This window comes from Eurosta solidaginis, chromosome 5 (assembly GCF_040869045.1).
Source record: "Eurosta solidaginis isolate ZX-2024a chromosome 5, ASM4086904v1, whole genome shotgun sequence".
Classification (NCBI taxonomy): Eukaryota; Metazoa; Arthropoda; class Insecta; order Diptera; family Tephritidae; genus Eurosta; species Eurosta solidaginis.
Window position 1 is genome coordinate 108,719,691 of NC_090323.1, and position 144,179 is coordinate 108,863,869.

At 39.2% G+C, this 144,179-nt stretch overlaps 2 protein-coding genes, 5 long non-coding RNA genes and 1 pseudogene across 15 annotated transcripts; 4 read left to right on the top strand and 4 right to left on the bottom strand.

The window, feature by feature from the left end:
* Positions 1 to 55,777: 55,777 nt before the first annotated feature.
* On the bottom strand, positions 55,778 to 93,960 carry LOC137253901 (uncharacterized). 2 transcript variants are annotated; one of them, XR_010953913.1, is made up of 3 exons: positions 93,758 to 93,960; positions 84,320 to 84,772; positions 55,778 to 56,357 (listed from the first exon to the last, which is right to left on the bottom strand). It is a non-coding gene; the product is annotated as an uncharacterized lncRNA (long non-coding RNA). The 2 variants fall into 2 exon arrangements; XR_010953912.1 differs by lacking the exon at positions 55,778 to 56,357 and adding an exon at positions 72,407 to 74,305.
* Positions 57,264 to 63,008, top strand: LOC137252810 (T-complex protein 1 subunit eta-like; annotated as a pseudogene).
* Positions 83,630 to 85,725, top strand: LOC137253904 (uncharacterized). Its single transcript, XR_010953916.1, has 3 exons — positions 83,630 to 83,750; positions 84,334 to 84,629; positions 84,724 to 85,725. It is a non-coding gene; the product is annotated as an uncharacterized lncRNA (long non-coding RNA).
* On the top strand, positions 86,988 to 94,234 carry LOC137253903 (uncharacterized). The gene is made up of 2 exons (XR_010953915.1): positions 86,988 to 92,486; positions 93,876 to 94,234. It is a non-coding gene; the product is annotated as an uncharacterized lncRNA (long non-coding RNA).
* Positions 94,235 to 103,975: 9,741 nt separating this feature from the next.
* On the bottom strand, positions 103,976 to 104,955 carry LOC137251948 (protein transport protein Sec24D-like). Of its 3 annotated transcripts, none has more exons than XR_010953398.1 (3): positions 104,670 to 104,955; positions 104,342 to 104,604; positions 103,976 to 104,277 (listed from the first exon to the last, which is right to left on the bottom strand). XR_010953398.1 is itself a non-coding variant. In XM_067787007.1 (3 exons), exons 1-2 carry the CDS (start codon positions 104,769 to 104,771, stop codon positions 104,455 to 104,457), a joined length of 252 nt encoding a protein of 83 aa, XP_067643108.1. In that variant the 5' UTR covers positions 104,772 to 104,955; the 3' UTR covers positions 103,976 to 104,277; positions 104,379 to 104,454. The 3 variants fall into 3 exon arrangements, 2 of the variants coding, with proteins under 2 accessions (XP_067643108.1, XP_067643107.1); XM_067787007.1 differs by having other exon boundaries at positions 104,379 to 104,604; XM_067787006.1 differs by having other exon boundaries at positions 104,339 to 104,604.
* Positions 104,956 to 104,963: 8 nt separating this feature from the next.
* Positions 104,964 to 105,779, bottom strand: LOC137251949 (uncharacterized). The gene is made up of 3 exons (XR_010953399.1): positions 105,569 to 105,779; positions 105,290 to 105,479; positions 104,964 to 105,052 (listed from the first exon to the last, which is right to left on the bottom strand). It is a non-coding gene; the product is annotated as an uncharacterized lncRNA (long non-coding RNA).
* Positions 105,780 to 106,605: 826 nt separating this feature from the next.
* On the top strand, positions 106,606 to 111,761 carry LOC137254478 (band 7 protein AGAP004871-like). 2 transcript variants are annotated; one of them, XM_067792176.1, is made up of 4 exons: positions 106,606 to 106,735; positions 106,899 to 107,415; positions 107,484 to 107,649; positions 111,481 to 111,761. In XM_067792176.1, the coding sequence occupies exons 2-4, from the start codon at positions 106,913 to 106,915 to the stop codon at positions 111,640 to 111,642; spliced, it is 831 nt and encodes a 276-aa protein (XP_067648277.1). In that variant the 5' UTR covers positions 106,606 to 106,735; positions 106,899 to 106,912; the 3' UTR covers positions 111,643 to 111,761. The 2 variants fall into 2 exon arrangements, with proteins under 2 accessions (XP_067648277.1, XP_067648278.1); XM_067792177.1 differs by lacking the exon at positions 106,606 to 106,735 and having other exon boundaries at positions 106,892 to 107,415.
* On the bottom strand, positions 108,605 to 112,537 carry LOC137254479 (uncharacterized). Of its 5 annotated transcripts, none has more exons than XR_010954008.1 (3): positions 111,485 to 112,537; positions 108,732 to 110,117; positions 108,605 to 108,638 (listed from the first exon to the last, which is right to left on the bottom strand). It is a non-coding gene; the product is annotated as an uncharacterized lncRNA (long non-coding RNA). The 5 variants fall into 5 exon arrangements; XR_010954006.1 differs by having other exon boundaries at positions 111,442 to 112,537; XR_010954007.1 differs by having other exon boundaries at positions 111,418 to 112,537.
* Positions 112,538 to 144,179: the final 31,642 nt, after the last annotated feature.

Genomic DNA, 144,179 nt, shown 5'->3' on the forward strand with positions numbered 1-144,179 from the left:
ATTGGAGTTTGTAATGCATCTTGCGGTAAATACGCCTTTTTGTATTTCTTGAGATTCAACGAAAAGTGGAGTTGTTGAGTGACCTAAGTCGAAAATTCGAAAAACTTCGCATCTTGGTGGTATGACACACATATCTCTTTCTGTTCCGTGTAGGATTGGCATAATGACTTTTTCTTTATTTGCCCAGAATGAGATGCTACTATTTGAATAATTTATTACACATTTATTACAATGAAGAAAATCTTTACCCAGTATACCGTCTGATGGGATATTGAAGTCATCTTTTACCACATGTAAGCTGTGTTCGACTAGATTATTCGAAAAATTTAGGTTTATGTTTATTTTACCCAAAGTAGCAACAGAATCTGATGTAACGCCAGTGATATTCACTATTTCGTCATAGTTAATGGGAATGTGCTTATTTAAGCTAGAGATTTTAATTAGCGAAATATCAGCTTGTGTATCTAGTAAAAATGTACATAATTTGTTAGATCCGGTTATATGAGTTTCGATAAAATCTGAGTAGTTTAGGTTTAGACAAAAAATATTTTTAATATTTATTCGTTTATCTCCTCGTCCCTCAGTGTTCGCTGCTGAGGGGCGTCCAAGTTTAAAGAGCGAACGCTTGCATTATTTCGCGTATTTGAACTTCCGGCGTTAGTATTGGTTCTGTTTTCTAGCCTATTTTGACTGTTGCTAGTATTACGCGAGTTACTATTGTTTCGATTGTCGTTGTTTTGCCTATAGTTCTTGTTTTGCCTATTTTGATTGTTATTATTGTATCTAGCGTTATTATTGTTGTTGTACCTATTGAAATTATTATTGTTTTTGAACCTGTTGAAATTGCTATTGTTGTTGTATCTATTATTGTTATTGTAGTAGTTATTGCCTCTATTGTTATTTCGAAAGTTGGGTTGATTGTTAAACCTTGATCGAAAAGCTAATACCTGCCTTTCTGTAGCCTGATTGTTTTGTTCGACTATCATTTTTGCTAAGACGTCTTTTGCGTCACTAAAGGAGGTTGATGCGAGAATTGATTTGACTAAGTCTGAGCGCGTATTTAGCCTACAGACGTTTACTGACTGTTCGACTGCCATCTCGTGCGCTTTGTCTTTTGATATTCCCTCGATAATTAGAGACCTCTCTAAAGCATCAGATAATTCCTCTACTCGTTTAGCAAACTCGGTTAAATTATTGTTCGTAACTTTTAGTGAAGTTATTTTCCCTGCAACGACTTTTGAATTGTCTGGCTTTATTCGACTTTTAAGAGCATCTTTAATTTCTTGAATAGATGTTATATTTGTCGGAATTGCTTCTCTTGCTTTCCCTTCGAGATTCGATTTAACCAATAAAATGAAAGTTGGCACAAGATCTGGATCTACACATCCTTCTACTAGTTCAATTTTATCTATGAAGGAGTCTAGCGCTAAGGGGTCACCGTTATAGTTTTCCCTAAATAAAGGCGCCCACGACCCAATAAACTATCTCTTTTGCTCTGGTGTAGCCATTATTGTTGGTTCTAGAAAACTAGTACGAGATTGGTTGGAATTTGGGAAAGTTGTTAAAAGCCCTAAAGAGTTGTTTGATGTAACGACTGGGTTATCGAAACCACAGAAGTTTTCTTGTAATGAAATATTTTCGGTATGAGGTAAAAAACAACTTTGTTCACCGATACGAGTGTCGAGTGTTTCCGGCTTTGATGAGTCAGAGAATTCCTCTTCCTCCTCAAATTCGATTTTGTATGCGTCGAAGGATTCTTTTTCTTCCCGATCCGTATCTGATATAAAAGTGTTATCTTGGACTAAGTCGATGTAGTTGGTTGGTACTTTAATTGTGCAGTTGAGTTTTGTAAAACATTTCATTAATTCTTCCCTACAACGTGATAAACTTTTATTCACAGCAATTGGCCTAGGTCGGTTTTCAAAATGCCCGTTTGCCTCTATTAAAATGTTATTATAAGACTCAATTAAAGAATTTTTATATTCATCTAACTTCTCTTGCCTTGTCGGTAAAGAACGGCCTGTATGTAAAACGCGTTTTCTAATTTTAAAGAAATTTTCTCTCAATTCTTTGAATTTTGTTTCGAAATTTGACATTAGCAAAAGGAAGGCTCTTACACTTGCAGCGTTGTATGCTATCCAAGCATTAAGAAATTTTAATGAAAAGAAGGTTGAAATGATTTTATAATCTAATTTGAGTTGTGAAAAAGTTGCAAGTTTGAGGTATGAATATGAACGAATTTGAATGAAAAAGAAATTTGGAATGGTTTTAGAATTTTAAATTGTTTGAGTTCTGAATAAGGACAAATTTGAATTGAGAAGATATTTGAATTAGTTTTGTAACCTGTATTGTATTAATATAAATTTAATTGTTGCTGCGGATTGAGACATGAATGTGAACAAATTTGAGTTGAAAGTGAATATGAAATGGTTTTATCACCTAAGTTGAATTAATAAAAGTGGCAAGTTTGTGTTATGAATGTCAATTTTAATTGAAAAGAAATTTAGAATGATTTTATAATCTAATTTGAGATTTGTATTGAATGTTGAAGTAGAATTAGTGAATTGAATAAATTTGACATTATTTGAAGTTGGAGTCACTTGAGAGACAGCTGGGTTGTATTCCCTGTGAACAATGAATAAAAAAAATTGTTTATACCGGGTGTGCTACCATATACGGTATATAAGAGAGAATCCTGATCTATTTTTCCAATTTTCCAAGACAGTATTAATTTTAGACGTGATATGTTTATTGCAATTTAGTATTTATTACAATATTGTTTAACGTGACGGCCGCACCGTTGCACAAAAAGTATTAAATTTTAATATTTAACGTGTCGGCCGCACCGCTACACAGCAAAATGTGGAGTATGAATTGTAAAAATTTATTAAATTTTCATCATTATTTTACGTGTCGGCCGCACCGTTTCACCAAAATGTTTTGTTTGTTTTTTTTGTTTTTTTTTGTATTGTGAGTTAATAAAGTTTTCGATGTATTAAATTTTTACGGTTTGCTAAAGTATTTCAAAGTATTTGATATGTTCAAAATTACTTAAATCTTCGCACAATGTACTATGTATATGCATATGTCTTTCCTTTTTTTTCTTAAATGCCTCGCTCTTGGACACAATTTATGTAATATATGCATATACATACTCACCCTATAAAAATTTATTGAAAGTATATATGTGTAAGGCCAATTTCGTTTTTTCGATTTGTGTCAAAAAAAAATTTTTGAAAGTCGTAGATACTTTAAAGTGATGCAAAAAAAAAATTCAAAATATATGTGTATCAATCTTGTTTCGAATTATATCTATTACATATATGGGATTATCGGAAACTACTTTAATTGACTAATAAATTTGAGAATATCCATTTCACTTTAATTTTGAACGATGTTAAAAGTATGTATTTTTATTGTATGTATTCACGTTTGATTTAGACTGATTATATTTCAAGCTATACACATTATTGTTGCAAATCTAAATTGCTTTACTTTTGAAAATTTAGAGTTATTATGTATGAAAATATTATAAAAATTGGCAAAGTTGAAGGAACAACCGATATTGCGGTTAGGTTTTAAGAATTTTTCCGGAAAATATAGATTTGAGGTTGATCGAATTTGAAAGAAATTTTAAGTATTTTTGCGAAAAATATTGATTTGAAATTGACCGAATTTAAAGGTATTTTAAGTATTTTTGCGAAAAATATTGGTTTGAGATTGACCGAATTTAAAGGAATTTTAAAAATTATATCGAAAAATATTTATAAGAAAAATTATGTATACATATGTATTTCAAAAGCAACTACATATTACATCTCAAACATACATTCATACTGCAAGCTACGCCTCACCATACGCTTTCACCGCTGCTGCTGTTCTGCTGCTGCCGTCATCACTTCGCTGCTTACAATTTTCGTTCAGCTTCCTTGTGCAGCTGCTATTTAGATGTGCCGTTATTTATAGTGGCTTCGCTTGGTTCGGGGTGCCGTACATTGCCTTGTCCCGTTATGTTGGGTACAGTTTCCCTTCAATTTGTATGCCGAAACCTCTGTATGTGTTATATTTTTTTTTGTAGGTTTTTGGATTTTGTATTTTTTTTGTAAAGATTTTTGTATTTTAAATTTTTTATTGTAGGTTTTTGTATTTTATATTTTTTGTAGATTTTTACATTTTATGTTTTATATATTTTCACCAATTGCGCTGCCTTACGGAGGTGGCCTGGTGCTCCATCCTACATTAAATTTGGCAAGCTGCCTCACGGTCGCCATGTGGCGTTCCTTATGGAACTCCTTCAGAAAAATTGTTTTTGTGCGCACGCTAATGCACGCACGCTCCACTCAAACACCAAGAAAACAATCAAACACGAATTTTATGCTTAGTTCTAGTTTGGTTTAATTAGGTTGAGATATAGCCTTGTTTACTGTAGAATAAGAGTATTTTTAATATTTAAGTAGTAGCACTTAGTTAATTTAACGTAGACTTAGATTTAGTTTTCTTTTTGTAAATTTCTCGTACACGCCAAGTCTCTGCCAAAATTAATAATAATGATGGCCGCCTTTTCATTACGAGCCGACCTGCCCGTTTTCAACTTGTTTCAACACCTGTTGTCCATTCACAATAGACAACAGGGTTGCACCAAGTGGGAAACAGGGTAAGATAATAAGGCTGCTGTTACAAACTAAGCTACGCGTAGTGTTTAACGCATCCAAGCGCAGTGAGTCAGGACTGTCATTGAACGATTGTCTGTACACCGGTCCAAAATTACAAGGTGATCTCGCCTCTATTGTTTTGAACTGGCGAAGGTACCGTATCGCATTCACAGCGGATATTGAAAAAATGTACAGGCAAATACAGGTTCATGCCGACGACGTTGACCTGCAACGCATTTTATGGAGATTTGACGACCGGGAGCCAGCTTCAACCTTTCGCTTGTTAACGGTTACTTATGGCACCAATTGTGCGCCATTCTTTGCGATGAAAGTGCTGCAGACGCTCGCCAAAGACGAAGAACATAGGTTCCCTCTCGCTTGCAACACTCTACGACAAGAATTCTATGTCGACGACGTTCTGTCTGGTGGTGAAACCATAGCTGGCGTCAATCAACTCAGGAGCGAATTACAACAACTTTTGCTAGCTGGAGGATTCAAGCTTCGTAAGTTTAACTCAAATTGTCCTGGCGTTCTTTATGAAATTGACCCTACCGATCGGGAGGAGAAGGGCTCCCATGAGCTTGGTACGGAAACTGAATCCAAGGCACTAGGAATTGTTTGGGTGACACACGCTGATAGCTTCACTTACAGCATAAAACTCAACCCTGTCGATCGGCGGGTCACCAAACGAGAATTCCTCTCGGATATCGCTAAGTTATTTGATCCGCTGGGGTTTCTGTCTCCAGTGCTTATCAAAGGGAAAATATTATTTCAACATCTTTGGACCCTTGGAATCGAATGGGATGAGGAATTGCCTATTTCAATCCAAAGCGAATGGGAGTCGCTTCGCAAAGAACTAACAAACTTACGCACTCTAAGAATTCCACGCTGGATACACACATCTGGCAATGCCACTGCGCTGGAATACCATGCATTTGCAGATGCATCGACACAAGCCTTTGCCGCGGTGGTGTACTTAAAGGTGGTTTCGGAACTTGGCATACACATAACACTGCTTATAGCTAAAACTAAAGTAGCACCACTTAAAAGGATGACCATACCAAGGCTTGAACTCTGCGCTGCCCTTCTGGCATCCAAGCTTATCGCGAAGGTTCAGGAAGTACTTAAACTTCAAAAATTCGCCACATATCTTTGGTCCGACTCAACCACGGCACTTGGCTGGATCAGATCCGATCCCGGCAACCTGAAAGAGTTTGTGTGCAACAGGGTAACTCAAATCCATGAAATCACGTCTAATAAACAGTGGAGATATGTGTGCACAGATGACAATCCAGCTGACTGCGCATCGAGGGGAATATCGCCGAATCAGCTAATAAACCATACATTCTGGTGGACTGGTCCACCATGGCTACGCTTACCTGAAGGCGGATGGCCACAACTGCATCCAGGAACTCCTAATACACTATCAGAAACTAAATCTGTTAAAGTGCTAAACACGCAACCGGCTGATGTGTCCATTCTCGAAAGGTATTCGGATCTTGATAAGGTGCTTGTTATAACGGCCTGGTGTCAGCGTTTCATTGCTATTACTCTTGGGTGGCCACACTCCACAACACCATACTGCCTATGGACTGAACGCTATGCCGCGCTGAAGTCATGGATCAAACGAGTACAGCAAGAAGAGTATACCATTGAAGTGCGACAGCTACGTGCAAGCAAGAGCATAGAGAAAAAGAGCAAACTGGTTAGCCTAGATCCCTTTCTGGACTCAGAAGTTATATTACGTGTTGGTGGGCGGCTCAAAAACGCTGATTTATCATTAAACGAGCGACACCCAATGATATTTCCAAAAAACAGCAGCTTAACTGTTTTACTCATTAAACATGCACACAAACAATTACTCCACGCTGGAACGCAAGCGACACTGAGTCACATCAGACGACGATTCTGGGTGATAAACGGCCGCGATGCAGTCAAAGGTATAATCAGGAATTGCCTGTCTTGTTTCCGACAGTCCTGTAAACCACAGACGCAGCTGATGGGCCAACTACCCGCTCCTAGATGCAATATTTCCGTACCATTTGGGCACACCGGTGTGGATTACGCAGGTCCATTTCATATCCGTACTACCAAGGGGAGAGGGCATCGTGCATACAAAGGATATGTAGTCGTACTGGTCTGTCTAGCAACAAAGGCCTGCCATCTAGAGCTTGTCAGCGACATGACAACCGAAGCATTTATCGCTGCGCTGAACCGATTCATTGCTACGAGGGGACTCTGCACCGACATGTACAGCGATAATGGTACCACCTTCATAGGCGCAAACACCCTTTTGGTCAGCGAACGAAAGGCTCTGCAAGCACAACTTAGAGCAGCTGCATCATACACATCGCGTCGCGAAATTAGCTGGCACTTTATACCACCTGCTGCTCCACACTTTGGGGGGCTTTGGGAGGCGGCGGAGAAAAGCATGAAGGTGCATCTGAAGCGAGTAGTTGGGACCACTACATTGACATTTGAGGAGTTTTACACAGTCTTAAAACAAATCGAGGCCTGTTTGAATTCGCGGCCATTAACTGCCATAACCGACGATCCCAACGATCTCACGGCGTTGACTCCGGGCCACTTTTTAATCGGCAGAGCCTTAACCAGCAACCCAGAGGCGTGTTCGCTCAACGCCAAGATGACTCACGTAAGCAGGTGGAAACAATTAACACAAATGTACCACGATTTCTGGGCACGGTGGTCGAGCGAATATTTACAAGGGCTTCAAACGAGAAACAAATGGCAGCACCAACAAAGTGAAATAGCCATCGGACAACTCGTGTTGATACGAGATGAACGGTTGCCACCTACGCAATGGCCGTTGGGTAGAATAGTGGATATCTATCCGGGGTCAGACGGCATCGCTCGAGTCGCTACTGTCAAAACAAAATCAACCACCCTTAAACGACCAATCACCAAACTCTCGATCTTACCTATTGCAAATAGTATAGCAGACGGTGGACGGTCTGTGTTAACATAATTTCGTCCCAGTTTCGGACGAGGTGGGCGGAATGTTAAGTATTTGAAGTCTCACGGCAACCCTATCAGCCCTTGGCATTCTTGCTTGTTTTCCTTTGTGCTACTATTTGCTACTTCTCAAACTGCACTTATGTACTTTTTATAAAACAATAACCTTAGCTGTATCCTATATGAACCTATGTATATACGCACATACATATATATATATATGTGGACAACTATGTACTGGAGATTTTGCAAATAAAATTATTATACGGAGAGGCGTGAATCAGAGAAGACGTTCGTTTTTCTTTACTAGTTAACACCACGTTTTGAAACAGTGATGAAAAGGGAAAATTTTACTAAAACCCTTCAAAAAACGCGAGTACTCTTTGGGAGTATAGGAGTGTTCCAAAACTAATCTGTATTCATACAAAAAATGTGCTCCAATTAACATTGCGATGTCCAGGAGAGGAGTAGGTATTCCCACTCTCGCTTAGTTTGTGAGTATTCCATAGAGTACATACGTGAGAGTACTTTCCAAAGTTACTTTCACTGTTGTACTCCATGGAGCACCCACAGAGGATCATATGCCACAGTACTAAAGAGGAATTGTGTCGGAAAGAATTATCAGAATGAATTTAATTTAAAATGAAAGTAAATGAAGAGGGGCAATACAACTTTTATATTTTTTACTACGAATATTCTTATGTTATTTGGCATTTGCGTGAATAAAGAAACTAATATTTCTCTATACTATAGTATGTATACATAAAACCAGTGCGCATTTTATCAGAGTTGCCATAGTAATAATATTTTACTTTTGGCAACTCTGTTCGATCGTCATCGTGTCGTGATCACGGTCGTTAAAAAACGAGCAATGATCGGCTGATGGTGGCCGCAAGCGCATTGCAAAGGAGTATAGTTAGAGTACTCCAACATGAAAAAAATGGAACACGTAATCCAACAATTTTTGCAGGGAATGTTAACTGTGGGTAATATGGTGTAGATGTCCTCTCTTAACGCAATGTAATGACAACTGCGACGCAGGGAAAATGACAAAAATCCTGTAAATCTACTGATAATAATTAATTAATTCCTCCCCTTCTATGCAGTTCTTTGCATACATACATATGTATTTTGTTCTCCAAACGCTAATTAAAAAAATCAAATGGTATTTACATGAATTTCGAACTCTATGGTATTTGCATTCTTCAGTTCATTATCAACAAAAGCATGACAAATTATCACTGACAAATTCATACATGTTGTTTATATATTTAATATGGCAGGCAATTTACTTACCCTTTCTGGTGCGATGATTCCTGGACAATCGGGCCTAACTAGACGCGAATTTTTTGCCTTAAGAGAGCGTGCTTAACACGAACAATATCATGTTATGGCACACCTTTGGTGATGCAAACAATCAAAGAAATTTCTGCTTCTAATGCTTCTAGGATAGCAGCAGCAGCTCTCGGTGGCGCCACATAAATAAAATTTGCATGTGGATCAGTTGCCTTTTTTGCTCCGGCTACCTATTCAATTTTAATTCACAAATCAATATAAATTACCGAAGCAAATACTGGCAAACCAAGATGCGTAGTTCCACCCTTTTTCAGGGAAATACATCCAACCAGTTTGGTACCGTATTCCAAAGCATGTTGGTTGTGTCATTGTAGGTTTCCTCTGATTTTGGCATATTCTGAGCTGAATCGCACCCCGGCGGAGATGCTATCTATTAGAATAATATAACATTTTTTATTTTTTAAAATTGCACATACGTATGAATGAAAAGCAGAAAGTAAATAATGTTGTTGTTGTTGTAGCGATAAGGACACTCTCTGTTATCGACTTTGTTGGTCCTTTGCCGGATGCAGATCGGGTACGTTCCGGGATCCATTAAGGTACTAGCCCGACCATCTCGGGAGCGATTTAGTATGTCATGAAACCTTCTAGGCCATCCCGTTGATCCTATACAACTTAATATTGTAACGCTTTATAAGACGGTGCACCTTCTAATTTTTATCAAAAATTATCAAAGGTGGAATCAAAAAACACGCCTCGAGCTCCGTTTTTAGAACCCGAAAACGAAAATATAAATTTTTATTTCTGTCAAAACATAATTTTGATAATTTTTAAATTAGGTGTTGCACCGTCATGTAAAATATTACCCTTAATATTATTTTGGGCGAAGGCCGCCAACGCAAAATGGTGTTCTGTGCAACAAAATTTTTAATTTCCGCTTTCGAATTCTAAAAATGGCGCTCGACACGCGTCTTTTGATACCACCTTTATTTAGGATGTGCACTATCTTGTAAAACGTTACCTTTTTTTGGTTTTGGAAATCGAGTCTTCGAATTCCAATTGGTGGCAAGAGGACTTGGTTGCCTCTAGTTAAAGCGCCAGGTTAACGTATAAGGGTAATATACTTACAACATTTAGAAGTGCCTAAACAGCTAACAAATGTCACAACTAAAAGCACAAGAATTGGCTTAAGTTCAGAATACATACATTTGTCAAATAAAAAAAAATGTATATGAGTATCGGTAGTGGTGTTTATGTTGAGTTCAACCGTATAATTTTTTTTTGGTGCAAATAATAACTATAGGGATAATTCCACGTCAAAAGTTAAATTTTAGATTTTTTAAAACAAAATATCTTTGAAACTATTGAGTTAATCTTGAAAATTATAATGTCTTTAGAACAAGTTTTTGTTTGATATATAAAACATCTATATTTAGAAGAAATTTCTATAATAAAATTATGTTTTTATGGGAAAATGATCGCTAAGTTATCATAAATTGAATAATAAGTCGAAGAATGTGTTATTGACAAAATACTTTAATACTATCGTGTTGAAGATAATTTCATTGTCTTTAATTTGGCATATATATCTTTATATTAAAAGGTATAACTTGATTATTTAGGGGCGAAAAACAAAGTTGTCATATGAGTTCAGTTATTTTTATCGATGTAGGTATATATATGATGTTATTTATGTATGTATGGGTTTATGCATTGCATTAATTAATTGCAAAAATACATAATGAATAACATTGCTAATTTTTTATACTCAGTTGAGCAGAGCTCACAGAGTATATTAAGTTTGATTGGATAACGGTTGATTGTACATATATAAAGGAATCGAGATAGATATAGACTTCCATATATCAAAATAATCAGGATCGAAAAAAAATTTGATTGAGCCATGTCCGTCCGTCCGTCCGTCCGTCCGTTAACACGATAACTTGAGTAAATTTTGAGGTATCTTGATGAAATTTGGTACGTAGGTTCCTGAGCACTCATCTCAGATCGCTATTTAAAATGAACGATATCGGACTATAACCACGCCCACTTTTTCGATATCGAAAATTTCGAAAAACAGAAAAAGTGCGATAATTCATTACAAAAGACAGATAGAGCGACGAAACTTGGTAGATGAGTTGATCTTATGACGCAGAATAGAAAACTAGTAAAATTTTGGACAATGGGCGTGGCACCGCCCACTTTTAAAAGAAGATAATTTAAAATTTTGCAAGCTGTAATTTGGCAGTCGTTGAAGATATCATGATGAAATTTGGCAGGAATGTTACTGCTATTACTATATGTACGCTTAATAAAAATTAGCAAAATCGGAGAAGGACCACGCCCACTTTTAAAAAAAATTTTTTTTTAAAGTAAAATTTTAACAAAAAATTTAATATCTTTACAGTATATAAGTAAATTATGTCAACATTCAACTCAAGTAATCATATGGTGCAACAAAATACAAAAATAAAAGAAAATTTCAAAATGGGCGTGGCTCCGCCCTTTTTCATTTAATTTGTCTAGGATACTTTTAACGCCATAAGTCGAACAAAAATTAACATCCTTTTGAAATTTGGTAGGGGCATAGATTTTATGACGTTAACTGTTTTCTCTGAATATGGGCTAAATCGGTTGATGCCACGCCCAGTTTTTATACACAGTCGTCCGTCTGTCCTTCCGCATGGGCGTTAACACGATAACTTGAGCAAAAATCGACATATCTTTAATGAACTTAGTTCACGTGCTTACTTGAACTCACTTTACCTTGGTATGAAAAATGAACGAAATCCGACTATGACCACGCCCACTTTTTCGATATCGAAAATTACGAAAAATGAAAAAAATGCCATAATTCTATACCAAATACGAAAAAAGGGATGAAACATGTTAAGGTAATTGGATTGTTTTATTAACGCGAAATATAACTTTAGAAAAAACTTTATAAAATGGTTGTGACACCTACCATATTAAGTAGAAGAATATGAAAAATTCTGCAGGGCGAAATAAAAAACCCTTAAAATCTTGGCAGGTACTACATATATAAATAAATTAGCGGTATCCAACAGATGATGTTCTGGGTCACCCTGGTCCACATTTTGGTCGATATCTGGAAAACGCCTTCACATATACAACTACCACCACTGCCGTTTAAAACTCTCATTAATACCTTTAATTTGATACCCATATCGTACAAACTCATTCTAGAGTCACCCCTGGTCCACCTTTATGGCGATATCTCGAAAAGGCGTCCACCTATAGAACTAAGCCCCAAGCCCTTTTAAAATACTCATTAACACCTTTCATTTGATACCCATATCGTACAAACATATTCTAAAGTCACCCCTGGTCCACCTTTATGGCGATATCTCGAAAAGGCGAACACCTATAGAACGAAGGCGCACTCCCTTTTAAAAATACTCATTAACACCTTTAATTTGATACCCATATTGCACAAAAGAATTCTAGAGTCACCCCTGGACCACCTTTATGGCGATATCTCGAAACGGCGTCCACCTATGGAACTAAGGATTACTCCCTTTTAAAATACTCATTAACACCTTTCTTTTCATACCCATATTGTACAAACAAATTTTAGGGTCACCCCTGCTCCACCGTTGTGGCGATATCTCGAAACGGCGTCCACCTATGGAACTAAGGATTACTCCCTTTTAAAATACTCATTAACACCTTTCTTTTGGTACCCATATTGTACAAACAAATTCTAGGGTCACCCCTGGTCCACCTTTATGGCGATATCTCGAAAATGCGACCACCCCACCTATACAACAACCACCACTCCCTTTTAAAACCCTCATTAATACCATTAATTTGATACCCATATTGTACAAACACATTCTAGAGTCACTCCTGGTCCACCTTTATGGCGATATTTTGAAACGGCGTCCACCTATAGAACTAAGGCCCACTCCCTTTTAAAACCCTCATTAATACCTTTAATTTGATACCCATATCGTACAAACACATTCTAGAGTCACCCCTGGTCCACCTTTATGGCGATATCTCGAAACGGCGTCCACCTATGGAACTAAGGATTACTCCCTTTTAAAGTACTCATTAACACCTTTCATTTGATACCCATATCGTACAAACGCATTCTAGAGTCAACCGTGATCAACCTTTATGGCTATATCCCTAAATGGCGTCCGCCTATAGAACTATGGCCCACTCCCTCATAAAATACTCTTTAATGCCTTTCATTTGATACACATGTCATACAAACACATTCCAGGGTTTCCCTAGGTTCATTTTCCTACATGGTTATTTTCCCTTATGGTGTCACCATAGCTCTCAACTGAGTATGTAATGTTCGGTTACACCCGAACTTAACCTTCCTTACTTGTTATTACTAAAATATACGTCAAAAGTAAACTATTTAATTTTGCATTCGTGAAAGAGCTGATATTACCTTATAACTCTTATGTTATTGTTATGTTAGCAGATCCAACATCGGCTGCGCCATGCACAGTAATTCTGCGTAGAACACCTTTCTGCATAGGCATCCTTTGGCCGCGCTTATAAAAAATAACCCTGGGCTACGCCATGCAAAGTCCGGGTGTGTGGTATAACCGGACTTGGCATGGCGAATGCAAAAAGGAGCTTTTTAAAATTTTTGGTAAATAAAGACTAGAAAAGTTAAAGATATATATATATATCAGATGAAAGTTATTTTTATAAGTTATTTTTCGATTTTTTAATTTTTGAAATCCATCCACTAGTTTCGGAGATATTTTGATTTGAAAAATTCATAATTTCGCCTTTTGACATGGAATTACCCCCAAACCTTTCATTTGCGCCAAAAAAGAAATATACCGTTGGAATCAGCATACAAATCTCTATAAAGTCCGATTTTTATTTTTTTTTTTTTGACAAATGTATGTATTCTGCACTTGCTCCCAAGAATTTTTCCTTTTTACACACCAGGTTAAGCGAGAGCTTGTAAGAGTATTATTCATAATGTAATAATAATAATAATTCCATCATGGTTTTATTAACATCTCAACAATTATATTTTTTCTTCGTTACGACCCTGCAAAAATCGTGTGACCAAAAACGCACACAGCCACACGAATTTTTGACAGGGGTGACGATTTTGGTTGAAAAATTCTCCAAATGAAATAGCATGTTGACAAATTTAGCTTTGCCACAATGTATCGTGCTCTCTCGCACCTACTATATTCATAAGTATTGTGAAATATGTAATTTTTGTGTGGAAAAAAATTTTCAGCGAGTCCGCCATTTTCCGCGAATTGAGCTGCAGGCCTGTGCTAATTTTGGAGCATTAAATTAAATTAAAACCACAAGCAACAACAACAACCGAACAATAACTTTATAGCTGGTCAATATGGTGAAACAGCTAAGCCGCCGCCTCAAGCCAATGCGCCAACTTCCACGGAATCGCCATCGCCTCCAGCAACGACACCGCCAGGGAAAGCTGTACCTGTCGGTCCCAATGAGATGACTATAAATAGGGAAAATATACCTGGCTTGCCTCATACTTTGTGTTTAATAAATTTTGTTATTTTTCTAGACTAGTCAACCACCAGTTTCAGCTACACCACCAACATCAAGTGCAGGCGGCAGGTGAATAGCAAATGCCACCGCAATCGTGTCCAATACCACAACAGTCTGGTCTAATGCAGTCACAATCCGGTCAAATGCCACCTCAACACCCTATGCACCAGCCATTTGGTGGCCATGAGAAACATGGTCCTCCAGGTATGCGCCGTATCAACTGGACCAGGTGTGGCAATGACACCACATCCAGTTATACCAAGGTATATACCACAACAGCAACCGGGTTATGCAATGCCACGATAGCAGCAGCAACAACCTCCCCAGGCTGGCTATCTGCCAATGCCACAAAATCCGAGCTATCCACCACAACCTCAACATCCAGGTTATCCGTAACCTAGAACACCCACGTGAACCTAGAACAACCAGGTGCACCACGTGGTTACATGGGTCAAATTATGCCTCCAATACAACCTGGACAGATGCCAATGCTCAGTCAACCACCCAAGCCGGGTCAACCCCCAATACCCGGACACGTCCGGACGTCCTGGTTATAATGTATGCTAATTCAACTAATAATTTACAAATTTGCTGATGATTATTTTTGTGTTATTTTCTTTAGCAACCACCTGTACATGTTACTGGTAAATATCAACAGCCGCAACAGTATGATCAAGCCCAACGCCGTTTAGAACCCGATCAGATGCCAAATCCGATAAGCATTATCATTGAAAATCAAAATAGCGCTGGTGGTGCTTTTATTACTAATGAACAGGGTTTATTACCACCATTGTTGACCACATAATATGTGGTAGAAGATCAGGGTAACTCCTCGCGACGTTACGTTAGGTATCGATAACCGAAATTAATGTTTTGTTTGGCAATTAAATTGATCTTACATTTATCTTTCTTCTTTGCAGGTCGTCTTTGTATTGCATACCTGCAACAGCTGATTTATTAAAAACAACAGCTTTGTCCATTACACTTACCGTCTCACCTATGGCACGCACGGTTGAGGGTGAATATGAGCCACCCATCGTAAATTTTGGTGAATTGGGTGCAATTAGATGTGATCGTTTCAAGGCTCATATGCAACTTGTAGATGCTGGTCGTCGTTTCCAATGTCTAATGTGTAAAGTAACAAGAGATGGTAAAAAAAAAACTTTCACTTTTAATTGTGTTCATTAATCCATATTTTTTCTCAACAGTGCCAACTGCATATTTCCAAACTTTGGGCCACACCGGACAGCGTGTCGATAAATATGAACGTCCTGAACTTGTATTGGGTACATGAGTATTTGTGTAAAAAAATGCTTGGGTACCGATAGCTCTCAAGGTAAACCTCAACTCATATCCAACATCAATGCCTCGCATTCAATTGTGGACACTGTACGCACTACATTGGGTTCACGTAGTATGGACAAGCATATTGTTGATTCCAGTGGTAAGGCCACAATTTCAAATGATGGGGCAACCATTATGAAACTATTGGATATTGTGAATCCAGCCGTAAAACTCTAGTAGACATCGCCAAATCTCAAAATGCTGAGGTAATTTTTTTTTATATTACGACCTCTTATCAGGTCGGCGATGGCACCACTTCAGTAGTATTGTAAGCATGTGAAATCTTAAAACAAGTTAAGCCATAAGTTGAGGAAGGCGTGCATGCACGTATCATCATTAAAGCTATACGTAAAGCATTACAATTATGCATGATAAAATGTGACATGGCTGTACATGTCGAAGCGCCAATCAAAGGAACAACAAAGTGCTTTATTGGAAAAATGCTCTGCCACAGCAATGTCCTCCAATATCCAAGAGTATCAGAAAATTGCTGATGCTGAAGGGCGTCTCCTGTACAATAAACTAGCTAAGTAAGGCGCCAATGTTGTGTTTTCTAAACTACCAATTGGTGATGTTGCTACACAGTATTTTGCAGATCGTGATATGTTCTATGCTGTTCATGTACCAGAGGAAGATTGGAAACGTAGAATGAAAGCTTGTGGTGGTGCTGTTATGAATACAGCTAATAATATTAATTCAAGTGTTTTGGGTCAATGTGATTACTTTGGGGAACGTCAGGTTGGTGGTGAACGTTTCAAAATTTTCCAAGGTTTGATAGTGGGTTTGACATTAATTTCATTTGTATAGTTTATAATTATTTAAAGGTTGCGTTAATGCTAGAACATGTACATTGATTTTACGTGGCAGTGCCGAAAAATTTTTGGAAGAAACTGAGCTTCGTTACATGGTGCTATAATGATTGTGCGGCGTACAATTAAACAAGATTCTGTTGTTGCTGGTAAGTCAAAATACAAATTGAAAAAAATGTCTAATCTTAAATTGTTAAGTAATATTATGAAAAGATTGTGTCCAACTCCGGAAGAAAAAACTATAAAATTTGTGTCAGTGAAATGATAATTATTGCTTTTGGTTGTAGTTTTGAGGCATCGTCTTCGAGTGCCTTCTGGTCGTATATGCCGTTTCTTTTGCCAACTAACTGTAAGGCGTTAAACTGGTCAGTAACGTCGCCGTGGACTCGTTCAGTGTAATGTGTAATGGCGACCCCAAGTTCCTCGTGGAAATAGGGGGTGGGCGGGATGGCTTATAAGGTTTAAAGTGATGATATTAATCATTCCCGAGATGGTTGTTGTTGTTGTAGCATTGCTTCGCCCCACCTAATAGGTGCGACCGATCACAAATTGTCATCAATATCCTTTAACGGGAGTCCAAGGAAACTTGCTATTTCAACAGGGGTGGAGCATAATGAAAGGGGTGTTAGAGGCGTTGGTTCCACATTACATTTAAGAAATGAGATGATTGGTGTCATGTGGGGACACATTGCAAGCGGGGCATACATTTTGTATGTAGGGGTTGATTGTGGATAGGTAAGAGTTTAACCTGTTACAGTATCCAGAACGAAGTTGAGCTAGAGTGACTCGCTTTTCCCTGGGGAGTATGCGGTCCTCTTCCGCAAGTTTTGGGTACTGTTCTTTGAGTACTGGATTCACCGGGCAATTTCTAGCATAAAGGTCGGATGCCTGTTTTTGGAGTTCACTGAGGACCTGCTTGTGTTTTTTGCTTCATACGGCTGAGTTCTCAGGTGCCGTATTTTCTCATAATGCTTACGGAGATGACTCTTTAAGCCCCAAAGCGGTGTTGGATCAACAATCTGTTGGAATGCCCAGGTTTCTAGGTATTCTACAGAAACTGTTTGGTTAGATTTCATTTCTTTCCCTTATTGGGAGTTTTCTCGCTTCATTGTGGAGGTGGTGTTCCGAGGACATAAGAAGGCAGACCGTAGCGGTTTTGGGGGCAGCATTTTGGCAGGCCTGTATTTTCTTCCAGTGAGTAACCTTTAGACTTGACGACCATATCGGAGAAGCGTACCATGCAAACGTCTATTTATATTTACCCCAAGTACTGCCGATTTATCGAATTATATTAAATATTTGTTACAGCTCTGGATTTTCGTTACAATTGCTAGTGCATGCGCGGCCATGTTTTCAATAAGGTCACCGATGATTTGGTTGGTGACAATATCAGGTTTCGCAAGGCGGCAAAACTGGGGAGATTGGGGAGATAGCTGTTTATTTTATTACAAAGCTCATCGATGTAGGAAACAATAGCATAGGCGTAGAAGCAGTAGTGACTCCTGGTGGTAAAGGTAGCTATTGATATGTAGAAGTTAAAAAGAAGTTTGAATATGAGTTTTTTTAAGTTACTGCAAAAAAGTGTTGAGAATTTTTAATATCTTACCAGGTACCTTCGTACATTTTTCTAAGAATGAAGAATAAAACCTATTCAAACTCAATTTTCACCAGGACAAAGCCGATGATACTTCGCTATACTTTTTTTTTTTTTTTTTAATGGACGTTGTGGCAGCGCGCTGCCCTCAAGTGGCCCAATGAAACCAGGCTAATCCTGTTCACGCGATATATATATATAATAACTTTTTTTTTATTTTTATTTTATTTTGCCGAGTCTTTGATGGGCAGCGGTTTGTCAAGCGTCACGATCTGAGACTGCTCAGCTACAGAAGAAATTTCATCAGCCAAGCGTAATACTTAACGAGAACAGAAGCAAACGTATTATACATTAATTTAGAGAGGTGAGAACAATCTTTTTTATAGAAAAAAGGGAGTCCGAGCTATCAAATGTGTTTGAGTGAGAGTTATAATCTTGGCATAAACGCCGAAAAGGTTCATTTTGTTCGAAATTCGTTCTACATTGTTTCAGCAGAAGAGGTTTGAAGTGTCTCGATGTCCGAGAGGGAACGCAAAAGTTCACTTCATTCAGAAGGAATGGGCTCGAAATTGATCAATTTAAAAGTTTTGTCATAAATATTACACCAAGCATTTCCCTTCGACTAGCAAGAGTTGGAAGATTGATAAGCTTTAATCGATTAGTAAGTAGTAGGAAGATTAGTTAAAGAGTCCCATTGGAAATTTCTTAAGGCAAATAGTAAAAATTGTTTTTGTATTGATTCGAGACTGTCTGCATGGACTTGATAACGCGGATTCCAAATTATCGAGCCGTATTCTAATATTGGCCTAACTAATGTTGTAAAAAGTGCTTTAGTTATGTAAGGGTCGTTAAATTCTTTTGACCACCGTTTAACAAATGCAAAAACACCTTTGCCTTTATTCACTGTAGCATTAATATGAAGATTGAAACTATGTTTGGAATCCATCATGACTCCCAAGTCAATAAAATTATTTACAGTTTCTAGACTATAGTTGTTAATTGTATATGAAGCTGGTGGCGAAACTCTCCGAGAAAAACATATACAATACTTTACCCAATTTTAGCACAACTATCATTTTTTGATATTATTACATTTTATAAAATGTTTCTTCCTCTACAGTTCCATTTCCGTATTGGATGGTAAATATGGATTTCGCATTTTCTCCATCAATAACTGTGACAAGGTGGAAGAAATCTATGCGCATAAATCGCAACATATTATCTTGGTCGAGCGTTTCTTCAATAGCTCTCTAGTGGTGATGGTGACAGCAGAGAAACCGAACTGTTTACAAATGTTACACTTCAAAAAAATCAAAATATCTGCCATTGCATCTACGGCTCAAATACTCACAGTATATGAATGAATCGAACGCACCCAATTGTCTGCCTAACGGATAGTATACATATTCATCAAAGCGAAAATATTGCACCAAATGAACTGGGTCTGAATACTGAAACAGTACACATATTCAAAATCGATGAGAAGGTCGTGATGATGGTATAGGGTGAGTTGTTGAATAACATACGAAAACCACTTTAACCCATCTATATATTTGGATTACAGCTAAAGCTTTACAAACAGCAAAAATTGCTGGCGCCAAGCAATTGGAAAAGGCAGTGAAGCATTAATCACACTGTACGGATGGTGCAAAGTTAGAAACTGCTGTTGTAACTGCTGCCACCAACACAACGGTCATCTCTACTTCGCCGAGTAGCGGCTCGTCCGACATCTATCGAAGACAGTATAATCATATCTTTTGCCAACACAGGTTAGCGATGTGCTTGCACAGGAAAATATTTCAATTGGAAAACAAAAACCAATTAAGAGAGTTTATGTTATTATTAAAGTACTTACTTTCTTTATATCAACTGTATTAATTTAAGTTGCAATTTCATGTGCATATATAATAAGGGATGTCGTGATACGAATGCTGTCGGAATTAGATTTGAAACCAATCAATACTCCTGCTAAGGGTTGCAGAAGTATTGCTTGAATGACTAGATTTAGAACAATAATAAGTCTGACTCAATTACTAGTCGTACGTTTTTAAGTTCATCAATTACGATAGCAATCGGATTCCACGACACCTTTGAATATTCTTGATCTGAAAAAAGAGTAAACCTAATCTGAATTTCTACTAAGCTTTAAGTTGTAGATTATTCAAATAATTGGAGTTTTTTCTAAAGCTTAAAATTATTTTGTGCTCGCTTAGAAAAGATTTCAATTGAAAACAAAAACCAATTAAACGAGTTTATTTATTATTAAAATACTTACTTTTCTTTATATCAACTGTATCAATTTAAGTTGCAATTTCATGTACATATATAATAAGGTATGACGTGATCCTATTGCTGTCGGAATTAGACTTGAAACCAATCAATACTCCTGCTAAGAGTTGCAGAATTATTGCTTGAATGATTAGTTCATATTTTACTTTACTTTATTACTTTCAAATTCAATTACGACAGCAATCGGATTCCACGACATCTTTTAATATTCTTGATCTGAAAAAAGAGTAAATCTAATAAAAATTTCTACTTAGCTTTAAGTTGTAAAATTAAAATAATCAAATTTTTTATTCGAAACCATGGAAACAACTCAAATTTTACATGAATATAACACACTTCTGAATTGTCCAAATATAAAGTGAGCTGCTCCAGCAATATAGCTCAAAGCAATTAATATATTTTTGTGTTATTATTAAAGTATTTACTTCTTTTTTATATTAAATGTATTAATTTAAGTTGCAATTCATGTATATATGAGGCTCCAAGATGCAAAACCAGATGAATCCATGATATGTAAAACTTAGAAAAAGCACAAAAAATTGTTTAATTTGTTATGAATGAAAATTGTTATGAATTTTCAATACGGGTTTTTAGAATGTTGGTATGCGAAGCAATATTGTCGCAATTTAAATATTATTTTAAAATATCTGGTTTTGCATATAGGCGCCTCATATATAATATTTAAAAAAAAAAAAAAAATTACTAAATCTAATGATATGTTTTAAATAAATGTTTATATTATATGTTATGTTTGGTTATTATAATTAAAAATAAATATTGAAAATTCAATTTTTTTGGTTGATATTTTATTCATGTGGGTGCTCCAGGGGGTCAATTCACTAACTGTGCAAAAGTTAAAAATGTACATTCATTGAAAACTCATTTGCACACATAATTTACACTTTAAATTTTCATGCGATTCTGTAAATTATTGTGCACATTGTTTTGCTGAATGTAAAAGTCTTATGTCAGTGAGAAAATATTCATCAAACGCCACGAAAACAAAAATGTCATTCTGTAACAGTGCGTATGAGTTTTGAATGTCACAATAGTGTACACTGGCTGTCAAGAAAACTCACAAAGTTTTTATCAATGAGTTTTTTTGTTCACAGTTTTGCTTTACAGAATCAGAATTTCAAAGTTTACACAATTTCTTGTGTACACTTTAAAACTCACAGTTATTGTGGCATTCAAAACTCATACGCATTGTTGCAGAATGACTTTTTTGTTTTCATGGAGTTTGATGAATATTTTCTAACTGACATAAGACTTTTACATTCAGCGCTAATTCAAGCAAAACAATGTGCACAATAATTTACAGAATCGCATGAAAATTTAAAGTGTCAATTGTGTGTGCAAATGAGTTTTCAATAAGTGTACATTTTTCAGTTTTTCACAGTTAAGGAATTGACCCCTGGACAAGGCAAGTTGACAAATGATATAATTATCCTTACACTTTAAAGAAAAGGACTTCTTATCTTATATATTTTACTATCGGACCCGGTTGCACTTCGTAGCAACCAACCAAAAAAAGAAATGAAAGATTATAAATTTTTTTTATGAAATGAATTCATTGTATTTCAAAATTATTAATGTCAATCCAAAACATTTGGATATACAATATTTTTAGTTTGCCCATTGGAAGCGAGCACAAACAAACAATTTGGAGTTCCAACTCTTGAGCAGGCCGCGTATAGCTGTCCATGTGAAAAGCACGGCTCCTCCAAATTTAATCCGCATATTTGAAGCGTTTGTCCTTGTGCCTTATTGATGGACATGACAAATGATAGACGCACTGGGAATTGCAAACGCTTAAATTCAAATGGCATGTCTGTTGGAATCAGTGGAATACATGGTATGAGTACAATTTCATGTTTCGCTGTTCCGGTCAATATTGTCGCTTCAATTAAATTCGATATCAATTTTTTTACTACTAATCTTGTGCCATTGCACAGTTTTGGTGCATTTAAATTCCGCAGTAAAATAATTGATGAGCCAACCTTTAAATTCAAATAATGCGGTGGCATACCAGATGGTTCCAATGAATTCAAAAATTCAATTGGATAATTCACTGCATCATCTGCATTCATTGCGCTATCAACAGATTTATATGATGTCACTGCACCTGGCAATTTTTCTTGAATCTGATAATTGATTGCATTGAAGTGTAAATTTTTTGGTGCCAGTATTGCGCGTTCTTTCAACCAATTGTGATTCCTGTAACTTTGAGCAATATTTGGAAACACACTTTCAATCAACTATTCTGTTGATTGGAGAATGGTACAGAAAATGTTCGGCAATGTAATCAATCCATTTGTATTATCGACTCGAACTTTTTCGTTGCCAATTGCTTCGAGAACCGTCTGCAGATTGGTCGTTGTGGAATCGAACGCGCATATTTATATTCAATGTCAATTTTTGCGCATGTCCCCACAGAAGAAAAGACTTTAAACATGCGTTGATCTCATCCGCCGGTGTTGATTGTGGAACCACAGGCAATATTTGTCGAAAATCCCCTGTTTCAACAGTGGTGGACCAAAATGAGAGGGGTTTTAGAGGCGTTGGTTCCACAACACAGTTGAAGAGATGGTTGGTATCATGTGGGGACACGTTACAAGCAGGACATATATTTTGTATGTCGGGGTTGATTCTGGATGGGTAAGAGTTTAACATGTTACAGTATACAGATCGAAGTTGAGCTAGAATAACTCGCGTTTCCCTAGGGAGGGCGCGTTCCTCGTCTGCAAGTTTTGGGTATTGTTCTTTGAGTACAGGATTCACCGGCAATTCCTGGCATAGAAGTCCGACCCTGTTTGTGAAGTTCACTGAGGACCTGCTTGTGTTTTTAGCCTCCATACGGCTGTGTCCTCAGGTGCCGTATTTCCTCATAATGCTTACGGAGATGACTCATTAAACCCCTGGCCGATGTTGGCTCATCCATCAGATGTCTTTTGGGATGCCCAGGTTTCTGAGTATTCTCGCCACGCTAGGCAACTGATGTTCTGTGGACATAAGAAGACAACCCGTGGCGGTTCTGAGGGCGGTATTTTGGCAGGCCTGTAGCTTTCTCCAGTGAGTAGTCTTCAGGCTTGGCTGCCATATCGGGGACGCGTAGCTTGCAATCAGCTGACCAATTGCTTTGTAAGTGGTAATGAGCATTTCTTTATCTTACTGCGAGCAAGATATTTGAGGAATTTATTACGGCTCTGGATTTCCGGCACAATTGCGGCTGCATCCTCACCAAAGTGTAGATCCTGATCAAACGACACACCCAAGATTTTGGGGTGTAAGACATTCGGTAGCGTAGTGCCATTGACGTGTATGTTCAAACATTTTGTCGACATTTGGGACATCCATGTTATAAAGAAGGTTGCCGATGACTTAGTCGGTGATAATGTCTAGTTTCGCGTGGCGAAAAAACTGGCGAGATTGGGGAGGAAGCCGTTTATTTTGTTGCAAAGCTCATCGATCTGTGGGTCTGGGCCAGTGGTCATTATTGTGCAGTCATCGGCGTAGGAAACGATAGTAACTCCAACTGGCGGCGAAGGTAGCTTTGATATGTAGAAGTCAAACAAAAGTGGGGATAGGACACTACCCTGTGGCACCCCTTGTTTAATTATTCTTGATATTGACGTTGCGTTTCTAAATTGCACCGATGCCTTCCGACCAACGAGATAATTTGCGGTCCACCTTTTAAGACATGGGGGAAGGGTAGACCCTTCCAGGTCTTGCAGTAACGTGCCATGGTTGACCGTATCAAAAGCTTTTGATAGGTCTAGCGCTACGAGTACTGTTCTATGGTGGGGATTTTGATTTAAACCGCAATTTATCTGGGTGCTGATGGCATTTAGCGCGGTGGTTGTGCTATGAAGTTTTCTAAAGCCATGCTGATGACAACCTAGTTGCAAATTTGCTTTGAAATAAGGGAGAAAAATGGCTTCAAGTGTCTTTTCTACTGGTGATAGGAGAGATTTCGGGCGATATGAATCTCCTATGTTAGCTGGTTTCCCAGGCTTTAGTAGCGGGACCACCTTGGCCATTTTCAATTTTTGGGGAATGACAAAGGTCGAAAGGGACAGGTTGATGATATGTGCGAAATATTTGACACGTTCTTCACCTAGGCTTTTAGGCATCGGCATGGCTATGCCGTTTGGGCCCACTGCTTTAAATGGTTTATCATGACCGATGGCATCCTCAACCTCTTTGGCGGTGATGGTAATTGGGGACGCGCAGAATTTATGCTTATGCGCGCGTCTGTTGGCTTCCGTCTAACATTGTCAACCGTAGAATGCATTATATATTGTCGGCAAAAAGCGCTCGCGCATTTTCTCGCATCCGAAAGCACTTTCTCGCCAAAGGCGATGGAAATTTTATCATTGTGCTTAGACGTATTCGATAGGGACTTTACGCTGGACCAAAGCTTACCCACACCGGCAGAGAGGTTACAACCACTTAGATGCTCCTCCCATTTCGCCCGCTTTTGTTCATCCACAAACAATCTGGTGCGTTGGTTTATATCTCTTATTTGGGGTGCGCCGGGATCCAGCTATCTTACAAGGTCACGTTTTCTCGCTAAATTTGCGGCCTCCACTGGAAAATGAGGCGAATTTTGGGAATTCTTCCCGCGGGAATAAAGCGAGCCGAGGCAGATTCAATGAACTTGCGGAAAGCACGCTCCCCTTGGCAAGCATCAGTCGGGATAGAGATGGCAGCATAGCGGCTGTCTCATCCCACTTTCCTATTTTTAAGTTTATGAAAATGCGTTTTTCGGTGACGATGAAATCGTCGGTTCGCTCAAGCGAAATAAGTATAGGCAGGTGGTCGGATGCCAATGTTACCAATGGCTGCCAGTTGACGCAGTTTACGAGTCCTGCACTCACGATCGATATATCTGGCGAACTGTGACAGCTTCCTACCATACGAGTGGGGACGTCTCCGTTTATTGTGCAGAACGTCATTTCTTCTATTTAATTCGCCAACATCTCACCCCTGCTGTCCTCCTGCAGGTTTGAATGCCATAGATCGTCATAGGCATTGAAATCGCCTAAGATAATGCGATTATCGCCAGTGAGTAGGGCTGTGGTATTGGGGCGGTATCCAATAGGGCAACAGGTGGCAAGAGGGTTGTAGACGTTGGTTATTTATTGGTTTACATCACCTGACCGGACAGATAAGCCGTGGCCCTGCGGCCGATGTCGGGATCAAATATATGATAGAGAAATAATTTTCGTGCCGAAGAGACATGTTTTATCCCGCTCTCTGTTATTTATTCTCTTCGTCCAGTTTTTATTTATTTATTTTTCATATTACGATATCTGGTGTAATGGATAAGTTTTGTGCCAAGTGCGACAAGCATTTTTCGCGTTCAGAAACCCTCTTGTGCCTTGTGGTGGCTTTTGCAAAAATGTCTACCATTGTTCTTGCTGTGAAGGAAACTTTTCAGAGTACGACGTGAATTTGCCTACGAAGAACCGCCACTTAAGTTATATGCGCACGGATTGCCTAAATGCCTACGGCAAGCTTTGTAACGCCTATGACGCTGTGTTGGCATCCCATAAAGCTACATTGGAGTCCACAAATGGAGAGTAAATGCGACAAGTGCAAAAGTACAATACGTGGAGAAGTGTCAAAAATTCGTTGCGAAGGGGTATGTGGGAGATATTATCATTTAGCACCAAAATGCTCGGGCATAGACCAATACAGTGTTAATAAATTAGACGAATGTGAAATGCTTAGATTTATGTGTAATGATTGTGTGCAGTATGTGCATAACGTAGATGACATTCTAAAAGATATGCAGATGGTAGTGAGCAAAAATGGCAAACAACTATCTGAGTACAGGAATGAATTTGATAATGCTCTCAAGAAACATGAAAGAGAAATAAAGCAAGTTTTAAAAGCAGTGGAAGTTGCATTTAGCGACAGAATTAAGGCAATGCAAAAAGCGCAAGAATCATGCGAAAAGAGTGTTGTAGAAGTGAACAAAATACGGGAAATTGCTGAAGGCTTCAAGCGAAGCAGCGAGCAGGTCTGTGATGAGTTGAAAACAAACAAGGATGACAATAAGAAAATGATTGAAGAAATAAGTAAAGAGAATAAAAAAATGTGCAATGAAATAAAGAAAAATGTTAATAGTGTTGAAGCCAAAGTGTCATACGCAGCGATAACAAAAAATGATGGACAAAAAAAAGAAGTGTTACCAGACATTAGAAAGAATCATCCCCTAATTGTCAAGCCGAATAAAAAGCAAAATATAGAAATAACCAAAACTGACCTAAACTCGAAAGTTGATCCTAAAGGGCTGCAAATAACTAATATAGTAGCAAGGCAAAGCGGAGTTGTTATTGTTGAAAGCGAAAATGATCATGAGCGTGACAAAATAAAAAATGCCATTGAGAACAATCTGGGAAATAACTATGAGGTTAAGATTCCCAAAAAAGTGAAACCAGCAGTCATGGTGACTGGTATAAATTTTAAATATAGCGACGAGGAACTGGTGCAAAGAATTAAACGACAAAACATTTGTTTAAGTGAAACGGACATCAAAATTGTTAAGCAATATGAAGTGAAAAAGAACGCGAAAAACTATTATAATGCTGTGATAGAAATGAATGTTGAAGCGTTCGCAAATGTACTAGCTGGAGAGAGGCTTAATGTAGGTTGGGAACGTTGCCGAGTATATGATGCAGTGCAGGTATTGTGTTGTTTTAAATGCAAAGGCTTCAATCACAAAGCGGCTGACTGCAACGAAAAGGAAGTATGCACAAAATGCTTGGGTGAGCATAAGCATACAAAATGCATAAAGGATGCAGTAAACAAGTGCATTAACTGCATACGAGCAAACAAGCAGCTGAATCTAGGACTTGACGAAACCCATGATACTCTGGATAGAACTTGTCCCGTATACCAACAAAAGCTAGATGCAAGGAAAAGGAAAGTTGTTTATTAGCAACCAAAGAAAATCCTTACAGCAGCGCAAAAGTCAAAATATTATTCAAATCGAGATAGCAATATATACAAAGTATTGTTGAAATTAATGATAGCATCGAAGAAATTGTAAATGGGGATGAAATAAGCGGAAATCATAGTAATCCATTTGAAACATTTAAATTTACTGACATTGTAGTGGACGATATTATTATTATCACAAAATCACTTAAAAACAAATATGGCGGCGACAAGCTTTTATCGGAGGGTGTCGTTAAAGATGCCATGATATACTGCTAATTTCTACAAAGACATAATTAACGAATCCTTAAACAGCGGTATTGTAGCTAGTTACTGGAAAATTTCAACAATAATACCTGTTGAAAAAGTAAAAAATACAATGAAACCCGAGGAACTACGTCCAATTAACACGTTACCTACAGATGAAAAAATTATGGAGACAGTGGTAAAGGATCAACTTGTGGCATACTTAGAGAAGCACAATGTGATTATCCCAGAACAATCGGGATTCAGGAAGAGCCATTCTTGTGAAACAGCGTTGAATATGGTAATTGCAGATTGGAAAGAAGACATGGCGGACAAAAAATTTACGGTGTCTGTCTTCTTGGATTTAAAACGGGCTTTTGAAACTGTCGATAGATCTGAGCTATTGGACGTTATGTTTAAAATTGGTATTAGAGGAAAGGCTTTGGAATGGTTCCGGAGTTATTTGGGTGACAGAAAACAGAGAACGATAATTGGAAAGGAGGTTTCATCAGTGGTGGATGTTAACATTGGTTTACCACAAGGCTCGGTCTTGGCGCCAATATTGTTTACATTGTATATCAATGATATCAAAAGATGCTTAAAATATTGTAAAATACGTCTATTTGCGGATGATGCATTGCTTATCATAAGTGAAAAATATGCAGAATGTGCCATGCTGAAAGTACAAGAAGACCTGGACTCGCTATACAAATGGTTATGCCTTAGAAAACTGAAATTAAATGTCGAAAAAACTAAGTTCATGATATTTTGTAAAAACACTAATATCATAAGTAACAATAGTTTAAATAATATTACGCTGAAGGTAAAAAACATGGAAATCCGAAGAGTAGAAAAAATTAAGTATTTAGGAGTTTTGATTGATGATAATCTAAATTTTGGAGAGCATGTAACTTATCTGGAAAGGAAAATTGCACAGAAAATAGGCTTCATGTATAGAACATGTAAACGTATCAGTCAAAGTCATAAAATATTGGTATATCGTTCAATTATTGAACCACACTTTATTTATTGTCCTACTATTCTGCTATTAAGTAATGATATATATATTAAGAAACTTCAAATACAGCAAAACAAGGCAATGCGATTTATTTTAAAATGCCCTCCAAGAACGCCAAAAATTGTAATGCTCAATAGATTAAACTGGCTTAGTATTAAACAGTCAGTTAGTTATTTCACATTGAAATTTATACACCAACTTAGGTTAGGAATGTTACCGAATTACCTGAGTAGTAAAATACATTATAATCATGAAATCCACAATTATGGAACAAGAAATTGCAATAATATAAGACTGCCTAGAATAAGAACTGAGTTCGCCAAAAGGTCTCTTGAATATTTAGGGTATAAAATGTATAATGAGTTACCTTCTGATTTGAAAGACTGTGAAAATATTAGTAAGTTCAAAGAAAAATTGTTTTTATATTGTACGTCACTAAATGTGACATGAGTATTTACGTTTTATCTCTTATTTTAACCTAAACTAGGTCTTAAAGACCGTAATAATAAATAAATAAATAAATAAATAAAATGCTTGCCTTGTACCTTAAATTTAAGTATTTGTTTGCGGAGATGGCTGATAGAAAGAATTTCATCAAAAACATTTTAAAGAGAATGAAGACGACTCTAACAAAAACAATGAAAGGTGTGTGAAGGTGATGGCTAATGGCATAAAAAAATAAAAAATGTTGTAGCTCTATCAATAATCCGAACTCGTTGAGTAGTGGTAATATTATTTGCGCGCTCAAACCACATACTCTATCGATTTCACCTACACTAATGCAGCCATGTATACATTGCAATTTGCTCGCCCGAACACCTGTTTGTGCAAGTCCAATTTCTGCTGATAAAAATAGTGAGCTTTTTTGTGTACATTCAGCCACCCCCCTGCGTGATTTCAACACACAAATGTCTTATGCTACACGATTGACAGCACCTGTTAATACTGCTGATATTCCCAATACAACTGTTAACCCCAGTGCTGCTGCTAACATTTCAATGTCTCGTAAGAACAAAACTTCAGCTTCAACAAACAAAGCGAATGCTGTTGGGAACAGTATTAATTCTGTTAATGCCGATGATTCTGATGCTGTTAATGTTCCTGCTATTCAACTAAATTCTGGTAATGATTCGACTGCTGTAACAACAACCGCACTCGCAGCCTTTACCACAGCCCCTCTTTCTGAATCGGTTGCTTTAGAACCTGATGCTCCTAGGGAGGTGACTGCTGTTCCCCCGTAGGCATTTATGTATCACGGCTCCACGCATCGCTGACGGAAGCTGATATATCTACCTACGTTTGCTCTGAGCTTGGTGTTGAACTTAACAGCAATATTAATGTTTATAAGTTTAATTTTAAGTCTGCAAGAGATATTTCTTCTTTCAGAATCTTAGTTCCTGACAAATTTTTTTGATAGGGTCCTCGATTCTACTTTCTGGCTGAAACATTCTGTGGCGACTTTGTTTACTAGGAAGTCGAAGCGTGACCGCGCTGCTTTAAATACCTCACAAAACTTGCCAGGCAATACTCCAGAAGAGGTACAAACTTAAATTATGTCTTATCAAACGTAAATAATATCTCATTATTATTATTATTGTTTTATTTATTACGGCCAAAAAAGCCTAATTCATTGTATAGTACAATTTACAAAATTCAGAATTGTTTCTTAAAACTATTTCATTAAAAAGAAATGAGTAAATTTATTGTTTAACTAGTATTAAATATTTAAATTTTTACAATATAGAAATAGTTTTTCTTTAAACTTAACAACGTTTTCACAGTCTTTTATCTCTGCTGGTAGTTCATTATACATTTTATAGCCTACGTATTCTAAGGTCTTTTTTGCGAACTCGGTTCTTACTTTGGGCAGTCTTAAATTTCTGCTACTCCTAGTTCCATAGTTATGGATCTCATAATTGTACTGTATCCTATCACTCAGATAATTTGGTAACATTCCCTGTGTTATGTAATGTATAAACTTCAAAGAGTAATAACAGATTAATTGCAATTTAACATAGGAAGCATAATACCTTTTGATGTTCTATAAGAGCATTTTAGTATCAAACGCATTGCTTTGTTTTGCTGTATTTGGAGCTTATTAATTAACGTATCATTTGTTACTAGTAGTATTGATGGGCAGTAAATAAAATGTGGTTCTACAATTGATCTATATACTAATATTTTATGATGTTGGCTAATATGCTTACATGTTCGATACATAAATCCTATTTTCTGTGCAATTTTCTTCTCTAAATGATTCATGTGTTCTGTGAAACTTAGTTTCTCATCAATTATTACACCTAGGTACTTCATTTGACCTACTCTTTCAATTGCATTGGTTTTTATTTTCAGACGACTGGATTAAGTAATTATGGTTCTTGTTAAATATCATATACTTAGTTTTATCAATATTAAGTTTTAGCTTTCTACTGCATAGCCACTTAAATAAATTATTTAAGTCTTCTTGTATTTTCATGACAGCGCAATCTACATTTTTGTCACTAATGCTAACTAATGCATCATCCGCAAAAAGACTTATTTTACAATTTCTCAAGCAATTTTTTATATCATTGATGTAAATTATAAACAATATCGGAGCAAGTACTGAGCCTTGTGGCAGCCCAATGTTAACATCAACAACCGATGAAACTGCGTCTGCAATTACCGTCCTCTGCTTTCTGTTACTGAGGTAACTACGAAACCATTCCAAAGCTTTTCTCTTGATCCCAATTTTATCCATTAACTTCAGCAATTCATTTCGATCGATTGTTTCAAACGCCCTATTTAAGTCTAAGAAGCAAGATAATACTACCTTTTTATCAGCAACAGCCTCTTTCCACTCTGCAATTACCATATTCAATGCTGTTTCGCAGGAGTGGCCTTTCCTGAAGCCTGATTGCTCTGGTATGATTATATTATGATCGTCTAGGTATGCTACTAGTTGCTTTTTCACCACTGTTTCCATAATTTTCTCATCAATATGTAGGGTATTAATCGGACGCAGCTCGTCAGGTTTCATTGTATTTTTTACTTTTGCCACTGGTATTATTGTGGATATCTTCCAGCAGATGGGAACAATGTCACTATCAAACGATTCGTTTATAATGTCCTTATATAAGTGTGCAATGTACACCATAGAGTCCTTGATAACACCCTCTGACAATAGGTTTTTACCGCCATATTTGTTTTTAAATGATTTTGTTATGTTCATTATATCTTCTAACTCGATACTGGTGAGCTCAAATGTTGCTACCGAGTTGGTTGTTTCACTTTCATCAACAAGCTCAATTGTTTCAATACTATCATTGATTTGAATTATGCTCTGAACAAAGTAACAATTCAAGACATTAGCTATATCGTTGCTATTTTCCAGACATTCACCGTTAAATACTATTTTTTTAATATGCTCTTTATTATCTGCAAGTTCCACAGCATCTTTCAAACATTTCCACATGGATTTCATATTTCCTTTATTAATAATCACTTGATCTTCTATGTATTTCTTCTTTTTAAGTATTGTTGTTTTTTATATATTTTTTTAACGGCATTATAATCATCCCAGTGACCTGTGCTAATCGCAATTTTATATAATTTATGAGGTGGGTTTGGTCAAAGGCTGAGGTATGCTCAAGTCAATCCAGAGTCGGATGGAGGTCCCACTTCCCCCACCTAAATAAATACACAGTAAATTAGTGTTTTTATTTCGAACACACACACACACGCGCTCTCAGGCTAAAATATCCACAACCTTTAATCCAGGAGAGAGAGAGAGAGAGATGTTCACTAGGTAGTGTCGCTGACAATATAGTGTAACCCAAGGACGACGGCTCTCCACAGATAGAGGGAGATATAGTGCTAGCTAAGCGGTGGCTGAGATGGTGAAGACGACGGTGGCTCTCGCTAAGGGGTGCTAACGGCGGTAGTAATGACGGCGGTAGTTAGGATCACGCCCGAAGAGAGATTACTGGGTGACGGTGGCTCTCACCAAATAGCTATGATGACGGTGGTGGCTAGACTGCGGGATGGGATGTCCAAGGATCGGGATGGCGATGATGTTGTACCTACGGCGAAGTGTGTGTGTTAGTATGAGGCTAACTAATTACAATATATTGGCTCGGGTATTCGGCTAGGGTAGTAGGGGAGTTTGTCCCGCCGCAGGCGTTGGGAAGTGTTCCCCTCTTACCTGAGCCGTGTATCCGTGCATTACCCTTCCTCTGAGTAATAGGGGGGGGGGGGGGGGGGTGAGTCCCGTCTTACTCAGAGGAGATGATAACAAAATATTAGGGTTGCCCAATAGGCCGAGGGGGGAAGTACCATCGGCAGAACCGACCTTGTAACTTTACCCCCCCCTCGACCCAAAGGGAGTCCCTGGAATATGGGTAAGGCTGCCCAATAGGCCTGGGGGGGAAGTACCATCGGCAGAACCGACCTTGTAACTTTACCCCCCGTCGACCCAAAGGGAGCCCCTACAATGTATTTATATTGGCTCGGGCAGTCTGCCAGGGTAGTGGGGAAATCCGCTCCGCCACTGGCGTTGGGACGGGCTTCCTTCCTACTCGAGAGGGCTGCTCGTGCATTACCTTTCCGATGAGTAGTAAGGGGTGTAAATCACGTCTTACTCACCGGAAATGTGGGTAAACCTGCGGGGGGTCCTATAAGCAGGGGGGGCGTACCATCGGTGGAACCGACCTTGTAACGCACCCTCCTAACCCAAAGGGCACCCCTTGTCGACCGCCAGTGGCGGCCGACACGCACTTCACTTACCTACGGCGAAGTGTGCCTGGTGTATTCCGGCCAATCATTTTATTCATAGGTAACTATGAACACGTTGGGAATTATGCTCGCATTGTCGCGCACAGCGCGCCACGAATGAAAATTCCCAAGCATTGTGCGTTCACCATCGCTGGCTTGCTTTGTGCTTGCGCGATGGTTGTTGGGCCGGTATGTATGTATATATGTATGTCGGTACATACACTACTAGGGGTGGGCAGTAAATGGAAAATATGATGTTAGAGGTGGGCGCAAAATAGGAAATAGATATTGTGGCGTAGCATTTGCTACGTTACAGTCCCCCGAAAAGTTGTGGTATTCTAAGGTTTTTGCGCGGAGGCCTGAACTAACATGGGCAGAGCCCAGGTATGTTTTATCATCGGTTGAATCCGATGGCTCGGCCGACATGTGTGTATATGTGTTCGTTGATGTTTTTATTATTATGATTGATTGATTTTGTTTTTTCTTCTTCTTTTTTCAACAATAATGTGTATATTTCATTTGTGTTTAAATTTACATTGCAAGTAGAAATTCATTTTAAATTTACATTTCAAGATTAAGGTATTTACATTTCATGTATAGAAAACTTATCAAACTAGGTCGGATCTTGCTTCTCCTCAGCCAGCGAATCGTACCATCTTGTAGTGTTCTTTCAGCTTGATTATGGCGTGATCTTTGTCCACCCTACCCGCCGTGTTACACCCTTTTTGCGATTTAGCCATAGTCCGGGCAAAGAAGTCTGGGCGTGGTTTCCATTAATAGTATCGTGTGGCTCTAGGTTTGGTGCATACGGTATAGTGTCACCAGCGGTTGGTTTGTCGCATACGATGGCGTTTAGATGGCCGGCTATTAATGGCGGGTTCCAGAATATCTTAGCGTCCAGTATTCGTGGCTTATTTGCGGGCCACGGTACTGCGTCGAATGGAGGCGGTTCTTCGGGCATGGCATATTTCGTTCGTGCTTCTCTCGGCCCAACGAAGTTGCGGTTAAAATTTATTTCGGCGGTTGATTTTTGTTGGGTCGTATTTATGGCGAACGCTTTTTCTGGTAATTCCCGTTGCCAGTTCCGATGGTCTTGTTTCGTACGTTGTGCCACCCTTGTTTTGATAACGCGATTAACGCGTTCGGTAGGATTTTTGTGGGGGGCACCCGGTTTGGTAAATCGGTGGGTGGTGTTATGATCCTTCAGGATCGTTGCCGGAGCGTTCGTGACGAGTTGCTCACCATTGTTGCTGAGGAGGATGGCCGGGTAATAACTTTGTTTTAGTGTTGTGTTGTGTATGTGTTCTGCGGCAGTGTTTGGCCCTTTTAGGTGTGTGGGTGCTTTTTGATGTGTTTCTATGAGCTCTAGGTGTTCTATCTTTCGCTCTTCGTTGAGGTGTTCCGCTTCTCTTATGTAATGCAGGGTTACGGGTGTGTTTGCTTTGGTTGCACCCGATGTGGTAAGGGGCTTTTCATCCAGTGAGACGGTAACGTTGCGCTTTGCCAAAAAGTCCATACCCAGGATAACACTCTCGGCCAAATTAGGGATAACAGACACCAACGTACTGGCTGTTTGATCATTGTATTTGACCTTGACCGGGTAGGAGTGGGTGCTCGCAATGCATGATTGGTTGGCGAGTTGCACGTTGCGACGATTGGATAACGGTGGAATCTTTCGTCGTTCCAGATGCCTTCTCACGGCTTCATTGATGTATGTCACGGTGGCCCCCGTGTCGATCAGGGTGCGGCACATCAATCCTTCGATGGACACCTGTATGTAAAAACGTCCGTCGTTCCCCTTCCCTTTGGCTACGGATGATAATAGTGCGGGTGTTATCGGATTATTTCGGTTCATTCCGTAGCATGCACAATCCCTGGAGAGCGTTCCATCTCTGCCGCATCTAGAACAAAAAAGTCGTCTTTTGTTGTTGCAATGGGAGCGGCGGTGGCCGCGTTTCTTGCATCGCCAGCAGGTGTTTCTTGCATCGTAACGGTCAGTGAGTGTGGACAGGGAGTTTGTTATTTGATCATTCTGCTCCTCCAGCTCCTCGATTATTACTGTGCTTAAGCTATGTGCTAACAGTCGGCTCTGTTTGGCTTCTTCGCTCCGCAGTAGTTCGTACTCGTCGGTGAGCTCCATAAGCTGCTCTATCGTTTGGAACTCGCCCCGCTTCACAAAAAGTCGATACTCCACCCGTAGTCCGTCGTATATGCGTTCTAGATGATCTTCTTTGCACAAAGTCGGGTGGCGGCGAATCATCGTCTGGAGGGCGAGGATATAGTCCTTGGCCTTTTCTCTGCTCGTCTGTTTTCTTTGGCGGATAGCGTCATCTAGCTGGCTAATGTGTCGCTTCGGCAAAAAGAATTTTCCGGCTTCGGAGCGGAAGTCAGCCCATGTGTGTAGTTGTTGTTTTCGCAGGCGGAACCATTGAAGGGCTTTGCCACGCAGTATCTCTGGAAGGGTTGGGAGGAGTTGATCTGGCTTAATCAGATAGCATTCTGCCAGTTCCTCAATCCTTTCCAGGAAGTCGTATAATGTGTCGCCTCCAGCGTAATGTACATCCCAGCGGCGGATTGTATTCATAACCTCCGTGTTACTTATGCCGCTCTGCTCACGCTGGGGGGATATTGCTTTAATTGTGACGGCCGGCGTGGTGTTTTGCGTAGATGTGACTGGCCGGGCCTCTTCGGCGGCGATCTCCATCTCTACCTCTCTCAAAAGATTTTCTGTTGACTTACGCTTTCGTTGGTCTCGGACGTATGCGCTGAGTGTGCTGCGTAATTCGGCGATGGTATGTCCTTCGGTGTAGATTCGGTAGCGTTTGCATTCTTCGATTAGCCTCTCCTTCTTCAGCAGGTAAATCCAGCCTAGAGAGTCGACGTTGAGCGTGGTGGTGGTGGTTTCGCTTATTTTTGTGTCAATTGTTGGTTGTGTGTTCGGTGAACCCGTTCCTACAGTGTTGGTGCCCTCGTTGGTTTTGGCACAGTCGCCTGAGGAGACGGGTCCCTGCTCGGGCGCCATTTATGAGGTGGGTTTGGTCAAAGGCTGAGGTATGCTCAAGTCAATCCAGAGTCGGATGGAGGTCCCACTTCCCCCACCTAAATAAATACACAGTAAATTAGTGTTTTTATTTCGAACACACACACACACGCGGCTCTCAGGCTAAAATATCCACAACCTTTAATCCAGGAGAGAGAGAGAGAGAGAGAGATGTTCACTAGGTAGTGTCGCTGACAATATAGTGTAACCCAAGGACGACGGCTCTCCACAGATAGAGGGAGATAGAGTGCTAGCTAAGCGGTGGCTGAGATGGTGAAGACGACGGTGGCTCTCGCTAAGGGGTGCTAACGGCGGTAGTAATGACGGCGGTAGTTAGGATCACGCCCGAAGAGAGATTACTGGGTGACGGTGGCTCTCACCAAATAGCTATGATGACGGTGGTGGCTAGACTGCGGGATGGGATGTCCAAGGATCGGGATGGCGATGATGTTGTACCTACGGCGAAGTGTGTGTGTTAGTATGAGGCTAACTAATTACAATATATTGGCTCGGGTATTCGGCTAGGGTAGTAGGGGAGTTTGTCCCGCCGCAGGCGTTGGGAAGTGTTCCTCTCTTACCTGAGCCGTGTATCCGTGCATTACCCTTCCTCTGAGTAATAGGGGGGGTGAGTCCCGTCTTACTCAGAGGAGATGATAACAAAATATTAGGGTTGCCCAATAGGCCGAGGGGGGAAGTACCATCGGCAGAACCGACCTTGTAACTTTACCCCCCCCCCCCCCTCGACCCAAAGGGAGTCCCTGGAATATGGGTAAGGCTGCCCAATAGGCCTGGGGGGGGAAGTACCATCGGCAGAACCGACCTTGTAACTTTACCCCCCGTCGACCCAAAGGGAGCCCCTACAATGTATTTATATTGGCTCGGGCAGTCTGCCAGGGTAGTGGGGAAATCCGCCCCGCCACTGGCGTTGGGACGGGTTTCCTTCCTACCCGAGAGGGCTGCTCGTGCATTACCTTTCCGATGGGTAGTAAGGGGTGTAAATCCCGTCTTACTCACCGGAAATGTGGGTAAACCTGCGGGGGGTCCGATAAGCAGGGGGGGCGTACCATCGGTGGAACCGACCTTGTAACGCACCCTCCTAACCCAAAGGGCACCCCTTGTCGACCGCCAGTGGCGGCCGACACGCACTTCACTTACCTACGGCGAAGTGTGCCTGGTGTATTCCGGCCAATCATTTTATTCATAGGTAACTATGAACACGTTGGGAATTATGCTCGCATTGTCGCGCACAGCGCGCCACGAATGAAAATTCCCAAGCATTGTGCGTTCACCATCGCTGGCTTGCTTTGTGCTTGCGCGATGGTTGTTGGGCCGGTATGTATGTATATATGTATGTCGGTACATACACTACTAGGGGTGGGCAGTAAATGGAAAATATGATGTTAGAGGTGGGCGCAAAATAGGAAATAGATATTGTGGCGTAGCATTTGCTACGTTACAAATTCAAATTTTCTTTTATGCAGTACTGTTAGTTCACGGGCGTACCACTTATTTCGCAATTTTATTTTGATCCCTTCTCGTACGTCATCGTTTGCATGGCTTCAGACAAGATATCATTCAAAGCCTGAACCCTATTTTCTAACACTATATTAGATACAGAACTTATATCACATATCCGCAGCAGATTTATCAGGTTCTCCGCGCTGTAGTTCTCCCAACAGACAGCATTAGCATATTTTCTCATTCTGCAATATTTTGAAGTAGGTATCTGAAAGCAGATTGTCTCATGATCAGATATTTTATATTCGCTGGCACGTTCAATTTTGATCTGGTCATTATTGGCAAATAGTAGGTCAATTTTTGTAGCTGAGTGCTCCGTTACTCTCGTATTAAAATCAATTTTTTGTACCATGGCCATTTGTACAAACACACTTCTAAGCTGGTTAGAGTACGTGGATGGTATATTCATGTTTATATTAAAGTCCCCAATAATTAGATTATTATCCGAATCTTTAAGGTGCTCTGTGACGATCTCATTTAAATATTTAACAAAATCTGCATCGCTGCTACTAGGTGAGTGGTAGATTACTCCAAGTTTCCACTTTAGAGCGCATTTTTTAATTTTTATAATAATACACCATATGTTCATGTCGAAAGACTTATTGCATACAACGTTGAATTCTACTTGTTCATGTATATAAAATAACACACCGCCCGTGTGCCTACTGTGTGAATCACAACGGATTAATTTATATGTAGAAATATTTAATTCGGAGTCCATTATATTATCTGTTGTACATGTTTCGGAGCACACTACTAAGGCTGGTTGTTTAACTTCCATAAGACGTTCTAGTTCTACTTTATTTGAAACAATACTATTAATATTAAGATATATGCACTGCAGTATACAGCCTTCCTTAGTACGTGTTGTAGTTTTAGTTTTCCGTGATATATTCACAGTATATTTGGTTTGTTGCTAGTATGCCATATGTTTTTTCTTAACATTCAGCTTCTGCTGATATACAGGGTAAATCTATCCATAGTATCGTGGTTTATATCTAATCCCATATTTAGATCTTTGTTTGCTCTGATGCAGTTGATACATTTATTAATTGCTGTCTCATTGCATTCTTTGGAAGAATGGGCGCCATGACATTTAGTGCACACTTCCGTTTCTTTACAGTCTTTAGCTTTATGATTGAAACCTTTGCACTTAAAACAACACAAAACCTGCACTGCATCATATACTCGGCAACGTTCCCAACCTACATTAAGCCTTTCTCCAGCTAGTACATTTGCGAACGCTTCAACATTCATTTCTATCACGGCATTATAATAGTTTTTCGCGTTCTTTTTCACTTCATATTGCTTAACAATTTTGATGTCCGTTTCACTTAAACAAATGTTTTGTCGTTTAATTCTTTGTACCAGTTCCTCGTCGCTATATTTAAAATTTATACCAGTCACCATGACTGCTGGTTTCACTTTTTTGGGAATCTTAACCTCATAGTTATTTCCCAGATTATTGACAGCTGACTTGTGGTTGTTATACGATTTGACACATCATCTTTCAGCGCAGTACGATTTTGACATTAGTCCATCCGTTCACAAAAACAAAGTATATGGAACTTTTAATGATGGCTGCAGGAATGTCACCGCGACTACTACCTTGTATGGTTCCACCATGGCAACCACAGTTAAATCATGCGATTTAACGGCGCCGTTCCACTGCGCAGTCGCAATACTGGAATGGAATTTTTCTAGAATCTAACTGCACATTGATATCAGTAGTGCAGTATTGAATTTAAATATAGAAAAAAGAAAAAGTGCGTTGAGTGTGGCCCCCCGCAAAAATATTATTGCTCCCGGAAAATAAAGTATATGGCAAGCGTGGTGATCGGGTGATCGAACGTCTTAACGCAAACATTTTATTATAAACGGCTCAAATTTGCTATCATATTCGCAACGAATTAATAAGTGGTACTAAACGTTTTTTTTTTTCATAACCACAGTGCGTGTGAACAAAAGTTCGGAAAATATAAAAGCGGAAATTTCAGATTTCGAGTGGTCTTGGTATTGGTTTGCACGCAGTAGAGCACTAAAGCGCTGGGCGTAGAAGCGCCGCCATTAAATAGGAGAAAAACCGGGCGCAAAGTCAGTACGTCGGGACTAACCACATACTTTTCTTATTTTTCGCTTAACACTGGCTAAAGAAAGTGTCTTCGAAAGGAAGGAATTGCACGCGTCGTGGTTGGTGGGAGTCCAAAAACGTTGGCAAATTGTTCAAGATAAATTGATATTAAATAGAAATGTGATTGTGTTTAAAACGGAGTGGCCAGTCGTTTAAAGCGAAGTTGCGTTTAGTGATTGAAGAAGTGTCAAAGTAATATTTATTAGTTTTACACAAAACTGTGAGAGTGGATTGCGAGGAAACACAGATTCGCAAAAGTAACCTGGGTACTATAGAGGCAGCTTGTGGAGCCAAGAAATTCTGCCAGCGCATTGGGCCCATGAGTAGCTACAGAGCAGGACCAGTTCCGGAACACCTGTTATCGACCGATATAAACTTGACATTTAGTTAGATAATTCATTTGGCGCGGAATTTCGATGGTGCACAAAGGGAAAATTCCCACATGCGCTAACAACAACAAGTTGACACTTGGAAAGAACAAATCACAGATCAAGTTGGACTGTGTACATACCTCTCGCATTGCCTGCTTATATTCATAGTACTCAATAATTAATTGCGTTTGCTATACATTGCAGCTCCCGGCCTTCTTATGGCATATTTTGTAATTTTGCAAATAATTAAACTTATCACTACCTGTGTTGAGCGGTTTTAAAAGTATACCCCTTACCATTGCAAAAGCATTGAAGGTTGAAAGTGCAAGTTAATATAACCACTGCCGGCACAACAGCGAAAAGGTCGCTGCTTATAGGCCCACTGGATTGACCCTACATCAACAGCGCCGCCAACACACGCAGCCACCATCGACAGCGCCAACCACCTCGCTCAGCCACTATCAATAACACCACCACCAATATCTAACCACCACCAGCAGCGCCAACATTGCGCGCCAAAGCCGCGCACGGCCACTATTAACAGCACCAACACCACGCGCTAATAATACCAGACGAAACCACAACCACTTCGACGCACCAACCACGAGCGCAACCACCGCCAACTGCGCCAACCACCACCAACAGCGCCTACCATTACAACGCGCCAACCACCATCGCAAGTGCAACCACAACCACTGCGACAGCGCCAACCACGAGCGCAACAACCATCAGATGTACCACCACCACCAGTTGCAACGAACGCAGCAGGGTCGCCGAGCATAGACCTGCTGCATCACCACCAGCCTTAGTAACAACAACAGCAGGGCCCCTGAGTATAGGCCTGCTGCATCACCACCAGTCTTAGTAACAACAACAGCAGGGCCGCCGAGCATAGGCCTGCTTCAACACCACCAGCCTTAGTAACAACAACAGCAGGGCCGCCGAACATAGGCCTGCTGCAACACCATCAGCCTTAGTAACAACAACAGCAGGGCCGCCGAGCATAAGCCTGCTGCAACACCAGCCACAACAATAACGTTTGAAACATGGTGAGTTCGTTCCCGTAATACGGACAAACTAAGAATTTGAAAATTTATTAGTTTTTTTTTATTATTTATAAGCGAATAATTAATTGTATACGGCACTCTTTATAACTTTATAAACTTACCTCAGTTATTTTCAAACGCGTAGCTCTGAATAGTGGGACAAAGATCTTTGTTTTGCTTCTGAGTCTAGAATGTACGTTATTTTCTCCCAGCATAGGGATAAATGTAACAATAAAGCTGGTGACTGAGTTAGCAATAAATAGTTAGTAGTAATATTGTATACGATAAGACCAATAATAATACTTCATTTTTTTTCTTATGCCTCATAAAGGTTGCAGGTAGAACCGGTTAGTTAGTTTTAGTGAACTTTTGTGCTGCAACGGCATAAAATTAAACCAATTCAAGGAACTTGACCTGAAATAAGATTGAATTAAATAGAACTACGATACACAGAATTAAACTAAATAAAATAAAGGAACTGGCAATAAAATTAGCTAAATCTTCAGAAAACTATAGATTACAATAGAGTCAAGTAAAATAGTATAAGCTATGGTAGTATATATAGGATAAGATCAGAAAATAACAAATGTATCTTACTACATACTACATATTTGGTAATACATAAAATTAAAAATTTCCTTTTCCCTTAGGGTTCCCATCAGGCCCGACGAGAGGGGGGCGATGGGGGATTCCCAGCGGGCCCGGTGTTTCTCAGAGGGCCGCGATTTAGAGGTACTAAGACACTTTTTTTTAATTTAGGAGAGTCTTTAGTTGTTCCATGTGCAAATTTTGAGCCGAATTTCAAAAGCAACGAATATTGATAATGATTTTTTGCCTGGGCCTCAGGAGGCAATAAAAACATCAAACAAAAATGTGTTTCTCAGCGGGCCCGCGATTTAGAGGTACTAAGGCATTTTTTTTTAATTCAGGAGTCTTTAGATGTTTATAAGTTCGCTATCTTTCCCCAGACATTCAGAACGAGTTTATAGAAATTTGTGCAAAGCATGTGAGGGAAACTATATTAGATCAAGGCAAGAATTTGAATTTATTTCTTTTTCGTTTTTGTACAACTAAGACTAATAGGTCTTTTATATGTACATCATCGAATGGATATTATCTTATTCTAACAATAGTTGGAAAATTAATAATTAATAGTAACAAAACATAATAATAACAAATTTATGTAAAAAATGTAACGCTTAATACTAATACAATAGAATTTAATACACGAAAATAGGAAATAAGACAGATAGTAAAGGAAGTTTTGAAAATAGAAGACTAGAGAAAAGAAAAAGGAAGATATTGGCAGTAAGTGGTATGTAGTCAAAAGGCAATATCACAAGCATGTCTATATATTTCCGTTTTAAAGTTGTGTCTATTCAAACGAGCTTTAACACTTTCTGGAATCATGTTCCACGTTTTAATAGCGCTAATGAAAAACATTCGGCTGGATGCTAGTGTACTATGTCTGGGAATTACTAAGGTATTGAGTCTCTGAGATCTGGTAAGTTGAAGCTTGTCATACAGATATTTAGGGGTTTTCACCTCTAACAGCTTTTATCCAAAAATGCAGTTTCTTGCGGCCAAATATTGCATAATGCTACAGCCAAGAATTTTGTCACGCCATGGTGATATATGACTATAACGGCTTATGCCATAAACATACCTCGTTACATTATTGAAGGCTACATTCACCTTGTTAATAGATTGTGAGTCAAGTTTGCTTTGGACTATTTCTGCATATGTGAAATGAGGTACAATTAATTGGAGGGCGAGTTTTCGCCGTGTTTCCTGTGGGGTAAACGCTGCAGAGAATCTTAACCTACGCAGAATTACATAGACATTGCTAATTAATTTATTGATATGATCACAGCAGCTAAGCTTATTATTTATTATAAACGCGAGGTTCCGTATTTTATCAGTGATCACAAGGGTAGATGTACCAATGCATACAGGCGGAATGTCGTTTGGATTTATATCGCTTTTAGAAATATGCATGACACACGATTTGGCTGCATTCAAACATAAATCATTCTTCCGCGCCCAGGACAATACAACAGATAAATCACTATTCACTTTATAGCATAGATCTTCCACAAGACCAATACGATCGGAAAGGAATAACTGAATATCATCAGCATACGCATGAACACTAACGAATTGACATACAAAAAAAACGTCATTAACAAACATACTGAACAAAAGCGAGCCAAGGATAGATACCTGCGGGACACCTGCCTTAATAGCCTTAAACTCTGATGATGTATTCTCACTTTTCAGTCTTCAAGTGAGATAACTAAACATGAGTTTCATGGAGCATTCAGAGAACCCATAAAAGCTCCTGAGTTTCCAACATAACAGTGCATGGTTTACTGAATCAAAAACTTTAGAGAAGTCTAGGAGGCAGAGAATAGTTAGATCTCCAACATCGAAATGCATTCTAATATCATCTAAAATTTTTACCATAGCAGTAGCACAGCTGTGATTTGGCCTAAATCCAGACTGCAATGGAGAAAACAAGTTATTTTTTTGAATGTGCTCTGTAATTTGTTTGGCCATCAGATTTTCGCATACCTTAGAAAAAGGTGGGAGGATACTTATTGGTCTATAGTCACAAAGGGTGGACGCATGGGGGTTTTTTTGGAATAGGCAAAATAACTGCTTTTTTCCAGGCTTCTGGGAAGTAGGCAGTTGTGAAACAATGATTGATTGTATGAGTTAATACACTTAAAATATACGGCAACACAATTTTGACAAATTTCAAGTATATTCCATCATTTTCAACAGCCTCAGACCTAATTTCCAATACAGCCCTTTGAACATCATGTTCACTAACACAAAGAAACTCAAATAATTCTTGATTTGCATTGTTCGCAGATATTTCATCGGCAATAGTAATATTGTTGGAGTTTACCGAACAAGTAAAGAACTCTTTAAGGACATTCGGGTTAATTTCACACTGCTGGTTATTTTTTCCATATACATGCAGTTTCTTTAGGTTGTTCCATAGTTTTCTTGATGGGAGAGAAGGATTTAGTTTTTGTTGGCAATACCTGTTTTTTGCTTGCCTAATCACAGTTGTTGCTGTATTTCGTGCTATTTTATACTCATGCCACGCTGCACTCGTATTCGATCTTCTCCACTTGGCATGTAATTTATTGCGTTTACGAATCGCAGCGCTTACTTTTTTATTAATCCAAGGACAAGATTTATTAATAATGTTAGTAGTACGGAGGGGGACGTGCCGATCGAAAAGGGCAATCAAATTATTATTAAGGAGTTCAAATTTTTCATCTACCGATTCGTAATTCCAATACTCATTCCAACAAATAGCATTACAATCAGAAAATAATGCACTTGTGTCTACAGAACGGAAGTCACGGTACGAGAATGAAACACCACTAGGGGAACGTTCCAGCACTACATCGAAAATACAAAAAATCAAATCATGGTTTGATATAAAGAATAATTGTAGTCAGTAACATAAACGGATAGTTCAGAAAAGAAACCATCTAGCAACTGACATTTATTCGGATTATACACACATGAAACAAGTACTTTGGCTAAACCGTCCGAGACCTCTGAGACTATATACTCTGTACCGCAACTTTCAGACTTAGAAAGAAGTTTGATTTTGAGCGATTTCTTGCAGTATATAGCTACCACACCCCCTTTTTGTGCTTCCGATCAGCTCGTACAACATTATAATTGTTGATACAACACTGGAGATCACTGATGTGTTCACCAAACCAGGGGCCCTATTCTCTAACTGTGAGTTTTAAAGTGTACACAAGAAATTGTGTAAACTTTGAAATTCTGATTCTGTAAAGCAAAACTGTGAACAAAAAAACTCAATGATAAAAACTTCGTGAGTTTTCTTGGCAGCCAGTGTACACTATTCTGACATTCAAAACTCATACGCACCGTTGCAGAATGACTTTTTTGTTTTCATGGCGTTTGATTAATATTTTCTCACTGACATAATAATTTTAGATTCAGCGCTCATTCAGCAAAACAATGTACACAATAATTTACAGAATCGCATGAACATTTAAAGTGTAAATTGTGTGTGCAAATGAGTCTTCAATGAGTGTACATTTTTCAGTTTTTCACAGTTACAGAATTGACCCCCAGGTCTCAGAGATACAGATAATATCTATTGAAAACTGATCAAAAATGTATCTAACATAGTCCGTTTTATCAGCACTCAGGCTGCGTGCATTAAAATGAACCACGTTAAGACCATTCGACTGCTTGCATAGTATGTCTAACATCAGCTTTGTATTACCAGATGATTTCGATAAATTCATGTTAAATGATTACCAGAATGTGCCCAAGGAAAGAGCAAACAAAAACAAAAACAAGAATAATAAACAATAGCATGTGCAATGTAAATTTGCCTAAAACTACATACAAAATGAAAGGAAGAAGAATAATGGCAAGGCAAGAACAAAAAAAAATATTTAGAATTTAAATCACAGAAAAGTAAGTAGAAGAGAACTTTACGATAACAAAAATCTGGCATTTTGTGTAACTCCCAACAAATGAAGAGAGTAGAAGGAGGGAATAAAAATGAAGAAATTGGGGAAGAAGGAAACTTACAAAAATGTACAAACATTAAAAAGTAATGATTATAAACATACATAAACATAAACATTGAACTAACAAATTTTATGGCGTGCCGACAATTTCGTCAATGCTTCTCTTTTCACTATCTCGAATCGCCGCTTCCCCGTCTCTCTTCCGAACGAACACCTGACCACGTATTGAGAAAGCTGCTGCTAGATGTTTCTGACGTTTTAACTGAGCAGAATAATGCATAATCTCACGGTTCGCTTTGGAGAGACTTTCATGTATGTGGATGTGTGCAGTACCATCGACAGCAATATCATTTAATGTGAAAGCTCTTTTCTTTCCTTTACAGTACTTAGCTACTCACTTGAAAAGTCCACTGCGTGCATATGTGGAGTAAAGCTTTACAACAATAGGTGAAGTTGTGGGCGTCGAATTTTTACCGCTATTGACTTTTTGTTTTGTAGCGGGCACTCTGAAAATTTCCCTTACTGCTGGCATCTCATATAGCACAACATTACATATATCAAAGAAGATCTCTAAGCAACTCTTACTCACTTCATTAGGTATGCCGTTGATTATTAAGTCGGTAGCAACTGCTTTATTCTTCATTTGATGTGATGTTATAACACTCTCACCATCTCGAACTTTACCATGAAGAGGGGTACTACCCCTCGGCGGGGACAACTTTGTGCTTCTTGTCGAGTTTTTCTCAACAAATTATTATTAAATTTAATATTTATGAGATAAATTAAACTTTGTAGATATTATTGCAATCACCGAAAAACAAGTAAAAAGTTTACACACAGAAAGAAAACCAATTATTTTGCTATTATCGTTGATGCTATGCCTGATGCTAGTCACGTTGACTACGTTTATTTTGCGCTAACTCCGTTCAATTCGAAAGCAACAAACTTTACAATTCAAGAACGGTTTTTGGCTTTCGTGGATCGTAACCAAAAAAACGGTCAGGAAATCGCACAAGAGTACGATAACGACGCAAATGTAAAAGAAGCTTACAACGGAGCACTACGTCCCATTCTCGACAAAACCTCGAATGCTGATACTCGCTTTGTGCAACCCACAGTCTCAATTTATGTGGTGTTGATGCTGCAGAATGTTGTGCGGCGCCAATTACTTTCTTCGGAGTTGTAAAAAAATGTTTTACTATTTTCAGCAGCACAACACAACGATGCGACATCCTCAAAAAAAAATGTACCCAGCTCTCTTCATAGTCCTTCAGACAAAGGCCAAACTTGACTGCCCAAGCATACGGAGATGTTACCGGCATTCTCAAGTACATCAACAAGTTCGAATATACCTTGCTGTACTTCATTTGGTTCAAAATACTGACTACCATTAATGAAAGAAACGTGGTCCTCCAAGCTAGAGACGCCACCATAGATGTTGAGGTCCGACATCTAGATGCCTTATTAGCTGATTTTAACTTGATCAGGAACCAATGAGAAACAATTTTAAACGAATGCAAAACAATTCCTATTCAATTGATCATCTCGCCAAAGTTTTCGGACATTCGAAAGAGAAAACCCAAAAGACGTTCTGAAGATAATTTAAATGAGATGATTACGGATGATTCAGAGTCTGATTTTAAAAACAACACATTCCTGGTGATCGTTGATTCGGTAATCACTAGCATTACTGAACGATTTGCAGCTATGAGAAATTTGAGCGAGACGTTTTCCTTTTTGTGGCAATTTGAAGACATGGATGAAACTACGGTTCGGGCGAGCGAAAAAAAATTTGTCGAAAAATACAAGTCGGACATTTCTCAAAGCTAAGAATGTGAAATAATTCACTTGAAACACATTTACGAAGCAAATTTTGATAAAGGTCGGTCACCATTGGAATTCCTAAATGTCATCTACATATGTTCAAAATCTGTATACGATTTTCCCCAACATTTGCGTTGCTTTACGTATGTTTTGCACTATACCTGTCACTGTAGCTAGTGCAGAACGTTCCTTCAGCGTTCTTTCAAGAATCAAAAACTTTCATAGATCGTGTTCATCTCAAGAGCGAGTTTCAGGACTTGCCAGGCTTTGTGTTGAATCCGTTTTGGAAAGACAGTTAAATTTTGATATTATTATAAAAATTTTGAAGCGAAAAAAGCAAGTAAAGCCACTCTTTGATATCCGAACTTTCTTTATTGAATAATTAAAATTTATAAAAAAAAAAATAAATGTAAGGAGCGATAACCTCCGAAGAGATTTTACGCCGAGCTTCTCTTCCAATTTGCGTCGTGCTCTTTTTAATTTTTCCTACAAATTGGCGGGATGGGACCTACTTGTTTTATGCCGACTCCGAACGGTATCTGCGAGGCAGATGAGTTTTCACTGAGAGCTTTTCATGGCAGAAATACCCTCGGAGTGCTTGCCAAACACTGCCGAGGGGCGACCTCGCTTAGAAAAATTTTCTTCTCATTGAAAGACCTTATTTCCAAAATTTTGATGTTGCTTTGTCCGGGGTGTGAACCCAGGGCATTCGGTGTGATAGGCGGAGCACCCTACCATCACACCACGGTGGCCCCATTAATTCAAATTTTTAATCATCATTAAATTTATCAGAAATGCATTAAAATGTTACCAAATAACTAGAAAAGATTATTTGAGACAATATGTGGCTGTTAAAAGAGAATTCAATTTCTACGTTACAATAAAATAGTATAAACAATAAATATTCTGTGCTAATTTTATTTTCAGCTCTTAGTCCAAAAATCATTTAGTTGATGTTGCAAATTTTTTTTTTTATGTAATCCATCAATAATGATTCATAAATGAGACGTCATTAATTCAAGTTAATCAAATGTATTAGTGGATTTTTTATAGGGGGCCCGTAAATTGGTTATCCCGGGCCCGGATTTTCTCTTTACGGCCCTGGTTCCGTTATCATATTGTAACGAATTTACTTGCAAATCCTCTTATTTGCAACCTTCTGCTAAGTTCGAATCACTAAACTGTTGAATAAATAACTGCAATATGTAATAATGCAAAATGGCCTTTATTAAAGTACATACTTCACAATAACACTCCAACTATTTTCCGACAGATAATACTGCTATTGCTCGCTAGATAGCGTCTTAATCGAAACTGATTGATAGCTCAAATGAAACTGAATTCTCGCGCCGCTACTGTCGCTTTTTTATACTGTCTGATTTCCTCGTTGCATACCTACTTCTAGGCTTTTCCATTGCAGAACTTACTAGTTAGTTATCAGCTCCAAATCACCAGCCACAACTATGTTTATTGCTTCTCATAATACTTGCACAAATTATTGCCCTCTCTTGTGAGCACCTTAGATAAGATATATGCATGTGTTTGTGCGTTGCTTCTCCGCTCGTATGGACATGTGCGTAGACATAATGATTGAATTATTGATGTGCATACAAATCACTGTTTAGCATCGGCTTAAAGATGGCAATACCCCTTAGTGTTGGTAATATTCGTAACACTGCCTTCCACCCAAGTCTGTTCGTCCCGATTAGACAAATCTATCGATCTAAATGCCACTAGCATCTCCAAATGTACCACTCTTCTACTCCATGCTTTCCCAGTGGTTTGTATGCGGTAGATGGTATCACTGATCTTCTTCACAACTTTGTACGGGCCTTCCCAACTACACCGAATCTTGGATGGAACACCTTTCCGCCGGTGAGGGTTGTATATCAGTACCAAATCTCCCTCCCGGAAACCTTCCGAATTATTTTCCTTGTCGTACCTGTGTTTCATCTTACTACTTATTATCATGAATCGTTCCCTCGCACTCTGTTGCTGGGCCAATGAACTACTTCGTAGAGCTTGCGCTTGACGGATTGGCTTCGCATAATCTGTATCGTTCCCACGTTTCGCAACAGTAGTGTGCTCTGGCTTGAAACTACCCTCGAATTCTTTCTGGGAAATTCGTTGCTTCGGTTTTGTGCATCCATTAGGTTTTGTCAATGCCAGTGTTTCTCTCGCAGGTACTTTTGATTTTGCTTTATTTGGCCCATTCGATCTATCAACCTTTGCCTTTGATTTTCGTGGTCTTTGTCGAGTCTTTTCCACCAGTACTCGATTACTACTGAACCCTTTCTGCAAACTGAAGTTAAGTGGTATATCCTGGTTCTTATAACGCATCACCCTGCTCCGCATATCGATCTTTTTGTCATGGTCAACCAAGAAGTCCACTCCCAATAAGACTTCATCAACGATCTCCGCCACAACGAATTTGTGTAGAACTGTGACCTTTCCAATCAAGACTTCCCATACCACTTCTTTGTGGACTTGGTTATACTCGGCAGTGACCGTACGCAACCTTGCTCCAGGTAACGTTTTTACTCTCCTGTTGACCAAGTTAGATCGAAATAAGGAATGAGGTGCGCCCGTATCAACAGTCAGTACACGTTCTTTGCCATCCACATTCCCTCTGAGGGTAAGACTGCTCGATTTTCTACCAATTTGCGACACAGATATCACAGGACATTCAATAGCTGGAGCTAGCTCTCGATATCTACATCTTACTCGCTCTTGCCCATCCCCTCCAGCTTTGTTATTAAGACCACTCACTGTTGAAACCACTATGATCAAGATCGCAATGACGTGCAATGTGACCGGGCTTCCCGCATTTGAAGCATTTTATAACTTTTTCACTCCGATTTTGCGATCTTTTAAGCGCCTCCAATATTGCGTCTACCCACTCTGGCCTTTCTACTTCCACACGGCGTGCTTTGAAAACTAGCTTACACAGAAGCGACGCTGTTTCCTGAATCAGAGCATGTGATACCGTTTCTGCGAATGTAGGTTTTGGGTTTGCGTATGTCGCTCGCTTCGTTTCGACATCCCGTATTCCATTAATAAAGCTCTGATTTTTTACCTTTTCGGTGTATTCCACGGGTGCGTCCGCATTCGCTAAATGTGCCAGCCTTTCAACATCCGACGCAAACTCTTGCAATGTTTCCCCAGCCCTCTGGAAGCGGTTCAGTAACTCCATTTGGTATATATGTCTCCTATGCTCGGTTCCGTATCGTCTCTCTAGAGCGCCGATCAATGCTTCATAACAGTTCCGTTCGCTCTCTGGAATGGTTTTTAAGATCTCAGCTGCAGGCCCTTTCAATGCCATGAACAGTGCAGCAACTTTATCTTCAGAACTCCAGTTGTTCACTGTTGCGGTCTTCTCATTGCAGCTTAAAGACCTGGAAAGGAACAGAACCGTTAAAGGGTGGTGTTTTTACCTTTGGATTACTTGTTGAAACTGCTGGGCGATTTAGTTGTAACTGCTCCATATGACCTTTTAACGCTTATATCTCGGCATCAATTTTGTCCTCGAGTTGTAAAATAATTACATCCTGCTCTTCCAGTTTCACAAAGAGCTGCGATGATACCTGTTCCGAAATTTGTGCCGACATTTCAGATATAGTGCTTCTTGCGCTTCCAGTTGAGATGCCAAATATGTCTTCTGTTCTTCCAATTTTGATGTTATACGTGTCTACTGTGATTCCAGTTGGGTTGCTATACTTGTCTTCTTGTTTTCCAGCTGGGATGACATATGCGACGACATTTCTGAAATGCGTGCCTCCTGTGCTTCCATCTTGGATGTTACTGTCGACGTTTGTGCAGATATTGCAGCTAATATCTTGTTCAAGTGAGTGTTCGCAATTGTCTGCGGTGTTTCGTTTTTCTCTTCAATTTTTGTTGTTGTCTCGTCGCCATCAAGATGAAAGACATGCCCTTCCACGTTAATTCCTTCTGCTTCCATTGCTTCTCGTAGTCTTGCCTGAAGTTAGAGTGTAATGCCGGTTGTATTCAATCCACGGCTCTCCAACTCCTTCTACAATTGCTGGATCTTCAATTCACTCCACTTTGCCATGTCCTTGTTGTACTCGAAATCTTCGGAATTTATTCAACAATTCCTCTTCTGACACCAATTGTAGTGAATTTACTGAAATTCCCCTTATTCCAAATCTTCTGCTAACGTTCGAATTACTAAGCTGTTGAATAAATAACTCCAATATTCAATAATGCAAAATGGCCTTTATTCAAGTACTTCACAATACTCCTACTTCTCGACAAATAGCTTGCTTAAATCAAACTAATTACTGATTCTCAGCTTTACCTCCTTTTATACTCTGTGATTTCTCGTTCGCATACTTCTAGGCGTTTCTATTTCTAGAATTTACTTCTCGTTTACAAGCTATGAATTTCTCAGCTATAACTACAGATGCACGATTTTATAGCTTCTCCCTTAGCCCATGCGCGTGTATATGTGAGTGATACTTGCACAAATGATTGCATACTTTTGGGAGTATCTCAGATATATGCATGTGTTTGTGCGTTACTCTCCGCTGCGTGTACGTACATGTGTAGACATAATTATTGATTCGTTTATGTAGATACAAGTGACTGCTTTCTTTATTGTTATTGTGGCTTCATTTACTTAGCATCAGACAAGTGATGTGAGTATCACTTAGTGTCACTAATATTCGTCACAATATGTTGTTTATCGGCGTGATCGTATCTCTAGGGCGGGAGGTGTTCTTATTGCTGTTGATTCAAACCTTTCATCTGAGATCATTTCGCTGAACGATGTCTCTAAAATCGAATTCATATTAGACTTTCGTTTGGTGTCTTTCGCGTAACTGTTTGCTGATCTTATATACCACCCCGCTCGGATATGCATGTGTATACTAGTCATAGCTTGGCCATTCGCGACTTGCGTTCTAAGTTGGGATGTAATGATCGAATTGTGGTTGTTAGGGATTTTAATTTGCCAACAGTAACTTGGGTTAATATTAGTGATTCTACTACTATTTAACACCTACAATTGAACACGATTTTCTTAAATGCCTGTTGGTTTCATCTCTTCTTCAAATTAATAATGTACCAAATAATAGATATAAGTTGCTGGATTTAGTATTTGTTGATGGTTGGGTGGGTACTGCCCTTACTGCCCTTAAAATTCCACCATTATTTTTACCTGAAGACCCTGTACATTTTGCGCTTGAGATAGCACTCGATATCACTCAACCTCGCATGATCCAATCAATTTCACCACCCCGCTCCAGATGCTTCTACAAAACTGATTTTATTATGCTCAACGAATTGATGGCTTCCCATGACTGGTCCGATCTCTACGACTGCACTGATGTCGATTCAGCAATTTCCATATTTTATAGTACACTTGAAGGCTTCTTTGAAAACTGTGTTCCTATTCGTCACACCTCGTGCGCGAATAAACCGCCTTGGTTTTCAAGGCAACTTATTAGACTTAATAACATTAAATCAAGGCTTTATAAAAGATTCAAGAAATCTGAAGCATCTGTAGACTTTTCAAAATATCTAGTAGCTCGTTCTAACTTTAACCGTCTTAATCAGCTTCGTTATAAAGAATACTTAAGTTGTTGTAAAGCTCAATTTTTTAAAAATCCAAAAAAGTTTTACGGTTTTGTAAATTGCAAACGGAAAACTTCTGGGTATCCTTCCTCATTTTTTTTTTGGACATAAAAAAGCTAGCACTGATGTCGATATTGCAGAACTATTTTCAGAATTCTTTAAGTCAACCTATTCCTCCAGCAGTTCTCATTCCGGTCATTACCCGTATCGCTTATACAGTTCGATAGATCGTTATGGAAGGACCTTTAGCTAACAAGCAAACTGGCGTCATCTATACTGATATCAGTAAAGCATTCGATACCGTCAACCATGAGCTACTAATACGACTTAATAAATAAATAAATGTAAGGCGCGATAACCTCCGAAGAGATCTAAGGCCCGATCTTCTCTTCCAATTTGTCCGGTGCCCCTCTTGATTTTCGCTACAAATTGGCCGGACGGGACCTACATGTTTTATGCCGACTCCGAACGGCATCTGCAAGGCAGATGAGTTTTCATTGAGAGCTTTTCATGACAGCAATACACTCGGAGCGCTTGCCAAACAGTGCCGAGGGGCGACCCCGCTTAGGAAAATTTTCTTCTAATTGAAAAACCTTATTTCTAAAATTTTTATGTTGCTTTGCCCGGCGAACCCAGTGTCTTCGGTGTGGTAGGCGGAGCACGCTACCATCACACCTCGGCGGCCGCCGTTTATGTTGTATTCCCATACTATAATGTATGCGGATGATATAAAACTTTGCTACACTTATTGTCCTGCGGATACGGGTTCCTTAAACTTTCTTCAGGTCGATTTAGACTCATTCCAATGTTGGTGCTCAACAAACTTACTAGTTTTAAATTGCTCTAAATGTAAGCATATAAATTTTCACCGTGTGAAACCAGTTTGGAATCCTTATACACTAGATGGCAACCCTTTGGAGCGTATATCTATTGCAAATGATTTAGGTGTCCTTTTTGATCCGAAACTGAGTTTTAACATGCATATTTCATCTATTGCCAACAAGGCGTTGGGTGTACTTGATTTGTTAAAAGGTGGGCTAAAGAGTTTGATGACCCGTACCTCACTAAGACTTTCTACACATCGCTGGTCCGTCCAATACTTGAATATTGCTCATGCGTTGCGTGTCCTGTCTCTCAATATCATATAAAGCTTATTTAATCTGTACAAAAGCAATTTCTAATATTTGCATTACGTGGTCTCAATTGGGACTCAAATCTTCACCTACCACCATACAGAAGTAGGCTTCTTCTTATTAACTTACCGACTCTAGAAAATCGCAGAATATTACTTGAATGTACTTTTGCCACTTTACGTAATGCAATACTCGCCTATCTAACCTGAGAACTTTTGAACTGTATACATATATATGTATGTCAATTCTTATCATGTAGTCGACCATTTTACGTTTGTTGTCGTCTTTAATAAATAAATAAATAATCATATGCGGATTTGGTGCTCACGATCGAATGTTCATTTGCTGCTATACATACTGCCATACCCTTGTGTTTGGCCTGATATTTTAAACGAAATAAAGCCCCTTATGGGCACAGATCTCCCTTCTGAGCACCTCGTGAAAGCTCCCTTCTGAGCTCCTCACGATGGTGGGGGTCCACGGGGCCCACTGGGCACACTTATATAAATTCTTAAATAACATTGTTACTTTCTGTATATTATAATTGAAATTGTAATGCGTATATTTATATATAATTTACTTTAATTCTTGGCTTGTAAGTTTATGTACGTTCTTTTCTTGTAATTGAATCTATTATTCTTAGCAGTCGACGGCTTTGTTTTTGAGTCGACTATAATTTTAAATAAAATAAAAAATAAAAATAAATAAATTGGGATTCCTAATATTGGGGTCTCTAAGGTCGAGTTGTCGGGCCAGGTCACGTTCTCTTGCTAAGTTTGCAGCTTCAGCTGGGAAATGGGGTATGATTTCAGGTATTCTACCGGCCGGAATACAGCGTAAGCTTCAGATACGGCACGCTCGCACGCCTTGCCGGCGGTACTTGTGACGAAACGGGCATAATCGCTTGGCCGGTTAAGCGCTAATTAATAATTATAGTAAAAGATATAAGCACGTGTTTACTTACCTTTCTTGTTTTGAGGCCTGTGCTCCCAAATTCCAATAATGTTTTAGTTCGAGTATTGAACGAAGAATAACATGTGATTGTGGCGATAGAATAGATGTCTTTGTATGTTCAGTAAAAAATGACAACACTTCAAGACTTGCGTATAATTTCCCATGGTCAAGGCTATCGTCTATGCCTTTACAAGTCAAATTCATTACGGGTTTTGAAAGATACTCGTACACCTGTTCCAATATCTGTAATTGACAGTATAAACATACTTCCAGTACGCCATTAAATTTTATATCAAAAATATCATAAAAGCTTGAACGAGCAGTAATTGCAGCTGGAGTATACATAGTTATCAAAGTGAGAAAACAGCCAAACTGGAACCAAATGTTTTAGATAGGGAGCCACATTCCATTTACATTTCAACGCTAACATTTTATGCAAAACTTGCGTTGAGTCTCGCGGGTTATGTGCCGGATCAAATGCCAGATATTTGTAGATTTTGGACCACAGTGGTAAGATTTGTATTAGTTCTTCGACATCGGCACGATTAACAACGGCAATAAGCTCCTCAAATGCTTTTTTCGTAATTGGATCTTTTTTATTCAGCTTACGAAACACAACACACAGGTTTGCGTCAGCTGAATCTTCAATTGTGTTGTCGTCAACAGATGATGCAAGTGTTTTTTGAATTTGTGTTGGGAACACCGACTTTTGGTTGCCTAGTAATTCGGCACTGCGACAGCTACTCGATGGCTGCAATGACAAACAAGGAAAGGAAGGAAAGCAACATCAAAATTTTAGAAATAAGTTTTTTCATTTAGAAGACAATTTTTCTAAACGGGGTCGCCCCTCGGCAGTGTCTGGCAAGCGCTCCGGGTGTATTTCTGCCATGAAAAGCTCTCAATGAAAACTCATCTGCCTTGCAGATGCCGTTCGGAGTCGGCAAAAAACATGTAGGTCCCGTCCGGCCAATTTGTAGGGACAATCAAGAGGAGCACGACGTAAATTGGAAGAGAAGCTCGGCCTTAGAACTCTTCGGAGGTTATCGCGCCTTACATTTATTTTTTTAATACAGCTAATATATTTCAAGTATTGCTGATGATTATTTTTGTATTATTTTCTTTAGCAACCACCTGCACCTGGTACTGGTATATATCAACAGCCGCAACAGTATGATCAAGCCCAACGCCGTTTAGATCCCGATCAGATGCCAAATCCGATAAGCGTTATCATTGAAAATCAAATAGCGCTTATGGTGCTTTTATTACTAATCAACAGAGTTTATTACCAGCATTGGTGACCACAAAATATGTGGTACAAGAACAGGGTAACTCCTCGCTACGTCACGTTAGGTATTGACATTCGAAATTAATGTTTTGTTTGGCAATTACATTGATCTTTCTCGTTTGCAGGTCCTCTTTGTATTGCATACCTGCAACAGCTGATTTATTAAAAACAACAGCTTTGTCCATTACACTTACCGTTTCACCAATGGCACGCACGGTTGAAGGTGAATAGTAGCCACCCATTGTAAATTTTGGTGAATTGGGTCCAATTAGATGTAATCGTTGCAAGGCTAATATGCAATTTGTAGATGCTGGTCGTCGTTTCCAATGTCTTATATGTACAGTAACAACAGATGGTAAAAAAACACGCAGTATGGACAAGCATATTGTTGATTCCAGTGGTAGGGCCGCAATTTCAAATGATCGTGCAACTATTGGATATTGTGCATCCAGCCGTAAAACTCTAGTCGACATCGCCAAATCTCAAGATGCTGAGGTATGTTTTTGTTATATTAGAATGTGTAGAATAAAAATATTTCTCTTATCAGGTCGGCCATGGCACTACTTTAGTAATACTTTAAGCAGGTGTAATCTTAAAACAAGCTAAGCCATATGTTGAGGAAGGCGTGCATGCACGTATCATCATTAAAGCTATACGTAAAGCATTACAATTATCCATGACCAAAATATAACATGGCTGTACATGTCGAAGCGCCAATCAAAGGAACAACAACGTGTTTTATTGGAAAAAAGCGCTGCCACAGCAATGCCCTCCAAACTTATTCATCAGCAAAAAGATTTCTTTTCTAAAATGGTTGTGGACGCTGTACTTTCCTTTGATGGACCCAAAGTCACACAAAAAAATTAAAATCGCATTATTAAAAAAATTAAAATGGGAATTGAAGGCTGAGCGTGATAATGCTGAAGTACGTGTTGATAATGTTCAAGAGTATCAGGCAATTGTTGATGCTGAATGGCGTAATCTGTACAATAAACTAGCTAAGTAAGGCGCCAATGTTGTGTTATCTAAACTACCAATTGGAGATGTTGCTACACAGTATTTTGCAGATTGTGATATGTTATGTGCTGTTAGTGTACCAGAAGAAGATTTGAAACGTACAATGAAAGCTTGTGGTGGTGCTGTTATGACTATAGCTAATGATATTAATTCAAGTGTTTTGGGTCAATGTGATTACTTTGAAGAACGTGAAGTTGGTGGTGAACGTTTCAACATTTTCCAAGGTTTGATAGTGGGTTTGACATTGATTTTATTTAAAGGTTGCGTTAATGCTAGAATATGTACATTGATTTTACGTGGCGGTGCCGAACAATTTCTGAAAGAAACTGAGCTTCGTTACATGATGCTATAATGATTGTGCGGTGTACAATTAAACATGATTCTGTTGTTGCTGGTAAGTCAAAATACAAATTGAAACAACTAAGGACGGGACTGTCTTCGTCTGTGCCGAAGACTTCATACCTTTCATGAATGGGGCTGAACAATAATCTTATCCCGTTCGTAATCTCCAAATAATGGGATGTATAAGATAAGAAATATATAGTGAACAGATGTACATACCTAAACGATTTTTAAAATATATATAAAATAAAAAATGGCAAAAAACCCCCTTATCTGAACGATCGGTTGTTTGGTAGATATATGTTATAGTGGTCCGATCCTACCGGATCCGACAAATGTCTAATATAATACAGAAATACATCCTTGTGCCAAATTTCATTGAGATATCTCAAAATATGAGGGACTAGTTTGCGTTCAAACAGACAGACGGACGGACAGACGGACATGGCTATATCAACTCAGTTCGTCGCCCTGATCAATTCGGTATACTTAATGGTGAGTCTATCTTCTATATCTCTCAACGTTACAAACATCTGACCAAAGTTAATATACCATTTGATGTTCATGAAAGGTATAAAAAATGTCTAATCTTAAATTGTTAAGTAATATTATGAAAATACTGTGTCCAACTCCGGAAGAAAAAACTATAAAATGTGTGTCAGTGAAATGATAATTATTGCTTTTGTAGTTTTGAGGCATCGTCTTCGAGTGCCTTCTGGTCGTATATGCCATTTCTTTTGCCAACTACCTGTAAGGCGTTCAACTGATCAGTAACGTCGCCGTGGACTCGTTCAGTGTAATGTGTAATGGCGACCCCAAGTTCCTCGTGGAAATAGGGGGTGGGGCGGGATGGCTTAGAAGGTTTAAAGTGATCATATTAACCGCTCCCGAGTTGGTTGTTGTTGTTGTAGCAGTTCTTCGCCCCACTTAATAGGTGCGACCGATCACAAATTGTCATCAACATCCTCTAACGGGAGTTCGCTTCCCAAGGCCGTCGGTTCTATGTACCAGAGCGACTCGGGATTTTTCCCGACCAAGGACTGGCATTTCAGTATAACCCCATTTAATTTGTTGTGTCCCTCCCACAAATTGTCATCCTCACAGCAGCTCCTTGCAGCGGGACTGCTCCATATTCTCTTGCTCCGTGAAGGTATCGAACCCAATCCGGACCCGTCTCCTGACCCCGGTCCTGAGAAATGGTTTTGCTGCATCTGCCGGAAAAGAATCTTTTTAGGACGGTCATACTCTTGTCAGTGTGTCTCGTGTAAGGGATGGTTGCATCGGACAGGTTGTTCTGGGCTAGATCCCAAAATCAGACGTCCACGTATTAATATTTTGTGGCTCCTTGCTGTTCACGCCCTAGGACGTCCGACGGTTTTCATTGCGCCATGTTGCCAGGCCGCATACCAAAATACACCGGGTACCCCAATGCTTACTCAACGACGTCCAGTCCCAGGGCCACAACAGCAGTCGCGTCCTGGCCTTCCACAACCCAGGCGTAGTCACTCGTCACTTACTCCCAGAGTGACAACGTCTCCCCTATTCACTACAGAATTCTGCAGTTAAACTGTAATGGATTAACTAAGAAGATCACGGAGATAGTCGATTTCATGAAGCGGCACAACATCCGCATTGCTGCGATTAAAGAGGCTAAACTCACAGCAAGATCTGCATTGCAGACCTGTTCTGGGTATAATGTCCACAGAAAAGATCGCGAGTGCGGAAATGGAGGCGGCCTCGCGTTTACCATACACCACTCTGTGCAATATCATATATTTGATCCCGACATCGCCCGCAGGGACAGTGTCTTAGAACGTCAAGGCTTATCCGTTCGGTCAACGTCTACATCCCTCCTGCCACCTGTTGCCCCAGTGGAACCTGCCCTAATATCAGCGCCTTACTCACTGGCAGCAATCGCATTATCTTTGGCGATTTCAATGCCCATCACGATCTATGGCATTCAAACTTGCGGGTGGACGGTAGGGGTGAGATGTTAGCGGATCAAATAGAAAAAACGACGTTCTGCACAATAAACGGAGACGCCCCCACACGTATGGTAGGAAGCTGTCACAGTTCGCCGAATAATTCAATCGTGAGCGCAGAACTCGTAAACTGCGTCAACTGGCAGCCGATGGTAACATTGGCATCCGACCACCTGCCTATACTTGTTTCGCTCTAGCGTTCCGGCGACTTCATCGTCACAGAAAAACGCACTTTCATTAACTTTAAAAAAGGAAACTGGGACGAATACAGATCCTTTACAGACAACCGCTTTGCTGCCCTCCCTATCCCAACTGGTGCCCGTCAAGAGGAGCGTCGCAAGGTCATTGAATCCGCCTCGGCTCGTTTCATTCCCGCCGGTAGAATTCCCGAAATTCGGCCACACCTGCCTGCGGAGGCCGCTAGTTTAGCGAGAGAACGTGGCCTTATAAGACAGCATCAGATTGTTTGTGGATGAACACAAGCGGGCGAAATGGGGGGAGCACCTAAGCGTTTGCAACCTCTCTGCTTTGGTCCACCGTAAAGTCCCTATCGAATCCGCCTAGGCACAATGACAAAATTTCCATCGCCTTTGGCGATAAATTGCTGCCGGATGCGAAAAAATGCGCGAGCGCTTTCGTAGTCCAAGGAAACTTGCTGTTTCAACAGGGATGGAGCATAATGAAAGGGGTGTTAGAGGCGTTGGTTCCACATTACAATTAAAGAGATCGTTGGTGTCATGTGGGGACACATTGCAAGCGGGCATACATTTTGTATGTCGGGGTTGATTCTGGATAGGTTAGAGTTTAGCCTGTTACAGTATCCAGAGCGAAGTTGAGCTAGAGTGACTCGCGTTTCCCTGGGGAGTATGCGTTCCTCTTCCACTAGTTTTGGGTACTGTTCTTTGAGTACTGGATTCACCGGAATCCAATCCGGGTCCGTCTCCTGACCCCGGTCCTGAGAAATGGTTTTGCTGCGTCTGCCAGAAAAGAATCTTTTTAGGACGGCCATACTCTTGTCAGTGTGTCTCGTGTAAGGGATGGTTGCATCGGACAGGTTGTTCTGGGCTAGATCCCAAAACCAGACGTCCACGTAGCTTCTATAAATCTTTTGTGGCTCCTTGCTGTTCACGCCCAAGGGAATCCCGTAGTCTACGCCTTAGTGCCCCCATTTAGCTCGAGAAAGATTTAATTTATCAAAAATTAATAAGATAATGGCTCAATATACAAATCTTTAGTATATTTGCCATAAAGTCATCAATTTACCTACAAATAAATTATTACCATTTATTATAAAGAGAATAGAAGCCAGAAAACAACAAGAATCTGAAGGTAAACCAATCTGAAGACAGAAGCATCAGATATACATTTTGGTGATTGATTAACGTCTTGGCTATTCAACCAAATTTCTAAAAACATAATTATAAATAACAAAAGGTTACTAGCGTCGAAATTTTTCCACATTAATAGTGAAAACTTTTGGTATAGTCTAGGACAGGAGTCGACTGCGCGTACCCGCAGGTACGGTTTCTATTTTTCTAGATCCAAACTCAAACAATTTAAAATATAAAACTTAAAACTTTGACAATTTTACAAAAATATAAATTTTGATTAAATAATTAACATTTCTTTGTGCACGGCATTTTCCAAACAAAACTGTGTTACGAAATAAATTTCTTTTTTGCTAAATGCAGTGTTATTTCGCGGGACTATCAATTGTGGAAGTGGTTGTTGTTGTTGTTGTAGCAGTGCTTCGCCCCATCAAATAGGTACGACCGATCACAAATTGTCATCAATGTCCTCTAACGGGAGTCCAAGGGACAAGAGGACAGTATTTTGGCAGGCCTGTAGCTTCTTCCAGTGAGTAGTATTTAGGCTTGGCGACTATATCGGGACGCGTAGCATGCAATCGGATGGTGGTAATGAGCATTTCTTTGCTTTTTCCCTAAGTCCTGCCAGTAAAAGATTTGAGGATTTTATTAAGGCACTGGATTTTCCATATAATTGCGGCTGCATGCTCACCCTAATTTAGATCCTGATCGAACGTCACACCCTAGATTTTAGGGTTCAAGACAGTCGGTAGCGTAATGCCATATGGTCGACATTTGGCGCGTCGATGTTATAAATAAGGTCGCCGATGATTTGGACGGTGACAATATCAGGTTTCACGTGTCAACAAAACCGGAGAGATCACGGAGATAGCTGTTTATTTTATAACAAAGCTCATCGATGTAGGAAACAATAGTGACCCCTTCTGGTGGTGAAGATAGCTATTGATGTGTAGAAGTTAAACAGAAGTAGGGATAGGACACCGGTTTGAATATGAGTTTTTTTGAAGTTATTGCGAAAAAAGCGTTGATAATTTTAAATATCTTACCAGGTACCTTCGTACATGTTTCTGAGAATGAAGGATGAGACCTATTCAAACTCAATTTTCACCAGGACAAAGCCGCTGACACTTTGCTATACTTTAACATATACAATACTTTACCCCTTTTAAGCACAACTATCATTTTTGATTTTATTAAATTTTATAAAATGTTTCTTCCTCTACAGTTCAATTTCCCTATTAGATGGTGAAGATGGATTTAGGATTTTCTCCATCAATAACTGTGACAAGGTGGAAGAAATCTATGCGCGTCAATCGCAACATATTATCTTGCTCGAACGTCTCTTCAATATCTCTCTAGTGGTGATGGTGACAGCAGATAACCCCAACGGTTTACAAATGTTACACTTCAAAAAGAATCAAAATATCTGCCTTTGCGTCTACGGTTGAAATATACTCAATACGAATGAATCGGACGCAACTAATTGTCTGCCTAACGGATAGTATACATATTCATGATAATGAAAATGTTACATCAAATCGAAAATATTGCACCGAACAAACTGGCTGGGAATACTGAAACAGTACACATATTCAAAATCGATGAGAAGGCTGTGATGATGGCATTAGAGGGTGAGTTATGAATAACATACGAAAACCACTTTAACCCATCTATTTATTTGCATTACAGCTGAAGCTTTACAAAAAGCAAAAATTGTTGGCGCCAAGCAATTGGAAAAGGCAGAGAGGCATTCATCACACTCCACGGATGGTACAACGGCTGCTGTTGTAACTGCTGTCACCGACACAACGGTCATCTCTACTTCGCCGAGTAGCGGCTCGTCCGAATATCTATCGAAAACAGTATCATCGTATCTTTTGCCAACACAGGTTAGCGATGTGCTTGCGCAAAGAAAGATTTCAATTGGAAAACAAAAACCAGTTAAGCGAGTTTATTTATTATTAAAGTACTTACTTCTTTTTTATGTGAAATTGTGACGGACTTTTCCTTTGACCTTGCCGGGGTTGGCCTCAGTCCGTCCAGGGTTCCTGAAAGTAGAAATTCCTACCAGTATTCTAAAAGAAAAACCCTTTTTATTTCGTATAAAAACTTTATAAAAGTATTTATTTAATAAAAAATTCTATTTCTACTCCTAGCTGTTTCCTTGCTTTGTAAGAGGTGACTGAGGTAATAAAGCCCTCGGCCAACCTCTGCAGTCGAATGGAGTAATAAAGCCTCCAGACGAATATACTTTTAGTACAAATGAAGTCAAAAACCTTCAGGTGTACTCTTGGTCGGTAGTCATAAAACCTACCGACTCGTATGCCTGTCTCCTAAACTCTGAATTTTAATGCGAACTCGTAGCTCTTATATACTAATTTTTGCACGCAGGCAAACGGTTATTTTATAATAACAACTTCTAACTAATAGTATTAACAATATAAAACACCTGTTATTCCGGTGAATATTTCCTTCCCATGAATTTCCACGCACCATAATGCTCCTTATTGAATACAATGCCTTTGTACTTGCCCATACCGTGCTTTCCAGCCTTTGCTTTAACTATTGTGTGTTTGTGCATTTGTTTGTGGTCACCTGATTCTAATGTTGTGTTTTGCTTTGCCCAATGCTTCTGCCGTCTGTTGTATGGCGTGCGTTGGTGTGTTGTATGCTAGTGCATAAATATGTATAGCGAAATTTCAATTCGTAGCGGCGCTTATTTTGACGACTTGCTGCTGATCTCCGTTCACTTAAGTTATTATGTATGTTGTATTTGTATCTGGGTGTATTGGATTTTGAGTGTGCAAAGGGTTGATTGACCACTGCATTTTTATGTTCTACCTCCCTTCCAAATATTCAATGCATGTTAGGGTGATCCTATATTTAAAATTTATGTTTGCGAAAATGTTAATATTTTGCTTGCGTGCAAAATTGCGCAAGTCTAATTTGTTCTTTAATTTAATAATTATCAATTCAATGTACAAGAGAATAATTGTATTTAGGGTATTATTCATAAAGGTATACATATGTATATTTCTGGTGCTTCATATAAAATGTATAAGTGATAAATTCAAATATTATTATAAATTTCAAGTTATTTCAAAATGTATGTTCTTTAAAAAAATGTATGGATATGTGGAAGTTGTGAGGATACAAAGTCCTCGGCTTTGGGGTCCTCATACTCCCCCTTCACCTGCCGCAACGAGACTCACCGTGACCAGCCCAGTCGCGTAATCCATACGCGAAAGTGGTGTTCGCCCATGCTGCTTCATCGCCGCTGCCGTCGCTGGCCATCAGGCTCAATATGTCGCTGTTGTGGTCGTTGAGGCTGCCGTTGACCTCGCTGGCCTTACGGCTTAATATTTCGCTGTCGTCGTTGGTTGTTGGCGTTTCGCTGCCCTTCCCGTCGATGTGTGATGCCATTATATAAAGTAAATGAAAAACTGGTGGATTTTCCTTAGGGTGTTCCCACCGTGTATGGTGGATTTAAAAAAAACGTGGTATATCATGCGCATAGTTAAAGATTTTATTTATGGGAAATTTATGTAATTGTGGTTAGAGTTTACCGAGCTTTTAGTGGTTGATTCGACTTCCGGGTACTTCTTGATATGAAATTCATTCGTGTATGATTTGACATTGTCTCGGTTGGGCGTGTCCGTTACTACCGATTTCATCCGGATTGAAGTAGAATCTTACAAAATAGTCTGTAATTCCGCAGTTGTCTCGGGGTGTGTGTTCGTTTAAGGCTGCCATAGCGAACTGCCTTTCCAGGTGTAATCTTAATCCATGTGCCAGTTCTCTGGCGATCTGTAATTTATTTTCTGGAAATATTCGTACCTGCTTCTCCGGAATGTTTTGTAATTGACCGTCTCTGTATGTTATCACCTGTTGACTTGTACCCTGGTTCTTTCCGTGTTGTCTCTCGGTCTCTTCGCTGACTCGTGTGAGCGTACCGCAAATAGCTACCTCGCTGTTATCTCTCTGCTGTTGTACCTCGGGATCGTTGTTTGCTGTTTGATTTGACGATATTGACGTGGTTTGATCTTCACTACCGTCCTTCTTGTAACTCTGTTTATGACTTTGCCTCCTGGATTCGTTGTTGTCGGCGGCGTCGGCTGCGTGGTATGCTTTCAGCTCACTTAGGTGGGCTGTACTCTTCCTTCGTCTGAAGACTTTGTCTAGCTCTACGATCACTGGTTACACAAAGTTCGTTACCCGGTGAGGTCCACTGTACCTGGGCGCTAGTTTGGCTGCAAAGTTATCCGCCGCTTTTGATGTTCCTTTACCAGCACTAGGTCGCCTATCGCCGGTCGCCATTGCCTTCGTCTTAAGTTGTAATACTTCGCTTGCTCTATAGATGCTCTCTCTAGCTTACGTCGTACCATCTCGAATATTTCTTTCATCCTCGTTGACTTCTCTCCTGGGTTTGCTAATTTCTCACCTGTACCAAATGTCTGCTCATCGTAAAGGCTGTTGGGAATTCTCGGTTCCCTCCCTTGTACTATGTATGCTTGAATGTAACCGGTCGATTCACATACACTTGTATTCAATGCCAGCGTTATCTCTGGTAACGACTCATCCCATATCTTCTGCTCCTTTCCCGTAAATTGTGCTATCATCCTCTTGAGGTTCCTGTTTGCACTCTCTGTCGGGTTCTCCTGCTGCGTGTACGGTGCCGTTAATTGGTGTTTCATGCCAAGTTCCTCTAAAAATCTCTTAAAACGTCTGCTGATAAACTGTGCTCCGTTGTCCGTAATAAATAATTTTGGGACGCCGAACCGTGCGAAGATCCTCTCTCGAAATCCTCTTATTAAACATTCTGTCGTTGCCTTTCTGATTGGTACTACCTCTACCCATTTTGAAAATTTGTCTAGGAATACTAGTGCCATTGTGTTGCCATGCTTCGATCGTGGCATTGGACCAACAAAGTCTGCACAGACTGTTGCCCAAGGCTCCTTTGAAATCTTCGTTAGCATCTTACCCGCGGCTTACTGTTGACTCGGTTTATATATTTGACATGCGTGACATTGCTGTACGTAATTTCTTATATCCCTGAACATTCCTGGCCAGTAATAACGTGTTGTTGCTCTTGCTATCGATTTTCGGATGCCCATATGCCCTGCGCTCGGTGTGTCGGTAATCTCCTCTATCACTCTGCGTCTCTGTGGAGTCGGCACACATAGCTTCCATGGCATCTTCGCCATCCACCTGACTTTCTATGCGTCTGTACAACTTTCCATCCTCGATGACGTACTCTGGGAATTTCTCCGGCGCCTTTCTTACATCTTTGCTTTAAGCCACTTACACTCGGCTTTTCCGTCATCCATCGTCAACGTACCTAACTGCTCGTTCATCGGTTGCCTTGATAATGCATCTGCCGCAACGTTCAACTTTCCTTTTCGATACTTTACGTCAAATTAGTATTGCTGTAGTTCCAGCGCCCACTTCGCAATCCGACCAGCCGGACTCTCTAGCGCATTCAACCATTTCAACGCTAGGTGATTTGTTATTACTGTAAACGTGTATCCTTCTACGTATGGCCTCATCTTTCGTATTGCCCAGACTTTTGCCAAACACTCCTTTTCTGTCGGTGAGTAGATCATCTCAACCTGCGGCTTGCGTATGCTATTACTCGCTCCTCGTCGCCTGAACCTTGCGTAAGTACTGCACCAAGAGCAAAATCACTTGCATCCGTCTGTAAACTAAACTTCCTCGAAAAATCTGGATAAGCGAGTACCGGTGCCTGCGTCAGTGCTGCCTTAAGTGCTTCGAATACTGAGTGTTGCTCTTCAGACCACCTCCACTTACTACCTTTCTTGAGCATCGATGTTAACGGGTGTGACACTTGTGAAAAATCCGGCACGAATTTTCTATACCATGACACAACTCCTAGAAAACGTCGTAACTCTCGTATATTCTTCGGTGGTTCCAGTTCTTTGATGGCTGCTATCTTGTCTGGGTCGGTATGGATGCCTTCCTCGCTAACGACATGACCTAGATATTTTAACCTTTTTTTAAAAAACTCACATTTTTCCGGATGTATTCTCAGGTTCGCTCTATGCAGCCTTCGAAATACTTCTGTTAAATGTGCAATGTGCTCTTCCAATGGTTTGCCTGAAATGATAATATCGTCAAAATAAGCAAACGCGTATGGTTCCAATTCTGGTCCTATGACACGATCAAGTGCTCTCTGGAAAGTTGCTGGGGGTGAGTGCAAGCCAAATGGCATTACACTACATTGGTATAATCCACGCCCAGGTACTGTGAATGCGGTGTATTGCTTGCTGCTTGCTTCCATAGGGATTTGCCAATATCCATTTTTCAAGTCGAGGCTACTGATAAATCTCGCGCTTCTTAATTTGTCCAAGATATGTTATATATGTGGTAAAGGGTATGCGTCCTTCCTTGTTGATAATTTCTTGCATTTTAGGATTCTTCGGATAGTACCTTTTCTTAATTGGACGGTCGTCCCTCATAACTATTTTATGTGTGGCCACGTTGGATACTCCTGACATCTTTGCAAATACCTGTAATTCTAAGCTCAGAAATTTACTCACCGCATCTTTTGTCTTGCTAGTTTCTATCGCCGCCATTGGGTTGTGTTCCTTCAAATCTTCGCTATTCGTTTCGATAGTTGTACATATCACTTCCTCTTGCTTCCGTTCGTTTACTCTCAATGTTATTTCTTGACCACCACATCTCATCTCCAAGTTTATCTTCTCCAGATAGTCAGTGCCGATTACCACCTCATCGCCCAGTCCCGGTAGAATTAGCATCTCGTTCGTCTGTACTTTATCACCCATTCTTAATTCTGCATCTACCGCTTCTTTGATTATTATTGCTCTGCCATCGCCCATTTTTACTCGTGTCTTTACTTCCTTGAATTTGCCAGTTTTTAATCTTCTCGCCATTGCATCACTTATAAAACTCCTCGTCGCTCCCGTGTCAATCGCTGCTACCGCTTCTTCTCCGTCCACATACGTTGTTACCAATATGCGTCCCTTTGTGTATTTGAACATGTCTAATTTCTCCGAAGATCCCATCCCTCGGTTCCAATGTGGTCTCTGGTCGTTTCCCTGTGACTTCCTACAACAACGTGATTCCGCCTATCTTACCACATGTCCAGCAACCAGCAAAATTCTCTTCTTATGCATCGGCACCCGTATGAAAAGTGACCGCCTCTTCCGCATCGTCTGCAGGACGTTCTTGTTTCTACATATTCTTGTTGTGACTCTGACCTCTGCTGTTGTTGGACTTCTACTCGCTCCTTTCTTTGTTCTGCCTGGAGACACTGGTACTGACCTTCTTGACGCCGTGGAATGAATGGCCTTGTGGTTGGTTGCATCGGTACCCTGTCGGAAGTAATATTTTCATAGTCTTGAGCTAAACTTTCCAGCTCCTCAAGATTGCTGACCTCGCTCCGCTTTATATATAGTTGGTACTCTCTGCGCGAGTTTCTGTATATGCGGGTTAGTTTCTGCTCCTCGGTGTAGCCCGCGTGACGCATGAGTCCTTGTTATACTAAGACATAACCTAACGGTGACCGTTAAATAGCTCACCTTGTCGTTGTACGCGCATTCGAATTTCATCTTCCAATTGCTCTAAGTATCGGGAGCATAGAAAGAACTTCAGGAAGTCCTTTTTGAAGGCGTCCCACTCCTGCCAATGCCGGTTGTTATTCCTGTACTATACCAACGCTTTGTCATTCAATAACTCCGGCAGCGCTTTTGGATTTGTGTTGCGGTTGATTTCATACCCATCTGCTAGCTCCTCCACTCTTTCGATGAATCCTAGGGGATCTTTGCCTCCGTCGTACTTTAATCCCCACTTCCTTACTCTGTCCATGGTCGTTGCATATGTGCCAGGCTTTTGAATATAATTGTTCGTTGCGTACGTACCAGGCTGCTGAATAAAATGTATCGGTGGTTGCCCGACCTCCAATTGATTGGGTGCACCATTTGCCTGCCTATCATTTCTTAGTGAATTTAGTTCGCTGCTTGTCTTTGATGCTTGTGGATTTGTAAACCGCGCATACCGAATCGCCAACTCTGTGAATCGATCCCGTAAGTTCTCGTTATCCTTCTCCTCTTGGATGAATTTCGCCAATCGTTTTCTTAGTTCGTCAACCGTTTCGCCATTCTCTAGCCCAAATTCCGTGCTGTAGGCTACCAAATCCTCTCGAGTGAGATAGTATATCCACGATACCTTTACCATTGTTATGCTTTATATCCTCGTCGCATTAACCCAGAAGTGTGTGAATCTTGTTTCCCTCTTCGTTTCTGATGCTCTGAAAGTATATCTTAAAATTTGATTAGTTTAACCTGATCGGGCGCCAAAATGTGACGGACTTATCTTTTGACCTTGCCGGGGTTGGCCTCAGTCCGTCCAGAGTTCCTGAAAGTAGAAATTCCTACTGGTCCTTCTAAAAGAATAACCCTGTTTATTTCGTATAAAAACGTTATAAAAGTATTTATTTAATAAAAAATTATATTTCTACTCTTTGTCGGTAGTCATAAAACCTACCGACTCGTATGCCTGTCTCCTAAGCTCTGAATTTTAATGCGAACTCGTCGCCCTTATATACTAATTTTTGCACGCGGGCAAACGGTTATTTTATAATAACAACTTCTAACTAATAGTATTAACAATATAAAACAATTGTTATTCCGGTGAATATTTCCTCCCCATGAATTTCCACGCACCATAATGCTCCTTATTGAATACATTGCATTTGTACTTGCTCATACCTTGCTTTCCAGCCTTTGCTTTAACTATTGTGCGTTTGTACATTTGTTTGTGGTCACCTGATTCTAATGTTGTGTTTTGCAATGCTTCTGAAGTCTGTTGTATGGCGTGCGTTGGTGTGTTGTATGCTAGTGCGTAAATATGTATAGCGAAATTTCAATTAGTAGCGGTGCTTATTTTGACGACTTGCTGCTGATCTCCGTTCACTTAAGTTATTAGGTATGTTGTATTTGTAGCTGGGTGTATTGGATTTTGAGTGTGCAAAGGGTTGATTGACCGCTGCATTTTTATGTTTTGTGCGTATCTACCTCCCTTCCAAATATTCAATGCATGTTAGGGTGATCCTATATTACAAATTTATGTTTGCGAAAATGTAAATATTTTGCTTGCGTGCAAAAGTGCGCAAGTCTAATTTGTTCTTTAATTTAATAATTATCAATTCAATGTACAAAAGAATATATGTATTTAGGGTATAATTCATAAAGGTATACATATGTATATTTTTCGTGCTTCATATAAAATGCATAAGTGATAAATTCAAATATTATTATAAATTTCAAGTTATTTCAAAATGTATGTTCTTTAGAAAAATGTATGGATATGTGTATGTTGTGAGGATACAAAGTCCTCGGCTTTGGGGTCCTCACAAAATATATTAATTTAAGTTGCCTTTTCATGTACATATATAATAATATTGAAAATAATAAATATTGAAAACTCCATTTTTTTGGTTGATATTTTATTCATGTGGCTGCTCCAGGTAAAGTAAATCTGCAGGTGAAATTCAAAGTATATGGCGGTTATATAAATGGTGCAACCGCAGTAAAATTGATTGTCAAATGATTCGAAAATGTAGAGTGAAATGACGGAGAATATGACCGCCATTTGACGAGCATTGTGACGTGTGTGAGCAGCACGGTACTATTCCCACATCCTATAGGTGGGAGCGGAATGCACGATCACATTAATAGGAACGAAGCGGAAAATTTGGTCACAAAACCTAACCCACGCCCATGCAAATGTGACTATGAATATACCCGCTGGGAAAAGTCACAATGGCCGTAAAATGACGAGTCAAATGACGTGGAGCGTTTTTACAGTATTTAATTGGAAGCTTGCATTTGAGAACACCTTTGCCACCTCGGTCCATTTGGACCAAAAATGGGCCCTTCCAAACCCATTTGGTCCGCTGGTCCTTTTTTCTCAATTTTGGTCTATTTTCGGCATGGTTTTGGAACTTTTATTTCTTTTTCACTGAAACTAAAATTCAAAATACTGCTAAAAAATTTGCCACAAATTTATTAACCCACATATAATTAAATGTAGCAGAACAATGTTGTCTTGGCCGGGCCACAGCTCAGGGATGGTGCCGGTCAAGATTTAATGTAGAAAAGAAGAAAAAGTTTGGTATTAGAATTTTAATAATCACAAATAGTCTTTATTGAAGATAAAGATTAAACACAAAAATTTATATATATATATATATATTTGCAGGTTACCTTTTGGTTGAAGCTGGAAACTGCGGCGGAATACGTCCTTTCTCCTTGATGTGTGAAAACAAGTGAAGTAAAAAATGTATATGGAATGCCAGTCAAACTGTTTATTTATTCCAGCGATGTTCATTTGTATGGTTAACATAAACAGGCACTGTTAACAATATAAGAAAAAGTGCGAGGGTGACCTTTTATGTTTTGAGTTTGGGCTGTTGGCCTAAACATGCCGGCCCCCTTGCGATAAGCAAGATTTATTTGGACATATTCGGCCGCTGGTTCGCAGTATTTGATTAAATTAAGTTTAAAACTATTTTCAGCTTAGGTTCCGCTTGAGCCACCTAAAGGAGAAAATTCCAAAATAATAAATGAAGGTACACATGGTTCTAATTCAGTGGCACATTTATTTTCAAGTTTCATGTATGTATGTAGGTATAAAAATATGTCATTGCTTATGTATATGCAAGCAGTATGTAAAATTCATTTTTTTTTTTTTTGTAAAAAGTATATGTAAAAAAGTATATATTGTAACGAAATTGCTTGCAAATCCTCTTATTTGCAATCCTCTGCTAAGTTCGAATCACTAAACTGTTGAATAAATAACTCCAATATTGAATGATGGAAAAATGGCCTTTATTAAAGTACTTCACAATAACACTTATACTTTGCTACTCGCTGGCTTAATAACCAAACTGATTGATAACTCAAATGAAACTACCGCCTCAAATGAACTGGCCGCCAGATCGCGTGCTTAAGCAAACTGATTGATAGCTCAACTCAAACTGAATTACAGCGCCTCTACATCTGTTGCCTTTTATACCCTTTGGTTTCCTCGTTCGAATTTTTCCAGAATGTACTAGCATTGTCCATGAGCTCTCAAACTTCTCAGTTATAACTAAAATTGCACAATTTTATACATCTTTTAGGCGCTTCCAGAATCTACTAGTCCAGTAGCTCTCAAACTTCTCAGATATATGCAAATATGCTCGTATTCGTACATGGTACATATGTGTATACGCAATTATTTATTCGTTTATGTAGATACATAAAGATTGAATTATTGATGTGAATGTTTGTAGTTTACAGTCTCTCGCGCGCACATAGGCGTATAAGTAAATGCATCTGTGTGTGACATCTCTCTGGGCTGCCTTATATATGTGTATACTTGATTTGATTATTAACGTAAATACTTCTTGGCATGGCCTTAGCATCGCCTTAGTGATGGGATAACTTAGTGATGCTAATATCCGTGACAATATGTATAAAAAGTATTTAAACTTCATCATTTTGCAAAACATATTTGTATATATAAAAAAGTATTCAAATTTACTATAAATTCAATTATGTTTTTTGTGTAAGAAAAGTATAGTATGTATAGTATGAAATGCAATGAATGTATACATAAAAAAATCAATTTAGCAGGCGCCAGACAACACCCAGCCAAAGATGGTATTCTGTGCCAACAGGGGCTCCAAAGTTCCGGCCGGTATGGCGCCCAGCAGAACCCTTGGGACCACGTCTGCACCGAGCACCAATCGGACTGGGGCGGCGTTGTAAAACCGCGGGTCTGCGAGCCTGATATTTGCATACGGCGTGGCTACCGTTGCGTCGAGGCTATTTAATGGGGTTTGCCTCTGGAATTGTGGCAACGCCACAGCATAGGTGGTAACGGTTGCCGTCTGCCCATGCTTGCCCCGCAGCTTGATAAAGCACCCACGCCGATCGCCCACAACCGTCACCTCGAGGCGGAGTTGGCGGACGAGATCTTCCGCGATGATAGACGTCGCAGCACATGGATCGAGAAGAGCTCGCACCAGTTGCAAACGTCCACCCGACTCAACCCTAACGACGGCGGTGGGCGCAACCGACGTGAGGCACTGGATCAACCGCGGCGGTGCACGAGGGTTTACAACCGTTCCAGCCCGGAAATCACGAGTTGGATGGAGGTGGAATGCGGATGATTCCACTCTTCGACTATGATGTGTATGCTGCTTACGTCGATTTCTTCTTTTTTGGCTGTTCTTCTGCGGTTGGAAAGTTTTCATTTCCAATCCGCTCGTAGAGGGTGGGTGGAATGCAGATGATTCCACTCCACTTAAGACCGCCGGACGGAAAGCGGACGTTTCCGCTCCAGAGGACTCTGCTTCGACCTCGGATGCATCGATGGAGAGGGTGTCGCTTTCCTCGGTGGTTCTCTGTGGCCTGCGATGCCAGGTTTTTTGTTGCCGTCGCGTCGTGTCCCGAACTTCCAACATATGCAGCATGGTGTGGTGGTCATCCTCGCATTTCTTGCACCGCCCCTCGTGTGTGCAATGAGCTGCACTATGCAGCTATGACAAGCAATTGGTGCAATAGCGGTGTTTAATTACGAAATACCACCTTTTTCCGTTGTGCTATCGCGGAAGATAGGGCACACCTTAAGTGGGTGTTTCTTTTCGCATAGGCGGCAGGCTAAAGAGAACCCCTTTGCCTCAGCTGTTTTACGGATGGTAGTGAAGCGTGTCATTTTTCTGCAAAGGAAAATAATTTGTTCTAATTTTGTCGACGTAGCGAGCATGTTTCGGTTGGCGAGCAATTCTGGTAAAGTGAATGTAGACTTCACCTTATAAGGGGTTGTTGGTGGAAGCAGGGTAAAGCATGCGATATGTAAATACCCTATGGATGTATCGTATTGTAGTATAATTGTTATTCATTTGTTTTGCAAATGATACCCTCGGACCCCCAAGACAAAAACAACACCAAACCAAACATTAACAGAAAGATTTTCTAAAACAATGTCTCATTTATATATATCCCAGCATTTATAAAAATAAATGTCTACGTCATGCTTTTCCATATGTGATGCATGCAGCCTACGGATCATTGCTCATGTGTCAACACCCTTATGCTACCTTACTAGTGTATCGATTGTTTGCAATATCGATATATTGCATGTTTCACTAACATCAGTTCCGGATTAATTAATGAAAACGAAAAACGAAAAAACACGTGGCGCGTGTGATTTCGGTTTTGTGATTGCAATATAATTGTAATTGCAAGAGAAATAGTGCGCGTGCGGGCGAAAATGTAAATCGCGAATATTTAGTGTTTATTTCGTGTTTGTGACGTGGTTTAGTGAAACAAAATATACATATGTACATATACATATATATATACAAGTTGCAAATTATAAAGAGAGGAAAAAAAAGAATGTGATAATAAAGACCTATGAAAGGTCATGTGAAAAAGTGTGTAATTGTGTTTTGATGTCGATACGATTCGCAATAAAATCATGCGATCGTGGAGTGACAACATGTGTAGTAGGGTGCGCAGTGGTTTTTTTTTATTTTGAAAGAAAAAAAAAATTTTTTTCTTTTAAGTGTTTTTTTTGTGCTGGTTTTTGCTTCGAAAAGCAAAAACTTAATTGCAATATGTTGCATTAGGGTGAACCGAGCAACCCGAAATTTCTCCTCTGTTTTTTTTGTGGTCAGAAAATTTTTTGTTCTTTACTTTTTTGTTTAGTATTTAAACTTTTTACTTCGAAAAGTAAAAAGGAATTGTGCTATGTGCCGTGCATTATATTAGGGTGTCCTTAATTGAAAAAATTTTATTTCCGTAATTTTTTTTTTTACTTATTTTATTTTTGTTTTTATTTTTATTTCGATAAAAACGGGTGTATGCAATGGAATTAGCAGCGATTTTGTTTAATTTAAGTAACGTTGCCTTTGCCATTGTACTATCCTTTTTTCGTTTCTTCGCAACAAAAATAAAAAATGATGTTTATGTGAGCACCCTTATATATAATGCATTAGGCAAAATGAACAAAAGAAATATTTATTTGAGGGAAATTTCATGATGTACGAACTTTTTTTGATTGCTTTAGCAGACCCGAAATTTGTTTTCTTTCATGATTCCATGCAGTCCAATGCACATAGTCATTGTGTATATGCCTGTGCACATGTTTTCGGTGGCGACTACCTGATAACCTCAATTGGTAGTGAGTGTGTAAAAATCGCATAAAAAAATTGAAAACTTAATAATAAAAAGTGTTCATCAATTGTAGAAAAATATTGTTGCTTTTGTAAATGTAAATCTTACCACCCATGTGCGCAATAATGCACATGTACGTATGTAACATTAGGCTGGATCAAAAAAAGATATTTTTGTTTCCACTATGAGTTTTGTTGAAGTTGATTAGTTTTGGTTAGAAGTTTTTTTTTTGTGTGGAGATTTTGTAACTCCGATTGTAGCGTTACTGCTGAATATTAGGGTCTGTCGTGTTGTCGGTTTCCGCGGTATATGGTGGTAGTAATAATAGTTTGACAAGTGGTCTTATTACTTGCCCCCTTTCAGTCCTTATATCCACAACGCGCACCCGGTTGTCTGAACCAGAGTGTAACCTTATCACACGCCCCAATCTCCATTTGTTGGGAGGAAGATTGTCTTCCCGTATAACCACCATATCTCCGACTTGCATATTTGATTTAGGATGCTTCCATTTTATCCGTTTCTGTAGTTCCGAAAGATATTCTTATTTCCATCTTCTGCAGAAGTTTTGATGTAATGCCTTGAGTTTCTGCCAGCGATTGACTATTGAGGCAGTATTTTCATCAACGCTTATTTCTGCTGGTGCTAATAGGTGTCCTCCAATAAGAAAGTGTCCTGGTGTTAGAGGCTCAAGGTCAGATGGTTCATTTGAAGCGGGGCTAAGAGGACGAGAATTGAGACATGACTCAATTCTACATAACAGTGTGTTAAATTCCTCAAAAGTAAATTTGTTGTTTAAGGCCACTTTTCTGAAGTGGCTTTTAAAGCTTTTTACTCCCGCTTCCCATAGTCCTCCCATGTGTGGAGCTCCTGCTGGTATGAAATGCCAGTTTAATGCCTGATGGGAATATTTTGATAGGGTTTGGTTTCTTGCATCGGCAAGAAATTCCTTAAATTCAGTTTTTAATGCACGTGATGCACCGACAAAATTTGTTCCATTGTACAAATAAATGTTTCTTGGACATCCTCGTCTAGCTACGAATCTTGAAAGAGCGGCTAGAAACGAGGAAGTGCTCAAATCACTAGTGGCTTCTAAATGTATGGCCTTAGTAGAAAAGCAAACGAACAGACAAACGTAACTCTTTGATGTACGACACCCGCGCCCACTGTAACTCTTAATATCGAAAGGCCCTGCGAAATCTACCCCTGTATTGGTAAATGCACGCGAAAAGGTGGTGCGTTCTTGGGGTAGAATACCCATGAGCTGATTTTGAGATCGTTTCTTGAAGATCGTGCAGATCTTACAATTATGAATTACGGATCGTATCATGGTTTTAACTTTTGGAATCCAGTATTGAGTTCTAATGATACGCAGCATTAATTGGTTTTCACCATGGAGAGACATTTCATGGACAAACTGAACATACAGACGTGTAAACCTACAATTGTACGGAAGTATTATGGGATGGCGTTCAGGTTCGGTAGTATCTTTGGATGCACCAAGTCGTCCACCCGTTTTCACTACTTCGTCTTCATCAAGATATGGAGTGAGCGAAAGTATTTCTCTTTTAGATCCATTTGGTGTTTTGGATTGCAAACTTGAAATTTCTGATCCGTAATATTGCTTCTGAGCAAGTTTTATTAAACGGGTTGTTGTAGCTTTAATTTCATCTGAGGAAATTAAATAAGATTCATGTTGACTACAATCTTTCGTTTTAGAATGCGTTCTATGAAAAAACCTGAGTATATATGAGATAACTCTTAAAGCCCTAGGAAGATTTGAAAACCTATCGAGAATATCATTAATATTGCTTGAAATTGCGGTTGCATGTGCTTGTACGCGTTTTTCTTAAATATTCGTGTTAAAATCCAAATCTTGTGTTGGCCACTTTTCCTTCTCTTCTTGGAGCCAAGAAGGACCCTGCCACCACAGAGAATTGTTGACTAAATCCTCGGCTAGTATTCCTCTAGTTTGTACCTGAATCCACATGATACCATGATGAACTTCCAACTTTGTCGATGATTTTTGTAATTCGATGCGCAACGAAAGTTGACCATGAGCACGGAGGTTTTCGTATCCAGGCCAGCACGATTGTCGAATATGTCCACAGGTGAATGTTTTGTTGACCTAAATCAAGGTTAGCGCAGATAGATTCGGTTATCTCCGCTAATAATACAGCACCGCAAAGTTCCAGTCGAAGAAGTGAGATGGTTTTGACTGGAGCTACTCTTGTTTTTGCCAAAAGCAGATTCACAAATATGCCGTCGTTGGTTTCCACTCTCAAATACACGGCTGCACCATACGCTTTCTCGGAGGCGTCGCAGAATCAGTGGATTTCGACCTTTTCTGTTGGAGAAAAGGCTACCCATCACGGTATTCGTATTTTGTCGATCTCCTTGTATGTATTGGTAAAATTTTTCCACCTGTCCAATGTTGAAGACGAAACGGTTTCATCCCAGCCAGTACCCTCTAACCAGATATTTTGCATGATCATTTTTGCCACGATAATTGTTGGAGCTAGCCACCCTAATGGGTCAAAGAGTTTTGCGATAGTAGATAGTATCGCTCTTTTTGTGGGCTTGGTGTTTTCTTCTATAGGGTTTGCTATGAAGTAAAACTGATCGGAATGAGCATTCCACCTAATACCGAGCGCCTTTGCACTACTTGAATCTTCAAATTCTAAGAAATCTTCGCTCAGTAGATGAGCTTTGGGAAAACGCTGCAATATTTTACACACACAACATACTCGAGACAGCTAATTAGGACATTCGAATCACTAGCAATGTATCAATTAATTAATTTTAATACAAGAATAACAGAAACAACGCAAACGAGAATAGATCTACTCTTTAGTAACAAAACTGAAGTTGAAGTATTGAATTTGGATTCGCATAAAATATCGGATCATGAAACTATTTCATTCAAACTACTAATTCAAAAGAAGTACCAAATGAGAATCTATGAAAACCGCGTGTGTTGGAATAACTATGCAAAAGACCACTTAGTAAATCTCCTTAGAACTTACAACTTAGCTGAACTAAACAACTGCGAAGTTAGCCTAAAGGTCCAAAGAATAAACAACGTCCTTAATGACATAATGGCCACTTTAATATATAAAAAGCGAGTTCAAGTTAAATTGATTAATAAATGGTACGACCATGAACTAACAGAGTTGAATAAGCTGAAGTATGAACAATTTAAAATAGCAGAGAGAACCAATAATTGGGATAACTATATTACAATAAAACGATATTACAAAAAAGCAGTTAAAATAAAAAAGAAAACATTTATGGAAAACAAAATCTCAAGAAATACTAATAACCAAAAGTTAATGTGGAAATGTCTAAAAGACGCCATAAATTTGAGTAGGGAGGTAGCACAAATTCAAAAAATTTCTATAAATGGTGCTCTTATTGAAGATGATTATGAAATAGCAACTGAATTAAACCGTTACTTTAATGAGAGCATAATCGGAATCAGAGATAGCATTGAAATCTTCGAAGCAGGTGGAAATCAAATGGAGATAAGCAGAAGCTTGTTTAAATTGAAGGAAATAGATGTTGAAGAAATTATGAGAGTTACAACGAAATTAAAAAACAAGTACGGAAGAAAAAAATTAGTAACGGAAGGTGTATTGAAAGACAGCATGGAGTACTTAGGATATACCTATACATGTGTAATTAATGAAAGTTTCCAATTTGGTGTATTTCCAGACTGCTGGAAGACCTCAGTAATTGTACCTGTGGAAAAAGTAAAGGGAACCATTAAACCAGAGGAGATACGACCTATAAATACCTAACCTAGCGATGAGAAAATAATAGAAACTGTAGTTAAGAACCAATTGCTGGATTACTTAAATAAATACGAAATTATTATAAAGGAGCAGTCGGGGTTAGATCAAAACACTCGTGTGAAACTGCACTTAACCTGGTAATTGCAGAATGGAACGAAAGTAGAACGAAGAAACAATTTACAATTTCAGTTTTCCTCGACCTAAAAAGAGCTTTCGAAACAGTAGACAGAGATATTCTTATAAGAAAACTGTATAAAATTGGCAATAGAAACATGGCGCTTAACTGGTTCAAAAGTTACCTTAGTGGAAGAAAGCAGAAAGCTGTAATAAGAAATAAGATTTCCCCCGAAGTGGACATTGAAATAGGATTGCCACAGGGATCGGTGCTTGCAGAAATTCTTTTTATAATTTACATAAATGATATTAAAAACTGTATCAAATACTGCAAAATAAGGTTATTCGCTGATGATGCACTTTTGACTATAAGCGGTAACACAATTGATGAGGCAGCCTCAAAAATACAATCTGACCTACAGGCAATATATAAGTGGTTGTGCCAAAACATGCTTAAAATAAACATAGAAAAGACAAAATGGATGATAATGGGGTCTAGAGTGACTCAAGATGATGTGTCGCTAAAAATAGCAAATATTGGGAAACTTGCCGAATTACCTAAGTGAACGTGTCAGACTAAACAGAGAGGTCCATAGCTATCAAACAAGACACAATAACAACTTTTACTTGCCGGTAGAGAGATCCGAATTCGATAAAAAAAGTATATACTACGAAGGAATTAGAGAATATAATGCTCTGCCAATTGATATTAAAAACTGTAATAATACCAAAAAATTCAGAAAGTTATTATACAGCTACTGTAAAGCGCTACCTGTAAAGTAGTTAAATTTTTTTAGTAAATTATTTTATAGATTATTATATAGTTGAAGTCAAAGAAATTCAATGAATTGAAACAAATATGTAAACATTAAAAATACTTTGTACCTTATTAAATTATATAGATCTTCAAGATCGTAAATAAATAAATAAATTAAAATAAATTAAAACCCTGGAAATTTCATCTCTTGCTCTGATCGCAGATGCAATAGTATGCCCTCCCGAAAGAACGTCGTCGACATACATATTTTTTCGTAGGATATTTGAACCGATTGGATGAGATTTTTCGGAATCATCAGCCAGTTTAAGTAAAGTCCTTATTGCTAGATAAGGAGCACAATTGAAACCAAATGTCACTGTTTTGAGCTCATACAGACTGATTTGATCATCTGGACTTGAGCGGAAAACTATTCTTTGGTATCTTGTATGATTATGATCTACTAGGATTTGCCTATACATCTTCTCAATATCGCTATTGAAAACGTATCTGAAAAGTCGCCAGCGAAGAATTAATGTTGGTAGATCAGCCTGAAGCACAGGACCAGGAAGAAGAACATCGTTCAGGCTGATACCATTCGAAGAGCGTGATGAAGCATTGAAAACAACTCTAACTTTGGTAGAGATGCTTTCTTCTTTTATTACTGCATGATGTAGTAAATAGTAATTATCGACCGCATTGGCCGATTGAATTGAATCTAATTTTGACATATGCCCCATAGTCTCGTATTCTAGTATGACTCTATTGTACTCCTTCTGTAAATCGAGATTTTTTCTAAGTCGGGTTTCATTTTTATAGAATTGAGAGCACGCTATTCTTAATGATGGACCTAGATTTATCTCTCCTGGGAATTCTGACCTGAACGGAAGCGACACAATGTATCTTCCGTCAGAATTCCGCTGCGTTGTACGTTGATACAATTCCTCACAAAATGTATCTTCTAATGTGGGGCTTTAGTTTTCGGCGTGTCTTCGAGCTCCCAAAATGACCTTAGCTGCTTGTCTAAAGCCACTTCATTGTAAAAGGATACCCGATTATGATTGGTTGGACTGGCTGCATCAGCACGACCAGTCAGTATCCAACCAAAGAAAGTTTCTTGAGCTAAAAGAGTGCTAAGAATATTTTTTTTTGATACCGTCTAATATGATTTGCGGATAAATATCCCCGCCCAGAACAAGATCAACTGGCTCATTCACGAAGAAATGGGGTAGAACTAGAACTAAAGCGTCAATAGAAATTAGTGGGTCAACTGGGGACCGCAACTGAATGGCGCATGCCTCTTTTACCTGCGCAGAAACTGAATTATTGATGCCCGAAACTTGAGCATGCATCTTTCGAGTTGGCAGGTTGATTCTTCGTCTGAGTCTTTCAGTGATAAAAGAGCATTCGGATCCCGAATCTATGAGAGCTTTGGCCGAAAAATCTGTACCATTATAATGAATGGTGACGCGAGCTGTGCCTAGTAAAACCCCTTTACTGGTATTAATAAAATTAGATTTTACAGTAGTTTTATCTTTCTGCTTTTTTTGTTTTGCAGATTCGTTTTTAGATTGAGCTTGCTTTGAAGTGCACGGTTGCTCATCCGATAAATCTGCAGAATTATTTGCCTGTGTAGGTTTTGCCTTACTTGTCTGTAAATGCAGAAGGGTATTATGGCTTAAATGGCAGTTGCTGCAATTGTGCGCACTTGTGCATTTTGACACTGAATGCCCCGATGACAGACAGTTTAGGCAGACGTGATTTCTTTTTATGAAGGCAAGTCTTTCATTCGTGTTCAAATTTTTGAAGTTTGAACACGCATAAATTTTGTGATCATTGCTTTGACACATTTTACAAGTGCCTTTAGCTACACTTGCTTGGAAAGCGCCAAGTTTCTTTGGGGGATGTTCAGAGGCCTGCTTTGAGGTTTGTACCTTTTGAGGTTTTGTACTCTTTGTACCTCTTAAAACTGAGACTGATTCTAACGTTTGAAAACGATTTGTCAGAAATCGGTCCATATCCGCCCACTTGGAAGTTTCTGTCTTGTTTTCTACGGACTGTTCCCATAGCGAAAGGGTCACATCAGGAAGCTTAGTTGAACATAAGTATGTAATAATTGGATCTCAATTAGATATGTCAATATGATGACTTACTAACGAGGATATGCAATTATTTATGTCCCTTTGTAATCTTTTTATTGAATTACCGCATTCAGTTTCGACTGATTGAAGGTTGAAAAGAATCTTTAATTGAGTGTTGACTAATATTCTTTTATTTTCATACCTGTCGCACAAATTTTTCCAAGCTATATCAAAACCATCATTCGTCAATTCGCATTTCTTAGCGATTTCTCTGGCTTCACCTTGGGTTTTTTGTATGAGATAATATAATTTTTGTACTGGCGACAGGCTTTTATTTAGAATATAAATGGCCGTGAACATGACACGAAAAGTTGGGCATGACAAATAATCACCTTTGAATATATCAGTATCACAAGGTGCTAAATGCAAATTGCGTGGCGTGAAGGCAGCATCGTTTCCTCTCTCTGCCTTCTCAAGTTTTTCTGCCAAGTCATTTATTTTTGTCATACACCGCACAAAAACAGTATAGCACGACTTGTTTTTCTTTCTAATTGCCGTGACATTCTTCTCAGATATATTTTCGGATTGTAATAACGCATCAAAAGCTTCTTTAGCTTTTTCCCACATCGATTTCAACTCCTGCTGCTGAATTTTCAGCGAATTTTTGGAGTGTTCGCTAGTGGCTATGCTTAAAAATTCGATGTCGAACTCAATAATTGTGTCGACTAAGCGGTTATATGCTTCCATATTGAAAATTTAAAAAAAACCGAAAGAATTGATTTTTAAAATAAATTACGTACACAGAGACAGAATCTGTGGAATTACCCAATTCGCTAATATAGAAGACAAGGCTTCCCACCAACAAAGGGACCCCAATAAATTGAATAACTTCTAAAAAATTGAGTGTAAATTTCTAATGTAAAATATTTATTTTGATACAAAACTCAAATTTAATAATTTTCAGAGTAAAAAACCAGTGGACTGTATATACGTATAAATATACGTGTTAAAAAAAATTATTGCTCGCCAACCAAATATATTTATGTATGTGTGCGTGTATATATGTATGTAGCACAGTATATATTTAAATCAAACGCAAGTGAAACAACTGAGCAAGGTTGGAGGAAAATTGTTCCGTCCACTAAATAAATGCTCAAATTAAATTGTTTTGTTTTAAAAAGTGAATTGAATGAAAAACCGACTGACTTTTGTGAAATTAATTTTTCTTAAATTCAAATATATTTATGTACGTGTGGGTGTATATATGTATGTAGCACAGTATATTCAAATCAAACGCAAGTGAAAAAACTGAGCAAAGTTGGAGGAAAAATGTTCCGTCCACTAAATAAACGCTCAAATTATATTTTATTTGTTTTAAGAAGTGAATTTAATTAAAAACCGAGTGACTTTTGTGAAATAAATTTTTCTCAAATTCAACTGTGATGAACCAGACCCAAAGTGAGGTTAATTACACAGTGCAGTGTTGTTGTTGTGGGCTGTTAATAACAGAGAAGTGCAAGTCATATAAATGTGAATTGAATTAATTAAATTTTGAAAAATTACTTGCACTTTCCTATTAAAATATTCCCAAACACTGTTTGTACAAATATTTGTGTGCAATAATGCAACAGCGAAGACCCTTAAGCCGTGTCAAATATTATTTACCGTCGGCGGCAAGCAATATTTGATGGTCAAAAAGGCTATTTGTACAAATCAAATTTAATTTTGTTTTTGTTTCACAAATCGCACGCGCACTTTTCACTTTCACAAATTTTTAATTTATTAACTAATGTGCTCACTGAAATAACCACGTACCTTTATATTTGTAGATGTGCTTTTTGATGCAGTGGATCCAATAATATATAAACAAATGGATTGTCAGTTCCTGTGTTGTTTAAGTTGGTATTGCTGCTGCTATTGACATGCAATTAAATATTTAAAACACTGTGTGTTGTTGTTTCGCAAAATGGTTGCTTATGATCGTCGCTCAATATAATATTTAAACCCTGTGGTGGGTTCGCAAAATGGTCGCTTTTGAAAAAACGGATTGAATGGACCAATGTCTTGGCCGGGCCACAGCTCAGGGATGGTGCCGGTCAAGATTTAATGTAGAAAAGAAGAAAAAGTTTGGTATTAGAATTTTAATAATCACAAATAGTCTTTATTGAAGATAAAGATTAAACACAAAAATTTATATATATATATATATATATTTGCAGGTTACCTTTTGGTTGAAGCTGGAAACTGCGGCGGGATACGTCCTTTCTCCTTGATGTGTGAAAACAAGTGAAGTAAAAAATGTATAACAGTTCAATACCGCTTGCCAGTCAAACTGTTTATTTATTCCAGCGATGTTCATTTGTATGGTTAACATAAACAGTTTGACTGGCACTGTTAACAATATAAGAAAAAGTGCGAGGGGTGACCTTTTATGTTTTGAGTTTGGGCTGTTGGCCTAAACAAATGTCGTTTCACCTGGGAGATAATTTAGGCGAGGAATTAAAAAGAGAAGTGTTGAATGTTCGGGCAAACACATTGTCATTAATTTTTGATGAAACAACGGACTTATCAGAAAAAATACTTATTTTAGTGGTTAGATATTTCAATCGGTTATCAAAAACTTTTCGTGATATATTTTTGTGACTAGTCGAGCAAAAAAAAAGTATATCTCAAATACTCGTGTGTTTTGCGTAAAATTATTCCCGTAGGTGTTTGTTAAACTCCATAAGTTTCAATCACAACACTGTTAACTAGCTTCTCGTACGTAATTACATGTAATCCAGTTCAGTTATTACACAGTTGAAACTTTTAAGACGCTTGATTTTTAGTATGAGTTCAAAACTCAGACTTACTGAATCTAGGATCTGGTATGAAGTTTAAACTGTTCGGGAAAAAGTAAGCATCTATAAAAATAGCATTAACACAATTGCTTAGTTTCATTTACGATTTACTGAGTTTGCCACAACAAAAATTTTTTATCCGTTCCTTACTAAAACCTAACTCCGCTATACATTTTATTTCATTACAATCAAGCAAAACTAGGTTCACAACGTTTGGTTGGTGAAAGACATAGGCTTATCCTAGAAATGTCAAAATGTAATACCTAAAGGTACATTTTATTTTTGTTTGTACAGTTTGAATTAAAGCCAAGTGTCTCCTTTATTAAAATTTTATATAGGCAACCACGGAAACATCCCAAAATATTTGCTTTTTACAACGAATACGACACTCTAGTAATTTACCGAATTGTTTGAAAAATAATAAAATAAAGCTAAAATTTGGTCCTTTTTTTGAGGCCTGGGGGTCATCAATTCACGTTCTATGAAGTGGTGAAGTGAAAACATTTTTCACTTCAGCTGATATGCGATTCAGTTTGAAAAAAAGTGATATTCATTGTAAAATTTTTTTCATTTAAGGAATATTTTTTCACCGTTGAATTTGCCCGTGAAAATTTATATATGGGTATTCCATCTCATTTCGACCGATTTTGAACCCGACCCCTTTAGAACTGGCTGAAAGTTTTTCTTCTTTTTCTAGCTTACGAAAGACGTTTTTCAGAAGTTTTTCAAATTTTTTCATCCAACTCAAAAAAAGTTATGAATTAAAAAAAAACACCGTTTTGTTTTCAAAATGTTTTCAAAATTTTTTAATCCAACTCAAAAAAAGTTATGAATTTTTCAAAAATTGACCGTTTGGGATCTTTTTTTTTTAATTTGTTTTTAAATGAACTTTTCGGAAAAATTCAAAAAAAATTTTAAAGTTTTTCTTTAATTTTTCAGTTTTTCGAGATTTTTCGAATTTCGCCTTTTTTTCTCATAAAAAACTTCAATCAATTCTCCAATCATCCCCACTAATCCCGGAGTGGGCCGAGAATTTTTTTTTTTTATTTAATTGAAAAAAAAACTTTAAAATTTTTTTGTATTTTTTTCCGAAAAGTACATTTAAAAACATATTTAAAAAAAAAAATTATCCCAAACAGTCAATTTTTGAAAAAGTTATAGAATTTTGAAAAAAACATTTGAGTGGGAAAACGGTGTTTTTTCAAAATGCTATAACTTTTTCAAAAATTGACCGTTTGGGATAATTTTTTTATTAAATATGTTTTTAAATGTACTTTTCGGAAAAAATACAAAAAAAATTTTAAAGTTTTTTTTTCAATTAAATAAAAAAAAAAAAAATTCTCGGCCCACTCCGGGATTGGTGGGGATGATTGCAGAATTGATTGAAGTTTTTTATGAGAAAAAAAGGGCAAAATTCGAAAAATCTCGAAAAACTGAAAAATTACAAAAAAAACATAAACAATTTTTTTGAATTTTTTCCGAAAAGTACATTTAAAAGCAAATTTAAAAAAAAAAGATCCCAAACGGTCAATTTTTGAAAAAGTTATAGCATTTTGAAAACAAAAACCGTTTTTTTTTTTAAATTCATAACTTTTTTTGAGTTGGATGAAAAAAATTGAAAAACTTCTGAAAAACGTCTTTCGTAAGCTAGAAAAAGAAGAAAAAACTTTCAGCCAATTCTAAAGGGATCGGGTTCAAAATTGGTCGAAATGGGATGGAATACCCCATATATAAAAGAAAGTGGTGTTAGTTCCACTATAACTCAAGAACGGATGAACCGATTTGGCTGAAAATTGGTGCGAGAGGTAGCTTACAACAAGGAGACGGACATAGGATACTTTTTACTCCGTCTGGATGGTTTTCGGAATGCGTCCGGGATTCCGTCGGGGTTATTTTGGGACTTTTTCGGGACTATGTCAGGGTTATTTGGGGATCCTTCCCTGATCCCTCCGGGATCATTTCTGGATGGTTTTCGAGATCCTTCTGTGATCCCATCGGGATTATTTCATTACATTCTTGGTATTCTTCAGGTATCATTTCTGGATAGTTTTCGGGATCCATCTGGGATCACGTCAAGGTTATTTCGGGACATTCTCGGTATGCTTCTGGCATCATTTCAGGGTTATTTCGAAACATTTTTGGGACTATTTCGGGATCATTTGGGGATCCTTCTGGCATCATTTTTTGATGGTTTTTGGGATCCGTCCAGGATGATTTTCGGGATCCATCCGGGATCCGGTAAGGGTCATTTCGGAACTTCTTCGGGACTATTCTGGGACCATTTGGAGACCCTTCCGGGAGCATTTCGAGATCCGTCCGCGATAGCTTCAGGGTAATTTCGTGGCTTTTTCTAGATAATTTCGATCATTTGGAGAGCCTATCAGGTTATCAGCTCATTTAGTTATTTTTTTACTCTATTACAAAAATGAAATATATTGGACATACAATTTTTTAAAACAAATAACTTGATAAGCAGGTTAACGTGAATAGCCCATATATTTTATTTTCTCCTTGCGGAAGATGCCACGGGTAAAGGCTAGTATAATATATATATAGTAGTGATAAAGAGTGATGCATACCACGTGAGGTAAACCCACTTATTGGGAATGGTCCCTATCCTACGAATAAGAATAGCTACAAGAATACAGATAAGAAAAAGCATAAGAATAGGGAGAGGAAGAAGGCAAAGGAGAAGGAAGAGGGAACGAAAACGATAATTAAAAAGTATAAGGAAAAGGAAATGGAGAAGATTAAAAGATCGGGAGGGCGAACGAGAGAGAGGCTGAGAAGGAGAGGATAAAAAGATGGAAGAGAAGGAGAGGGAGATGGAGAGGTAAAGGAGAAGGTAAGAAAAGGAGGAGGGGAGAAAAGGGGGAAGGAAAGGAGAACGAAAAGGAAAAGGGGAAGGAAAGGATACGAAAAGAAGGGAAAGGAAAGGAGAAGAAAAACGGAACGGAAAAGGGGAAGCAAGAGGGGAAAAAAGGGATATGAGAGGAAAGGCGGAGGTCGAAGGGAAACCAAGTGGAAGAAGAATGAGAGGGAAGGAGATAAAAAGATGGAGAAGAGGAGAGCCATAATAATGAGGCTAAAGAGATGCTAAATGACCAAAAAGAAACAAATAATAAATTAGACGCACTAATTGTCAAAATTCTTTGAAAAGTTGTTTATTATTTACTAGGAGATCCACTGATATGGGCTTTCTGACTTCGGACCTTCTAGCCTTCGACCTTATCTCTGACAGGACGGACTATTGTATGCCGATAACTTCTCCCTGTGCAACCTTCACCCCAGTCATTCTCCGGGAGAGGAATTGGGAAGAGGACTCATCCAGGGAAGGGGTTTATTTGTTCACGGATGGGTCGAATATGGACAGAAGGATTGGTGGGGGTATTTTGTCAAGAGCTAAATGTAAGCCGCAAATTTAAGTTGGCTGGTCACTGCAGCATCTAATATCCGATCCGACTAGACCACGAGATTGAATCAAAGGCTTTCGATAGAATACCACTTCATAGAGATCAGCATGCATATAGGGCAGGCAGGTCGACAGAAACTGCATTGTATCAGCTGTCCACAGAAATCCAAAGTGCGTTCGAATGCGGGGATGTTGCGCTATGCGCATTTTTGGACATTTTTCGACAACACGGCCCACGAGAGTGTGAATTGGGCACTAGAGAGAAGAGAGATAAAAAGTTCGATCCGTATGTGGATAAACACCCTACTGCGTACGAGGATTAAGGAAACCTCGAGTATGGACGATACAGTAGAGATCAAGACAACGAAGGGGGCGTCCTGTCACCTCTGCTGTGGAGCCTGGTAGTAGATGAACTTCTACAGAGGCTCTGAGAAAACGGGATCCAATGTCAGGGGTACGCGGATGATATTGTTATAATTTGGTGTCACGTTCGACTCTAAGCTCTTATGGAAGCAGCACGTCGACAACACCATATCAAAGGCCACAAGAGCAATAATGGTGTGCAGACGTATTGCAGGAATATCCTGGGGATGCAGCCTAAAGATCCTAAGATGGATGTACACTACTATAGTTAGACCTATCCATAGTGTATGGAGCAGTTGCGTGGGCATCAAGGACAACCATGGTGACCGTACAAAAGTCACTCACAAAGCTTCAACGCTTCGCATGTGTCTGCATCATGGCAGCCATGCGAACATGCCCAACGGCGGCAATAGAGGTGCTACTTAATTAACCGCCGATGGCTGGAAGACACCGAAGGGCATGTTCCTACCACTCGGAAAATATTTGAGCATCTTCCAAGCCGAAGTTTTCGCCATAAGCCGGTGTGCAGAGATAAATTTACAGATATACAAACGAGAGAATCGCTATACTCAGCGACAGTTAGGCTGCGCTCACGGCACTATCTTCAGTTGAGCTTAAATCATCAACAGTCCTTGAGTGCGTAGAGAGGTTAAACAGTCTAGGGGCCAATGACACCATCCGTTTAGCCTGGGTACTTGGCCACAGAGGAGTGGATGATAACGAGCTTGCCAGGTTGGCGGCTGCTGAAAAGTCAGTAGGACCCGAGCCCATCATGCCGATAGGGTCACACACAATAAGGGAAGAGTTCATGCAAAAAGAAGCGTGCCTCAGAGAGCAACACTGGCGCGAAATTCCAGGATCGGAGGGTATAACTCAAGGCGATATAAAGCCATGATCAACCTTCCAAAAAGCAGCATTGGAATTTTAACAGCCATACTCACAGGTCACTGCAGGCTAAAGAGCCGCACGCATAAACTAGGTATATCGTCTAGTAGCCTCTGTCGATTCTGTGGTCGCGATGATGAGACTGCAGAACACTCCCTGATGGAATGCGATGCAGTCGCGAGAGGAAGACTTAGGATCTTAGGATCACCAAAGTTAGAAAGTAGTCACATACACTCTTTGAAGCTGGGAACTATTCTGGCTTTTCTCAGAAAAGTCGGTTCGGACGAGGTGTTGTGAAGAGAATGAAGGCACAATAAACCAATAGGTGGCAGTTCTTTACCTCACAACATATTTATGCATCTATCTACTGCAGTGTGTTCCTCCTCCCCTTTTCCTTCCCCTGTTCCCTTTCTTCTCCTTTTCCTTCTTTTCCACTCCTCTCCCACACGCCTGCCATCTCCTTCAACACTCTTCCTCACCGTTCGCCTGCCCCTACTTTCCCTATACTTCTCATTCACCCTCTCCCTATTTTCATCCTTCTCTCTATACGCTTTCCTCCCTCCATTGTACATTTAAATAATAAATGGCAATAAATGCAATCATCTTTGATATTCTAGATGAGAATTCAAAGAAATCAAAAGTCGCATATTGAGCATTTTCTACTTTCCTTGTTCAAAAATTTTAAATATTTACTACTTTTATTAATAATTTTTTATTTTTTTGACAGAAAATATTATTTTCTTTTTACTCACCACAGTGCTCTTTATTAGATTTTCACAACGAGTATTGCAAATAACACGAATCGGCTAACCTGAAAAAGTGATGTGATAAAATGAAAAAATAAATTTCACAGCGAGCATGAGTTTTTTTTTCACTTCATCACTTCATCGAACGTAAATTGACCCCCTGGTCATTTTTTTCGATGAATTTTGGTCCTACATGAAAACGTGGTGTGGCAAGCGTGTTTGAAAATGCATGTGACAAGGTTGCATTTTTCAGAACTTATTTTTTTTTAATTAATGAAATAGCAGTTATCAAGCGTGCCATAGTAGTAGACATGTACATGAATATTATGAACAAAGTTTAAAACTAAAAAATGTTTCTTCGGAATATAATCTAAGGCAAGATGCACACGAGGCATAGCTTCATAGACGCGTATTAGGCACAACATAAGAAATTTTGAGGCGTAGAGAGATCGTAGCTGCATGCCATAATTTATACGCGTCTACGAAACTACGTCTCTTGTGTATCTTGCCTATGTTTACCTTTTTTAATTGATGATGATAAATAACACGTGAAGCAATTACGCTTAAGGTGACTTTTGCGTCGTTTTGGCTCTTGCGTTGCGTCTTCAATCTATAAGCAACGCAACGCCAACGTCGAAGCAACACACAAATAATTAAAAACTTCCGTACTTCTTGAAATTTCTTTCATTTTCGGAAAAATATCCGAGTTTCTATCACCGTTTAACTAAATAAAAGACATAATTTTGTATTCATGTCGATTTCGTGATCGATCAGCGGAACACATCCCCCTGGAATGCGACGCAATCTGATGAGGGCACAATAGACCAATGGTCGCAGGTCAATCCCTAATAATTTTTCGCTCTATATTCGTGTTATAAAAATTGTTGTATTTTATTTTTCCTCATGACAAAAAATCAAAATGAGACTCTTTCTTTTGCGTTCATTGTCACAGGGAAACTTTTAACGTCCGTTATTTCAAAGTGACACTTTATTTGACAAATCACTGAACGACTTCTTTCAAATAAAGTGGTTGTTAGCGTTAACCGAAGATGGCGAAAACGGCCCCTGGAATTGTTATCTTATGTAGTGCATGAATGTTATCATACGGAAAGCAAAAATTAGCCAGCACCAAAACGAAAAGTTAGAGAAAATTTAAGATATAATGAATAGGTATAAAATGCGTTACATTGCATGCATTTTTATTATTTAAATTTAGTATGACATATCAGATTTGCTAATATTATTTTAGTTCTGCTACTTTTAACACATTTATAACATATAGTTAGAAGTAAGAAACATGATTAATGACTACATTTATATGTGTTTCATTTATTTTCATTGAGGAATAAATCGTAAAAATAAAAATCATGTTATTATAAAGTATATGTGAAGCGCCATAGATAAAATGAGTAATAGAATGAACATTGGTTTGTATATTACATTTTTAAAATGAAAATCTCCTGCTAAAAAGGACCAAAACCTAACTACGTTTTTTTCATTTTCGTACTTAACTACACTCCCTTTTGTGATTCAGGATTTTGGGCAAATTTTGAAAAAACTCCGAACATCATTCCTTCATTATACTTCATTCGAGTGCATTTTTTCACTGAATTCGAGTGCGTTCGACTCTATTCGCAACATAACCTCAATTTAAGCTGCCAAGCTATATACTAAACAATGCTCTAGATTGATAAGGAGTGTGACGACTGGCCGACGTAATTATTTTCTAGCTTAATGTAAGTATTGTTTTCAATAAAACCGTTCAACTAAACATTTTTTTAATTATTTTATTATTCATTGTCAGTGCTGCTCTACATTTTTTATATAGAAGTTCAAATGAAATACATGTACAAAATTGTATGTACACTGAATTTTTTTTGTATGTAGGGAAAATAAGTATAAAAATTTTAAATATTAACGGTTTGATTGATTACTATCCAAATTTAATCCGACACAACATGTTCACTGAGCATCGGTTAATATTTATTTCGAATTGTTATGGAGAAGTGAAAGTTGGCAAAATTACAAAATATATAGTAGTTGACTATCGAAACTGATATACATTAAGTTAGCCTTTAATGGTTTGCAATGCTGAATTTCTTGGCAGATAATTATAAACTGTAAAAAAGTCACATTTTTAAAATAGAATTTATTCTAGTGTCGTTGGAATGTAGTTTTTATTAATCATACTAAACGAGGATGTGGGGATCTCCGAGAAGGTTGCACTGGAAATTGAGCTTGAAAACTTTCGAAGAGCTCATTTCAAAATTAGAAGGTTTGGCGCCCATTCGTTTTAAATTTGTATTAAGATTTCCATATATAAGCAAAAGAAGTTACTAAGGTGCTGATATACCACCTCAATTGAATAAATTGTTCAACATGTAAATGACAGGCATGGATTCCATTTCAAATCAAAAAATTTCTCATTAAAAAAGTTACTACCATTCTTAATTCATACAAGTGGCGAATGTTTGATAAAAACGTTCACAATAGTAAACAGCCTCGATCACCTGTTCAATCGCTGTGCGATTACTTAAATTATGTGTTCAATGGTGTTTTTCAAACATTTTTGTAGACGACTGATATATTGCATTATTTACATATTTTAAAATGCTTGCTACCTGGCTGCTCACATTTAATCTATTAACTAGATTTTAGAAATGGAACGGAAGCGAAGTGTCCGATAGCTTTAACACAACTTCTGGTGTCAAACAAGGCTGTTTACTCTCCACTCTCCTATTTGCATTATATATAAATGACTTGCATGAAAAACTGAACATAAGGTTGCTGCTATATGCAGATGATATAGTAATTTTGGTAATAGTCTAGTTGAGGGGTCGACTGCTAATACGCGACGTAAAAATTCGAGAGTGGTACTTAGAGATGCGTTTCGGCCCCAGGATCTCGAATCCGGTGGCGGAAAACCTCTATCTCTGATACTTCTCGAGATATTTGCGAAAAACCCCCCCAAAAATGCCCTATCTTTAAACCCCACTTAAACACTCACTGCGCACTGATCACTCACTTCACCACTTTTAATCATTTTATTAACATGTTTTCTCTTTTTTTTTATCAAAAAATTCAACCAAAATAGTTTTATTTTTATTATTTTCTTTCTTTTATAGCACAATAAACTTATGTTCCACCAAAATATTTGCGATGAAAAACTGCCAACTTTGCCACTGGATTCTACTTTTAGTTCCATTTATTACACCCCGCTTACACTATGCGCTTTAAAAACAAGTTCCACAAATATACCACGGAATTTTACCTCATGTCTACACTCGCCATCGTCATTCCGGTTTTTGTTATTTTACGTGTAAAACTACTAAAGGATCACGAAAAATATTGAAAAGGCAACGCAAGATCGAAAAGTAATGCTGAAAACATCTATTTTTAACATTCTCAAGAAAAAAATTCAATTTCAATAAATTATTGTCAACCACTATAAAACCACGTTAAATTATATAAGTTACATAAATTACACGTTTGTTTTATTTATTCTGAAAATGGGTTTTATACCTATGATGGTATTTCATCATTACCTAGAGCTCAGCGCCTCTTACTCAACTGTCACATAAGGATAGAAATACTTCACTTGGTATTTTATTACCAAATATATATGGGTACTCGTAGCATACTTGGCAGACTTAGTTGATTTGAGAACTGTCGTGCTTGGCATTGTGGATAAAACAAGTAGGATATCCTATCCGTAAACTCCCTGACAGGGTGATCAAGATGGCTACCTTTTAGTGATTTTAACAGCAAGTTCAATATGGCGGCGCATATCTTCAGCGGGTGATAGAAAGAGATGCAGAATGAGACCATGATAGTAAATTAAAAATCAGTTGATCGGTTCTATTTGTAATTTTGACGTCTATGCAGAAGTTATCACACTTGTCTAATCTACAATGATGCTTGGCAGGCTTAAGTTGATTTGACAACTGTCAGATAAGTTCCGTTTAATGATTTTTGAATGTGATTGATAACTCAAGTCATTTTGCTTTTCAAAAATAAAAGTTTCTTTTGGAAAAATAAACATAAATTTTTTTATTTATTTACTGGACTTTGGAACTATTGCCATAAAAGGTAAGGCTTCCTAAAGTAATCATCGCGTTCTAATGAACAGTGATACAGATCCCGATAGAAATTTAACATACAAATGCAACAACAATGTGATTATTATTGCATTTGCATATTAAATTTTTATCGAGATACTCTTCATTGGAATGCAGGGAATATATTTAAGTACGTGAATACTTATTAATCTTTAATTAACAGATTAGAAAATGGAAACGGAAACAAGGAGAAACGAAGAGGACGAGGCACTTATTGATTTTGTGCGAAAGCATGAGTGGATCTACAATGTCAAATCAGCTATGTATAGGAATACCCAATCCAAGAATAGACTGTGCAAATAAATTGATTATTTCGTATAGGTCGGCCTCTAGTTGATTCTGGGATTGAGATACAAATTATAGAGTAGCCTATTTTGGACCAAGTAAAACGGACTTGACCAGATTTCATAAAAATTCTTGAAGTGGTTTCCGCGATCACCGGCGAGAGTTTTCCATAAATATAACACGGTGAAGTGCATTAAGATATGTTGAATTTTATAAACATAAACAATATTGGACAGTTAAAAATAATGACGGATATAATTTGACAAAGAATAATTACGTTAACATGACTTTGCAAGAAAGCGGTACCGCTTTCCTAGGAAATCAAGCCTTTAATGTGAATTACCAAAATATGTCGTACTGTAAAGCGCCGCTACTGCTACATGTCGTGCAGCCTAATGGGCTTACCTTAAAGCCGGGGTCATTGGTGCCGTATGTCGTATCGCTGTATCCGTATCCCTAACGTAATCAGCTGTTTATCGTTACGACGGTAAACCAAAAGCTGGAGACATTGGTGCTTTATCGGTAACCGTATCGGTAACCTTTAAACAGCTGATTCGACCAACCTTATGAGAATCAATGCAATCGATTATTGGTGCCGCTAAAGTCGTAACCGTATCGTAGCCTACCAATTGGGTTTTGGTTTACCGTCGTAACGATAAACAGCTGATTACGTTAGGGATACGGATACAGCGATACGACATACGGCACCAATGACTCCAGCTAAAACCCAATTGGTTGGCTACGATACGGTTACGACTTTAGCGGCACCAATAATCGATTGCATTGATTCTCATAAGGTTGGTCGAATCAGCTGTTAAAAGGTTACCGATACGGTTACCGATAAAGCACCAATGTCTCCAGCTTAAGAAATGACTTCTTCGTGGTTAACGTTAACCACCTTGCTCACCATTTTGCTAACCAATTTTTACGTAAAAAAACTAGTTAGTGGTGAGTTTTTTCGTCTATGCTTTGGTCATCATTCGTTGACAGCTTGTATTCAAATTGGAGTGTCAAGTTGCCTTTTAACAGCTTTGTACTATTAATTTGAATTAAATCACCGCAACGTCTGTATGGTAAGTTCTAAGAATATTTTTGGTAATTGTCTAGTTGAGGGGTCGACTGCTAATACGCTACCAAAAATATAGAGAGAGGTGTCAAAAGACGCGTATCAATCTCGAGAACAATAATCCGATGGCGAAAAAGAAAAATTTTACCTATGTCCGCAGATATTTGCAGTTGAAGTTGGCGATTTTCATGTGGTTGTTGTTGTGTTCGTACCCACCAAAAAAATTGTGCATCACCATGGCGGTAGCCACGGTTATACCACACTCCCGGACTTGGCATTGCGTAGCCCAGGGTTATTTTTTAAAAGCGCGGCCGAAGGCCGCCAACGCAGAAAGGTGTTCTGCGCAAAAATACCATGGATCCCACCCCCGGTTTCGGAGGTACCCACGGGTCTTTTTCCGGTTTTTCGTTAATATCTTTTGAACGAGTTAAAATTTTTATTCTCCGCCTTCGGATTATTAATACTGATTTCAAGACGCGTCGTTTGACACCTCTCTCGATATTTTTGGTAGCGTATTAGCAGTCGACGCCCCAACTAGACTATTACCAAATTTTAACTCGTTCAAAAGATATTAACGAAAAACCGGCGACCGGTACTTCCGAAACCGGGGGTGGCATCCATTTTATTTTTGCGCAGAACACCTTTCTGCGTTGGCGGCCTATGGCCGCGCTTACAAAAAATAACCCTGGGCTACGCCAAACCAAGTCCGGGTGTGTGGTATAACCGTGGCTACCGCCACGGTGATGCACAATTTTTTTTGTGGGTACAACACAACAACAACCACGTGGAAATCGCCAACCTCAACTGCAAATATCTCCGGACAGAGATAAAATTTTTCTTTTCCGCCTTCGGGATATTGTTCTTGAGATTAATACGCGTCTTTTGACACCTCACTCGAAATTTTTGGTAGCGTATTAGCAGTCGACCCCTCAACTAGACTATTACCCGGAGGTACCCGCGGGTCTTTTTTCGGTTTTTCGTTAATATCTTTTGAACGAGTTAAAATTTTTATTTTCCGCCTTCGGATTATTAATATTGATGTCAAGACGCGTCTTTTGACACCTCACTCGATATTTTTGGTAGCGTATTAGCAGTCGACCCCTCAACTAGACTATTACCCGGAGGTACCCGCGGGTATTTTTTCGGGTTTTCATTAATATCTTTTGAACGAGTTGCAATTTTTATTTTCCGCCTTCGGGTTATTAATACTGATGTCAAGACGCGTCGTTTGACACCTCCCTCGATATTTTTGGACGCGTATTAGCAGTCGACCCCTCAACTAGACTATTACCCGGAGGTACCCGCGGGTATTTTTTTCGGTTTTTCGTTAATATCTTTTGAACGAGTTGCAATTTTTATTTTCCGCCTTCGGGTTATTAATACTGATGTAAAGACGCGTCGTTTGACACCTCCCTCGATATTTTTGGACGCGTATTAGCAGTCGACCCCTCAACTAGACTTTTACCCGGAGGTACCCGCGGGTCTTTTTTCGGTTTTTCATTAATATCTTTTGAACGAGTTAAAATTTTTATTTTCCTCCTTCGGATTATTAATACTAATGTCAAGACGCGTCGTTTGACACCTCTCTCGATGTTTTTGGTAGCGTATTAGCTGTCGACCCCTCAACTAGACTTTTACCACATTTTTATAAATATAAAACTAATTTCTGTTTTTTTTCCAGCTCGATACATCGTTCATTAAAGCGTCGTAAATCATTGTTCATTTCGTTACCAATTTACAGGGATTTTATACAATTTTTGTGAAGTTTTGGTAAGTTTGAAATTTCATTTTCTACTTTTATAAATATAAAACTAATTTCTGTTTTTTTTCAGCTCGATACATCGTTCATAAGAGCGTCGTAAACAGTTTTTGATTTTTTTGCCAATTTACTGCATTTTATACCATTTTTGTGAAGTTTTGGTAAGTTTAAAACTTCATTTTCTACTTTTATAAATATAAAACTAATTTCTGTTTTTTCCAGCTCGATAGTTCGTTCATTAGAGCGTCGTAAAACCGTTTTTGATTTTTTTTTGCCAATTTACTGCATTTTATACCATTTTTGTGAAGTTTTGGTAAGTTTGAAATTTCATTTTCTACTTTTATTATTATACAATAGTTAAGTTGAAAATTTTCATGTGGCCGCCAAAACAAAAAAGTTTCTGTATAAATACTGTAGATCCCGACGAGATCGCGACGGGGTCATTTCGGGATCATTTGTGGTACCTAGCGGCATCATTTCTGGATGGTTTTCGGTATCCGTCCGGTATCCCGTCGGGGTCATTTCGGGGCTAATACGGGATCATTTGGGGACCCCTTAGGGGTCATTCCATGACTTTCTGTATTATTTCGGGATCATTTGGGGACCCTTCCGGCATCAATTATTGATCGTTTGCCGGATCCATCAGGGTCATTTCGGGACCATGTTGGGATCATTTGGGAACCCTTCCGAGGTCATTTCTGGATCCGTACAGGATGCCGGAGGAGTAATTTTGAGATTTTTTTTTGTTACTTTTTCGGGATAGTTTTGGAACCCTTCCGGGATCACATCTGGATCCGTGCGGGATCCCATCGGAGCCATTTTCGGACTATTTCGGGACCATTTTATGACCCTTCCGGAATCATTTCTCTATGGTTGTCGCGATCTTGATAATTTAGGATGGTTTTTGAGATTCGTCCGGGAGCCCGTCAGGGTAATTTCGGAACTTTTTCGGGATCACTTTGGTACCCTTCAGGAAACATTTCTGTGTGGTTCTCTGGATAAGTCTAGAATCGTGTCGTTGTCATTTCGGGTTTTTTTGGGACTATTACGGGAACTTTTGGAGACCCTTCCGTCCACGATAGCGTCGGGATCATTTCGTGGCTTTTTCTGGATAATTTCGGGATCATTTGGGGAACATATCAGGTTATCAGCTCATTTAGTTCTCTTTTTTACTCAATTACAAAAATAAAATGCATTAGATAGAAAAAAATTTTTAAGTAGATAACTTGATAAGCAGGCTAACGTGAATAGCCCATATATCTCATTTTCTCCTTGCGGACGGGGCCGCGGGTAAAGGCTAGTCTAATCTAATATCTAATATATTATATTATAAATGGGAAAGTTTGGATGTTAAGATGTTTGAATGTTTGGATGTTTGGATGTTTGTCCAGACGTTTGTCTTTGTGACTCAATAACGCAAGAACGGCTGGACTGATTTGGATGACATTTTGCACACATATAGCCAATAGTCTAGAAGGATCTACTAGCTATATATTTTTCAAAAGGGGCGTGGTCCCCGCCCCCTAGGAACAGTTATAATTTAATTATTATATTTTTTCGTTTTTGCGACTGAATCACGCCAGAATGGCTACACGGATTTTGATGAAATTTGGGACACAGACAGTAGTCTACTAGCGAAATTTTTTTCGAACATGGAAAGAGGGGTGGGGGTCCCACGACCCCTTCGACCACCAATATCACAGACTCAAGGGGTCAAATAAGTCGAGGGCTTACAAAGTAAGCAGTGACACCCTCCGCCCGCCCCCCTTTATCTCCCCCTCTGGTGTAAAATCCATAAATTGTTATAACTCAATCTAAATTTTCTCCTAAATCAATAGTTTTTGGTATCTGGTACATACAGAACGAAATCTAGACAATTTTGGAGGAACGATCAGTGGTCCTCTCCTCTACTCCCGCCATCCGCCCTCCATCAATTGTTTTTATTAGCACGCTTTTATTAGCTTTACCTGTATGTTTCTATCTAACTTTTTATTCGCTCCAATGCGCCTGCTGCGTTATTAACATGGTTTTATAATTAGCTTCACCTTATTTGTAATCCCGTAAGGGTCATATCGAGACCCTTCCGGGATCATTTCTGGATGGTTTTCGGGATCGGTCCGGGATTACGCCGGGGTAATTTCGGGACTTTTCGGGACTATTTTGGGATCATTTTGGGACCCTTCCGGGATCATTTCTGTATAGTTTACGGGATCCGTCCGGGATCCCGTCGGGGTTATTTTGGAACATTTTCGGGACTATTCCGGAATCATTTCGGGACTATTTCGCGACCCTTCCGGCATCATTTCTGGATGGTTTTCGGGATCCGTGCGGGATGTCGTCGGGGTCATATGGGGACTTTTTCGGGATCATTTGGGGGCTCTTCCGGCATCATTTCTGGATGGTTTTCGGGATCCGTCCGGGATATCGTCGGGGTCATTTGGGGACTTTTTCGGGATCATTTGGGGGCTCTTCCGGCATCATTTCTGGATGGTTTTCGGGATCCGTCCGGGATCTCGTCGGGGTCATTTCGGGACTATTTCGGGATAATTTGGGATACCTACCGGCATCATTTCTGGATGGTTTTTGGGATTCGTCCGGGATCCCGTCGTGGTCCTTTCGGGACTTTTTTTCGGCTAATACGGGATCATTTGCGAACCCTTTCGGCATCATTTCTGGATAGTTGTCGGGATCCCGTCACGGTCATTTCGGGACTATTAAGGGATCATTTGAGGACCTTTCCGGCATCATTTCTGTATTGTTTTCGGAATCCTTTCGGGATCCCGTCAGGGTCATTGTGGGACTTTTTCGGGGCTAATACGGGATCATTTGGGGATCCTCTAGGGGTCGTTTCGTGACTTTTTCTGTTTTATTTCGGGATCATTTGGGGACCCTTCCGGCATCCGCCCTCCTTCAATTGTTTTTATTAGCACGCTTTTATTAGCTTTACCTGTATGTTTCTTTGTAACTCTTCATTCACTCCAACGCGCCTGCTGCCTTATTAAAATAGTTCTACAATTAGCTTCGCTTTATTTGTAATCCCGTTGGGATCATATCGAGGCCCTCCCGGGATCATTTATGGATGGTTTTCGGGATCCGTCCGGGATCCCGTCGGGGTTATTTTTGGATATTTTCGGGACTATTCCGGGATCATTTCGGTACTATTTCGCGATCATTTAGGGACCTTTCCGGCATCATTTCTGTATGGGTTTCGGGATCCGTTCGGGATCCCGTCGGGGTATTTTCGGGATCATTTGCGTACCTTTGAGAGATAAATTCTTGATGGTTTCCGGGATCATTACGACTTTTTCGGGGTCATTTTGGGTCCCTTCCGCCATCATTTCTGGATGGTTTTCGGGATCCGCCCGGGATCCCGTCGGGGTCATTTCGCGACTTTTTCGGGATCATTTGGGGTTCCTTCCGCCATCATTTCTGGATGGTTTTCGAGATCCGTCCGGGATGCCGTCGGAGTCATTTTGGGACTTTTTTTCGACTAATACCGGATCATTTGGGGACCCTTTCGGCATTATTTCTGGATGGTTTGTGGGATCCGTCCGCGATAGCGTCAGGGTCATTTCGTGGCTTTTTATGGATAATTTCGGGATCATTTTGGGATCCTATCAGGTTATCAGCTCATTTCGTTCTTTTTTTACTCAATTACAAATATAAAATGCATTACACAGAAACAAAAATGTAAACAGATAACTTGATAAGCCGGCTAACGTGAATAGCATATGTATATATTTAATTTTCTCCTTGCGGACGGGGCCGCGGGTAAAGGCTAGTATATTATAAATGGGAAAGTTTGGATGTTTGTCCAGACGTTTGTCTTTGTGACTCATTTCGGGATTTTTTGGCGTCCCTTCCGGCATCATTTCTGGATGGTTTTCGGAATCCATTCGGGATCCCGTCGTTGTCATTTCGGGACTTTTTCGTGATTTTTTGGGGTTCCTTCCGGCATCATTTATGGATAATTTTCGGATCCGTCCGGGATCCCGTCGGTGCCATTTCGGGGCTATTTGGGGATCGTTTGGAGTATCTTCCGGCAGCATTTCTGGATTAAGGACCTTTCGAAACCGGTAGTTCAGTACATATACCTTTTTAAATTATGAGCTTTTATGGCCATGGATTTGCTGCAAATTATTTGTAATTAAAATTCGATATATTTTATTTTTAATATCTAACCCAGCTTTTTCGTTCTCTTTTTGAGTTTTTTTAAATGAATCCTGTAACGAACTGTTATAACTATAATTACTCTTTTTGTAATATTATAACCAACTAAATACTCGAAAAAGCAACGCTATTTTCAACTAAAAAAATATCTTTGTTTTTAGCTAATTGTTATTTCACTTCTTTGTTCTATGAATAGTAATTCCTTCACCCCTGTTATCAGCTCATTTAGTACTTTTTTTTTACTATATTACAAAAATAAAATATATTAGACAAAACAAATTGCTTGATAAGCAGGCTAACGTGAATAGCCCATATATTTTTTCAAAATTTTCTAATTAAAAAACTTGGAAATTTTACTTTCTAGATTTAAGGATCCTCCCCACAAATGTATTAAGTTGTTCTATTTAATAAACAAAATGTTTGTTTGTTTTTGATAAACTGTTTACAAAAAATTTCAAAATCAAAGTTCATGAACATTATGTAACATACACATACAAGGACATATAAATAAAATATTGAAAACAATAATTGATGTTTTTGCTTATTTTTTTAATTAAATTTTTCATCGAAATGTTGTCTAATGATATTTATTAGAAATTTTTATTTCTTTATTCGAATAATATAATTCTCTTAATAAATAAAATGAAATTAAAATACCTTACATTACTATTCGAACACGTTATTCGAAAATAAAGATTTTTGGTAAATTTACTTTTTTTTAGAAAAATGGACTGCCAATTGTGCCAATTTACGCGGTCATCGTTTATGGAATTAAATGACGAGGACTTGGACGATTTTTTGGTGGCGCATGGCGTATTGGCTGGGGCCATGGCATGCGGCCAGTGCTCCAACCCATGTAGACTGGTAGACGACATGTGGGTATGCACTCGGCAGAGGACCATGACCACAACCACCAATAAAAAACGTAAGGTCGTATGCTCTTTTAAACAGAGCCGAAAAGCCAACACCTTCTTTTCGGGAGCCAGGCTCAGCACAAGAACCATTTGCAAGCTTGTGGTGCTTTTTATAACGTCGCCCTACCCGAAGGTAAACGCAATAATGGAAGACCTTAGGATATCAAAGCAAAGCTGCAGTGACTGGGTAAGCTTCATTAGAGAGGTGTTGGTAGACTGGAGCATACACAACGGGGATAGTACGATAGGCGGTCCCGGAAAAACCGTGGAAATAGACGAGGCCAAAATGGGCCGCAGAAAGTACAATCTCGGCCGAATGATAGAGGGCCAATGGGTGTTTGGTGGCATAGAGAGAGGGCCTCGCAAAATGTTTGTCTCGGCTGTCGCAGACAGGACCAGGGAAACACTTCTCCAGGTTATTAAGGAAAAAATAGCGCCTGGAACTACTATAATAAGCGATTGCTGGAAAGCATATGATAGCCTGGAGGAGCATGGGTACACCCATTTTTCGGTGAATCACTCCAAAATTTTGTTGACCCGGTGACTGGTGCCCACACCCAAAACATCGAACGGAACTGGCGGGAATTCCGGTCCTCTATTCCAGATTATGGCCGAACAGATACAAATTTCGACGGTTACATAGCGGAATTTCTATTCAATAGAAAGAATACCAATATGGGGGACCGCATTCACTATTTATTCAAACACATCGGGGTTGTGTATACTCCAAGCGGCTCTTAAGGCGCTAGGAATTCCCGCCGCGGTCATGGTCCCTAAGCTGAGCAACGCAACCTTAGCATGGTGAGTAAAAAGTATATATGTAAAAAAAGATGTCAAATTTATTATTCTTTCAGATATATGCAGACATTTATTGGTCCTTTCGAGAGGTCGCAAAAGGCCCTTATCAGGGCCACCAAAAAATTAACAAAGAGATTAAATTTAACTAATTGATATTACTTTCGTCCTTTCGGGACGTCATAAGAGGCCCTTATCAGGGCCACCAAAAAATAAAAAAAGAGCAAAAATTTATTTTTAATAACTGATCTAAAATTTTATTTTTTCTTGAGCGAACACGGTCACGAGGACGTCCACTGAAATGTGAATTGTTCGAATAATGCGATTCACCAAAATGTGATTCGTTGTTGGCGTTACGATAAAGTGGAGAGCGGCCCTCTATCCATGTTGAAGAAGTACGTAAAATTTTGGATATGCTATCTAACGAAAGACAATACATTAATTTATAATGTAAGATAAATTGGTATTTCTGAATGCATACTACCGAAATCCTGAACTTATGTGGAGTACTCTCAGCTCACTGTGTAAATGGTGTTCTGTGGACATAAGAAGACAGCCCGTGCATAAGATTTGTTTATGATAATGAAAATAGTTATATTAATAAATAATAAAAGCACCACCAGCGCTACTTTTATTTTCAATGATAACGCTTATAGGATTTGGCATCTGATCGGGATCTAAACGGCGTTGGGCTTGAGCATACTGTTGCGGCTGTTGATACATACCAGTACCAGGTGCAGGTGGTTGCTAAAGAAAATAATATAAAAAAAATCATCAGCAATATTTGAAATATATTAGTTGTATTAGCATACATTATAACCAGGACGTCCGGGTATTGGAGGTTGACCCGGCATGGGTGGCCGACTGGGCATTGGCGCCTGTCGAGGTTGTGTTGGTGGCATAATTTGACCCATGTAACCGCGCTGCCCAAGGCAGTCGGTTCTATGTACTTCCTAGAGTTCCTAGCAGGAATGTAATATATTTGTAATTTTTCCATACTCAAACGTTTCTCGTTTTCGAGATTTTTTACAATTTTCTAGTTTTCCTAAAAAAGAGATGGAACAAATTCATTCTTCAGAACTCATATCTGATTTTCGATTTTTACGTTTGGTTGATTTCATGGCGCCAGCCTTATTTGGGCAGAGCAAACAGTCTGGATTAATACCCACTCAACATGTTCGACAGAGCCATTGTCCTGGTATAAAAGAAAACAATATTTTGTTTAAATTTAGTGATTGATCAATTAATATAAAATACTTTTGATAATTAGATTTTTTTTAAGTGAACATTCGTAAGAGGGGAAAATCATTTATAGGTGGGATATGAAGTTAATTTACACATTTAACAACTATTACTAAACGCTTTCATATCTTTGTTATTTTGATTAGGTTCAAATATGTATTTTTTATTTAAAAGTAAAAGAAAAACAAACCTGATGTAATCGCTGTCATGTCCTAACATGCCTGATTTACACAAATATTGCAATTATCACAGAAAACCATTTCATTTGCTTCCTCTGAGTCTGGTGATCGACACACATCGCATATAACATTTTCATCATAATCAATGCCAAGGCTTTCCTCATTCTTCAGGATCACCTGTATTTGTTTCCAACATCGTATCTGTACATATATAAAAATATATTTCTTTCAGTACTATGTTATGTATAGATTTGTATATACACAAATTAAACAGAAAAGTAACAGCGTACCTCCAGTTCTTCGATGACGCGCTCAAATTGCGTTTCCGTTATGGAATAAGCACCATATTGCTTACGATCGGAATTGAGTAATTGCAGCGATGATTCATCGACCGGGTCATTGTCGTAGGCACATGTATTTTCCGCTTTCGTAACCACATTTGTTAGACAATGCAAATCGCTCGAGTAGGTATCGTCTTTGCTTATACGCAGGAAGCGATTTTTGGAGCTAATATTACAAAAAAGTATTAAGCATATTAAACTTGAGTGAATAACATGTAGAACTTACAGTCATGCGAAGGCGGCATAATTGGTTCTGATAGCACATAAACGGTTGGCTCTGGCAAAGAGTCAGGATTGACAGGCACCTGCACGCCCTTCTCCCACTCTTGCTTCCATTGATCATTTACAATGAGATACTCGTAATTAGCCAAAGGCTCTGAATCCGGCACTTATGACATCCTTTCTGTAAGTGAAAGAGAAAACAAATTCAAATTTTAAACTTATATGTATCGCTAAACCATATTAAACTTAATTAAATTAAACAACTTTGTAAAAGAATAACATTTATTCAGTTATAACCTTCCTTGTTAACAAGGCATCTTAGTTACGATATTTCTATTAGGATATCGCACCCCCGCTTCAGAAGTGACACAACTCAAAAAAATCAATTTCTGGTATTAAGGCATTTTTGAATGGTATAAGTTTAGTCCCATACGCTCGGAGTCGGCATAAAACATGCAGGTCCCGTCCGGCCAATTTGTAATTTGTAGGGAAAATCAAGAGGAGCACGACGCAAATTGGAAGAGAAGCTTGGCCTTAGATCTCTTCGGAGGTTATCGCGCCTTATATTTATTTTTAGGTATGCCTGTCGTAAGACGCGAGTAAAATACCACACTTATTCAAGGGGTTGCCAGCGTAATTCATAGCTTATCGAACCCATTTGTCAACCTCACCTACCGGTGACGAATACTGTTTCTTTAGCTGCTGAGACTATGGCGGCCCCAAGTTCCTCTGGATTTAGGTGGGACGGCGTGATAGCCTAGAAGATTCCATGTGGTCATACTAAATAGTACCCGAGATTACCGAGCTAGTACCTTAATGGTGCTTGGGCCGTCCAGAATGTACCGAATCTATATCCGTCAAAGGACCATCAACACCATTAACACTCCACAAAACGTACGTACTACGTTTTACTCTTATTTTATATTGGGAACCATGGAAACGCTTTAAAGCTTTGCAATGAATGCGAGACTTTTGTAAATTTTCCAAAAGAATGTTTCAAAATCTGCCTAAGCTCCAAACAACCAGTAATAGATTCAACTGTTTCTCCTCATTACAGCAGAGAATGACGAAATGGGTTGTGTGGAAATAATAGCAACATTGCTTTCCATTATAATTATGATACTTACCTTCCCCATATCAATTTTTGTATGCTTCAAAGTCGTCTCAAAGTATGAGCGTTCTGTGATCTTTCGTATGGGCCGTTTACGTAGTGGTGGGGCACGCGGTCCTGGTGTCTTCTTCGTATTACCCTGCGTCGATGATTACTGCAAAGTGGATTTGCGCACCGTTTCATTTGATGTGCCGCCACAAGAAGTACTATCGAAGGATTCCGTAACCGTCACAGTAGATGCAGTTGTATATTATCGTATCAGTGATCCTCTTAAAGCCGTCATACAAGTATCTAATTATAGTCACTCCACCCGTTTACTGGCGGTCACAACATTACGAAACGTCCTGGGCACACGAAACTTATCCGAATTATTGACGGAACGTGAAACTATATCACATACAATGCAAGTATCGCTGGATGAGGCAACCGATCCGTGGGGTGTAAAGGTGGAACGGGTGGAAATGTAAGTTTTAATTATTGTGCCGGATTTTTTAAAAATATTTTATGAATATTTACTTTATGTTTGAATAGCAAAGACGTATCATTGCCAACGGCATTACAACGCGCTATGGCAGCTGAAGCAGAAGCAGCACGTGAAGCTCGCGCAAAAGTGATTGCTGCTGAAGGTGAAATGAAGTCGTCGCGTGCATTGAAAGAGGCATCTGAAATGCTTTCAGCGAGTCCATCCGCATTGCAGGTGGGTGGGAAAGGTGTTTCTTATTATTATTCTAATTATTTTAGTATTTTATTACTTAATTGAACAACCAGACGCATCGGCCGCAAAAATTGCTACTCTGATGATTCCGTAGGGCATCTTTTCAAACCTCCCATCCAGTGAAAGCCCTTACCAGACATAATGCCTCTAAGGAGGACCAAACTGGCATTCATATCTCACACACGCAAAGTGATGATCAGAGCACATTTGTGCTCGCACCAAACATAAAATGGGCCATAGGTATATCTACCACGGCCGCCGTGGTGTGATGGTAGCGTGCTCCGCCTACCACACCGAAGACCCTGGGTTCACGCCCCGAGCAAAGCAACATCAAAATTTGAGAAACAAGTTTTTTCAATTAGAAGAAAAATTTTCTAAGCGGGGTCGCCCCTCGGCACTTCGAGTGTAAAAAAAAAATTAAAAGGAGCACGACGCAAATTGGAAGAGAAGCTCGGCCTTAAATCTCTTCGGAGGTTATCGCACCCTTCATTTATTTATTTTTTATATCTACCAAATTATTACGACCGCCAAGACAGCTTTTTCTGCTACCATTTATTTCTTTTTTTTTCTTCTTTTAGCTCAGGACCTATCCAAAAAATTTCTGGCGAACTCACCTAACTCTGCTTTATAAGTGGAGTGGCGTACCACCGTTAAGCTCTTGTAAATGAATTTCTAACATTTTGTATGTATTTAGGGCTTGAGTGTGAATCAAATATACAAAACCTGATATATAGGTGGTTGTTGTTGTTGTTGTAGCGATAAGGTTTCTCCCCGAAGGCTTTGGGGAGTGTTATCGATGTGATGGTCCTTTGCCGGATACAGATCAAGTAACACAGCACCATTAAGGTACTAGCCCCACCATCTCGGGAACGATTTATATGACTACATTAAACCTTCAGGATATCCCCCCCTCCCCACCACCTAGTTCCATGCGGAGCTTGGGGTCGCCAGAGCCTCGGGTGTTAATGAAACTGGATTCGCCACGGTTAGGTAAAGTTGACATTGGGTTTGGAGAAGCTATATATTTAGATTTGCTTTAAATAATATACAAAAACGAAGCTTACCTTTATCATGTGCGCTGTAAAGCTCATATTTCAGACTCATGCCACAGATCCACTCCTGCTTTCGAGGCTCATCTATCACGCCAATGACCTGCTGATTCTTGGCGATGTACACGAAAGACCATGTCAAGTCTCCCAGGATCTTAGATCTTTTTGGTTGCAATGTTAACAGTGCTTCGCCCCATTTAATAGGTGTGGCCGCTTACAATTTGTCATCAAAGCCGTCTAATGAGACTCCAAGTTTCAACAGGGTTGGACCACAGGAAATTTGCTGTTAGAGGCTTGGTTCCGCATTACAATTGATGTCATGTGGAGACACACATGGCATGAGCTGCTTTTGGTACCTTTGCTGTTCGAACTAACCCAAATGCCTCGCAGGCTAGGACATGCTGAATGCGACTGAATAGATGCTCCGGCCCAGAAAGACGATAACGAAGGTTTTGACTAGTTTTGATGATGTTGATGGTCCGTTGCCCGATATTGATCCGCTACATTCCTGAAAACAGCACCATTAAGGTACTAACCCGAACTTTTTGTATATTGGTCGGTTACTTCGTTCTCTAAGAACATCTTCAAGAGAAAGAAGTAGTAAAATGCTCTCCAAATGCTTGAGCTTAGTTTTTTGAAGATCAAAAGATTTGTTTGATATGTTCTACGTTATGTTAAACGGCCAAATGCCTGGGTATTCCGTTCCCAACTGCGAACCTGGGAGATTAAAACGTTTTCCATTGAGTTTTTAAACTGTGCTTTGTCAAAGTCGGTAGCCGATAGGAATACCTTTTTGAACGAAGCGTCACATAGTATGACTTAGCCCGCGCATCCGCTTCCCTGCATGAACCTCGCACTGCTCATTACAATATTCCCGTCGATACCCGCCATTAGACCGTGGCGAGGGACTATAAGTCTTCCGCATAACCTTTCTTTCGATTAAATCTCAGAGGTTTATTTCCCCTTGCTCTCTTGGCTGGTGTTCATGATTCCTAGCAATAAATTCAAAGCCTGACTTTCTGGAAAGAAATTCTCTACGGACATTGTTTTCGTTATTAGCTATGCTTCCCAAAAAGGGATCCATTCCAAATTTAGAGTTTATTTCGGTACGTCGATTACTTCATTGCCATTCTTGCCTCTGTCCCATATACCATATTTTTGACTTAGTCTAAATTGAAAGTCACCTGCAACACGAAGACTGATTATACGGGTAAGTTGCCTTTCGATTTGTAACGTAAAAAAACGTGGTAAATCGCATAATTCGTACAGAATTCCTTCAGAGATCCTATCGATGCTTGTCCCTCCTCGAACTCCAAAATATTTTGATGTCACTCCCACCGGACTATACGTTATATGTATTTGTTCCAAATATGATCCAAATCGGACATCATAGGTCGCTTTCTATTCATGTATGTATTAAAATAAAAAAATTTAAGGTGCGATAACCTCCGAAGAGATCTAAGGCCGAGCTTCTCTTCCAGTTTGCGTCGTGCTCCTCTTGTTTCCCTAAAATTGGCCAGACGGGACCTACAAGTTTTATGCCGGCTACGAACGGCATCTGCAAGGCAGATGAGTTTTCACTGAGAGCTTTTCGTAGCAGAAATAAACTCGGAGCGCTTGCCAAACACTGCCGAGGGGCGACCCCGCTTAGAATAATTTTCTTCTAATTGAAAAACCTTATTTCCCAAATTTTGATGTTGTTTTTTCCAGGGTGTGAACCTAGCGGCGATTTTTTCATAGTTGTCTTTCTATTCTTGTATGTATTATGTGTTCCAAATATGAGCCAAATCGGACCACAAATACGATTTGTTTGAATATCTCGATCCTTGCGCCAACCAGCCAACCAGTCAAGTCAAGCTAAATAAAACACTTTAAAAATAATGTTATTACTAATTTTAGGCTGTCGGAAAGAAAGAGCTTCCGAAAAGCACAGAAATTTGTAATTCCCATGGACGAGTCTTAAGAATCAACTCATTGGGAGGTTGGAAAGAACCATTTCCAATCCTGTCCTACCCCGAGGCATAAGTTCGAAAGCAATTAAGTTCAGATCAGCATAACAACTGGCATCTCTGACTGAACCATATAGTCAATGTGTTTGGGAGGTTGAAAACGACATGTTACACGATCCGTCATGGTGTCATGAACGAATTGACATCCGAAACATCACTGTCATTTCGGCAACTTGCTTGGTGGAATTAACCGTTTGGAAGTGGAGGCTGTACAGACCAACGCACTGTAAGACCGCAGTGGGTGGTGGTAGCTTGCTCCGCCTACCACACCGAGGGCGGGATAGAGTAGAAGGTTTCATGTGGTCATACCAAATCGTTCCCGAGATGGTCGGCTTGTACCTTTATGGTGCTTGGCACCGGAACGTACCGGATCTGCATCCGGCAAAGGACCATCAACATCGATAACACTCCCCAAGACCTTCGGGGTGTCCTTATCGCTACAACAACAATAACAACAGGATCCTGGGTTCAAGTCCCGGGCAAGGCTACATCAAAAGTTTAAAAACAAGTTTTTCCAATTTAAAAAAAGTTATTCTTATCGGGGTCGCCCCTCCGCAGTGATTTGGCAAACACTACGAGTGTATTTCTGCCATGAAAAGCTTCTCAGCGAAAATTCATCTGCATTGCCCTGTAATTTGTTGGAAAAAATACAAAAGGAGCACGACGCAAATTATAAGAGAACCTCGGCCTACATTATCAACGAAGGCATATCGTGCCTTGCATTTATTGTGTCTCTTTTTTATTTATCTTTTCAGTTACGTTATCTGCAAACTCTCAGCAGTATTTCTGCCGAAAAGAACTCGACTATAATATTTCCTTTGCCCATGGAATTATTGTCGCCTTTCTTGGGACACTGCACGGGGAATCACGTGTGCCGACTTCATGCCGCTCCGGCTCAAACAGGAAGCCATCAGTGACGATTACTATTAGGGCAATACCTAGATGATCTGACCCAATATGAAATCGACCGTAATTGGAAAATAAACCAATAACTGTAATACATGTAATAAGTTGTTTGTTTTTTTCTTTTTGTTTTTATTCTGACATTCCGAGCAAAATAAAGGAATGGGTTCCACTTTCATTTCCTTTTATTAAGACATTTACTCTTATTCCCGTACTTACTCCCGTATGCACATGCAAATAATGATGTTCGTTAATGGTACGATAGATATGCTTATATTCTACACAATACCTGCCAGGTACGTTTACAGATGAAGATGATATTTTTCCAGCTTTAGGTATGTATGTACACTTTTAATTTTGCAGCATATTTGGTAATAAAATACCATGTAAAGTAATTCCATGTGTTGAGTAAACAATTACATGCAATAGTCATTAAACGGAACAGTAATCTAACAACAGCATGGCACTATTAATACATGTCCAAAAACATCAAGAGGGGTATCAAAAGAGGTGTTTTGGATCTAGGATCTCATAGGTGTTTTTCTCGGGTATAGTTTTGGTTTCCAAACCGTTGTTGGACCCAACCAAGTTAGTTTTTTATAAGCGCGGCCGAAAGCCACCAATGTAGAAAGGTGTTCTGCGCAAAAATACTTTGAATCCCACCCCTGCTTTACGGTTTTTCGTTAATATTTTTTGAACGAGCTACATTTTTTTTTCGCCCTCAGATTATTGTTGTCGATGTCAATACGCGTCATTGGACACCTCTCTCGATATTTTTGGACGCGTATTAGCGGTGTCATGCTGTCGTATAAAATTACCAACAGAACTTATGTGAAAGTTCGCAAATCAACTTCAGTCTGCTACGAGTATCCATATATATTTGGTAATGGAATACCAAGTAAATTATTCTTTGTGTTGAGTAGCTATGTAGAATTCACTAAAAAAGAACTTATGAGACAACTAACGTTAGGTTGAACTGGGCGGTCCGTGAATACCTCACATAGACTGAATGGGTTCGTAGTGTTACTAGAAGTTTATTTAATGACCAAACTGAATAGCCTTATAAAACCCAGAACCTATGTATCACTCCTAATAGCTGAATCCTGATAAGCGCAGGGCAGGAGCACGATCGTTTCCTCCTCCAACTCGTACTTCCTACATCTGCTATCACTGACCAAGCCTAAGTTAAAGGAATGTGATGTCAGACGGCAGTGTCCAGTCAAAATCCCCTAATGAGTCTACAGCCCTCTCTTTTTAATGATAGAAGCAACTTTGTTAGCCTAAGGTTGTAAGACCTACACATTATCTTCGACCTTTAGAGCCCGCAACTAATGTGAAAGTTCTCAAATCAACTTAAGTTTGTCAAGTATTCTACGAGTTAAGTGTGACTACGTGGCTCTGAGCCCTGAGGCGTAACCCAGGTAAAATATCGAGAGAGGTGACAAAAGACGCGTATTTACCTCGACAATAATAATCCGAAGTTGGAAAGAAAATTCTTAACTCGTTCAAAAGATTTTAACGAAAACTTGAAAAATGACCGCGGTTCCTTCCGAAACCGTGGTGGGATCCACAGTATTTTTGCGCAGAACACCTTTCTGGGTTGGCAGCCGCGATTATAAAACATTACGGTGGGCGGTCCACCAATGGGGTGGGATCAAAATTAAATGCGTGCAAAATCCCTCAAATAGAGTTTTACCGTTTGATATTTCATCATTCCCCGTAGTCATACTCAACTCGTAGCATTTAAATGCGTATAGAATATTTATGATGATATTATTAGAATTTATAAAGTTTTTTCTTTAATTGCATAATTAGATTTTAAGACCAAGATACAAACAAGTTTTAAGTGTAGACTCTATGTAAGGAAAACCAAGGTCCTAAAAAACGCCGATCCGGTGGCAACGCTGGCAATTTCAGGTAAAAATTTTTTCGGGCATAAGAAAAGTGGTGAATGTTATAAAACAAAGAAAATAATAAAAATAAAACCATTCTGGTTGAATGTTTTGATAAAAAAAAAGAGAAAACATGTTAATAAAATGATTAAAAGTGGTGAAGTGAGTGATCAGTGCGCAGTAAGTGTTTAAGTGGGGTTTAAAGATAGGGAATTTTTGGGGGGTTTTTCGCAAATATCTCGAGAAGTATCAGAGATAGAGGTTTTCCGCCACCGGATTCGAGATCCTGGGGCCGAAACGCGTCTCTGGGTACCACTCTCGAATTTTTACGTCGCGTATTAGCAGTCGACCCCTCAACTAGACTATTACCGTAATTTTGTCCGATGATGCACAAACGGTACAGAAAATGATTCGTAACCTTGAAACATATTGTCAAAGTTGGAATTTAGAGGTAAATTTAGCCAAATAAGCAGTTATGGTATTTAGGAAAGGATTCGTGTATGGGTGGTAAAAAAAAAAAATTTCGCGTGTAATGTGTCTATACATTAGTCGTAAGTAGGCGTTTTACGTGTACCTACACATTAGCCTTAAGTATGAATTCATGTAAATCAGCACATTAGCCTTAAGTATGAATTAAAAAAGGGCGCTGGCAACACTGAGCCACGGGCATTCCAATTCAATATACTTACTTGAAGAATACACACCTGCAAGACGTGAATAAAACACTTAATAAATATATCTTATAATATTAAACTTGTTTGGTTTTATTTACAATAAATTATTCAAAATGACCTTTAATTTAGGCAAGCGCGTGCACAGTTTCGTAAGGAACTAACATAAAACATAGTCTAACATAAAATATGTCTAACAAGGAAGGGTGGATATACAAAGGGGAACAACTCAAAATAGTATCTGAATATACATATTTAGGAGTAACGCTCACACCAAAAATGGTATTTACACAGCATCTGGAAAACAGGAATGCGTCTGCGAAGGCAAGCATAAACGCAACTTGGGGTACGTATTTAAATAACGACCAAATTTCAATGAAGGCAAAGTGGCAAATGTACAATGCGATCTGTAGAGCTATACAATGGTATGCAGCGCAAATGTGGGGTTCTGAAATGTTTAGCGAGGTAGACAAATTGCAATGTTACTTCTTCAAAAGAATTTATAGGCTCCCCAACTGCACTCCAACTTAGGCAATAATGCTGGAATCAGATATGGAAAACGGACATTTGTGCACACTAAATCTGCATTTGAGGTACGTTTACAAGACATTGTTTGAATATAGGAAAATATTTTGCCAAGTATATTGCCAAAAAATTTTTACACAAAAATGTAATTTGGGCACAGAGATTATAAGCTTTGGGAAATAAGGCGAACCTAGTTCGGAATGAAGACGCGACAAGGCAAGCATGGAAAAATAATAATTTCTTATTATTATCGCACTTAAAAGCTCAAAACAGAGTGAGAATGTGGCGAAAATCACTGAGTAGTGAAAATCGAATTTATAAATACCTGGACCATAATTTAGAGACGCAGTATTTTAAAGAAAGCTTCGTGCGAACACAATGTGGATTTTCAATGCGAGATGCGACTTAATTTATTTAGAGAGCAGGTACAATAGAAGCTGTACACTCTGCAACCTCAATGAAACGGAATACATACACCATTTCTTAGGCCAATGTCCTATATTCAGGCCTATTAGACGAGTTTGTTTTGGAAGAGAATATTTAGGGAAAACGATCTTGATTGAAAACAATTGATTAACTATATTACTGGTGCTCTGAAATAGAGAAAACTAATAATAACAGAATTTGAAAATTTTCAATTTGAATATAAAACATAGGCGATTAATTTGACTTTGTGTTTTCATTTTGAAATTGTGAATAAATTTAAGCTAGAAGCCAAATTTATATAAATCCAACAACTCCGATATACGACTAAGAAGTCATTGTCGTATTCTTTATTTTTCAAAATATATTTTTAAGAAAATCCAACCGATTTTATTTAGATTTAGGGCATAATACTTATGTTAAATATTTTGAAATAAAGAAGTATCTATCTATCTATCTATAGATTTTAGAAATGAATATTAATATGTTAAAGTCTGCATTATAAACTACAAACCTCACCTGAAGGGGTCGCAGGTAGAAGACTCGCTGCAAGTACTCGTTGCGTTATTTTTCCTTTCTTGGACTTTGTTCCATCATACGGATCCGTTAAATGGCATCCGTTCCTTAGAGCCTATAAAAGGGAAGAGCAGCTATAGACTCGCCCTTATTCTTCTATCAGCGATCCACCAGGTGAGTGTTTGCCAATACATTTTTATTTCATCCTTTTATATTTTGAATAAAGGCCTGTGCGACAGGCTATCATATATATATATATATATTTTACATCTTTGGATATTTAACTTATATGTTCGTTGTTGGACAGTTAGGCACAGCTGGTAAGTTTTCCGTTTCATTATCGCGAGTTTCAAGAACCGGCGCCCCATAGGTTTCCCGCTTCCGGATCTCACGAGGAATTCCGGCTCCATTTATCCCTGCTCGAACATGGTCCTTCGAGCCGGATCTTGAAATATTTTTTTGATTTTTTGGTAATAAAACCAGCTGCCATTAGGTTTTCTTTTTGCATATACGCGTCCAACAACAAAAATTCATACCTTTTGTCTTTTCCAACAATGTTGCTTTTTTAAAACCTGTTCACCAACAATTGCCAAGTCCCATTGGAAACCAAACAAACACACCATACCAAAATCCATTGTGAATAAGCAGTGCAAGTAAGAAGCTGCTTGTTTACATTTGGTTTTTGACATTTAGAAGTTAGCCATTGGGAAAACCGATTTTGGTAAGTTTGCTGGAGAAAAAACAAAGTAAATTAGTGGTTTTTTATTGGAAATTCGGCGGCCGCGAGCACCAGCACATATCCAGGACGGCCCAGGAAAAGGAAGCACACCGGAGCAACAGCGAAGCATTGGTAGAAAGGACTCAAAGGAAGGTAACATTTTTAGTTGGAAAAAGGTAACGTAGGTATTGTACTTTTACATGTACATATATTAAAAAACTAAAGTAAAACGCATATTTTTTCTTGTGAGTTTGTATTACCATTACAGCCTTCCGTACACAGCATATCTTAAGTGTGATCCACCGGGAAGGAGACCAGTGAAAGACAAGAAAAGCGTAACAACTAGTTGAGCGTTGACCAGTTTGCGCTCCGATACAACAAAAGAGTGTGGCCGCGACCACAATTAGAATACCGGTGCGATAAGGCTGTTAAGCGAACAGTCTCCGCCGGTGGCCATGGCATAATAAACCTTAGAAGACCAGATTAAAATTCCCTGAGTAGCAGGGCAGTAAAGTATAAGTGTTTGTGAGCAAAGTCCCTGAAAAGCAGGGCAGTGAAGTGAAAAAGGTGCCTTAAAAGAGGTTGAATATAACCCCCAAAGAAAACGCTGAGCATACTAGGCCAGTTGCGTGTGTGTGGAAAAGTCCCTAAAAGGCAGGGCAGTGAAGCGATAAAGGTGCCTAAAAAGAGGGTGAATATACCCCAAAAAGCAGAACATACTAGGCCAGTTGTGTATGCAAAGTCCCTGAAAAGCCAGGGCAGTGAGTGAAAAAAGGTGCCTTAAAAGAAGTTGATTATACCCCCCAAAGAAAACGCTGAGCATACTAGGCCAGTTGTGTATGAGAGCAAAAGTCCCTGAAAAGCAGGGCAGTGAAGCGATAAAAGTGCCTAAAAAGAGGGTGAATATATCCCAAAAAAGCAGAGCATACTAGGCCAGTAGTGTGTGTGGGCAAAAGTCCCTGAAAAGCAGGGCAGTGAAGTGAAAAAGGTGCCTTAAAAGAGTGTGAGCATACCCAAAAAAACCAAAAAAAAAAAAACGTTGAGCATACTAGGTCAGTTGTGTGAGTGCAAAAGTCCCTGAAAAGCAGGGCAGTGAAGCGATAAAGGTGCCTAAAAAGAATGCGAATATACTCCAAAAAAGCAGAACATACTAGGCCAGTTGTGTATGTGTGCAAAAGTCCCTGAAAAGCCAGGGCAGTGAGTGAAAAAAGGTGCCTTTAAAGAGGTTGTTATACCCCCCCAAAGAAATCGTTGAGCATACTAAGCCAGTTGTGTATGAGTTCAAAAGTCCCTGAAAAGCAAGGCAGTGAAGTGATAAAGGTGCCTAAAAAGAGGGGCATACTAGGCTAGTTGTGTGTGTGGCCAAAAGTTCCTGAAAAGCAGGGTAGTGAAGTGAAAAAGGTGCCTTAAAAAGTGTGAACATACCCCCCCCCCCCCCAAAAAAAAAAACGCTGAGCATACTAGGCCAGTTGTGTGAGTGCAAAAGTCCCTGAAAAGCAGGGCGGCTTAAAAAGGGTGAAAATAACCCCCAAAAAAAGCAGAGTATCAAAGTTAAAATGTTTGTGAGCAAAGTCCTTGAAAAGCAGGGCAGTGATTCCACAAAAGGTGGTTAAAAGAGGGTGCCAGCCACTGAAATCTCTCAAGAGGAAAATTTGACCGAGTGAAGCATTTTTTTGATAATCCAGTTTTAAAAATTGAAACTTGTTGGGTTAAAAATTGAAGCTAGTGCAACTCGGCGACAAACGAGGCTGTCAGGCAATATCAACCCTCCTACTGCATTCCAGTAAAAGCTATACGGAGTCATCAAAAGGCAGAAGGCATAGATAGAAGGAAAACTTAAAACGTGTGGTAGTTATAGGCCAGGTAAGTAATTTATATTGAACTCACATCCCCAAGTCTGTATGTGTAGATATCGGCCCACACGAACGGCCCACCGCTTCTGGAATCGGGTAAGCAGACCAGCACCATCTCAAAGGCCCTCACGCACGGCCCGCCCAATTGGAAAGCAATTGTGTAGCGCAACCTTTTCAAGGCCCAGACGAACGGCCCACTGCTTTGGGAATCTGCAGGCGCCGCCCTCCAGTAAGTCGACCTACGTGAAGCAGTAAACGGGTGAGTTTTTTTTTTACTTTGCATATTTGAAACAGTTTATTGGTACTTAGTTTTAGTAACCCCTTAAGTTGCGGCGAACGCAGTACCCCTCTCTAGCGCTCCACCCCCTCGGCAGTGCGAAAGGCAACTTTCACCCCCACCCCCTTACGTACCCACAAGCGGAATATTGAAACATAGTTGATCAAACCCCCTTAAGTTGCGACGAACACCGTCCCCCTACGCAGTACCCCTGTCTCACCAATTTGTAAATAGCTATTTATCAGGGTCCCTGAACATGGCCAACGCACAGGATTTCTCTCGCGCTTGTGATGCACTTCTGGAGTTTGAAAATCGGTTCAACGAATCTCCAGAGGCCATCACACGTTATTTTCCTTAGAAATTAAAAAGGAGGAGCTTAAGGCCCTTTGGGATGCAGTGAAGAAGTCGTTCAGCAGCTATTCCCGAGACCTTACCGACGACGATGACGGGACCGCCGCCTTGCGAGAGGCGAAGGTTAAGTATCAAAACTGCTACACATCATATCAGACGTGCGCAGCCCTGATGGGTGAGACCATCCATAACCTCACCCTCATCCGTCAACCCTCCTCCACGGTAAATCATCTCTCACAAGAGCCTGATTTGACGGTACGCTCCAGCGTTAAACTTCCACCGTGCGACACCGAAATTTTCTATGGTGACTACACTGCATGGCCATCCTTGCGGGATCTGCTTACAGCCATATATATAAATAATACGCGCTTAAGTGAAGTGGAAAAGTTATACCATCTAAATCACAAAACTCGGGGAGAGAACAGGGATATTGTGAAGAAACCCCCACTCACAAATGAGGGTTTTGCCATTGCGTGGCAGAACCTTTCCGATAGGTTCGAAAATAAGAGAATTATGATAAATTCTCAGCTGAAAATATTATTTAATCTCCCATCGGTGACAGGAGAGCGGGGGACTGAAATAAAAAATTTACAGCGATCTGTAAATAACTGCATCTCAATACTGCAGATGCATGGCATTGATACCGACAACAGGGATGCAATCTTTATTTATCTGGTATCCAGCAAGCTGCCGGACGCAACTCTAGCCTTATGGGAGCAGGGAATTACCAACAAAAGTGAGATTCCGGCGTGGCAGGATCTGGACAATTTCCTGACGAGCAGGTTCCAAACCTTGGAGACAGTGTCCTACATTCAAGGAGTTCGAGTTTTCCGCGGAGCAATCAGTCGGCCCCCGACATCCACCCACGAAAAAAGGAAGGTATGAGCCAATCACGGCAATGTTTCGCAGGCAGGCTGCAGGCTGTGCCCCAATGTTCCCCATACTCTGAAATCGTGCCCCAAGTTTTTAGCAACGAAGGTAGAGGAGCGCTGTAGGGTAGTAAGGAAGTACAACTTATGTATGAATTGCCTCGCGCATTCACACGTTGCACGTAATTGTACTAGTACCTTTAATTGCATGACTTGCCATCAGCGTCATCATTCACTCCTGCATCGCAACCCCAATGGAAACAGGCAAATTCCATCAAATGCCAGCCCCTCCCCCCCAACCTAATACGACTCAACCATTTCAGGACCCAACGACCTCAGGGAATGTAAACGCGTTATACGCTGCGAATTTTAAGAATATTATTTTAGGAACCGCCATGGTACACGTATGTCATAATGGAGTAGCATATGAAGCCAGAGCTCTTCTGGATTCGGGTTCAGAAGGGACCTTTATCACGGAGCTCCTCCAGAGACGCATCAAACTTCCAACACGCGCTGCAAACACCAAGGTAAGTGGCATCAATGCCACGTCCGCTGCAAACGTGCGTAAAGTAGCACTGTTCATTTTAGGATCACCTGTCGAACCGCAGCTCAAAATCGACACCGTCAACTTCACTTACCTAGAGCTCATAGAAACACATCAAAAAGCACCCACACACCTAAAAGGGCCAAACACTGCCGCAGAACACAGACACAACACAACACTAAAACAATGTTATTACCCGGCCATCCTCCTCAGCGATAATGGCGAGCAACTCGTCACTACCGCCCCGGCAACGATCCTGAGGGATCGTAACATCATCAACCGATCTACCATAGCGTATGCCTCCCACGAAAATCCTACCGAACGGTTTATCAAAACAAGGATGGCACAACGTACGAAACAAGACCATCGGAACTGGCACCAAGAACTACCAGAATCAACACACACATCAACCGCCGAAATAAATTTTAACCGCAATGTCGTCGGGTCGAGAGAAGCATGAACAAAAGATGCCATGCCCGAAGAACCGCCTCCATTCGACGCAGTACCGTGGCCGCTAAATAAGCCACGAATACTGGACGTTAAGACATTCTGGGGCCGCTATTAATAGCCGGCCATCTAAACGCCATCGTTTGCGACAAACCAACCACTGGTGACACTATACCGTATGCACCAACCCGAGAGCCACACGATGCTACTAACGGAAACCATGCCCCTGACTTCTTCGCCCGGACTATGACTAAATCGCAAAAGGGTGTAACACGGCGCGTAGGGTGGACGAAGATCACGCCATAATCAAGCTGAAAGAACACTCCAAGATGGTGCGATTCGCTGGCTGAGGAGAAGCAAGATCCGACCTAGTTTGATAAGTTTTCTATACATGAAATGTTAATACCTTAATTTTGAAATGTAAATTTAAAATGTAATATAAAAATGTACATATGTATATACCTTAATCTTGAAATGTAGATGTAAAATGAATTTCGTACTTGCAATGTAAAGTTAAACACAAATGAAATGTACACATTATTGTTGAAAAAAGGGACGAAAAAAAATCAATCAATAATAATAATAAAAACATCAACGAACATATATACACACATGTCGGCCGAGCCATCGGATTCAACCGATGATAAAACATAACTGGGCTCTGCCCATGGTAGTACAGGCCTCCGCGCAAATTCCTAGAATGCCACAGCCTTTCGTCCGCCGAAGTAGGAGGGGGACTGTAACGTAGCAAATGCTACGCCACAATATCTATTTCCTATTTAGCGCCTACCCCTAACATTATATTTTCCATTTACTGCCCACCCCTAGTGTATGTACCGACATACATATATACATACATACCGGCCCAATAACCATCGCGCAAGCACAAGGCAAGCCAGCGATGGTGAACGCACAATGCTTGGGAATTTTCATTCGTGGCGCGCTGTGCGCGACAATTCGAGCATAATTCCCAATGTGTTCATAGTTACATATGAATAAAATGATTGGCCGGAATACACCAGACACACTTCGCCGTAGGCACGTGAAGTGCGTGTCGGCCGCCATTGGCGTAAAGTTACAAGGTCGCTTCTGCCGATGGTACTTCCCCTCCCGGCCTATTGGGCAACCCTAATATTTTTTATCATCTCCTCTGAGTAAGACGGGGCTCACCCCCCCTATTACTCAGAGGAAGGGTAATGCACGGATATACAGCTCAGGTAAGAGGGGAACACTTCCCAACACCTGCGGCGGGACAAACTCCCCTACTACCCTAGCCGAATACCCGAGCCAATATATTGTAGTTAGTTAGACTAGCCTCATACTAATATCGACACTTCGCCGTAGGTACAACATCACCACGATACCGATCCTCGGACATCCCATCCCAAAGTCTAGCCACCACCGTCGTCGTAGCTATTTGGTGAGAGCCACCGTCACTCAGTACTCTCTCTTCAGGCGTGATCCTAACTACCGCCGTCATTACTACCGCCGTTAGCACCCCTTAGCGAGAGCCACCGTCGTCTTCACTATCTCAGCCACCGCTTAGCTAGCACTCTATCTCCCTATCTCTGTGGAGAGCCGTCGTCCTTGGATTACACTATATTGTCAGCGACACTACCTAGTGAACATCTCTCCGTCTCTCCTGGATTCAAGGTTGTGGATATTTTAGCCTGAGAGCCGCGTGTGTGTGTGTTCGAAATAAAAACATTAATTTACTGTGTATTTATTTAGGTGGGGGAAGTGGGACTTCCATCCGACTCTGGATTGACTTGAGCATACCTCAGCCTTTGACCAAACCCACCTCATAAACGAGTAGTCTTCCCCAGTTTTCTGTCGAACAAGCCTATCTTGGTCAACTCGCCCCGATGCAGTTGGCCGAGGTCAACTTTCACAAAAGTCAGCAGGTCGACATGATTATCGGTGCTGACTTGTACCCCGCGGTAATAAAAGGGTGTGTAAAGAAGGATTTCTTAGGCTATTTGTTAGCTGAAGAAACAGTGTTTGGCTGGATCCTAACTGGCCCAGCCCCGCTCCCCCTCCAAACGAGTCCAGAGTCTTGCGTCTCCCTCTATACGGAATTTTCCAGCGCCCAGTTAACGCGGTTTGGGAATTATAGCAAGTTCCAAACAAAAAGTCTGATACCCCGAAGAACAATTTTGCGAGAACCACTATGTAAGGACAACGATCAGGAATGATGACGGACGGTACATGGTAGCATTACCATTTCGACGTGAGTTCACTGAGGACATCAATATTGGACATTCGCGAAGCAGCGCAGTGCAAAAGTTCATCCGAAACGAAAGCGCTATGTGTCGAAAACCGGAGTTAAAGGACGAGTACCATAGGGCGCTGCGAGAGTACATCACGCTGGGGCATATGAGTCCAGTGAAGCCCACGGAGGGAAGGAACTCCTCAATTCCCTATTACCTACCTCACCATGCAGTCATCAAACCGGACAGCACAATCACGAAGGTGCGCGTGGTCTTCAACGCTTCCAGTCCAACGTCGAATGGAGTTAGTCTGATTGATGTTCTCTACCCTGGACCGGTTCTACAAGCCGACCTTACTGCCCTATTATTAAAATGGCGCTTTTTTAAGTATGTGTTCAATGCAGACATCGAGAAGATGTATAGGCAGATCCTGTTACACCCCAAAGACACCCAGTTTCACAGGATAATTTTTCGGGAGTCCCAGAACGATGAGCTGGTAGACTACGAACTCCGCACAGTGACTTTTGGAGTAAACTGTGCCCCGTACTTAGCTATCAGGACTCTCCTCCAGTTAGCTGACGATATCAGGGTTCGTTTCCCTTTAGCTGCCAGGATATTGAAGCAGCATATGTACGTCGACGACGTTCTCGCAGGTGCCCATGATCGCGAGACAGGACTACAAGCTCGTTGCGAGCTCATAGAAGCTGGATTCCCCCTTCGGAAGTGGACGTCAAACTCGAAAGAGAACTTGGCAGCGTTACCAAAGGAGCACCTGCTAAAGGAGCAGTTCCTGGAAATTGATGACCTTAGCGAAGCCAGGATGTTAGGTATACGGTGGAATGCGGTACACGATATGTTCCATTTTAGCGTCCAGGAAATCCCTACAAAACCAAATTACACCAAACATGAGGTTTTGTCTTATGTTGCCAAATTATTTGACCCCGCAGTATGGTTAGGACCCATAGTAGTAGAAGCCAAAATCTTGATGCAAGACATATGGCTTACGAAGATTGATTGGGATGATAGCCTCCCTCCAGACCCTCACCGGAGATGGGAAACTTTTCTAAAAAATTATACCCACATTTCAGAAATTAAAATTCCTCGTTGGATTCATTTCACGCTGTGGCATGAAATCGAGTTCCACGGTTTTTGCGATGCCTCGGAAAAGGCATATACAGCCGCCCTGTATGTTAGAGTGTACGACCGCACAACAAACAGGACTCCTCATGTCAGTTTACTGGTAGGTAAAACCAAGGTGGCCTCAGTTAAAACCGTCTCTTTACCACGGTTGGAATTATGTGGAGCATTGCTTCTTGCCGAACTTATCCACGCTTTGCTCCCCAATTCGACGTTACGCAGCCGACCATCTACAAATGGACGGACTCGACGTGCTCTCCAGGATGAAGAAGCCACCATGCTGCTGGACAACCTTCGTGGCGAATCGGGTCGCAAAAATTGATGGGCTCGTCGGAGTGGAGGGATGGAATCATGTGGAATCTGGCGATAATCCAGCGGATCTGGGCAGTCGCGGTGTGACTCCGCAAGAGTTGGCGGACAGCACGCTCTGGTGGCAAGGCCCAAGATGGCTGAAGGCGCCCCCATCGGAGTGGCCAAGCAAAACAGATGCCTTGCTTATGGAAACGGACCTAGAACAACGAGCTGTCCGAGCTCATACCACCAGCGCTCAAGTACTTCCGGATATTCTGGAGCGATTTGCGAACTTTTCTAGAGCCCTCAGAGTAATCGCATGGATCTTCCAGTTCTGCCGCAAAACGCATCCTATGCATAAGTTAACCTCCCGCAACGGCACCCCAGATATCTCACCAGAAGAAATTAAGATGGTAAAAGCGCCCGGCTTATTCGTTTAACGCAGAAACGATGCTACGCTGAAGAGTATCGGATGCTAGCTTCAACTGATGCCGTGAGCTCAAAGAGTTCCATCCGCACCCTCAACCCCTTCCCCGATGCGGACGGAATAATGCGCGTGGGAGGAAGATTAGAGCTGTCGACGATACCCTGCAACGAACGTTGTCCAATTATTCTCCCATACGACTGCCATTTGATTTCCCTAATCGGGGGAAATCAACTAATGCTACGACTTTTGCGATCAGGATATTGGATCGTGAAGATAAAAAATTTGATAAAAAATATAATAAATAATTGCAAAGTTTGTCTCATCTACAGGAAAAGGATACGTGAGCAGTTGATTGCAGCACTACCGCCAGGACGAACGGAGCTCTCGCGACCCTTCACTAATACCGGAATCGATTTCACTGGTCCGTTCGACATAAAAAATGATACGGCAGGGCATGCATATTAACGAAGGGTTATATCTGCGTGTTTGTTTGCTTTGCTACGAAAGCAATACACTTAGAGGCAACAAGCGATCTATCGATAGCCACATTTCTGGCTGCATTTGCTCGGTTCATATCTCGGGGAGGCTGTTCCCACCAGGTGTATTCGGACAATGCGACGAACTTTGTAGGAGCAAACAAAGCATTAAGGCAAGACTTTTGGAATTTCATGACTGAAGCTGCTCGGCATACCACTATGTCATATGCCCATGAAGAAATCCACTGGCATTTGATCCCACCAGGAGCACCGCACATGGGAGGACTATGGGAAGCAGGGGTAAAGAGTTTCAAAATCCATTTCCGCAAAATTTCAACTACCATGCGATTCACAATGGAGGAATTATCCACTCTACTGGCTAAAATAGAAGCCTGTCTGAACTCGAGACCGATCAGTCCGATGTCTGACAACCCCGACTGCATTGAACCCCTAACCCCTGGACACTTTCTGATTGGAAGCCCCATACTCGCGAATGCAGAGGTTCAAGGAACACCGATGTCAATCGTCAACCGATGGCAAAAGCTCAAAGCTATTCATCAAGGATTCTGCCAACGATGGAAGGGAGGGTACTTGAAGGAGCTACATAAGAGGGTTAAGTGGCAACACCCCCAACGAAATCTTGAAGTTAATGATCTAGTGCTTATCAAGGAGGATAATTTACCCGCTAATGAATGGCGACTTGGTAGAGTGGTGAAGGTTTTCCCAGGCCAAGATAATCGAGTACGGGTGGTAGAAATACGCACAGCCCGTGGTGTGATAACACGGCCAATAGTTAAATTAGTCCTACTACCTATCGAAACCCCTAAGTAACCCATTCTCTCTTTTCAGCTTTCTTTTTTCTTCTTTCTTTTTTCTCCTTTCAGATAAAAGTCGTTCAAACCAAAATTGTCCGAGCCAATACAAAAAAATACCCATCGATGCCCCTTATGTCAGCACAACGACCGACTTCTTTTCTGTCGCCAACTGCGCCGTATGGAACCAGAGGAGAGACTACGCGCCGTCCTCCTCCACCGCTATTGTGCCAATTGCCTGTCACCGCACCATGTAACGTGCAATTGTCCGTCAACAGGGCGATGTGACCGATGCCATGAGCAGCATCACAGCCTTCTCCACATATGGGAGACACCACGGCGAGAGGATGACGTGCCACAGGGCCTTGACGAGGTGGAAAATCGGCCAAGTCAGCGACCTAGACCATACCGGGCTCGAGAGCTGTCGGATTCAAGTGAAGAAATACTGGAGATTGATACCAGCGATGAAGACCTCCAGCAGATAAATGCTCTTGTACCAGTCACCGCCGAAAGACCGGTACTCAGACCACCCCAGTCGGGTATCCGTTCCATAGTTTCTCAGCCGCTTCCTTCACCCAACCAGCGTCGAGCACAGCGACACCAACGAAGGCGCGCCGCACACCAAGGTCCACCCCGAGGGCTAAGAGACACTCGAGAGCAAATCCAATGGGCTGCCAGAAATGCTACGGGTTTCTCTGTCCTTATGCCTACCGTGGTGACCAAAGTAATGACAAGGGGACGAACTCATGCAGTACGCGCGATCGTCGACCTTGGACAACCCATATCCACCATATCTCGGGGCCTTGCACAACAAATCCATCTGCTGCCACGGAATGAAAGGGAACACTGCGGCCTTACTTTGAAGGGTCAGAATGAGAGAGTGCAAATCCAGGCAAAGGTCCTTGGGAGCCTCGTAAGGAGCGCCCCTGAGCGTACTATTGATGCGCGTGTCGCCGATGATTTCGACAGCCTGCGCCTGGCAGACCCCTCATTCTACCGCTCAAGCGCAGTGTCTCTGATTCTGGGAGTAGACGCGTGTGGAGCCATACTCCGTCCTGGACTTAAGCCTGCAACCCCGACGCGACCGGCTGCTCAAAACACCGTTTTTGGATGGGTCATATTTGGAGTAACCCCATACTGAGCTGACAAGCAAAAACCTTTATCGTTAAGAAAAAGTTAATTTATAATGAAGTTTATACGTAATTGAATTTATAATGAAGTTTATAGATTAATATTGAACTTATATTGCAGTGATGCTGCAAGGCGGGCGGTATGTTAAAATCTGCTTTATCAACTACAAACCTCACCTGGAGGGGTCGTTGGTAGAAGACTCGCTGCAAGTACTCGTTGCGTTTTTTTTCCTTTCTTGGACTTTGTTCCATCATACGGATCCGTTAAATAGCATCAGTTCCTTAGAGCCTATAAAAGGGACGAACAGCTATAGACTTGCCCTTATTCTTTTATAAGCGATCCACCAGATGAGTGTTTGCCAATACATTTTTATTTCACCCTTTTATATTTTTAATAAAGGCCTGTGTGACAGGCTATCATATATATATATATATACTTTACATCTTTTGATATTTAATTTATCTGTTTGTTGTTGGACAGCTAGGCACAGCTGGTAAGTTTTCCGTTTCATTATCGCGAGTTTCAAGAACCGGCTCCCCATAGGTTCCCCGTTTCCGGAATTCACGAGGAATTCCGGCTTCATTTATCCCCGCTCGAACATGCTGCAAGTACTCGTTGCATTTTTTTTCCTTTCTTGGACTTTGTTCCATCATACGGAACCGTTAAATGGCATCAGTTCCTTAGAGCCTATACAAGGGACGAAGAGCTATAGACTCGCCCTTATTCTTTTATCAGCGATCCACCAGGAGAGTGTTTGCCAATACATTTCTATTTCACCCTTTTATATTTTTAATAAAGGCCTGTGCGACAGGCTATCATATATATATATATATACTTTACATCTTTTGATATTTAATTTATCTGTTTGTTGTTGGACAGCTAGGCACAGCTGGTAAGTTTTCCGTTTCATTATCGCGAGTTTCAAGAACCGGCTCCCCATAGGTTCCCCGTTTCCGGAATTCACGAGGAATTCCGGCTTCATTTATCCCCGCTCGAACATGGTCCTTCGAGCCGGATATTGAAACATTATTTTTTAATTTTTGGTAATAAAACCAGCTGCCATTAGTTTTTCTCTACGCGTACAACAACAAAAATTCATATCTTTTGTCTTTTCCAATAATGTTGCCTTTTTAAAATCTGCCCACCAACAATTGCCAAGTCCCATTGGAATTCAATCAAACACACCATACCAAAATTCACTGTGAATAGGCGGTTTAAGTAAGAAGCTGCTTGTTAAATTTTGTTCTTGACACCAGTAGTTAGCCATTGCAAAAAAATTGTCGGTAAGTTGGCAGGAAAAAATCCAATAAGATCTTGGTGGCAGTATAAATTTGGGGGCCGCTAAACATCCAGAATCCATCCAGGCCGCCAGAAGGAAAAGAAGCACCCGGAGCAGCAACAAAATGTTGAAGGCCGCAAGGACGGCAACCAAAGGAAAGTAACATTTTATTTGGAATAAGGTAACGTTTTATACCTTTACATGTACATATGTTAAAAAACTAAAGTAACGCCCATACTTTCTTGTTAGTTTGTATTTCATTTACAGCTTTCCGTCCACGGTATATCGCACATGTGAAAAGGCGAGAAAAGAGCAACAACTAGTTGAGCGTTGACCAGTTTGCGCTCCGATTCCTCAAAACAGTGTGGACGGGACCCCTGTAAGAATACCGGTGCCATAAGGCTGTTAATCGAACAGTCCCCACCGGCGGCCAGTAAATAATAAACCTTAGAAGTGAAGGTGGTTAAAAGTCCCTGAATAGCAGGGCAGTGCAGTGAAAGGTAACGTGAGAAAAGCTCCCCTTAGAAGAGGGCAAGCTCCCAATACTCAAATAAAGTGTTTAAAAATCCCTGAATAGCAGGATAGTGCAGTGAGGAATAGTTAATCAGGTGCCTTAAAAGAGGGTGCATATACCCCGCAAAAAATAAAAAAAAAAAAGCTGAGCATTCTAGGCTAGTTGTGTGCGAGTGCAAAGCCCCTGAAAAGCAGGGCAGTGAATCGATAAAGGTGCTTAAAAAGAGCGTAAATATACCCCAATAAAGCAGAGCATTCTAGGCCAGTTGTGTGTGGGTACAAAAGTCTCTGAATAGCAGGGCAGTGAAGCGGCTGAGGTGGCTTAAAAGAGGGTGAAAATACCACAAAAAAAAGGCAGAGTATCCCAGTAAAAGTGTATGTGAGCAAAATTTACCAATTGGAAAATTCATAGCTGCATTGTAAAGATAATTAAACGAGGCTATAAGGCAGCAGCAACCCTCCCACCGCATTCCGATACGGAGACATCAGAAGTCAGAAGGTCAGCCACGGTCCAAAATTTCAGACGGTCAGCTATAAAAGGGGCATAGATAGAAGGAAAACGTGTGGCAGTTACAGGCCAGGTAAGTAATTTATATTGAACTCACCTCCCACGTCTCTCTGTGTAGATATCGGCCCACACGAACGGCCCACCGCTTTGGAATCGGTTCAGCAGACCAGCACTACTTTAAAGGCCCACACGTACGGCCCACCGAATTGGACAGCTGCTGTGTAGCGCAACATTTTCACGCAACAAATCCTAAAAGACCCACACGAACGGCCCACCGCTTTGGCTTTCACGCAGCAAGTTTAAAGGCCCACACGTACGGCCCAACGAATTGGAAAGATATTGTGCAGCGCAACATTTTCAAGGCCCACACGATCGGCCCACCGCTTTGGGAATCTACAAGCAGTAAGTCGACCAAACGTTAGGCACTAAACGGGTGAGTTTTTTATACTTTGCCTTTTTTAAACAGTTTTAGTAACTCCTTAAGTTGCAGCGAACGAAGTACCCCTATCTAGCTTTTCACCCCCTCGGCAGTGCTAAAGGCAACTTTCAACCCCACCCCCTTACGTACCCACAAGCGGAATATTGAAACATAGTTGACCAAACCCCCTTAAGTTGCGACGAACACCGTCCCCCTATGCCATACCCCTATCTCCCCAGTTTGTAAATAGCTATTTATCAGGGTCCCTGAACATGGCCAACGCATAGGATCTCACTCGCGCTTGTGATGCACTTCTGGAGTTTGAAAATCGGTTCAACGAATCTCCAGGGGCGCATCACACGGTATTTTCCTTAGAAATTCAAAAGCAGGAACTTAGGGCCCTTTGGGATGCAGTGAATAAGTCTTTCAGCAGCTATTCCCGAGACCTTACCGACGACGATGACGGGGCCGCGGCCTTGCGGGAGGCGAAGGTTAAGTATTAAAACTGCTATACAGCATATCTGACGTGCGCAGCCCTGATGGGTGAGACCATCCATAATCTCACCCTCATCCGTCAACCCTCCTCCACGGTAAATCATCTCTCACAAGAGCCTGATTTAACGGTACGCTCCAGCGTTAAACTTCCACCGTGCGACACCGAAATTTTCTATGGTGACTACACTGCATGGCCGTCCTTTCGGGATCTGCCTACAGCCATATATATAAATAATACGTGGTTAAGTGAAGTGGAAAAGTTATACCATCTAAATCACAAAACTCGGGGGGAGACCAGGGATATTGTGAAGAAAACCCCACTCACGAATGAGGGTTTTGCCATTGCGTGGCAGAACCTTTCCCATAGGTTCGAAAATAAGAGAATTATGATAAATTCTCAGCTGAAAATATTATTTAATCTGTCATCGGTGACAGGAAAGTGGGGGACTGAAATAAAAAATTTACAGCGATCTGTAAATAACTAGTTTTATTCACTTTTTGTTATTTATTGCACAGTATTCGTTTATTTTGATATATTTATTTATTTAATTGTGTAATTTTATTCATATACTTACTTTTATATATATATATTTAATGTTATCTATTAGATTCTACTTAAATATCTGACTTCATTTATTAATGTATTTTTATTTATTTTAATTGGTTTTATAATTTAATCTTAATTTTATAATTTTTATTAGTAAGGATCGTAGGCTAGTTAGACATAATTATGTTTGGTGCAAATAAACGATTTATTTCGGCTTCCTGCCCAACGTTTCGCTGAATATTCTAGCATCATCAGCGGCTACACTATTTATTTTTTCATAAAAAAATAACAAAGATTATTGCATATGTAAAAATATTCATGACATTTAACATGTAGAACAACCAATTTCACTTACAATAACAATAAGCAGTATGAACACTTAAAAATTAATCATCCATACCACATTGCGTGGTAGTTTTGTCATTACTAAAATGATTACTTAAATATATAATGTATGCAGCGCCTATGCAGTCGTAGTCTTATTTTTTGTTGATCGTCTTTTCTCTGTTTCTCAATATGTGCAAGCTTTCCAATCTGTATCTGGTCAATTCTCGTTTTTCCTTATCAATAATTTTGGTGTTGTTAAAATCAGCTGTATGGCCACTGCTTATTATGTGTTGGGAGAGCGCAGTGGATTTGTAGGCTAAGGTGATGTTTTGTTCTTTTAGTATGTTGTAGTCTATTGTACTAAGCTTGGGATATATGTGACGCTGTAATATTTTTTTTACTTCTGTTGTTGCATTTTGTGGTTTATTGTGGGGGTTGCTATTTTTCATGATTGCCTGGTTTATTAGTTCATGTATCAAGTGGTCGGGGTAATTATTATTTTTCAAGATTGTGTGTATTTTTTCTATATTAGTTTCATCGAATTTTTCGTAGTTAATCGTCATTATTTTTCGTATCAGATTCTACGCTGTGTTGATTTTATACTTTGTTGGTTGGGAGGATAAAAGATTAATCAGGCGACTAGAGGATGGTGGCTTAGAGTACCTATTTAAAATAATACTGTTGTTGGCTTTGTGTATGCGAACATCTAGAAAAGGGATGCTCTCATTTTCTTCCATTTCTATTGTAAATTGTAAATTGTAGATTGTGGTGGTATTTGTTTAGTGTCTCGCGGATTATATTCACGTCTTTGCGTTTCACTATTGCAAAAATGTCGTCTACATATTTGGCGATAAATTTAATGTCAATACTATGTTGTTGTTTTAGCTCCGAGATGGTGTTGTCAATTAGGTCGTCCATGACAATATCAGCTATTGTTGGTGAGAGCGGATTTCCCATGGGCATTCCAAAAGTTTGAGTGTATAATTTGTTATTTCACATGAAGTAATTGTTTACTCTGAGGCAGAAGTCAAGTATTTGTTGAAATTTTGTTTTATGATGTTAGTTGTGTGTTGAATTTTGTTCCATTTCCTCATTATTATTCTAATTGCTAACATTATAGGTATATTTGTGAACAACGATACGACATCAAAGAAACTAGTACATCTTCTTGACAAACATCAATATTGCTTAATCTATCTTTCAAAATGTATTTTCCACATTATGATTATCAGATAAAAGTTGTTTAAGAGTTTTTCCAATAAATTTTGATAGGTTGTAACAGGGCACCATAACCGAGGAGGAAATGGGTCGTAAAGGCATCTGCGGCTTATGAATTTTCGGCAGTCCATATAATCTTGGTGCCGCGGCGGCTGTGCAAGTTAGTTGCTGTTTCTATCGTTTGTTGATTTATTTTGTATTGTAAAGATCTTCGACTATTTTGTTGTTTTTTCCGTGTAGTGTGTTGGTTGGGTCTGTTCTTGTGATTTTGTATGGTTTTTTGTCTTCCAATAATGTGTTCATTTTTTCTCTGTATTGCGATTCGTACATTGTTACGGTCTTATTACCCATGTCCGCGTCTGTTATTATAATATTGGTATGGGATTTCAGAAATGCTTTGGTTTGATTAAATGCTGCTAATACGAATTTTTCAGCAGAGTTATGTCTGATATTTTGTTTGAAAAGTAGTATGTTGTTGCCCAATTTGTTCCTTGGTATATCCTTATCTTTTTCGTCTTTTATACCCGTGATTATTTGTTCCATTTCTGCTACAATCCGTATTGATGAAAAAGTTTTACTTGTTGGTAGGGTAAGCTTTTTCCCCATTGAAAATAACCACCTCACTTCTGTTGGAAAAATAATGTTGGTTTTGTTCACGAACCAGTTGTTGTTTTTGCCTATTCCCAGTTTTCTAATTTGTTCATCTTTCATTCTCTCTAATTTGGAATTTTGTGTGAGTGCGGCTTCTTGCGCGGTTTTTTGGCTTTGGATTTGTTGTTTTTCCACGAACGCGTCGAACTCTAAGGGGCTTAAATTTGCTTTTAGTTGCTGTTGTGTATGGTATAATTGGTCTTTTGTTATTTTGATGTTTATATTTGTTTGTGTTATATCGATATTCAGTATTCTAGTTAAAAATAAAAGTTTCGAATTTTCAATTTGTTTTCTGATTTTTCCTGATGTTGTATTAATTGTTACGTTATTTATGGAGTTTTTGCGGAAGTTGGGTATTAATCCATATTGCTTGCATCGCAGTAGAAATTGAAGTTGTTCTGTCTGTTTTGCCAATTTGTGTTTTTGATTGCTCTAGTGTTTAAGCTTCATACATGTATCTTCTCCGTATTTAAGCTTCATATGTTTGTAGAAGTCTTTCATCTTGAACCAATGTTGTTGTTTTTGTTGGTGAAAAATAAATGATGTACTTATATCGACAGGCCTGCCGAGATTAAATTTTGTTGTTTTTGCGGTCAGTTTCAATTTAATATTAGTAAGGATGGTAGGCTAGTTAGACCTAATTATGTTTAGTGCAAATAAACGTGTTATTCACCTTCTTGCCCAACGTTTCGCTGAATATTCCAGCATCAGCAGGGCCTACACTATTTATTTTTCTATAAAAAGATAACAAACATTATTGCATATGTATAAACATTCATGGCATTTAACATGCAGAACAACCAAATTTCACTTACAATAACAATAAACAGTATGAACACTTAAAAATTAATCATCCGTACCAACTTGCGTGGTAGTTTTGTCATTACTAAAATTATTACTTAAACATAACATGAATGCTGCGCCTATGCAGTCGTAGTCTTCTTTTTTGTTGATCGTCTTTTCTCTGTTTGTCAATATGTGCAAGCCTTCCAATCTGTATCTGGTCAATTCTCGTTTTTCCTTATCAATAATTTTGGTGTTCTTAAAATCAGCTGCATGGCCACTGCTTATTATGTGTTGGGAGAGCGCAGTGCTTGGCTTTTGTTTTTTCACGTCTGCTTTATGTTCGGCTATTCGTATACCAAGTTCTCGTTTCGTAGTTGCGATATAAATTTTATCACAGTTTTCGTTCTCTTTTCCATTGCATTCTATTTTGTATATCACATTTTTTTGTTGTAGCTTGTCTATTGGATCTTTTGTTCTTGTGTAAATTTTGGATAATTTGTTGTTGGATTTGTAGTCTAAGGTGATGTTTGTTCTTTTAGTATGTTGTGGTGTATTGTACTAAGCTTTGTGGTATATGTGACGCTGTAATATTTTTTTACTTCTGTTGTTGCATTTTGTGGAAGCTACCACCCAACCTAACCTAAGGGGCTACAATAACGCAAAAATGTAAGGCAAAAAAAGTTTTTAAAAATATTTAAAAAAAATTAGTAAGCCTACAGTGCGTAAGAAAACGCAAAGAAAAAAGTGCTGGGAAAATAGGTGGTAGTGAAAAGAAAGAAGAAGCAAATAAAAAAAGCTTTTCGAATGTACAAAAAGTAGTGCTGGTGAAGAAAATATAATCATTTTTAAGTTATAAAGAAGATATTAAGGCAATAGAAAAAGAAAAGGTGGAGCAAATGAACGTAATACAAAAAGTTAATGCTTGAAGAAAATTTATACTAGGGTGCTATAACAAAGTTCAAAAAAAAATATAAAAACCTAGCATACAATTAAATGAAAATCAAAATTTAAAAATCGTAAATGAAACTTAGCGAGTTTAGGGCAGTGAAATGATAAAAAATTTAACCAAAAACTCCTAAAATTCCCAACTGGAAATAAGTTGCAGTTGGTAAATCTAAAAAAACTATCTCCGTGATCTGCCCAGTTAATCCATTACAGTTTAACTGCAGAATTCTGAAGTGCAGCGGGGGAGACGTCGTCACTCTAGGAGTAAATGACGGATGACTACGCCTGAGTTGTGTGAGGTCAGGACGCAATTTCTGTTGTGGCCCTGGGACTGGACGTCCCTGGGTAAGCATTGGTGTACCCGGTGTAGTGAGGTTTGCAGCCTGGCAACATGGAGCCGTCGCGGAGACCAGAACATCTAGGAAAGTGGCACGGTCCAAGGCAGGAGCTACATTGGGCGGATGACGTAAACATATATATTCTGTGCTGGCAAACGGTGCAAAAGATGGTAGGCACTAAGAGTCTGTTTTCTTGACCTACACGATTGTTGCCGGAAAAGAGGGAGGAAGAAGACAGGGGCGAGGGCTGATGCCCGGAATTGCTAGCGACTCTACTACGGAGATCGTATTTATGAGTGGGAGCGGCCGTATGAGCTGGTGGCGCCGTAGGGCGCGAGCAGCAGCCGGTACTTTTTGTGGCTTGCTGAGTAGCAGAGCTACTGGATGGTGGGGGAGGGGGGGGGGGGGGGGGGGCGCTGAGGTGTAGACTCCGGGACGCCCTTGGACGTGAACAGCAAGAAGCAACAAACGATTTATAAAAGTTACGAGGAAGTCAGGTTCTGGGCTAGATCCCACTACGATCTCCGTAGTAGAGTCGCTAGCAATGCCGAGCATCAGCCCTCGCCCCTGTCTTCTTCCTCCCTCTTTTCCGGCAACAATCGTGTAGGTCAGGAAAACAGACTCTTAGTGCCTACCACCTTTTGCACCGTTTGCCAGCACAGAATATATATGTTTGCGTCATCCGCCCAATGTAGCTCCTGCCTTGGACCGTGCCACTTTCCTAGATGTTCTGGTCTCCGCGACGGCTCCATGTTGCCAGGCTGCAAACCCCACTACACCGGGTACCCCAATGCTTACCCAGGGACGTCCAGTCCCAGGGCCACAACAGAAATTGCGTCCTGACCTCACACAACTCAGGCGTAGTCATACGTCATTTACTCCTGGAGTGACGACGTCTCCCCCGCTGCACTTCAGAATTCTGCAGTTAAACTGTAATGGATTAACTGGGCAGATCACGGAGATAGTTTTTTTAGATTTACCAACTGCAACTTATTTCCAGTTAGGAATTTTAGGAGTTTTTGGTTAAATTTTTTATTATTTCACTGCCCTAAACTCGTTTAGTTTCATTTACGATTTTTAAATTTTGATTTTCATTTAATTGTATGCTAGGTTTTTATAGGAACGGAATTTTTTTTTAACTTTGTTATAGCACCCTAGTATAAATTTTCTTCAAGCATTAACTTTTTTTATTACGTTCATTTGCTCCACCTTTTCTTTTTCTATTGCCTTAATATCTTCTTTATAACTTAAAAATGATTATATTTTCTTCACCAGCACTTCTTTTTGTACATTCGAATAGCTTTTTTTATTTGCTTCTTCTTTCTTTTCACTACCACCTATTTTCCCAGCACTTTTTTTCTTTGCGTTTTCTTTCGCACTGTAGGCTTACTAATTTTTTTTAAATATTTTTAAAACTTTTTTTGCCTTACATTTTTGCGTTATTGTAGCCCCTTAGGTTAGGTTGGGTGGTAGCTTCCACAAAATGCAACAACAGAAGTAAATAAATATTACAGCGTCACATATACCCCAAAGCTTAGTACAATACACCACAACATACTAAAAGAACAAACATCACCTTAGACTACAAATCTAACAACAAATTATCCAAAATTTACACAAGAACAAAAGATCCAATAGACAAGCTACAACAAAAAAATGTAATATACAAAATAGAATGCAATGGAAAAGAGAACGAAAACTGTGATAAGATTTATATCGCAACTACGAAACGAGAACTTGGTATACGAATAGCCGAACACAAAGCAGACGTGAAAAAACAAAAGCCAAGCACTGCGCTCTCCTAACACATAATAAGCAGTGGCCATACAACTGATTTTAACAACACCAAAATTATTGATAAGGAAAAAAGAGAATTGACCAGATACAGATTGGAAGGCTTGCACATATTGAGAAACAGAGAAAAGCCGATCAACAAAAAAGAAGACTACGACTGCATAGGCGCTGCATTCATGTCATGTTTAAGTAATAATTTTAGTAATGAAAAACTACCACGCAAGGTGGTACGGATGATTAATTTTTAAGTGTTCATACTGTTTATTGTTATTGTAAGTGAAATTTGGTTGTTCTGCATGTTAAATGCCACGAATGTTTATACATATGCAATAATGTTTGTTATCTTTTTATATAAAAATAAATAGTGTAGGCCCTGCTGATGCTGGAATATTCAGCGAAACGTTGGGCAAGAAGGTGAAATAACACGTTTATTTGCACTAAACATAATTAGGTCTAACTAGCCTACCATCCTTACTAATATTAAATTGAAACTGACCGCAAAAACAACAAAATTTTATCTCGGCAGGCCTGTCGATATAAGTACATCATTTATTTTTCACCAACCAAAACAACAACACTGGTTCAAGATGAAAGACTTCTACAAACATATGAAGCTTAAACACGGAGAAGATACATGTATGAAGCTTAAACACTACAACAATCAAAAACACAAATTGGCAAAACAGACAGAAAGAACAACTTAAATTTCTACTGCGATGCAAGCAATATGGACTAATACCCAACTTCCGCAAAAACTCCATAAATAAGGTAACAATTAATACAACATCAGGAAAAATCAGAAAACAAATTGAAAATTCGAAACTTTTATTTTTAACTAAAATACTGAATATCGGTATAATATAAACAAATATAAACATCAAAATAACAAAAGACCAATTATACATACACAACAGCAACTAAAAGCAAATTTAAGCCCCTTAGAGTTCGACGCGTTCGTGGAAAAACAACAAATCCAAAGCCAAAAAACCGCGCAAGAAGCCGCACTCACACAAAATTCCAAATTAGAGAGAATGAATGATGAACAAATTAGAAAACTGGGAATAGGCAAAAACAACAACTGGTTCGTGAACAAAACCAACATTATTTTTCCAACAGAAGTGAGGTGGTTATTTTCAATGGGGAAAAAGCTTACCCTACCAACAAGTAAGACTTTTTCACCAATACGGATTGTAGCAGAAATGGAACAAATAATCACGGGTTTAAAAGACGAAAAAGATAAGGATATACCAAGGAACAAATTGGGCAACAACATACTACTTTTCAAACAAAATATCAGACATAACTCTGCTGAAAAATTCGTTTTAGCAGCATTTAATCAAACCAAAGCATTTCTGAAATCCCATACCAATATTATAATAACAGACGCGGACATGGGTAATAAGACCGTAACAATGTACGAATCGCAATACAGAGAAAAAATGAACACATTATTGGAAGACAAAAAACCATACAAAATCACAAGAACAGACCCAACCAACACACTACACAGAAAAAACAACAAAATAGTCCAAGATCTTTACAATACAAAATAAATCAACAAACGATAGAAACAGCAACTAACTTGCACAGCCCCGCGGCACCAAGATTATATCGACTGCCGAAAATTCATAAGCCGCAGATGCCTTTACGACCCATTTCCCCCTCGGTTATGGTGCCCTGTTACAACCTATCAAAATTTATCGGAAAAACTCTTAAACAACTTTTATCTGATAATCATAATGTGGAAAATACATTTTGAAAGATAGATTAAGCAATATTGATGTTTGTCAAGAAGATGTACTAGTTTCTTTGATGTCGTATCGTTGTTCACAAATATACCTATAATGTTAGCAATTGGAATAATAATGAGGAAATGGAACAAAATTCAACACACAACTAACATCATAAAACAAAATTTCAACAAATACTTGACTTCTGCCTCAGAGTAAGAAATTACTTCATGTGAAATAACAAATTATACACTCAAACTTTTGGAATGCCCATGGGAAATCCGCTCTCACCAACAATAGCTGATATTGTCATGGACGACCCAATTGACAACACCATCTCGGAGCTAAAACAACAACATAGTATTGACATTAAATTTATCGCCAAATATGTAGACGACATTATTGCAATAGTGAAACGCAAAGACGTGAATATAATCCGCGAGACACTAAACAAATACCACCACAATCTACAATTTACAATTTACAATAGAAATGGAAGAAAATGAGAGCATCCCTTTTCTAGATGTTCGCATACACAAAGCCAACAACAGTATTATTTTAAATAGGTACTCTAAGCCACCATCCTCTGGTCGCCTGATTAATATTTTATCCTCCCAACCAACAAAGTATAAAATCAACACAGCGTAGAATCTGATACGAAAAATAATGACGATATTAAATACGAAAAATTCGATGAAACTAATATAGAAAAAATACACACAATCTTGAAAAATAATAATTACCCCGATCACTTGATACATGAACTAATAAACCAGGAAATCATGAAAAATAGCAACCCCCACAATAAACCACAAAATGCAACAACAGAAGTAAAATAATATTACAGCGTCACATATATCCCAAGCTTAGTACAATAGACCACAACATACTAAAAGAACAAAACATCACCTTAGCCTACAAATCCAAAATTATTGATAAGGAAAAACGAGAATTGACCAGATACAGATTGGAAAGCTTGCACACATTGAGAAACAGAGAAAAGACGATCAACAAAAAATAAGACTACGTCTGCATAGGCGCTGCATACATTATATATTTAAGTAATCATTTTAGTAATGACAAAACTACCACGCAATGTGGTACGGATGATTAATTTTTAAGTGTTCATACAGCTTATTGTTATTGTAAGTGAAATTGGTTGTTCTACATGTTATATGTCATGAATATTTTTACATATGCAATCATGATTCAATCACAAGAGGTTTGCTCGACAGCCAAAATTTTTGACAATTGCGGCCATCTTGCTCCCAAGTTGAACTGACATCCCCTGACTGTGTTGCTTCTTGGCAAGTTTGTTTAAAAAAATGAGTTAAAGGCAAAATCTTAGGATAAAAATATATTTCAGCAACACTTATATCTATTTGACGATGTAATTTTTATTTATTTTTGAAAAAAAAAAGAAATTGTTTTGATCACATGAAAATTGGTAAGTTTAGACAAAAATTTATAATGAAGCAATATACAGGAACTATTCTTGATTTTGCAGGTGTTAAGCATTACGAAATACCCGCTGCTGCAGTTTAATTGTTGTGAATGCGATTGCTTAGTTTGAGGTAAGACAATTAATTGTAAAACATAAATTCAAAATTTATTCGTGACCATTTTTCAGATTAATCAAAAATAAAGGACACCCATCCAAAACCATTGTGACGGTGAGTGACCGGTTCTGCACATTTTAAGCACACATATTAAGGTATGCATAAGTAGTTCACTTTCAGTTTTAGCCTGTTTAAATTATTTGAAAGCACACACATACACTCATGGACAAAATAAGAGTCGTACACACTTTTGGTTCTTTATCATTACAAGATTTTGGATGAAAACCAATTTTGTGTAATAATATTAATAACTCTAGTTACATATACTAAACATATGTAAGTCATTATAATTTATTAATTTTATAACTGGCAGTGATACGCATCCCGTGATACTCGGCCATATCGGACCAATTTTCGAAATGAACTTCTTGAGGTTAGGGCCGAACCTGAATCCTTAACGGCAATCGTGATACCGGATTGTACAATTTTCAACAAACCGACGAACAACTAACATTTGCGAGCGCAACTTGAACAGTTTCCACACCCTAGGCATATTGATAAGGTAGTAAAGCTACGCCTAATATATTATTATTGCAATTGGTAAACATTTTTATTTATTTTCATGTCTTATGGGGGCGTATCGCCTTTTACAACCAGGCCGTGTTGTGATTTTAGAATTAAGTCACCTATAATTATATTATAACATAGAATGAAATAAATGGATAATTATTTAACACACAATATATATTTCAGTTAAAATAACCAAGTTGTAGCAAATATTTTAAAATTCACTTACAACTAATTTACTATATTAAAGTAAAATTTAAATTAAAATGTTAATGAAAATATTTATAATAAAATCACTTTTTCCATTGAAACTGTTCATGAATATTTGAAGGTTTGGTCATATACTGTCGAATGGTTGAAGCGAATTTTCTCCAATTCGCATTCATAGCACCTGTGAAAATCTTGTCTTGCTTACCGGTGCACTTAACGGACAATGTGAGCATACAAGAATTATGTATTTGTAAGAAATTAATACAAAGTACATATGGGGTATTCCATCCCATTTCGACCAATTTTGAACCCGACCCCTTTAGAATTGGCTGAAAGTTTTTCTTTTTTTTCTAGCTTACGAAAGACGTTTTTCAGAAGTTTTTCAAATTTTTTCAACCAACTCAAAAAAAGTTATGAATTTAAAAAAAACACCGTTTTTGTTTTCAAAATGCTATAACTTTTTCAAAAATTTACCGTTTGGGATCTTTTTTTGTTAATTTGTTTTTCAATGTACTTTTCGGAAAAAATACAAAAAAATTTGTAAAGGTTTTTTTTTTTGTAATTTTTCAGTTTTTCGAGATTTTTCGAATTTCGCCATTTTTTTTTTTTCTCATAAAAAACTTCAATTCTGCAATCATCCCCACTAATCCCGGAGTGGGCTAAGCGATGTCCAACTCAAAATAAGTTATGAATTTAAAAAAAAAAACGGTGTTTTTTTCAAAATGCTATAACTTTTTCAAAAATTGACCGTTTGCGATCTTTTTTTTAAAAAAATTTGTTTTTAAATGTATTTTTCGGAAAAAATACAAACAAAATTTTAAAGTTTTTTTTGTAGTTTTTCAGTTTCAGCACTTTGAAAACAAAAACGGTGTTTTTTTTTTAAATTCATAACTTTTTTTGAGTTGAGTAATGCACTGCAATGAACTAGTCAAAAACCAATAGCCGGCAATCGCGGGCGCGCTTCTTTTGGTTATCTTTGCATACCAATCGTGTACATACATATATTTAGTTTAAATATATGTATGTATATTGAAACTAATTTCATTTAGTATTAAATGTTTGTAAAAAGTGAATTGTGTAAAATCATTAATAACTAAAGAAAATTTTAAAAACTGAAACTATAACGTCTTGCAAAAACTAAACAATCATCTTTTTATTTGTGCAAAAATTAGTGCAGTGCAGCGAAGAGAGGCCAATTATTCAGAAACAGTAATACGATTATACATATGTACTTATTTATTTCGTCTGTGCGTGTAAACATACTTTAAAATGCAAAATTGATAACTATTAATATACTACCTTTCTTACTAGTCTACTACCATTCTTACCATCATGGGGAAAAGTTATTCCCCTTTTTCCTTCCTACAGAAATGCAACCCGGAGTGATTTTAGAATTTGGGAGTGTCAAAGCTCTGCTGTCAGTTGGAGAACAAACCTTTAGTAATTGAATCATGATATGCAATAATGTTTGTTATTTTTTATGAAAAAATAAATAGTGTAGCCGCTGATGATGCTAGAAATTCAGCGAAACGTTGGGCAGGAAGCCGAAATAAATCGTTTATTTGCACCAAACATAATTATGTCTAACTAGCCTACGATCCTTACTAATAAAAATTATAAAGTTAAAATTAAATTATAAAACCAATTAAAATAAATAAAAATACATTAATAAATGAAGTCAGATATTTAAGTAGAATCTAATAGATAGCATTAAATATATATATAAAAGCAAGTATATGAATAAAATTACACAATTAAATAAATAAATATATCAAAATAAACGAATACTGTGCAATAAATAACAAAAAGTGAATAAAACTGAAAACAACAAAAAAGTTCACATGCATCCTAATGTTTAGTTTCGTTGTCAGTATAGGGTCGTCTCTAAAATTATTTTCCTTTGCCTATCTAGATTGCGGCGCAAGGGTTTAAACCTGCCACACTAGCCACCATCACAATCACAAATACACACAAAAGCGGGGTAGTATTTATTATCAAGAAGCCTGTCACATCTGCACCACCATCGAGAGTCACAAACATACACAAAAGCGGGGTTGTACCGAATATACCAAGGGAAGAGGAAACATACAGACGGTGGCGGTCTACACGTCAAATGGAAAGGAGGAGCATCCTAACGCTCCTGTCTCTGCACCACTATAACTTGAGCATAGCCTGGAGGAACGCGAGTTGAAGGAGAGAAGAGGGGCCAGCAGCGCTGCAGCATTGGGTTCTTGGCATTTTGTTTGAAATACATTAGTTTGATTTTGGATTTCGTCTATTTTACTTTTTTTACCAACTGCAACTTACTTCCAGTTAGGAATTTAAGGAGTTTTTGGTTAAATTTTTTAATTATTTCGATGCCTTAAATTTGTTTAATTTCATTTACGATTTTTAGATTTTGATTTTCATTTAATTGTTTGTTAGGTTTTAATCGGAACTGAATTTTTTTTTTTAAACTTTATTATAGCACCCTAATATAAATTTTCTTCAAGCATTAACTTTTTGTATTACGTTCATTTGCTCTACCTTTTCCTTTTCTATTGCCTTAATATCTTCTTTATAATTTAAAAATGATTTTCTTTTCTTTACCAGCACTTCTTTTCGTACATACGAATAGCTTTTTTTATTTGCTTCTTCTTTCTTTTCACTACCACCTGTTATTTTTCCAGTACTTTTTTCTTTGCGTTTTCTTTCGCAGTGTAGGCTTACTAATTTTTATACTCAGTTGAGCAGAGCTCACAGAGTATATTAACTTTGATTGGATAACGGTTGGTTGTACATGTATACAGGAATCGAGATAGATATAGACTTCCATATATCAAAATCATCAGTATCGAAAAAAAATTCGATTGGGCCATGTCCGTCCGTCCGACCGTCTGTCCGTTAACACGATAACTTGAGTAAATTTTGAGGTATCTTGATGAATGGTATGTATGTTCCTGGGCACTTATCTCAGATCGCTATTTAAAATGAACGATATCGGACAATAACCACGCCCACTTTTTCGATATCGAAAATTTCGATAAATCGAAAAAGTGCGATAATTCCTTACCAAATACGGATAAAGCGATGAAACTTGGTAGGTGAGTTGAACTT

Bases quoted from the DNA above. Each gene is read 5' to 3' on its own strand.
- LOC137251948 (XM_067787007.1), bottom strand. From the start codon at position 104,771: ATGGGTCAAATTATGCCACCAACACAACCTCGACAGGCGCCAATGCCC. The intron at 104,605-104,669 runs GTATGCTAATAC...TATTTTCTTTAG, and splicing joins CCGGACGTCCTGGTTATAAT to CAACCACCTGCACCTGGTAC.
- LOC137254478 (XM_067792176.1), top strand. From the start codon at position 106,913: ATGGGTTGTGTGGAAATAATAGCAACATTGCTTTCCATTATAATTATG. The intron at 107,416-107,483 runs GTAAGTTTTAAT...ATGTTTGAATAG, and splicing joins AAGGTGGAACGGGTGGAAAT to CAAAGACGTATCATTGCCAA. The intron at 107,650-111,480 runs GTGGGTGGGAAA...TTATCTTTTCAG, and splicing joins CGAGTCCATCCGCATTGCAG to TTACGTTATCTGCAAACTCT.